Source organism: Diplotaxodon limnothrissa, linkage group LG6 (assembly GCF_057381915.1).
Source record: "Diplotaxodon limnothrissa isolate DT_005_m linkage group LG6, D_limnothrissa_male_GT1.1, whole genome shotgun sequence".
Lineage (NCBI taxonomy): Eukaryota > Metazoa > Chordata > Actinopteri > Cichliformes > Cichlidae > Diplotaxodon > Diplotaxodon limnothrissa.
Window position 1 is genome coordinate 6,675,098 of NC_140601.1, and position 143,160 is coordinate 6,818,257.

The window sequence follows — 143,160 nt, forward strand, 5'->3', positions numbered from 1 at the left end:
TGGTCTTAGTCCGGAGGCTCCTGTAGCGCCTCCCAGAGGGCATGAGGGTGAAGAGTCCATGTGATGGGTGACTGGGGTCTTTGATGATTTTCCCAGCCCTTTTCAGACACCGCTTCCTGTAGATGTCCTTTATGGCAGGAAGTGGTGCTCCGGCGATGCGCTGGGCAGTTTTCACAACCCTCTGCAACGCCTTCCGGTCCGAGGCAGAGCAGTTCCTGTACCAGACTGTTATACAGTTGGTCAGGATGCTCTCGATGGTGCAACAATAGAAGTTCACCAGGATGTCTGAGGACAGGTGGTTCTTCCTCAGAGTCCTCAAGAAGAAGAGGCGCTGGTGAGCCTTCTTGACCAGCTTGGAGCAGTTGGTTGTCCAGGTGAGATCCTCGGAGATGTGGACTCCCAGGAACTTGAAGCTGCTCACACGCTCCACAGCCGTCCCGTTAATGTAGATGGGTGGATGTGGGTCAGCATTTCTCCTGTAGTCCACGATGAGCTCCTTGGTCTTCTCGGTGTTAAGCAGCAGGTTGTTTGTGTCGCACCACTCAGCCAGACGATCCACCTACTCCCCGTAGGCGGCCTCATCGTTGTCACTGATGAGGCCAATCACCGTGGTGTCATCTGCAAACTTAATGATGGTGTTAGAACCACCGGCAGGTCTGCAGGCATGGGTGAAGAGGGAGTAGAGGAAAGGGCTCATCACACAGCCTTGTGGTACACCAGTGTTCATTGTGATTGTACATGAGCAGTGGTTATCCAGCCGGACATGTTGGGGGCGGTTGGTCAGGAAGTCCAATAACCATTTGCACATGAGGGAACTGATGCCCAGGTCTGTCAGTTTCCTGATGAGTTGTGAGGGGTGGATTGTATTGAATGCTGAACTGAAGTCTATAAACAGCATTCTGGCGTAGGTGTTGTTGTTGTCCAATTGTGAGAGGACAGAGTGCAGTGCGATGGAGACTGCATCCTCTGTGCTCCTGTTCTGGCGGTATGCGAATTGGTGGGGGTCCAGGGTGGGGGGGGGGGGGGGGGGGGGGAGACAGGATTTGAAGTGTCTAGTCAACTATCTAGTCAAGATAGTTGATAATTACCAAGCTATGGCACAGGCACAGCCCTTCCTTTGTATCAGATGAATGGTGAACTTAATGCACTTTTTATGTGTCAGCTTGTTACCAACTTCACCATCTGCATTTCCAGTTCTGCCCCGCTTGACAGCTAAAGAATGAGACACAGGTTTTACTCCACAACAAAATATAATTTAATGAATTAGCTTTTTACTGTGTCGATCACAAATCTATAATGATGTTAAAAAAAAATAGAGCAAAAGAAAGAAAATGATCCGGTAACCTCCTTTGTGTTGATGTAAGGCATGCAGTCTCCATAGAGCTTTGGACATTGAAGCTACAGGTCATACAGTAAGACACACTGACACTCAGCTACAAATACACACAAAAGCGCTCATTATGTCCACTCTTCTTGGGGCCCAATAAACATTTATTGTTTGCACATACAATGAGTAGAAGTGGTATAAATCACAACACCAAAAGTTTAATAGTTTACGAATAGCAATAGGATGGGCTAACACTTCTCTGGGGATTTTTCTACCTTGTCCACTCTTGAGGAATAATGGTATGGTGATGCAGGAATATTTGAATATGTGAATTACACTGACAGTTACACAGAAAGGGGTTAGTAGACAAACACGTTGTGTGAGCATGTAGCACACAAAATGAGGGAGATTTTAACAGCCGTGACTCTTGCATTCAAACCTTTGCAACGAGCCCTTTTGGAACTGGTTTTTCTCAACCAAAGGAGCCTGTAAAAACAATCGGCTTCATTCAGCTTCAAGAAGGTCCTTCATATGGGAAGTTACATTGACGTGTTGCTGCTGTAACTTTCATATAAAAAGTGCAGACATTTACTTGTGTCTATGGTGCAAAAATCTTGATGACCTCTGGGATTCAAATTGGCCCGAGCTATATAAATACAATTATATATCTGGCTTCATATAAAAATAAAACTAGTAGTACACAAATATTGCACACCTAAGGGAGTTTAGATTTGTCAGGTTATTGACAAGCTATTGAGGAAAATGTACAAACACGGAAATAATAAACCATCTGGTGCAGTATAAATAAATATTTAGATACTGAGTTTTAATTCTCTGCATGCAGTATATCTCTCTGGCTGTAGGTGGACCAAGTTGGGCACAGGTGGAGTCACGGCTGCCAAGGGGAAATGGATGTAGGCTGTGCGGTGCGTGAAGGTCATGGTGGAGCAGCAGGTAGTTCTTGTGGACAATTGGGACAGAGCTGCTCAGTGTTGCTGGGCGTCCAGCTCCCTCTGGCGGCAGCCCACAGCAGTGATGAGGGCAGCTCCCTTACCGCTGCCGTCCTCAGACAGCAGGAAGTTGACATCACATTTGGGGGCGAGTTCCTTCACAGTTTGTTGGAAGATCCGAGAAAAACTGAAGAAAAGAGAGCAAGAGGAAACTGTGGTTATGAGGCAGCTTGCTACTGAACTTGAAATGACAGTTGCTTTCCAGCATAGGTGACAGACATACATATTATTCAAACTTTACAACTAGAAGCAGCACAGAGTTGTGTGAGGAGGTTCATTCGGGCCTATCGAGAGGGTGTGGACTTGGAGGTAAAAGAGGTCCTCTGGATTTTTATTGGTGCAGTTATCTCCTAATTTGTAACCCCAGTTACAAGAGTCCATCAGTAGTCCCCTCGACAAACAACCAAATGAAGATGTTAGCCTTGAGGTACTTTTTCAGAAAATTATCTTTTATATAAAAAACTGGTATAGTTGTAATTTGTCCTCACAAAGAATCACAAGTGGTAGCAGATCAAAGTGTTTTAAGGCTAAGAGATGTAGACAGATTGTACATTTAGTTGATTTATAACATACTAATACTTGGCTATTTATGGGTTGTAATATGTTTATTACAGTTTCTGCTGTTTTTATTCTGGACATCTGCAAACGTACAATTTGCTTTATCTTTTCAATGTCTAACATGCATTATTTAATGTCAAAAAAGACCCGTATATTTGTTGACTATAGGTCCTTCAGCACTTTTTGAATGTTTTTCCATCCTAGTGACTGAATAAATAATTCAGTGCTACTGTAAGGCCAGTGAGTTTGGTAATCTTGGGTAATTCTTTGCAGACTGATGAAATACAGTAACATTTTAAAATGAACGGGTCTCCTTTCACACAAACATGCCCTCTATTGTGTTCCTATCCCAGCTCTTACTGTGGGTGCAGCTTGTAGAGTGTGCCATCCACACCCACTGTAACATCCAGGTGGTCCAGTCTTCTGTTCTCACGGATCTTGTCCACCACTGCAGCCATTCCAGCTCCGCACAGTTGAGCTGCTCGGCGGGACACTGTGCCGCACACCTCCTTGACGATAATACTGTCATCACAGGTGCTGTCGAGCCCCAGCTGCTGCAGGATCGCTCTGACCTGCAGCAAGGCCAGACGATCGCTGTGGAGAGAGGTGGGAGGGGGGAGAGTCAGAGGTCAGCCAACAGCAGGAGAGTCATTGGATACCTCACAGCTGTTCCCAGAGACTAAGGTAGGCTTAAACAGCACATAAGCTCAAGTGCTCACATCCCCCTTCCTTCATCATTCCTAGGTGTGGTGACTCATTAAAAACTGCTTTTTGCTGAATACTTCAGCTTAATCCCATGTTTTCATGATGGTATACTATTAATTTCCCAGCATTTTGCATGTTTAAGCCGCAGGCTTTATATAAACACAGATACTTTACAGTACTACTAACTCTTTCTAGCTTTCTGGTATTCACCATTTTCTTCTTAACTTCCGTTTTCATTTATTTCGCTACAGTATGAAAATTAGTCTGCATCAGACAAATTACTTTTTTAACCTCTGTATGGTTATGCAGGTATTCTGTAGGGGCAGAACATTAAAAACTGTCCCACACAATAATATTGTAGCTAAAAAACTAAGTACAAACTAAGTGCATTTTTTGTCTGAGGTGTATTATAGACTACTTCTTATGTGCTATTAGCTTTATCTGATATTCTGATCTTCTAAATTCACAAGATAGATAATATATAATATTCTGTAAAAGTCAGTGGAGCCTATGCCTGCTAGGAGGTGTATAAAGCAAACAGTGTTCTGTGTAAAGTTATATAAGTTATATAATTAAATTTTATACTTTTGTAGTTATTAAATGCAAAATACTTCTGGTGCTAAACTTTTATTTGAATTAACTTGTGATGTTTGATAAGAGTGGTAAATGTAAATGTACCGAACTCACTTTTCTGTCTCCTGGCTTGACATCTGTGCGCAACTTTGTAAACTTTACACATTTGTCAGAATATCCATGTCATAGCATAGATCACCTAGAGCATAACAGGTGGCTGCATTCAGTAACAGTTCTATGAGAGAAGAAACTGATCTTTTTTTATTTAAGCAACTGATCCCTCTAATGTTGAAAATCAGTCCAAACCGGCAGTGGTTGAAGACTGTAACCACAACTTATGTGCTCTTTATCTTCTAATTGAAGAAATTGAATGTTGTGTTTGAATTGAATGCTCAAAAACATAGTTGGGGTGAATTTTACCTTTAAATAGGACAGACTATTTTTTAGACGCCACAATTCTGTAATGTCTGCTCCTGGATAAACAGTTTGTATATAATGATTGTTTGATAGCATTAAAACAGCCCTAACCAATAATTGCAAAAAAAAATAATGTTAGTGTGAAATGATTCACCCACCTTTCTATCTGTGACAGAAACTTTGTCTCAAAGATGCCCCTGGTCTTAAGTGTCTCTGAGATTTGTCCCCGGAACAGGAAGCCACGCTTGGTCAGATCAATCAAAATCTGCCGTACAATCTCACCAAGATACATTCCACTGCACATCTTCTCATATCTGTGATGCAAAAGAATTAACACAGCTGTGTCAGTAAGCTGTAAAGATGCTCTCTTAACTAGAGATACCATTTGTTTTCTTTTTTTCCCTTTAAATATATTTTTCTGTTTGCTCTTTGATCCAGTATTACTGAACAGGCCAAGATGTTGAGGGGAGAGTATAGCACTGTGGCAGGTGTTGCTATTTTGTTATTTGTGAAATAGTTGGGTACTAGCTGCATCCTAACCTTTGTTTGCCTTCGTTGAGTGAGTTCTCATCCACTGCCTGGTCGTATGTTGTCCTGATGTCATCCAGACAGCCATTGTCTCCAAATGCCCCCCACTCCATATTGACACACATCCGACCCTCGGTACCCGGCACTATCTCAATGTTCTTCATTTCTTCCATATAACAAGCATTGCTGCCCGTTCCTGAGTGTATACACAGCCAGGGCTGTTACATCTAAAAAGAACTACCAAATTTCTTTTCTAACTGTAGATTAGTATTGGGCTAAGGTGCAAAATAACACAAAAGTAGTTTTGCTTAATAAAATAAATACATAAACATATCATTTTGTTGTATGAATATTTACTTACATCTTTCATACCTTGCAAGATAATTGTAGAAAAAATATTTTTGTTATAGGTTGTGTGTCACTCACCTGCGATCAGTCCCACCTCACATGTGGGCTCCTCATATGCACAGGTCATCATCGTCCCCACTGTGTCATTCACTATGGCTACCACATCCAGCTCAAACTCCTACAAACATCACAAGAATTATTGTTTACACATCAAAGTACAACAATATTACATGCACGTATAATGCAGTAAGAACTTGTGTATGCTTTCCATGTTATAGACAAATTTCAATTAAAAAAATCTGTCGTGCAAAAAATCAGTTGTGTCCAGAATGCCCAGAATATATTCATTACATTTTTAATTCACATACTCATGATACTGAAGTGTTTACATCCGGTTACTTATATTAATAGCCATATAGATTTTTTTCCCTGCAGTCTAAAGAAAAGCAGGTAGCTGCTGTTGCTTAAGACTTTTCCAAGATGATGTTAAAGCAGCGTTAAGTCCATGTTTTACACTAAACATTGCTGGATGGTTGTTTTGACAGATGAATCAATATCACACCTGGCAACATCTTAAATGCCACACTGAGCACAATGCGGTTAACCCACACTCCTAGACAGGCGAAACAACAAACTACACAAGCAGTTTCAAAGAGCTGTAAGGTTCAGGAGCTCTGCCAGACCTCTGCTCTTAGCTGCATGTCTTCTGGGTGTTATTGCATGCTATAAGGACAGTAAACAGGTCCAGGCTCGTACCGCTTTACCTGTTAGTTAATGATTTACCTTTGGTTAATACTTACTGGATTCTCCATCTAAAAAAATAAAATTAATATGTGAAACCGAAAAGTGGCAACATGTGGATATTAGGAATTTTCTAGATATAACAGTGACACTCAACTGTATTCATAAAAATGTAATTTATTAGAGAGAGTAATTAGTCATATTTGTTGTTCTGTTGTAGGTTTATACAGTACGAGGTGGGGTTAAGTGCGTTTATGCTGAAACTGCAAAATTGCAGTTCACAGCAAAGATGCCTGTATGCTGGGATTAGCAGCTATGTGGTCATGTGACGTGGATGGTGAGTGAATATATGATGTGCAATCTTCTTTACTACTAAGGATTTACTATAAGGTTTTTAATGAGGTGGTCTGTTAGGTTACATATCCAGATTCTTTCCCTTCCTTATTCTGTAATGTTTTTATGAAACAAAGTTTAAATTATGAGATTTTAAACGACCAAAATAACAAAAGTTCTCTAAATAGTGGGTAGATAAGTGAATATAAAAAAAAAACAGTTAAGCTCTAAAATAGCTGAATTTCATTATTTAAAAGACACTGCTTTGAGGGGCTCATTGAAGGCAAGCATTTATTTGCTCAGAGTGCTGTCAGTCAGAACCTGGACAGCACTTTTAACCCTCGGATGGTCATAGTCAAAAAAGGGTCCCTTTTTTGACTATGACCATCCGAGGGTTAAAGAAGCAACAATATGAGGGACAAACTGTGCCTACATTATACAGGATGCAAAGGTGCAGCTTACACAAAGCCTTTTTTATCTCACCAAATATCCCATGCAAAGACTGCTGTGACAAAACAAATTTCCCACGTGTGGGACTAATAAAGGTTATCTTATCTTATCTTATCTTATTGTTTTGCTGTTCTTTGTAACAATAACCAAGCAGCAGTCAGAGGTATAAAATATACACTTATGTCTATTAAATTTGGGATCATTTTAACAATACTGAATGAAACCATTTTTCTGGTTTTAGGGTATTTTAGGTTTTATGTCTTTTAGGGTATATTTTGACTAAATGATGCATATTTTTTAGTAGCAAACTTTTCACAATAATGGCATCTTTGGGCTTTCTGTCAAATCCAGTGGATTAACTAGTGTTCGTGTTGTTGTGACCAAACTGGTCTGTGATTACCTCTTTCCTTTTGATTGCTTCCCGAAGAAGCTCCACTACATCTTCACCCTCACAGTCTGTGGCCTTGAAGCCTTTGGTCCATGTTACAAGGATGCCCTGAAGATAACAAAACAATAAGTAATGATTTAAATTATAATAATGTTTAATTTGACTGAATAACATTTCACAATTCTCTAAACATGACAGAAAAACGACTTATTAACCAAGTATGTGTCCATTACATGTGTACGTTACATTGTACATTATGCTTTGCCTTCTTGGTAATTTGGTTGTAGCTGGATTGAAAGCAACGTAAAGTTTTTGCTTTGAGGAAAAAGGGAACATACTGCATCCAGGCTGGTCTGATGGCAGGGGAACGAAAAAGTGAAACCCAGTGGGAGTCGAGCACTTTTCATTCCCATGTAGTCCAGGAAATCAGAGATGCAGTGCACAATGTGATCAAAAAGCTGGAAAGAGACATCATATAGAAAGAAAAGGTCAGGACTGCTAATGGCTTTTGGTGTTTTTTTTTTCATGTGAGTTACAAAGATTCTTTATGGCACCAATGCAGGTTTGGATTTGGATAGTTGCATGTTTCAAATGGATTTTGTTGTAGCTAGAAATTAAGATGGAAAAGAGAAGAAATTGCTATAAATGTCTATAAATGTTTAATCTGTTTTCATGGAATAAGCAGTTTTTAAAGACTGAGAATTATTTAAACATGATTATTGTTCCTGTTTCCTGCAACAAATACGCAAAACTGATCGGTACCTCTTCCCCTGTGCCCTGCATGACTTCTATGGGAATGGCATAGATTTTGTTATGCATCTCCACTGATCGTCTTTTCCCACTGCGAATCTTGACCAGAAGCACGCGGAAGTTCGTTCCGCCAAGGTCCAGAGCAAGGAAATCACCATTTTCTGTTAAAAAAAGCCAAAGAAATGAGCATGAGAAGGCACAAAACATATTTCTACAACCACTGAATAAGTTTTATCTGTTGTACTGGTTATAATTTAGAATAAATATTGTTCTCTCTATGGTTAAAAAACTTGAAAATAGCAATTATATTTGACTGCCAGGTACAGAGAATTAGGGACAAAATATAAGGCACAGAATTATTGGCTTTTAAATCTTAAAGTATTTGTCTAAATGTTAACCTTCATGTATTAATTGCCATTAGGCATCACAGATAAGTAGTGCTAGTTTATCAAGGTGAGGCCAACGTTTACTCGTGTGTGCTTCTGTGTCTGGTAATTCACCTATTTTCAGAAAACCTTTTGAAAGAAACACATAGATCTAGGAAACGTCAGCTGTGTCTTCAGTCAGCATAAACTGACCATTTGTACTGTTACTGGTTATTGGATTGTGAAAATCCTTTCATGCAGATCCATAAAGTCCACCTCATACACTAAAAGCAGTGCTTGTGCTGGGTAAACATGTCCAGCTGTTGGGTTTTTAAATATCTGAAGCCTGTTGTTTGACTCCTTGTGCCATGAACTTTACTCAAGCTTTTTGTGTTAGCACAAGCGCTGCTTTCATTATTACCAAAAACCAAACATATAGTGACTGATTGTTTCATGATACATTATGTAGTTTAGTAGTTACTTTGAGATGACATATAGACTCGCTTTAATTATTGATAATGCTGTTTTTATTGTGGTAAATAATGCAACTGTTTGTTTCACCAAACACTGATATTGTATTTTATAAGCACGTAATAATTTTACCTGATGCAATGGCGGCCTTATTACAGGTAATACACTCCTGAGTATAACACATGGTTTCACTATAGACCACACGAAACACTTTAGTATCAAAGGATATTGATATTTCCATCTGCATTACTTTCCTTTGGCCTTCATATATGACATAGACAGGCGTGAATGATTGACTTGGACCTGAGCTAACAAAAAAACGAATCTATGTATGTCTCATTTTAATTACCTGTTCCGTCCGGTGTGCTTCGAACAAAGGTGGGCAACATTTTGACTGTAGCGTCCTTGTGGCTGTCCTTCTTCAGGCCTCTTTCAATCTCCACCTTCATCCTTTTCTTTACCTCTAACAACTGATTTTTGCTCAACCGGAATTCTGCCAAAGTCTGCTGAATGTGGCGCGCCTGCTCAGTTAAACGGTATGCCACTGCTGTCACCATGGCCGCTCCTTTCCCACTCCCGCTTTCGGACAGCAGGAAACGGACATCTGAGTCTGGGACTAAGCGACGCACAGTTTTGTGCAGACGACGGGCATATCTGTTCAGAGAGCAAAAGAATTCCTCGTGAGTCTTCAAGTGAGTATTAGAATGTGTCAAAATCTATTTTTCATCAGAATTATGTATTCAGGCTGCAGAAATATATAAAACACTACACAATTACAGGATAACTGTGACTTAGGATTTTAGGAATTCACAATGCAGCAGATCTGAACTTCCACACAGACCAAAACCTGGAGTTTTTCATTTAGGACTGAATCTGAAGCCACTCAAAGAATTATCTGGCGTACATCCTTTCTATGCTGCATAGGTCTTTTTGGAGTGCATAATATCCAAACTAAATGTGCGTCTCTGGAAAGCGCCCTTTAGTCCCCATTTTATGGCCTACTCACTGAGGGTGCATCTTGTACAGGGATCCATCAATGCCGACAGTGGTACGAAGCCGCACAACTCCTTTATTCTCTTTTAGGCGACAAAGAATGGCTCCCAGAGTTGCAGATATTAGATTAGCTGAGCGGAAGGATACGATGGTGCACACGTGCTGCACAGCCAGACAGTCTTCATCTGAGGGCTCCACTCCAAGCCTTGTCAGGATTTCCATGCACTTCTTCAGTCCTTCCTTAGTCCTAAAATTACAAGTATTGTACATTAAAAAGGTCTTAACTCTTCTGTTGAAAAATGGAAGTGGAAAAACTATTTTATTCCTTCATGTCTCACTTTTCAATTGCAGATACATGTTTCGTCTCAATCTTTCCTCTCGTCAGGAGCTCGGGGGTTATTCGTCCCTCAAACAGCAGCCCCTCTTTGGCCATCTTGACCAGGATGAGACGTACCAGTTCTCCCATGTACATGCCACTGGCCATCTTTTCAAACCTAATCAGAAAGAAACACAACAGTGTTTTCATATAAGGTATCACAGCTACAATTTCTATTCATCTAAATTACAGTCCACTGCAGACTAGAATGCTTTTTTTCAACTGTAATCTTAAGGGACAAAGCTATATTTTATCTATAGTGGTGTGTGTACAGTAACTTCACAATGTGTAACAACAAAGAGAACTAGTCCCAAAGAAGTTAAGCATACTGGTATACTTTTGTGTATTATATGCAGTTCGTTTACTGTTTGGCTGCACAACTTAAAAAACTAACTTGCATTGTACTTATCGTAGTCTACAGTAAGTAAACTTACTGAAAGATATTTAAACTTTCAAAACCTTCTTTAGTTTAAAAAAAAAAAAGAAAGGAATCTTACAATTGTTTTCCTGGGTTGATCGATCCTCTGTCAATCTCACGGTCAAACTCTGTGCGGATGTCCTCTAGGGACCCATTATCCCCAAAAGCACCCCATTCAGTGTTGATGCACATCCGGCCTTCATCTCCTTCCACCAGGTCAATGTGACGCAGTTCCTCCATGTAGCAGGCATTTGTTCCCGTTCCTGAAAGGATGCACAACTGACATAACTCTTATTTCACTTCAAAGCAGAATGCAGTGTGCTATTTAGCTTATTTGGCGCCCCCACATGTAGAACTGTGTACACGCTTCTGTACAGTGCTCAGGACCTCGTGTGATTTTTGCCCAAGCTTGGACGAGAGACATTATTTTTGCTTGATTTTTGCCCTTCTGGGTTAGAACTTTAATATAAAAATGTATTCTCAACATCCTGGGATGGTTTGAAGTACTGATAAAGTACACTTGGTTACTAAAACCTGTTGGCTTTAAGGTGCTAAATACCTTTTCCAAAGCCTGGGGAAAGGATCTATTTGTTTAAAAGGGGCATATCAAATCATGTGAAATGCAAGATATTTTTCCCCCTACTTTAAAAGTGTCATTGGCTCAGGCATTTGTATTTGCCTAATGCAGTGGTAAAAATCCGTTTTTACCTATAATGATTCCCACTTCACAGCGCTGATCGTCAAATCCACAAGTCATCATAGTGCCAGTGGTGTCATTCACCACTGCCATGATGTCTGCTTGGTAGTCCTGGGAAAACAAGGTTATGTTTAACTCAAAACAAAATGGAAAAAAAGAGCCACCTGGCAGATGTCTTATCCATGTTTGCAAATGAAATCCACAGACAAAAACCTACCCCTCGTTTCTTGATAGCTTTGTTTAGAAGCTTCACAACGTCCATGCCTTCTACACCACTGGCTTTAAACTTCTTTGTCCATGTTAGTAAGACAGCCTGAAAAACAAGACTAACTTTAATTTACTATAAGACGGGCAAAGACAATCTCAAATATATGTCCATCGCTATTTCAGTCACGGCATCGCCAAACACATTATCTATAATATATTAACACAATAATATGATACTTTAATATAAATACAATACATACAATAAAATATAATGCATTGATGAATTTACACTGTTACATTCTATGGGCTTTATTGAGCTATTGATCTAAAACTATTAACAAAAGAAACAAGCCACACATGTTGAGATTGTAGTGATGACGTGTTTAATGAGCACAGTGAGTGGTACAGTTATCCTTTAAACTGGAAGTGTTTACCTCATCTAGTTTGGTTTGGGCACATGGGAAAGAGAACGTGAATCCCACAGGAAGTTTTTTATCCTTGATTTTTTGTTTCTCCATGAAGTCACCGAGGCAATCTGCAACATGGTCAAAGAGCTGCAGACACACAAAAAAGACATTTTTAAGAATTTCAAGGTGATGTAACTACATTTTGGCGCAAATGTAACATTTTCTTTATCATTTTAAGTTAATGCATCCTTAAAGTACAATTTCCAGTTTACATAAATATCCCTGAAACTTTACTTAGAAAATGCTTCAACAAATATGTAAAGAACATAAAAGATTCTGCAGACAGTTAAAAGCCTTTCTGTAAACCATGCATATTTTAGAAATCATCATGAGATCCTGGAAAGATAGCTGATATCTACCCATATTGACATGACTTGTGACTTAGCATGTTTTTAAACTATTTTTTTTTCTTTTTTCTTTTTAGTCATTGGATTAATTGTATACTTGCATGAAATTGTTTTTAAAAAAAATCACACCAATGAAGACTGTTTACAGAGTTGTATATTATACAATAAGTCACAATCTAAATGTACGTCTTTGTTAACAAACCTGTGATATATCACATTACATTTCTTCTGACCAGCTGTCCGTTCAGCATTTCACTAAACAGCATCTGTCTTGTTCTGTCTGTGTAAGTCATGGCCTAAACCAATCACACCGCCGCAGACAGTCATTCATGTTTTGGTTATCATGTTACAACACGGCCGCCAGCTGTCTGTCCTGTGTAGGCCAGTGTAGGTTCTGACGTTGCTCTTATTATTCCCAAGTGTCACAAAGATCATTTTACACAAACTGAATGTTGAGTCGGCCTTCCTATAACTGCTTTGTGTGGTGTGTAGACAGTAATGTTGAATATTCTTAATTAAGTGTGATTACGATACATCGGTGTGACAAGGATTACAGCATGAGAACAACATGTCTGATTGCTTCTTAGCTATGTTTTCACAGAGGAATGGCTCAATAAGAAGAATACAACAAGAATGTTTAGTACATTTAAAAATGGTAGAAATATATTTTTGGTTACCTGTGCCCCACTCCCATGGGTAATGTCATCAGGGGTCTCATAGATCTGGCTCTCCATCTGAACTGGTTGCTTCTTGTCTTGTGTCACTTTGACACGCAGGATCCGAAAGTTCGACCCTCCAAGGTCCAGAGCTATGAAGTCCCCCTTTTCTGTCAGGTTGAGAGTGTGGTCACACATTAGTCTTTTTGAGTTTTGTGATTTTTTTTCAATTGCAATTCATGACAGACAGTTGCAACTAGTCCTCCCCCTGGTGTATTCCAACCACACACACACACACACACACACACACACACACACACACACACACACACAACAAAAAACAGAAGATTTTCCCCATATTATGTATATTTTGGATCATACCTGAATACCAGAAGTCAACTCATAGGTGGCCCAAAGACTGCACTTAGGGCTACCAGGGTCAAATGTGAGTTTTGGGTAGATTTATGTTTTGCATTTTGTTTTTTGACAGTTTTTACAAGCAAAGGGAGTGAAAATGTGTTTCTTTTTTAAGAAATGTAATATAATATCCTAATTTTAATTTAGGGCAGATTAGAAATTAATGAATGTTTGATACTTTATTAAAGCTGTCACTGCTAATTCTCTCTAAGGCCATCAGTATTCCCAAGCTTGGCATGTCACTAAAAGAGAAAAGGAGCTTTACAGGCATCCACCACAAAGCACATGCTGTTAGTAGTAGCATCAACAAAAGACAATGTTTGGAATAATACTCCCCTCTTGGCCAAAAGTACAAAGATCTATATCAACATTTCTCAACAAAGACACGAGGAACATATCCTCAGGTTTATTTTCCTTACTCCCTACTTATGGTTGGAATGCTGCCTGTCCTTAGAATCAAATATATAAAGAAACCCACCGAATAAAATAAAAAAAAGAAAGGAAAGAAAAGAAAAGAAAAGCATAATGTCAACAAATAGCCCCTCTGATTAAAAATTGTGAAGTTTGTTCTGAAATGAATACACAGACCTATATGTGCAATATTACAGGTAATTACATAAATTTATTCTTCTTGAAATCTGACACTGGATAAGAACAGAACATGTGGATGTAAATTTACTATTGCTGGAATCAGAGTTGTAACCTTTAAGTAAAGAAGTTCAGCTGCCCTCCAACAAAACACTGTTCAGTCGTGCCATGACTGTAATGTTTGCTGCCTTGAGCTATTAATCCTCTTGACCTGACTGGAATGAGATGTGTGTCTGGGCTGGACATACAAGTGTTAGTGATTTGCCGCAGAGCATTTGCTGTTTTATAACCCATGTCGTTGTATATTCTCAGTGCTAGCATGCAAATGTCCTGATGCTGTTTCGTTTAATTAATGCAAAAATTCTTAACTAAGCTCGTCAAAACTAGTGTTGTAATCTAATCACTGATAAAAGAAGGCTTTATCTGTGGCATGGCTGGTGTCTGTAGTACTGGCAAAAAAAAAGAAACATAATATGGTTTACAGTTTTTAAATTATTATTATTTTCGAGAGATTTGATTCTATTTGATTCTATCTGCCATTTGATTCTAAAATACCTTTTAATTATTCCATTTCCATAAATGTGTTTTAGTAATAAAAGATAGTGAAAACAGAATCCGTGAGATTTAGGATGAAGACCCTAAGCTGGTCTGTCTACATTTGTATCTCTCATTAGCTTTTACACCAAGTATAATCTTATTACACAGTAAAACTTACAGTCTGAGCTGTTCATTTGTGAATTTTCTTTCCAGAGAAAAAAGTCAAGACAGAGGAATGGGATTAATTTTCACTTATCCCTCTTATCATGACAACCAACCTTGCCAACATGTTTGTCACTACTGTCATTATATGGATTTAAAATGTTTATTTATTTATTTTTTTTGCCATCACCATAGCTTCAACTTCGCACTTTGCTTCATCCCTGTCACCTCATGTTGAAACCCTAGGCTATATATAGTGCGAGAAGGCAGGAATGTCCGGCTGCCTTGTTCGGACATCAGTCTGCAGGAAAACTAAGATATACCTGAAGTATATTTCTGCATTTTTGTTTCTCATTTTTCGACTTGAATACAAGAATAAAACCAAAAACAGCAGAAAGACATTCAAATATTTAGTCATCAATTCTACTTTTTGAGGTTTGTTTCCCAGTAAATGATCTTTTATCATCTGTAATAATCTGACTGTCAAAGTATCCTGAATATACATTCTGTTCCTCTATTATTTTATCAGTATAGCCCCAAAATATAAGAAAAGTAACATCTTAAACTAGTTGCATGGTCTTACTAAAGGCCTTTTGCTGGTTACAGGCCAGTCCTCAGACTAGTAAAGAAAAATATTTGACACAAAGATATGATTGGATTAGACGAGCCTATGAGGATTCTGTTTCAGGTAAGTTAAATGTAACATTATGAGGTTTTCTTCTGCTTGTACGTTACACTGAGTGATGAGGCTGTGTGGACTGTTTGGCCTCAGGCCTAAAACAATAGTAATCTATTTAGCTTGAACCCAGAGCACAAACACAAAGAGGCTTATGTGACAATTTTAACATCAGCACATTCTTTACAGTCAGACAGAAACAAATACATCCTTCAACGAGTATGGATGAAATTTTGTCATCAGTGTGTGAATAGGAGGTATTAATGATGCTGCTTCTTCTGCATAATAGTGGAAATGCTCCTTTATTTTTGAACCATTTTGACTTCTAAAATGCAGAATTATTTTTGAGCTTTGTGATATTTTTTATATTGTTAAAATATTTTTACAAATTTTTAAGCATTTTTAAGTTTTAAAGGCTTAAACCCATGTGTTTGACCTCATTAAGTGAACTGCCAATGACTTTGGGCATTTGGGGGCACTGTTGGGCACTTACACAATTAAGGAGAATATTTTTGAGCTGATCAGAGCACTTTTCTCAATAATCTGTGATTTCTGTGAGACTCTTAATACACACTCTACCTGATCCATCAGGAATGGACCTGACGAACGTGGGCAGCATCTTCACGGTGGCAGTGGGGTTGGTGTCACGTTCAAGCCCATTCTCCATTTCCCTGCGGAACCTGTTCATGATGTCCTTAAGCGTCTCATCGGAGAACCGCATGGAGTACAGGTACTTATCAATCTGAAGAATAGGTGCACAGAGAAGTTGTTAGGGACGTTTTATGCTTGCTAAACATCTGTGAGACACTAATATTTTGCAACCTGAGCACATATCAATTAACATGAATTAAACACATGTAAACACTGCCTACTAGTATTGTCGTGGTTTAAACACAACAATGGGGGTTTCCTGGGATGGATTTTATAATGGGTTTGTGTCATTTGAATTAGTTAACGGCATGGCAGGAGTTCTAGGACATGGGCAAAAATCAATAAACAGGGAGTACCTCTAATTGTGGCAAAGAGCCTGAAGTTGGACACTTGAATCCATGTACTAGTCAGCATAACATTTTGATACAATTAAATTATCAACAAAACATTTTTTAATAATAGCTACATTATATGGTTACATCACAGTTAACACATCTAATGAATGAAATGTTTGTTGGGAGGATTTACAGAGGACAGTTTTTGTTATTGTTATATAATCACAGTGCATGCCATGGGGCACCCCACACGCCTGAAACCTGCTCTGTGCCACGAGACAGTCCACACATTTGTTACCCATCAAGCTACTCTGTCACATTATTAATATTAGCCTCTCCAAAATGTCACCTGATTTGTAGAGTTTGTCTACAAGAGTAATGAAACATGTCTGTAACTTTTTTTAAAATACAGTAACTTTGATGTTTGTCTATATATACTTTATAAAGTAACATATTGATTTTTTTCATGGCCAATCTTCTTAATGTTGTATGTAAATGCAGTTAATTCGTATAGTTATTCACTCTTAGTTTTCCTGACACTTATAATATGGCATCTATTATCAGTCTCTTTCTTATGTTATTTAACTGCATCTGTGTGATGCCTTCTTTTGTCATGTTTTTGTATCAAACTTTTTCAGAATTCTTACGGATTTAAATTAAATTTTGTTTGTTTGCCTGATCCTTTGATGCTTAATCAAAGAATACTAGTAAGACCAAAGGTCTACACACTAAGGCTACCCCGCTACTACAACACTTGGATAACAGATAGTAAATCTAGCTGCCACTAAATTTGACTCCTTATCTTGATATGGTTACAGTGTCGGTGTCCCCTGCAGGATGTGCATGGTTTAAGAGCTTTCATCCTTTCAAGGATTGTTTTTACCCCAGTAGTTCCAGTAACCTACTTCAGCAGTGGCACGTGTTGCTACTGCACTGTGATATCACACATGACGTCATGAGTATTTGACCCCACCCCCACTTACACTGACTGCCCTCACCCGTATCCCCTATTCCCTGGGGATATCTTACCAGTTTGTTCAGTCACGAATTCGCTGTGAACACAGAGTCCGTTTATATGGGCAGCTAGAAGCTGTAATCAGGCTCAGATTTCACTGATGGCAACGTCTATGAGCTGCTAAAAAATTGAAATGTGTTTTCACGATGGACTAAAAGAGGAATGAAATTAAGAAGGCAACAGTGCAATGGGATAGAACATCTATGAAACAGTAAAAATGAATGACTGGGAAAAGAAAGACACTGACAGTCGGGGACAAAATCGTGGATCTTGGAGATCTTGACTTTTGCCAACAACCCCTCATAGACACCTGTCTGCTTCAGATGCCATAGCAACCAGTGCTCCGTAAAAGCTCAGTGATGGAGCTTTCACCACGATCAATGACCACAGCCCTGCTCAAGGACATCTGTGTCAAATACTGCTAACAAACTGAAAATGCACCATATCAATATTAAACACCATGCTGGCTTTCTCCTCCCGTAACTCCCAAATGGTGCATCCTCTTCTCCCAACACGATAAACCCCAAAGATTCGATCCCAGCATGCAGCCACTGTTCGCCGGTGTCTGTGGGTACACGCTAGGCTGCTGTGATATAACAAAGCTCTGAAGTCTAATATAAAAGGACCACCATAACAGTTTAAAGCTGCTGTCGCTCACCTTTTTGAGTTGATCATCCTTCAACTCGGTGAAGTAGTAGGCCAGAAGCTGAGCCGCTATCATCCTGTCTGCGTGTCCTTCGGGAGCTGTCACTTACTACGAGGTGGTTTGACAGTGAAGAAGAAGGGAAAAGAAGATTGTTCAGTTTCCCCTCACGCTGATCCCGCTTTATCCTGAAGTAGAAGCAAAAGCAGGCCTTGCCTGAGCACTGTGTCAAGGCAAGGTTAAAAGGAAAAAGTCTGGTGAAACAAATGTGCAGCAGCGGCCCTGCCTGCTAGTCTGCGACAGGCACACACACATACACACACAAACACACACACAGGCTGGGTTTGGCCGTGCCTCCTCCCTCTGAGCTGCTAGCTCCCTGTTAGCTCTGAGGAGATGTAACAGCTCGGCACAGGAATGGTGGTTCTGTTTTGCCCTGCCCCCACTGAGCACTCCCATTGGCTGAACCCAGGACATGGAAGCAAAGGAAAGAGTGGGGAGCAAATTGGAGGAGGGGGCAACAGGGGAGTGCAAATGGGAGTGGGGGCACGGGAGTTGTGAGCTGAATGAGGAAGCGGCTTACGCACGATAACTGGCCACTCTCCTCCATAGACTTCCCCGAGTTTGCACGTCTCCATGTTTCCACGGCTACAGGAGGTGGACGTGCAGAGAGGCAGGGCAGCCACATGATGATGTCACTACTGCAATACACTGAGCACCAACTGCAGCCTGAAGCACATCACATTCATGCTGCAACATCCAAGCATCTTCTCATAGCTCCACACATGCAGCAGCACCGTTGGAGAGTCAGACTTGTGACTGATGGCTTCTTATCTCTGCAGCACACACCCCACCCACTGCAACACAGAAGCTAGAGATATAGCTTTAAAGCTAAGTGTCATTCCTGACCTTGAGAGGACATTTCTTAATGGAAGGCAACCTGCACACATTATGTACCTATAAATCCACGAATCAGCGTTTTTAATTAAAAAACAACAACTAAAAACAAAAAGTAACAAAGAATATAAAAAGTCAGGACGACTCATCCAAAGACAAGAAGTAAAAACATTTGTTTGCAGGTTGCAGTCACATTAATTGATATTTTGAAAATGTGTTTTATATATTTTTTTAAATCTATTCTTACATGGGCTTAAAATGTGTCTTTAGCTATAGCCAGCACATGTTTCGAGCCCCCACCCCTCTTTGACTGCTGATGAGGCTTCAGCATTGCTATACATAGTCAGGGACAGCTCCTCTGCCCCCTGTGGCTCTATTACGTCACCACGCTCTGCGTAAAATGAACCATGTCTCCTGACTCAGTGACGCCTAAAGCTTGTGACGTCTTTATTATATCCCCCCCCCCTTAACCATTGTGATTTAGGACTTCCCTCTTTGATTTTCCTCTAGTCTATACACAGTCCCCCTCCTCTTGTGTTCCATCTTTAGCAGCCTGCAACCTAAAGAATGGTTTCCCGGTGCCGCCTTTCCCCACTGTGAAACAGAAGCTCAGAAAGGAGAGAGGAAAAAGGGGGAGGGCTTAATATTCATTCACTCCCCTCTGAGGAAGACTATCCGGCTGGTGTCATGGCTGCTTCAGGGTGACCTTTCCTGGTGACCTAAATGTTGTGCTCTTTATAATGAAGTAACGCATGCTTAAGCAGGACTTCTTTTTTTTAAATTGTTTACAGTTTCTTTATGTAACCACATGTTTATTTGAATATTAAGGACTCATTTTTTCTCATTTAAGTATTTTCCTCAACACGCGACCCTTTTAATATGTTATGCTTGATATGTTTATCGGTATACTTAAACTTTGCTGTTACTGAAGTTGAGAGTTCATCATTCATCCACGAATCCATTTTCAATCTGCTGCAGTATATATGTGCTTGTTGTTTGTAAAGGCACACAAGATTCCTGTCTGTCAGAGGAATATCCTTTGGGAAGCTTAAATGTCCTCAGTAAATCTGTTATAGAAATAGATTTGACTATTCCCTGCATATCAAGGAGCAAACTGGCCAGATTGTGGTGTTACAGTGAAGGTTAGCATGTTTTTCACGTTGGCATGTTTAAAAAGAGATATAAATAGAAGAGACTTGATATAATCCAAGGTATTTGCAATTGTCCTCTTTTTTTCTTGGTAAGATGTCCTGCTTGGAACCAAGTTCGAACATCTACTGGGACCAAGACCACATATACTGAAATTTCTAGAGGTGTTTAGTTTATTATAAATTCTCATCAAATAAAAGCAAAATAAATAAATAAAATCTCTGCAGCCTTCATGCATCATAAAGTCATTGAATCTATTGGCACTTATGTAGTCTAAATATTCTGCAGACATGAGGCATCTCAAATGTCTGAACTTCATGCTTGTCACATTATCATGCTCCAATAATCTCTTTTACTCCCAGTACAAACATGCTATGTAGTGGGGCCAGAGAGGGGAACGAGACTGGAATCCAACAGGAGACCTAAAGTCAAAGACATTGAAACAGATAAAGAGAACTGTTACTGCAATTGTGCAAAAGAAAACAAACACACAAAAATGTCTCTCACATTTAGTGCATATAGTCAGTGTTAGTTAGGTTTTACTTGATGATGATGATCTTTGTAGCCTTAATCTTTATTACAAAAGGTTAAACTTGAACTAAACTACACTTTGGTTGAAAGCACACTATCATTCTGCATGTAACTTTCACTAGTTCAGATGGAGATCCATCCATCTATCCATTTTCTTCTGCTTCTCCTTCCAGGTCACAGGGATAATAAGTTAGGGCATTACTTATACTAAGTCATACTGTACAGGCTGACGGTTATACTGGGCAGGAGGGTAAGTGGCCTCTGAAAATGAGTTTTGCTCTGGTGAGACATGAAGTACTTTCAATCTCATCCAGAGAGGGTAAAGAACATCCTGTGGTCTTTTCAGCTGACCTTATCACCCTCTGCAGTCTTTCTTTGTCAGCCACTGTAAAGCCGGCGGGCCACACACTATCACACACTAATGGTGCATGACAGTCCAGACTCGAGTGTAGAGCAGTAGAAGGTCACCAGCAGCTTGTCCTCCAGTTTATTCATCTTTAAAACCCTCCAAAAGTGGAGGCACTGCCGAGCCTTTTTCACCACAGATGTTGTTAACTGACCACTAAAGATCTTCAGAGATGTGTTCCTAGGAATTTAAAGGTGGCAAAAAAGAGCTGAGGAGAAGTACCTGCAAAAAATATATAATATATAAAAATATAGTCTATATACATTACAGTATATAGTAAAGAAAACCCTGAAAACTGTAATTCCTGAACTCATCATATTTTCATCAGCTTTATCTTTAGTCTTTTGCACTTTATTCAGTTCTTAAGGCTGAAAGTTTTGGTGTGCTGCCTCAAATCACATTGTAATACTGTTTTGAAGGCTGAAAGTATGAGTGTGAAAAGATATTGTTGCAGATGGACATCAGGTGGCAGCATTGAACAGAGAGTCACACCAAACTGAGCCCATGCCTTCACCGTTGTGGATTTCTGGCTCCATCTCACTAGATCCCAGCATCCTCCTTGGTCACATCAACAAAGTAGGACAAGCATGCCCTCCTTCACTAAATCCATGAACTTCCCCTGTGCTCTATGTTCAACATCCTTTGTCCAGTAATTTTACTGTCCTTCTTCTGCACAATTCAATTCAGTTTTATTTATACAGCGCCAAAACACAACAACAGTTGCCTCAAGGTGCTTTATATTGTAAAGGTGGACCCTACAATAATACATACAAGGAAAAACCCAACAATGACCCCCTATGAGCAAGGTCTTTGGTGACAGTGGGAAGGAAAAACTCCCTTTTAACAGGAAGAAACCTCAGGCAGAACCAGGCTCAGGGAGGGGCGGGGCCATCTGCCATGACCGGTTTGGGAAAGATGTACTCTATCTAATTCTGTCCCTCCTGGTCACACCCAATGAAAATCATAGCATCTGAAAGCCAATTTAGATGTATGGATTGTTTTGTAAATTATGGATCACTCACCTCTCTTAACATGACTGGTACTTGTTAAGAGAGGTACAGTCTAATGATTTGATCGCACTCTGTTCTGTGGAGGGTCTCAGTCATCCAGATAATGGTAGTCTTAAGAAAAAGAAAGGCAACGGGACTTGTGGAGAGACGCAGGCATAGGAGGTGGTCCTGAGAGTCACTGACCTACTATTGATCATATGAGTCATTGCATGAGCTAAAGTGTGGACATGATTATTGAGGTCTTTATTGTCACCGGGGGGTTAAGGGTGAAACCTCTGTGAAACCTTTTCCCAACCCATCATGTGACCTATTGAGGTACTGGGAAGGGATCTCAAGACTACATTGTAGGCAGTTGATAGCTGGTGTTGTAAGCCATCACCTCTGTCCAAAGATGGTTGTTCACAGCGGACAGAGATGGTCTCCTTTACTTTTCTTTCAAACCATCCGTCTTCTCAGTCCAAAATGTGAACATCCTCAAAAGAGTGTCCTTTAGGAGCAGTTGTACAGCATCTGTATGAGCCGTTTTTTGTCTAAGGGTGTAGTGCGCTCAGATGTCATGCTTGGAGAAAGTTCTGAATGAGTTTCTCTGAGGAACCTTATGCAAACCTTCTCCTTTGTTGGTGTTTGACCTTTTTTCCCGTGTAACATCAAGAATGATCAATCACACAGCCTTTGTTTCGGTTTGCATGTATGAATTGATCGTAGCATAACTGTTGTCTTTGAGTAAAGGTGGGAGATGGGTGACTTTTTTGAGTCAGTTCTTCAGGACAATTGCTAAGCTCAGTATTTCCTATATAGTCATTGTTTCTAGAAGTTACATCTTTTTTCTCTGCATTGTTCTGATTTCTTATCTGCGGGTTTTAATTAAATGAGATGATGTCTGTTACAATGTCTTTTTTTTAAGAATATACTGCTATATACTGTATTGTAAAAGTGAGCAAAGATGTCAGTGAAAATATTTTAAACATAAAATCAGTAACATTTTAACAACTACAGGTCAAAGGGGAAAAATTAAAGACTTTATATCTCTTTTTAGTTCACTGTGATCTCGACTGCCATTAAGTCTGTTTTATAAGATATTTCCATGTATATTCTGTTATTTATAATAGACTTGTTTGAATAAAAATAGCTGCAGTGGCTCGTGTACAGTAAGAAGTAGAGGTATCACTGTAACCGAGGACTTGCTGTTAAAAATAGCTTGACTGTTGCCTGCAAGTGTTGAGCCAAGGAGGACAAGCTGTCTCGAGAAACCTAAAAAGGTCTCATAATGCTTTGAGTGTCAGGATCTGCCAGAAATGACTGAAAACTTCTTCCTGACTCTTGCACAGATCAATATTTTTGATGGTTAAAGGGGAGATCCTTCATACCTCATACTTTTAGAAAAAATGTTAGACTTACCGACAATAATAAGAAGAGAGGCACTCTGGTATTTCAGATTTATTTTTCTGATTTTCAAAAATGAAACTTTGTGTGGAACAATTTCTAAACTCTGTCACCATTTACTGTTTCACTGTTCCAACTCTTTCTCATCTTTAATATTCCATTAAAAAAAAAAAAATATATATATATATATATATAAATATAAAAAACGTTTCCCATATTATAAAGAAAGGGGATAAAACTTGCCTCCAGAATAATTCATTAAACCTTGTGGTACAGGTGCACACTCTTCATCTACAAAGTGCAGAATGAGAAGGAAATTTGGGGGTAAATGCTATATATAGTTTTAAGTGCATCCATACATGGGGTGGAAGGGGAACAGCATTCCTCCAGTGAGAGGGTAATATTTTTGTTGCCATCAGCGAGTGCTTCCCAAGCGGCATCAGGCTGGTCTGCCACCTCTTTGCGCTGTTTAAATTTCTTGGGGTAAGTCTCTTTTGTTAATATTCGCTAGCTGGTGTGCTAATTTTATTTTAGAAATAACTTTTTTCAAAATGAGCTTCACATTAGGAAGAGGACTTATCTGCTGCCAATCCTGGGGCAGGTGAAATGTGTTGCATAAATAAATGGCAGCAGATAATCTGTCTCCTGTGTGGGGGAAAATGAAGCAGCAGTCTGTAATCTCCCTGAGCTGTACTTCCTTTCATATCAGGGTATTAAGAGGTTGCTGACCCTCTTTTCTTAATTTGCGTCAGCCAAAAAAGGACGATATTGTGCTGAAATAATTATTTATACAGAACGGAAGCACAATTAGCCTGCAGCAGAGTGTGGATATGACAGCTGGCTTAGATCTAAGTCTTGTTCCTGTACAGTCTGATCACTCTGATTTCCTGCGCAATCGTTTTAATTAAATAGTGTGAGGACTGTGCTCTTCTGGTAATGACACTGTTTCCTTCATTTCTCCGTTAATGGAATAGGCAGACTGGTGAAAGCTATTCATAGCTGAGCTGTGTGAGGCTGTTAGAGGAAGCAGTTGAAGTGCTGAGCTCGAGTAAAAAGTTGGAACTGCCATGCTGTCTCATAAATGTTTGCCTTTAAACATTGTTTAGGTCTATTAGAGATTCGGGTGTGGGTATTTTTCTCATGTGTTGTATAAATTCTACAACAGAACAGCAGAAACTGCACCTGTTAACCTTTGCACACGGTTGATTTCAGAGATGACAGCGCATCTAATACTTTAAACTTACATCACAGAATGATTGCAGTAACAGTGGTGGTAAAGTAAATACTTGTATTGACATTTCTAACATGGCTAACACATGTTTGGTCTCCCCCTCCCACTGGTACTCTTGGCCAGGACTCCTTGAAGTGTTCCAGTCATGGCTTCCAAAGTCATACCTTGGTATAAGAAGAAGCATGTGAGCCAAGTCAAAACTGATTATGCTTATCATCACACTAAACACGTTTCCAAGCAGCACACAGAAAGGTATGACAGTGACATTTACCTGCTGCTTTGAGTAGCACAGCTCTTGCTGCTTTGCGACGTAGAACAAAAAACACACACAGGGGTGTTGCTGAGGAGCAGCTGTGGTAGTGGGTGTGTCTGCTTCCTAGCTGGCAGTTTAATTGTCAATTCAAATTCAAAGTTCTGCAAATTCTGATTTTCATGAACAAATCAGTCAGTCACAGAGTGGTACATGCTAACTGACTGAATACCCAGATGTTAGTTCTGTTTATCGTTTTCCACAGGAATATATTTTCATGCCTCTTTATTATAGCTTCAGTTCGTTTCTTTGTAAAACCTCAATGTATCACCAGTGATTCTAAAGCTCTTTGTCTATGTGAGCTCCAGAATCTCTGAGAGCAGAACCCAAGTCGGTATTTCAGGAAGTGCTATTGCTTCTGTTGCTCTGCAGCTTCTGCCAACAGATCTTATAGTTCAGGCCAATGAAAGACATGTATGCATTTGTCTTTGTTGCTATAGCATGCTTTTTAAAAAGGTTTTCTGGCCCTTACAGCTGTGCTGTGCAGTATAGTCATACTTAACATGATATTATACATGCTGAAGATTGGCTTTTTCGTCACTAGTGGTGAGGTAATAAACTGAGCCCCTACGAGCCAAGTTCTGATCTCCCAGGGATCTGGAAACTGCAGCTGTCTAATGGCAGATGACTAATGTCACCACTTGAACCTGACCTACATCTGAGGCTACTAACTATACACAGTTGTGTTAGTACTGAAGAAGTTTCTCTCAAAGTGGTGGTTAGTCTTTATACACAGAATGTCAATTTTCTGGTTATTTTGTAAAAATAATTTTCTGGATAAAATCATAGTTTGTTGTGCAAATGACACTAGCCACTGTCAGATTTTTCACAATAGTGGTTGTGGTATGCATGTAGAGAATAATATCCATCAATCAATTTTCTTAACCCCAGCTAATTTTGAGAAAAAGACAAAGTACATAAACAGATTTAATCCCTCTGTGGCGTATACAATACATCAGGCAGATATGCTGGGAAATCTTGTAACCGCATGTTTGTAACTGTTAGTTATTTTTTACTGCGAGTGTTTGTGTTTTTATGTATGTATATGTTCAGAAGACAAACTCAGCTTAGCTGCTAAATTAAAACCTGAGAATTTTTTTTATGCAGAGAACTTGCTTTCTGATTTTTAATGATGTGTTTTCCTCAACAGCAAATCAAGCTCTAAATCGGTGAGCCAGGCACAGGCCCAGGCCACGGAGGCTATGGCAGAACAAGCCTATACCGTGCCGGTGTTCCGGCAGAGGTGAGTCTGCTCTGGCTCACAGCTATTTCAGTCGCAAGGTAACATGCAACTACATTTTCTACTGGCTGACCCCTGTAACCACAGCACATTTCTTTAGTATAACTTGTTAATTATTCAATGATTACCGTTTAAATTATGAAACAATTGCACAGTCTTACTGCTACAATCCTATAGACTCATAACACTGACTCCCTGCCCTCAAGGTTAGTTTTATCCTGTGTTATGCTTGATATGCTCAATGCAACGGTTTCAGGTTGTATCATACAATTATTTTAGGGTAACAGTTCAGCTTGTAGGTAAATATGTAACAAGCGTATAGCTAACAATGATGCTAAAGTCAATCTTAGTCAAAGATTAATCTGATGTATGCATTGTTAGGACTGCTGAGGAGACTGAGGAGTACCAGAGAGTAAGCAAAAATGTTGGGAAAGGACTGGCTGTTATTCAGGAGGAGCTTCATAGGATGAGGATCGCTACTAAGGCCCAAGTGGAAAGTCTTGAAATTCAGAAAGAGGTTAGTAACCATCTGCTAAACAAATCAAGGTGACACTATAGTTCCTTTGTTGGTTTGTTTTTCTGGTGTTTTATCGCATATATGTGGAACAAGTTTAAAAGTCTGTGGAAATGTTGTGTGTACGCTTTAATGTATCTGTCTCTGTTACAATCACTATTAAAATTATATCAATTTGTAATCATGAGTACAGCAAAACAGCAGATCTAGAGTCTCTAAATGTAATCTAAATCATTCACTGTAGATACTCAGCTGTACATTTCTATGAAATCTGAGCCCAATGGTCTTATTGACATTGCATCAGTGAACTGTTGGTCAAATCAGTCTCAGGAATAAACCAACTTTTTAGGAGTTTTAACAATATGATCACTAACATCTGCTGGCCTCATGTTCCTTCATTGGTTTTGTCAGGTTTCAGATTTGCTGTTAGCTAAGAATTGTTGACAAAGATAACATGTTGCACTAAAGTGCTTATGTAATCTCTGCCCTATAGAGATAATGCATAAAAATGTCATTTTCATAAATAGATTAACTTGATGCAGTTGACTCTCTCCAGGTTAAGGGGATGATGAGAAAGAGAGTGGATCTGTTGGAGGAAATCCCCAAATTGCCAGACTTCTTGGTGGCCTTACGGCCGCATACTGTGTGGGAGAAGACTCCTGTCAAGCTGTTCTGCACCGTCGAAGGAAATCCGAGGCCCATCGTCAAATGGTCAGTATACTGCCATCACACACAAGCGGGTTTTTAAATTTGACTCAAGCTTTATGGTAATACCATTATAAGCTTTTCTGATTTATTACACTATTGAAATATTTTAGGACTGTAGAATATCACTGTAGTGTGAAACTGATTCAGATTCATTGGCAGGTATAAAGATGGAGTGCCAGTAGATCCACTGAGTACCCCAGGAAAGTACAAGATTGAGAATAAATATGGAGTCCATAGTTTGATTGTTAGCAGGTATGTATTATCTACAACTCTCAACAGTTAGACATAAATGATTTCATTAAACTGAGTTTTATAACATGGATGCTGCAGCCTTTGATTTTCTTTTTACCTGAAATGAGGTAAAAAGAAAAAAGTCATGTTGTTCAGTAAATTAGAGAAGTAAAATGTTTTAGTAAAATTAAGTTATGAATTAAAATGAAGTTATTAATTACTGATATGTGTTGGTAATGCATTAGCATCTCTGAAATATTCATACAAATTTAGTAAAGACTTCCAGTATCAGTGAGCTAACTTTTTCCAGGTGGAGGTCGATTGTCCGTTTTATATCTCAGAATCCTCCAACACTGTTTTGAGCCACAGTGTGGTAGTAACCAAGCGTGCTAGTTACTAGTTACTGTCGTCATTGTCATCTTTTTGTGCATGTGGCGGTCAGCATTAAACTGTAACAGTGAAGTGTATCATCAATAACATATAAAAATGATTTAAATAAAAAATGTAAAATTGTTAAAATGTAGTTATTCTGTAGACTATAGAATAAGACTGTAAATGTACAGTAATAAGGTAAAAGCCAATATATTGTTTCCTCAGACTAAGATGCCTAAACTAATGTTAGGGCAACAGGAAGTGATATAATACAGTCTTGAATATATTATACAGTACTGTGCAAATGTCTTCAGCCACTTTATATTCTTTATAGTTTACAGAGTCAGACTTTCTTTCTTCTCCAAGCTCTCACTCATTTTCAGTCATACGTGACTTTAAGCTCACAATTTTTTGTTTGTTTGTTGTTCTGCTTAACACTGACTGAATCATTCAAGCACAAAAAAGCATCACCTAACACCTAACACTATGTGTCTACACATAACAGATAAATTGCACCAACAAGATGCCCAAAGAGCTATTAACTGTTGTCATATTGCTGCATGGTTGGCAATATGTCCTTAAAAAATCTGGGAAAAGTAGACAAGTGGAGGACAAAAGAAATGGCTGACATTACAAAACATCTACAGCAGTTGAAGATTATCTGAAAGTGACGCTCAGTAAAAATCAATTAAAAATGTGACACAGGACCTGAGAGATCTGGCTCTACTATTCAACAAAGCCTCAGCCTAAATGGTCTAAGATGAATGGTGGCTGCCAAGAAGCCATTCGAAAGGAAGTGAAATAGGGAGAAAAGGCTGAGGTGGTGTACTAAACTGCACAAGAACTGGAACGAAAATCAGTATAACCTGCTCTGATTGGCCAATGAATCCGAATAGGACATTTTTGGTTCAAATGATCATCAGTGAGAGTCTATAGCTGTCTATAAAGCATGATGGAGGCTCTGTTATCGTTTGAGGCTGCAGTTCAACCATTTTGCCTCGTGTGCGGTATTTCCCTGTATGTTTACACGTTTCTATAAATCTCTGCATCTGCTTCCGATTCTCCCACCAAAATATAAAGAAGTGAGGGTTGTTTAAGACTTTAATGAATTTATCAGCTGAGTGAAAATTTCTAGCATTTAAGCAACAAAAAGGCTTCCAGCTCCAGCTTTCAGGATTTCTTCTGGATTGTGTATTAGTTTTTCTTCCAACAGCGCAAACTGAAATTGCTCCCTGCATGGACTATATATGTTTTGGGGGTTTTGTAAACTTTTTTTCATTTTAAATTAAAAAAATGTCCCATTAAAGGTTTAGTGTAAATATGTTTTATGAGGTTTGTTGAAAAGACAATATTTTTATATAGTCAAGCAATTTTTCTAGTTGTTGTATTATAACCAGCCTTCAAACTGAAAGGAAAGCAGCATAGAAACAAACTTGGAAAGACTGAACGTCTGTCACTCATGCTCAGCGTAGATGTTTACACTTACAGGACTTTTATTTTGTTAGCACATTATATCGATATCTTGACATTATCTGACAGTCAGCTGGAGAGTTAGAGGGGAGATTGCTAAATTGAGGGTGAGGCTGCAGCCTGCTTCTTTTCGTCATCTTCAAGACCCCTCAGCTGTTCATGTTGGAGTGCTGACCTTTGCGTCATTCGAGCCATAAATTCCTCTGACTGCGCTCCGCTTCTCTCTGTCCCTCCCTCTCTCTGAGAATTGGAATATCTCTGGACCGTCGTAGCATTGAAGGTCACTGAGAACATCGTAGTTTATTTGCCAAACTTCTTCAGAATCAGTCATTTTCACATTCTTTATGCAAAAAGCACCAAGTGACAAGAAGGATGCATCTATGTCCAACACAGCTGGGAAAATGGATCTTTTAAAATAGTTCAGCTCAGGCTGAAGGTCAAATTTCTTCCTTCTATTCTAAACCTCAGACTCTTCTTGAGTCTCAACACAATTGCTTGCATTTTACCTTCTATTAACCTAAATAATACATGTTCTTCAAACCAAATGGCATCAAATCAAATATAAATGTTGATATACTGCAATCAGTGACTTCTTCCTACTCTGGCTGACCTTGTAGGTGTGTTGTGAGTGATACTGCTGAGTACAGTGCTGTGGCAACCAACCAGCATGGCACAGCTACCAGCAAAGCTAAAATTATTGTGAAGAGTAAGTCTCCCTCTTTCTTAAAGACATTGCTCACCTCCCATGTCTTTCTCTGTAAACATAAACGTCTTTTCTTCACAGGACCAGCTGGAGCCGGAGAGTCCTGCCATCTTGGTTTAGGTGAGAGCATAAAGGGAGTTAGTAAGACTGGGGAGTGTGGGGATTGAGGTGTCACGCCCAGACACAAGCTCATGGAATCATGACACTTCAAATAGCAGCAAGCAATGAGAGGCCTGATAAGAAGTGGAAACTGATAGCAAGCTGTTCCTGTCCCGTGACTCCCTCTGAAGAAAAACAAAACACAGATCTGTCTTTAGATGAGCAGCAAGCGATCGAAACATTTATGTACATGTTGGGATTTAAATAATGAGCAGTCCAGAAAATACTAACCTCCACAAGATTTCATTTAGACTAAAAACACCAGACATCTCCTTTGTCAAAACTAATTAAGCTGGATTACCTTATTTAAGATTTATTGTATACATTGTTGAAATGAAAAAACTCATGCTGTTCACTCCTTATGGACACATTTTTTAAAAGTTCCAGAGAAATAACTGTGACTACAAATTGTTTCTACTTTCTTAATGTTACTGGATGTGCTGATTGTACTTGAAAGCTCTTAAACCAAGTCCACGTTTAAAGTGAAACACTCATCACACATCACTTTGTGGAAATCACAGCCTGTGGTTGCCAAAGCAAGGGACAGTGTCACAAAATTTCCTTAAAATCATTGACGTCTAAGATAGCAAATCTCAGACCTCATTTTGGCTCCTGGACACGTATACTGAATTTTGATGCTTTTGAATGACAAGACCATATAGTTATATTGAAAAAATGTCAGATTTATGTTCATAAATCCATTGTGGTTCTACATTATCATTCTGATATTGCAAACATGTTCTCTCCACATATCCACAAAATACGATTATTATCTGATTGCTAATGATGTTGCAAATCTTGTCCTCCAGTGCCTCATCTGACTGAGATCCATGCCAGTAAGCTGGATGTCAGCCTGCTTGACCGGTTCCCAGTGTCTTTTGGTGTGGAGGGCAACTCCATCAGACTGGTGTGTACAATGGTGGTGGTCCCCGATCTCCCCAACATACCACCCATTGCCCAGTGGTACAGAGATGGTCAGACCTTCTTTCATTCTTTCATTATGTTTGTGTGTGGCACTGTCGGTTGACTGTGGAGTTTGGTCACTTCTCATTATGTCCTCTATCTTGTATTCTAAAAGATAAACTGCTGAAACCAAGTAAACTGGTGGAGATGTCAGTGGGTGGAGGTGCTGCCTCTCTCACGCTGCCTCACCTGGCCAAGGATGATGAGGGCCTCTACACGCTTCGGATCTTCACAAAGGACGGCACTGCTGAGCATAGCGCCTACCTGTTTGTCTCAGGTAGGACACAGTCCTAACACCACGTGATCGACTTTGAAAGAACAAATCAGAAATCGCTGTTTAGAATAAATAGAGCAATGGAAAAAATTTTTAAAAAGCCATGAATGAGCAAAAGAGATAGAATAGCACAAACCTTAGAAACTTTAAACTTACCACTTATAACTTACCTTACTTAAAATACCCAACTATAATCTGGTTAATATATATGATAGTCTGATTATGTGTAGTGTAATAATAGATAAAAGAAAAAAATGAAGATAAGTTGGTTAAAAATGAAAATACGTAACACTGTTGAACCTTCCTCTGAGGTGAGAATTTCTTTGTGGAACAGGTGAATAATGCCAGGGCTCAGATATCACCACGTCTGCTCTTGACACCTCAGTCACTGTTCCTTGCTCTGCTGCTTTTGGCCAGTTTGAGCCTGTAACTTTCTTTTTATTGTATGAGGTTGTTGGTCATCTGAAGCCCACAGGTTTCCCTGCTGATGTTGTTCCACCTTGATTATTTAAAGAGGTCATTTCTACTCTTCCATCTCTCCATCTGTCCTCGATAGCAGTTTCTCATCTGGTATTTTTCCCAAACCTTTTAAGCATGCTACAGTATTTTATCAAATTTTAGGGCTATTTACAAGCTTTTCTTTTTCTCTGAAGTTCTGGAGAAAATTGCTTATAGTCAGCTAAAAAACCTTTTTAGATGAAAATAGTGACCTTGAGACTTTTCAGTCTGGTTTTAAATCTCTGCTTGGCACAGAATCTGTTTTGCCTAGGGTTGTTAATGCCATCCTCCTGGCTAAAGATTTTTAGGGGAATGCTCTGCATGGTTTAGGTCTTACCTGGCTGAGAGAACATTTTGTGTAAGTCCTCAGCTCTGGTCTCATGTGGGGTACCACAGAGATCAATACTTGGACCTCTGCTTTTATCTTCTGCCCCTTGGCTGTACTTTTAGAAGCCTCTCCGTTGCTATGCAGATGAGACGCAGGTTTATATGCCCCTAACAAAGAAAAATAACTACACTATGCAAATGGTGGTAAATGTGGTAAATGATGTGTCTTGTATCTTGAGCAAGTGAAAGCTTGGTTGGCAAAATGAAATGTTTTATTAGTTAGCAATTAAATTAAGAGTTCCTAATCTTTTCTATACTCACAGCAGTACATAGATTTAAAACAGGTGTTATTGACTCCTTATTTCCTGTTACCACACATTAGGCATAGTATGCAAATAAGCGGTGGAGCCATAATAGTTGTGTCTATCACCATTCGTCTTCCATTCTTCCTCCCCAACATACCCGTGTTTCTTTATTCCCTAGATGCTGCTCCCTCTGCACCCGGAGCCCCCGGCGCACCAATGAGCGTAAAGGCCTATGACATCAATTCGGACTATGTCCTAGTTGCCTGGAAACCCCCAAACACTGTCAACGAGGCACCCATCACTGGATACTTTGTGGATCGGTCAGTTTTAATCTTGAGAAGGCTTCCAGCTCTCTTTAAATAGACCACAGTTGGCACACTGACATGAATACAGTGGAATTATACTGCACTTAATGCCAAGGAAGTGAGTCATAGTTATTAGAGCTGCACTCCTTAGAAGATTTTCTAAATTAAATGTATCTTTTCACACCAAATGCCAGATATGATTTGCTTATTTTCATGGTTACATAAAGTGCATATAAGACTTGTGGGATTTGCAAATCTCATGAACGCGTATTTTATTAACAGTGGAACATTGAAAATGTATTTAATAACATATGTTTATATTTTAAACAGATGTTTAAAGTGGGAAAATGAACCATTTTAAGAAAAACAATATACCTTATTTTCGATTTGATGGCAGCAACACATCTTTGAAAAAAACGTTGGTGCAGAGCCATGTTTACAGCTGACTACATCCCCTCTTCTTTTAACAACCAGATGGTTACAGCGGAGGGTTGGGAGATCAGTTTTGCCCTATTTTTGCCTGCTGTATGATCTTCTATGTCATCTTTTTCATTTCATGATGCACCAAATGTTTTCAACTGGTGAAAGGTCTGGACTGCAGTTTTCTTTAAACAAAAATACTTGCAAGTGCAGCCCTTCTCACCAGTTTATTAGGATACTTTAACTTCTCAGCTTGTCAAAATTGCCTCATAACAAATATAAAATGTCATGTGAAGTACTTTCTTATAAAAAGATATTAATTTCATGATAATGGAGAGTTTATTTGCTGTAAAGGTGTGAAGCTGGCACTGACACTTGGGTGCAGTGCAACGACGCCCCAGTGAAGATCTGCAAATACCCAGTACATGGCTTAAGGGTTGGCCACTCCTACTACTTCCGGGTCAGAGCCGTGAACAGCAGTGGCATCAGCAGGCCCTCACGCAAGTCAGACAAAGTGACGGCCCTGGACGCTGCAGAGAGTGAGAGACTGCAAGGTACAGATGAAGGTAAATACAAAATACAGGACAGCAGGATGCCAGCGTTTTCTGACCGATCTGTTGTCATTTCCTGCAACAGTGATTAAAATTGAAGGAAAATACGACATAGTGATAAAGGATGATGACCTGGAAGGTATAGTGGTTACACACTCGTCTGGTTTCACAGTTTTTGTTTCCCCTATCTTTAAGCCACCACCTCACAATCTCACTAAATACTAACATCTGTCACTCAACCCCAGCAGCACCATCATGAGAACATTTTACATTTTATGGGGATGTTTGCTTAAAAAGGCATCTTCCCTGATCAAACTCTCACTGATGTTTGTTTGCTGTTCTGTTCTGTTTTCTGTTCCACTATCAGTGAATTTTCTTTCCATTTATACCTGTTTATTGGACATGATCATTATTCCAGTAACAAATGAGTGCTGCATGATTAAATTAGTCACTATTACAGGAATATGTTTTCATCTTAAGGTGTGGCGTTTGAATTCTGACCTTTACATTCGTATCTTTTTCAACGAAGGAAACATGAGAAGGAAAAACATTTTAATGCGGATCTTAGAACTAATCTGTCATTTTCTCATAAGGTTTTTTTTAAACAACACAGGGAAAACTGTTTTCCAGAGCCTTCCCAGCTTAACTTTTGTGGTGCTGTCTTTGATCTAATCGAACTTTTTCCATTCACACTTTAACTGAAACAGTTTTCTCTTTAAATTGTGTCCACTTAATATAATATACTACTTTAACAAAAACTTATAACAGATGAAAACTAATTTTAGAAACTAATAGAAAATATCAAAAATATTACATATTTGTATAATATCACAATCAAGGCTATTGTAGAAGTCCCACATTTCACTGTTAACTTTAACTTTGATACGTCCTTTTAGTTCATATTTCTATTTTTTTTAAATCTGAAATATGATATCAGGGGTTTTTATCCATGTTCTGGTTTATCTAATGGCTAACTGCTGTATATGAAACTTGTAGTTAAACAAAACTAAAATATTGTGTGTTTTGTGAGCATTGAGCCACCAAACCACATACGAGGCTGTGGCAGCTCTAGTGTAGCATTTGGATATGTAATTATTGTTGAATGCTACCAAAAATAATTATTTAATCTTTAATAAAATTCCACCAATGTTATTGTCCTGCTGATCAGCACTTTTAGAATTTAACAAGCGAGAAAAAGGCAGGACTTAGTTGTGTTTGTTTTCATCACTTATAAGTACAATTCTATGAAAATGCGTTATTGAAGTCCATATAGTGGTGAATATTTAATCTCCTCTCTGCCTTTGAAAGCAAGCTCAACAGTAACATTAGAAGCATTGTAAAAGTCACTTTAAATGGTAAATGGCCTGTATTTATATAGCGCTTTACTAGTCCCTAAGGACCCCAAAGCACTTTACACATCCAGTCATCCACACACACTGGTGATTTCAAGCTACATTATAGCCACAACCACCCTGTAGCGCACTGACAGAGGCGAGGCTGCCAGACACTGGCGCCACCACCTCTGACCACCACCAGTAGGCAACGGGTGAAGTGTCTTGCCCAAGGACACAACGACCAAGACTGTCCAAGCCGGGGCTCGAACTAGCAACCTTCCGATTACAAGGCGAACTCCCAACTCTTGAGCCACGATCGCCCAGCTTTACACTACATTCAGTCATCCACCCATGTGTGTACATTCACACACATGGCAAGCTACATTGTAGCCACAGATAAAAACCTGAGTACAAAAAGTGAATAATGTGGGACTTCTGCAGTGGCTGCTGTTCTGTGTACGTTATGCCTCAACACTGTTCACTCCCAATCTAGGCTACGTAACTATTCCAGGTGAACCCACAGATGTGCATGCATCCGAAATTTTCAAATCATATGTCGTGCTGAGCTGGAAGCCTCCTAGCCCCCGTGGACGAGCTCCACTGTGGTACGTCATCGAGAAGGTGTGTGCTGCTTCACTTTTGCCCATCAGTTGCTCTCAGTTTAGCCGATTTAACCTTGGTACTGTAGCTGAGGGATAAACAAGACAGTCACATTTAAATGTCCTCTCAAGTTTTACTTAAATGGCAGCACTACACACAAACGAAGCTGTATTACGTTTGGGTTGCGTGAAACTTCAATACCCCAAACTACATGTTTTTTTTCTTTTCTTTGTTTTTTTTTTAATTTCACACAGAGAACTCTACACTAGCATATCTCCAGATTTCAGTTTGATACATTTTTGAACTTTTGATCTCATCTTTAGAGAAGCTTCCGTGGGTTTAAACAGGGTTTTGCTACCCAGTGTAAATATGGAACAATGGATTTACTGCAACCAGTGTAGAGTCACATGACATGTTTTAATGCATATAATCGCAAGGATGTAAACATAGCTGTGAGCTTATAATATATTGCAAACAAATTCATATAGTAGCCATAGTGAATGCTTATACAAGAAGTTCAAATGTAATATAAATTTGTGTGATAGTAGCTATATATTGAGATGCTAGATTTCAAGTTGATGATAGTCTGAAATCTTGTTTATTACATATTGTATCTGATGTATTGTGCTTTTTATAGTATTTTTAATGCCACACATTAAGCAAGCCAGTCAAGTTGTAAACAGTCTTGCTAAAAATGTTGACATTTACACAATATGTTTATTATATTTCCCGAAAAAGTGAGAGAATGTTTTCATCAGGTTTAGCTTGAATAACAGTGTTAGCATTGCCCCCGGTTCAGTTACATGTCAATAGCAGAATTCACACAAAGATTGATTTTATTTTTAACCCTTTTGGCACACACAAACATACACTTTGTTATTTATGATTCTTATATCTTAAATTATTTAATTAATTTAACAAAAGTGAGATTTAACTTTGTAAAACACAGTATAAAAGCTGCTCTTTTTGTCTGTGCCACAACACATATGGCTATACCTTCTCATTTGCCCCCCTCCCTGACTTTCCCACACAGTGCTTAGCAGGCACTGGAGACTGGCAGCGGATCAACACAACAGTCAAACTGCACTCCCCTCGTTACCCAGTTTTTGATTTGCAAGACGGGCAAAAGTACCAGTTCCGAGTGTATTCGGTCAACATGTATGGCTCCAGCGAGGCCTCTGCGCCCTCTGAGCCCATCCAAAAGGTTGATGAAGATGGTAAGAGCCAGGATCAGTGCAGACTTAAAGACACATGATTATATATCCAGCAAAGCACAATGCACACAAAAACCTGTGAAGAAATGCTGAATCGTCAAATTTTGTAATTTATTAGAATTATAGATATTAAAGGTCCAGATGGGAAGGTCACTAAAACAACTTTTTTTGTGTTTGTCTACCTTAAGCAAAGTGTTTTAGTGCATACATGTAAATGTGTCCACAAAAACAAATGCATGAAAAGCCCAAATACAGTTTATTTCAAAAGTGATTGACTGTGTTTTGCAGGTACTGAACTTCCAATTGGTATGTACAGAAAAATATCAAACACACTTTAAAAGCACTTTTTTCACACTGCTGTAAGTTCACTCTTTCACTCTCTGCTCTGTGTGTGTTTGTTCTCACTATAAGTGATGAACTGGAGCACTTGGGGATGGCTTAGTAAGCTGTTATATTACAGGGTAACGAGAAGTTGATAAAGCAAAATGGGATTATTCTGGGCTCTCGTGCCTAAATTCAAATTAAATCCCAGAAACGCTCCTCTGTCACAGTGTTCTGCTTAAACATCCTGTTCTGCAAAAAGGCATGGCAAAGCCATTCCATGGGAACTGAAAAACAAGTCCTCTGTGCTGTGTTTAATCACTGTGTTTGTGCACACAATATACAGGAACACAGAACACAGCACAAATATCGAATGCATGCATGTTTTTTGAGTAGCAGTAACGTGCTGTAGCTGTAACCTGCAGACAAGTAGGTGGAAGTCAAAGCTTCAGTGAGTATTATTTACAGCTAATTGGCATGATTTCTGTTCTGTAAGAAAGTAAATTGTTAGTAACTGATACATTAATTAGTCATTTGAATAAAATGTTCTTTAATACAGAAAAAAATATTTACAACTGGTTTGATGTCTGAGGTCATCAGTTGTGGAATCATTCTGTCCTTGTCCTTTTTTCCACTTTAACACTTTCAGCTTTGTATACTTTTGGTAATTAATTAATATTACATGTATATAGCCTGGAATCCAGAGCCACACCACTGTGCCAGCCTCTCTCTTCACATGGCGCTGTTGCCTCCTGTGAGATTCCTGACACCCCTCCCCCACCCATCACCTTCACTCAATACCAGGTTGAGATGCAAATGAGGAGACTTCACTCAGGCAAGTCTGCTGGACCAGACGGAGTGAGTCCCCTCGTCCTCAAGACCTGTGCCCCCCAGCTGTGTGGAGTCTTTCATAAACTGTTTATGCTGAGTCTGAGTCTGCAGAGGGTCCCAGTGATGTGGAAGACATCATGCCTCGTCCCTGTACCAAAGACGCCACGTCCCAGTGGCCCCCAGGATTATAGGCCCGTGGCATTGACCTCCCACATCATGAAGACCCTGGAAAGGCTCATCCTGGACCAGCTGCGACCCATAGTAAGACCACATCTGGATCCCCTTCAGTTCGCTTATCAGCCTCGTCTCGGAACTGAGGACGCCATCATCTACCTGCTCAATCGTGTCTACACCCATCTGGACCAGCCGGCGAGCACTGTGAGGGTCATGTTTTTTGACTTTTCCAGTGCTTTCAACACCATCAGGCCGACCCTCCTGGGTGATAAGTTAGCAGCGATGCAGGTGGATGCTTCTCTGGTGTCCTGGATTGTTGATTACCTGACAGGAAGACCACAATATGTACGTCTCCCACAGTGTGTGTCTGACAAGGTGATCAGCAACACAGGGGCACCACAGGGGACTGTCCTCTCCCCCTTCCTCTTCACCCTCTACACCACAGACTTCAGCCACTGCACAGAGACCTGCCATCTTCAGAAGTTTTCTGATGACTCTGCGGTGGTTGGATGCATCAGCAGGGATGATGAGACAGAGTACCGGGCTGTGGTCGACTCCTTTGTCACATGGTGTGAGCAGAATCATCTGCAGCTCAATGTGGCAAAGACCAAGGAACTGATCGTGGACTTCAGGAAGACCAGGAAACACTTGACCCCTGTTTCAATCCAGGGGGTCAGTGTTGACATTGTGGAGGACTATAAATACCTTGGAGTACACATTGACAATAAACTGGACTGGGCTAAAAACACCACAGCACTTTACAGGAAGGGCCAGAGTCGTCTCTATTTTTTGAGGCGACTGAGGTCCTTCAACATCTGCCAGAAAATGCTGAGGATTTTCTACGAGTCTGTTGTGGCCAGTGCGATCCTCTATGCTGTTGCATGCTGGGGGAGCAGGCTGAGGGTCGCAGATGCCAACAGACTCTATAAACTAATCCGTAAGGCCAGCAATCTTGTGGGGATGGAGCTGGACTCCCTCAAGGTGGTGTCGGAGAGGCGAATGCTGTCCAAGATAAAGACAATGTTGGATAACACCTCCCACCCACTCCATGACATGCTGGTCAGTCACAGGAGCACGTTCAGTGAGAGACTGAGATTACCGAAAAGCACCACTGAACGACACAGGAAATCTTTCCTGCCTGTGGCCATCTCCCTGTACAACGCATCCACTTAACACAGTTTGCTGCTACAACTACACATGTTTCTTTTCCAGCTATTTATTTATGAGTGACTTATGTATGTATGTATATATATGTATATATTGTACTATTCTTAGTTAGCGTATTGTCTGTCTTGTCTTAATGTTGGTTTATAATGGAGCACTGTAACAAAAAATAATTTCCCCCAGGGATCAATAAAGTATTCTGATTCTGATTCTGATATATGTTTTTTCTTTGCCGCACAGGCGTCCCCTCTGCTCCTGGCCATGTTGTTGCTACTAGGAACACCAAGTCATCTGTGTTTGTGCAGTGGGAGGCCCCCAAACACCTGAAACACCTCATGGGATATTACATCGACGGCCGTGTCGTTGGAGCCAAGGAGTGGTTTGCATGCAACCATAAACCCTTCAAACATACCAGGTAAGAGGGACAAAAATGTTACACGATGGTCTTACTGTGATTCAGATGTTTCAAATGACACCAGTTTGGCAAAACACGAGTTTTTGCTTCTCAGCCTTTTGAACAAGAAGGAAAAAAAGAATTTAATGAATATAAATAAAGTGTCTCCTCTAGAGGAGTGTTACACAGGAGTGCAGTAACTCCACAGCACACAGAGAGCTCAGTCTGAGAGTCCCTGAGCAATGTGTCAGGTTTAATATAAGGCAAAGGCAGGTTGTGGAGTCATGGATAAATGATGATGATTTCAACAATTTTCTAGCTTGTTTTATACTTTATTCTGCAGTATTCCCAATATCAGCTGACTTTCTCAAATCTGAAGATAAACTCACGATGGCTTTTGTGAGTGGAGCTCACAAAAAATAGTTTAGCCAGAATAACAATATGTACATAGAAATATCCGATGTGGGCACTGGTTTAGCTCAATAGGTGAGCAGGTGACCACACGCCCTGTGACCAGAAGAAGCGAGCGAGCTTTGAGTCCGAGCTGTGGCCCTTTGCCGTGTGTCTTCCCCTCTCTCACTCTCTCCCCACTTTCCTGTCCATCTTTCACTGTCACTGTTCAATAAAGACAAATGGCCCCCCCCCCCCCCCCCCCCCAAAATAATATTTAAAAAAAGAAATATATAGAAACAAGAGGAAAGACTTCAAGAGGTTTTATATGTATTTGATTTAAAAAATGAGTGTGTGCGTGCCTCAGGTTTGTGGTGCACGGCCTGATCCCAGGGGAGACCTATGTGTTCCGTGTCCAAGCCGTCAACCTCTTTGGCCTCAGTGAGGAGTCACAGGAGTCCTCTCCCATTGCTGTGGAGCCTGCACTCGGTAAGAGTATTATCAAGTTCATGATTGCGATTTATATGCTGCCTCTGAAAAGTTAAAACGCTCTTTGAAACTGTCATTTTTTTCAAAGAAATGTACATTTCTTTGAAAAAATAGAGGAATACATTGGAGAATGTATAATTTAAGAGAAATGGTGTTTCTTAAGATTACCAGAGTCCTTGAACCAACGTGATGCTCAGTGTGATTCATTTCATTATTCTGTGCAGGCAAGGGGGCTGAGTATGGTATGTATTCAATAGCTGTGTTTACTTTTGTCCCCCCCTTACTTACCCACAGCTTTCTCTTTATCCACCTTTCACTTTACATTATTGTGTTTTGATCACACAGAGACGTATTTTTAACAGGACTCTACAAAACACTTCACACTTCAAAGTCTGACAGTTACTCAGCACAAGAGTTGAAAACTTTACGATAAAACTTTGCAGGCTGCTCAGTGAAGTGTGAGAAAGTGCATGACAGGCTCACATGCAGCCGATCACAGTCATCGTTTCCTAGATTGATTAAAAAATGTTGAACTTTGAAAGACGTTATGTAAGATGATGTCATACAAAGTTTAAATATGAAGCTTCATTAAATGTGAAACTTTGTAATTCAGCAACTCCCAGCTCTCCCTTTGGGATCACCATGCTGAGTTCTGATGGTTCCTCCATAACTGTGGCCTGGAAGAGTCCCAAACACTGTGGTGGCTCCAAGGTTAACGCTTACTACATTGATAAGCGGGACGCTGACACTTTAGTCTGGAAGGAGGTCAACCTAAACGCTGTCACAGAAAGAATGTGCACTGTGAGTAATCAGACACAAGATTAAGATTTTCTTTCTTAAAGTTTTCTTTTCTTGTACTTGATAAAGCTAAATTTGATTAATTTACATTTACTCACTTTATTATTACTACTTTATTCATTCATTTGATGATTGTGCCACACGTTATTTTAGGTGGAAAATCTGAAGGAGGGAACTTTTTACGAGTTCAGGGTCACTGCTGGTAACATGGCTGGTGTTGGTCTACCATCTGCTGCCAGCGTTCCAATGAAATGTGAAGCTTGGACCATGGAAGAGCCAGGTACAGGATTGTCCATGTGACTTTATTCTGTAGAGTTATCTCTGCATCTCACAGTGAGTATGGCAGCTGTTGTTTTGACAGAGGCAAATTCACCAAAATGCCTGTTGAACTCCTGCAAATGTATCAATAAAATGAGCATCCAAGGCTTTTAAAATGTATTAAAGGTTAAAAAAAAACATTTGAATTCCAGCCCAAAAAATAAAAATAAAAAACTTAACTGATAAAAATGTCAGTTAAGTTGCGTTGACTCCAGTTCAACTACAGCTCGTGCGTCGTGTGTTCTTTCTGGAACTGATGATGTTTCTGTAAATTCAAGGCCCAGCCTATGACTCGAGCTTCAGTGAGGTCAGAAGCCACTCTCTGGTCATCCTGTGGAGGGCTCCCATTTATACTGGAGCAAGTGCTGTCACTGGATACTTTGTGGACATGGCTAAGAAGGGCTCATCAGAGTTCGTCACTGTGAATCAGGAAGCTGTGAGCCACCGTTACCTGCAGGTAGCAAATCTGGTGCATCATGCATATTCCAACAAATGGCCAACCCTCTTTCCACACCCAAGTCACACTCTCCATGTGATGATATTTCCCTGGTTTTCGTAGGTGACTGGACTGGAGGAAGGTGAAAGCTATGTGTTCAGAGTCCGTGCTGTCAATGCACACGGTGTTGGAAAACCTTCCCAGTTGTCAGAGCCGGTCTGTGCTAAAGCTATTCCAGGTGATGAAAACAAACTGAACGTGTGCAGCCAGCTCTGCACTTTATCCTTTATATTGGCAAAACATTCAGAGACATGTGAGACGACAGCATGATAATTGTCTTTTATTAAAATACTTAGACATCGTATGAGCAGACATAAAACACAAAATCACTGATAATTACAGTTAAGCATTTTTAAGTAGAGAACTTTAGCATTCACTAGAGATATCAAATTTCATATACAAATGAAAACTTATGTGTGGTATCACAGTATTTTGGGAATTTCTCTCACACAGTCTAAACATAGAGGCTGTAGTGCTTTCATGTAGTTTACTTTTTTCATTTCTACAGACACATAGTAATGCTTTCTTCCTTACTTTGTAATATTTGACATATCATTGAAAAGATGTGTACACACTTTGGAAGGTGAATATCTTTGATCACTTCTCCCTGCAAACACATGCAAATTACTGCAATGCAAATTGAATTTGTTCATATCATGATTATCAGTTTAATTTATGACACTAAGTTTAGAATTAAAACCACACAGATTATCTGACTATTATCTGATTATTTATGACAGCGAGTATTTTATTTTTGTTATTACTCACTGGAGGGTTTCACGTGTAATTTGCAGGCACAAAGGAGATTGTGGCTGGTGTGGATGAGGAGACTGGAGATGTCTTCCTGTCTCTTGAGGCCTGTGAAATCTGCGAGACGTCCAAGTTTGTGTGGTCGAAGAACTACAAACTCATCAGTGACTGTCCCAGAGTGGCTGTCACAACTAAAGGCAGAACGTAAGCTTGATCTTTGAGCTTTGACTTTGTTCTGTGTCCTTCGTTTGTGACAGCGGGACGAATCTAATGAATCATTCAGTAAATACACCAGCGCAAACAATGAGCTTCTCCCTCGGGGCCTGAACTAGTTTGCTTTGTCATCTTGCTTCGGTGAACTCAAAATGAAAACATGAAACACAGCCGGATCAAGTTTTTATGTTTCCATTCAAAAAGCTAATAGTTCATTCAAGTGTTTTCTAAAAAAGCTCATTATTGGCCACTTTTTTGCATTTTTTTCTGGCCAAAAAGTCACAGGTGATTGTATTGCCTTAGCATTTAATAGGAATTTACTGATTTAAGTTTAAAGTAACAAAAAATTTGACTGACCAAAATGTACCAGAATATTTTTAATAAGAGTATGAGGAAATAGTGAGGACTATACCATTAGGATATGTAACATGACACTGTAACAAACCCACTGTTTTAAATAACAGCAAATTTGAATGGAAATTAAATTTATAGTAAGAATTAAGTGACTTGTGAAAGAATTTTTGTTTGACACCCTGTTGAATCCCAGTTGAAAACTGCTTTAAATGTCCTGACTGTAATGGATCTTACCTTTATTTCACAGGTCCAGACTTACTTTCACTAACCCTGATAAAGATGATTTGGGCAAATACTCTGTCATCGTCACTGACACAGATGGAGTCTCTGCCAGCCATACTCTCACTGAGGATGGTCAGTCATGTCTACAAGTTGCTCTATATGTCAAAAGCAGTCATAAAAACATCAGATTTCATAATTCAGAGCCCCTTAGTTCTTCTCGCTCCGAATTGTTTCTTTATGAGTATATTTGTTTTCTTGAATCTTTCCCGCAGCCCTGAACACTATGTTGGAGCTCAGCTATGCCATCAGACATCCGAGTGAGTGTTGTGCCTCCCCATCAAACCCATTTACATCCAGTTTGTTTCTTACTAATTTAATTTTTAAATGTCTTTTTCTTTTTCAGTTGTTCCTCTGAAACATGGTCTGAACTATGAGGTTCTGGAGAAAGGACACGTGCGATTCTGGTTGCAGGCAGTCAAACTTTCACCATCTGTGTCCTATAGATTCATTGTCAACGACAAAGAAGTCACGAGTGGGGAGGTAAGGTGTCGACCTTTCAGAAATGAGTGAGTGTGAAATCTAATTATGAGTGAGTTGTATGTCTTCTCTTCTGTGTCTCTTCAGTCCTAATAGAAAAATACAATCACACATTTTGAATTCTTGATTCTGTTCATCTGGACGTAGCGTTCTCAGTGGGAGAAGCGTTTCGTCAGTCATCCCACTGTCCTTTCTCCCATCAAAAATGCTACATGCAGATGAACAGAATCAACTTTTGGGGATTTTCTTACCTGAATGATTGAACATTCCCACGCATCGAGATATTTTGAACTCTTGCTTTTAGGACATTGAATTCTTATTAGTCATTAAGCATCCTCTATTTTGATTTTAGTTGTTTGAGTTTGATTATTTAGAGTTTAGTTTATCACTTTCATGATTTTATTCTTTTAGTAATGTCTCCATGTTTAGTCTTAAGTTCTTACTATCTTTGTAATATGGTTTCTGTTAATCTTTAATATTTTTTATGTTTCTGACACTTTGTGTAGCCTTTAGCCTTCCCAGTGTCTGTGTGTATCTGGTCAAGTTGTCTCCTCTGTTAGGTGTTCTCTGTTTGGGTGTTTTATTTTGTTTTATTTTGATAGTCATTTATGTCTCGTGTTGTATTTTGTTTCACTTCCCCTGTATTATTGTCTTTGATTGGTTTCAGCTGTTTTCTGTTACCCAGGTGTTTTCACTCATCCCTGATTGCCCTCTGTGTCTGCATGTAACTGGTAAATGGTTCTTATATAGTGCACTTCTATTGTACCCGAGGACTCGAAACGCTTTCTACAGCATGTCTAATTCACCTATTCACACACACATTTAAACACGCACTACATCTAAGTGCTTTTTCTCTGACATTCACAATTCACGCATCGAGAGCAGCTCAAGGTTCCACATCTTTGGCATGAAGACTAGAACGGCCACGGATCGATTAGTGGATGACCTGTTCATGAGCTACAGCCGCCCTGTGTGTATTTAAAGCCTTAGTTTGGGTGTGTTTACTTGTCATGTCATATTTCCCTTTCTGTTTCCTGGAATGTTTCTTCTGGTTTCCTGGATTTAGTTACTTTGCATCTTGTATTATTTAACTTCAGTTTGCATCTAAGTTGGATTTCATCAGCTAAATCAGCAGCTGGCCTTTTGTTTCATCGAGTCTACATCTGAAGTTTGCGTTTTGGACTTTCATTCTACACATTCCATTACATGACATAAATATGAAGTTGAGGACTTAAGAGTAAAACTTCCTGCATTTCTTGTTCTCCTTTTTCCCAGCTTTGGTTCACATCATTCTTGAACTGATATGATCTCAAACAGCATTCAGTCAGAAAAACCCAACCAGACAAACACACAAACATCATTCTTGCCAAGCAGTCAGCTCAGGCTCACTTCATTTTTATTCTTTAGTTTCATTCAAAATAAAATGTTTCCACATGATAATATGACTACTAAGAAAAGTAAAGTTTAGCTAAATATGTAAAGGAACCCATATGTAACTTGAACAAAGACAAGGAAACTTTACAAATCTTTTATTATATTATTCTAGTTTCTTAAAAGCAGAACAGATACTGTAAAGTAGTCTTTTCTTTTTTACAAATGAGTGGCAAAAGTATTTAAACACATTGAAATTCTCATAGTTTAATATTTTCATCATTTTATTCCTCTTAGGGACAGAAGATCAGTCACGATGTGGCCACTGGAATCATCCAGATGACAGTGGATCATTTCACCAGAGCCAATGAGGGCACATATACTGTTCAGATCCATGATGGCAAGGCCAAAACCCAGAGCTCCCTGGTCCTGGTCGGAGATGGTGAGAGTTTTCCATCTCTCACATAGAAGTCCATATAACTCGTGTTGGAATACTACTTTGGAAACTTATAAAAACCTCTGTTTCTCTGATTGCACCAACCAAAAGGGCAGCACAGCGAGCATTTCATCTGTGTCTGTTTTTTACTCATTCAGTGTTCAAGGCTGCTCTGAAGGAGGCTGAGTTTCAGAGGAAAGAGCACATTAGGAAGCAAGGTATGAATATTTTTGATGACTTTGGCACAAGTAGTAAGCAAGTTTGAGTAAAATAATGGATTTAGAGATGTGTGCGGCCTTAATTTATGTCATTCATGTGGTTCTTTGTTCTTGTCCTTGTAGGCCCACATTTCTCTGAGTATCTATATTTTACTGTCACCGAGGATTGTACTGTTATGCTCGTCTGCAAGGTAACAAAACCACGTAATTATGTAGGATTTCCTGTAACTCTGAACCACATGTCAGATGTGCTTTCCACATGTTCATTGATTCTGTTTCACTTCTTATTGCTTTGCTTTCTTGTAAAAACAAAATCCTTTAATCTTTGTACTTGTCAGGTGGCTAATGTGAAGAAGGAGTCAACTTTACACTGGTACAAAGACGATGAGGAGATTGTTCCAGATACTCCCCCCAATGTCATGTCTGGATCCTGTGCTCTTCCCCTCCCACTGGTAACATCTGCACAATCCACACTGAAAAATATAATGTAATATAAAATAACCTTGTTTTTATTCAGTTCTCCAGAAAAGATCATGGTGTTTACAAGGCAGTACTCAGTGACGACAGAGGAAAGGACACATCTGTGTTTGACATTTCAGGCAAAGGTAAATTTTTAGTGTTGTGATGGGTCAGCTATTAGCTCTTGGTATTGTCATATTAGGTTTCTGTACCGTATTCATTGTGTCGTTTTTCCCACTTTGATTTCCAGTGTTTGATGACATCATCAATGCCATCGCCCAGATCGCTGGTAGGTTGGATCAGCTAACTTACACAGCATCTCAAACTGTTAAAATATCTTTGCTGCATAGGCCAGTGTATGTATGTATATGTGTGTATATATATATCTATATCTATATATATATATATATATATATATATACACATATATACTAGGGGTGCAACGATATTCGTATCGATATTGAACCATTCGATACAGTGCTTTCGGTTCGGTACGCATATGTATCGAACAATACAACATTTGTAATTTATTTTATCAACTTTCCTTCTGACGATGCTGTCTGTGTGGAGCGCTCAGTGAATCTGCGTTCGACTACTCCGCCTAGGCTGCACTGTCGAGCGCAGATCCACTGAGCGCTCAACACAGACAGCATAGTCCGAAGGAAGAGCGCAGGGCACCTCCCCCACCCTCATTCAGATCTGGCGTTTGGAATTATTTTGGTTTTCATGTGACGTATGACCCTGAAGGTAAGCGAGTCATGGACTAAAGTAAAACAGTATGTTGGATGTGCCATGCAATGCTCAATTACATGGGTGGGAACTAGTGTGTTAGCGCAGTTAGCTCGTTAACGTGTTGGCCGTCTAGCCCCATGCACGGGGCGATCGGCGGTAGCTCGTTAACGGAGATTTGCCATGTTGTGGTGTTAAGGTCATTTCAACGAGATTAACCTGAAAGCACTAGTGGGAACACAACGAATATGACTGCACATTTACGCCGACATCATCCTAGTGCAAAGACAAAAACAACAAGCATGCTACTAACTTTAGCCGAGTCATTTAGACAGCTGTTAGCACATGATTCTCCTTATGCTGCTGAGAATATAACCCAGAAGAAGCGGATAGTATAGCTTTTATTTTGGAAAGAGCCATTTCTCTGTAATAAACTCTCTTTTCCAAAGATGCATGATTCCTCAATCAGATACAGGGCTTGCAATATCGCTAGCCTGACGTCCTGGGGCTAGCGATTTTTTCAGTCGGGCTACCAAAATCTATCTCTTCCCTGCCCGTCGGGCTATTGTAAGAAGGAAAAATATATGTCAATGCTTTTGCATTCTTTCAGAAATGTAGCTGGGTAATTATGTCATTGGCATCGGTGAGCCACTGTCAATATGTGACATATTGAATTTGCGCTTGTTTTTTTGCTTTCACTTTGCAATCGTGCGAACTGTGTATAGAGAGCGACAGCACTGATCTGTGAGTGATGATAATTTGTGCACCAATTCCTCTGACATCGTCTTATTAATCGTTAGCTTACTATGCAAACATGACAAGTGAAATCTCCCGCAGCTTAAACATGTGAGAGGTTGATCGTGCAGAGAATCGCTGAGCTTATGTGAGTGCGTGTGTAAAAGCAGCAGGATTTATATTTGACTAGTTCTGCTGAGCCAAATAAGACAGGTCAGGGTGAAGAAGTGACAGCCAAAGAAAAGCTTACCACAAAACGGAGAAGTTATGACAAATCAGACTATAAGGCAAAAAGAAAGTGCAGCTTTATGGTTTCATGGACAAAAGAATTTCTGTGGCTGCAATATGACAAGCTAAATAACCAGGGCTGCACATAAGTGGTCCGCAGGTGCGCATTCGCTGTCAAAATAAAAAACACGCACAAGGGTTAGGGTTAAATTTAAAAACTGTACTTTTGAGTTAAAATATATATTTATAATTTTAATAAATGACAAATTAAAAAGGCATGAACATTTTTTTTGTATCGAAAAAATATCGAACCGTGACACCAAAGTATCGAACCGAACCGTGAATTTTGTGTATCGTTGCACCCCTAATATATACATATACTAGAAGTGCCTTTCTTAAGAAAAGTCCAGTGGAAAAGCTGCACCAAAGTCAGCTGCAACAGTACTGCTGCAGTTTGATGCTGACAGAGCTGGAAACTGGTTCAGAAGGATAAAGTACGTGTACATGTTAACCTGGAAACAATTCTGAGAACCCCAGCTTTTCTCTAAATACACAAATTTACATTAAGTCTGCTTTGGCTAAGAGACGAGGCTGTGATGACATTCTGAAGTCATTTCCCTATTGTTGGTGCCTGTGCGTTTCATGGTGGTTGTCTTTAGGTGCATCTGCTTCTGAGCTGGTGTTGCAGTGTACTCCAGAGGGCATCAGACTGCAGTGCTACATGAACTACTATACAGAGGAGATGAAAACCATCTGGAAGCACAAGTACAGTCGTGAATTTAAATATTTTAGATTATTCAAATATCTCTTTTTAGTTTATCATTTTAAGGTTTAGCTATTTTACTTTTTGAGATATTTTGTTTTACTGTTTATATGGAACAAAAGTTCATTATTCACAGACACTTATAGGCAGTCTGTGAGCTTACCCAGGCTGCTGCATGTGAGACAGCATTGAATCATAACATCTTTTGAAACAAATTTTCTATGAAACACTTCAAACACAGATGTTTTGAGTAGTTCTGTGGGTGGCTCAGTTAGCAAAAGGAGATGTCATGCAAATGTGTCACTTGTGGGGTTTGTTTGTGTCCAACTTTGATCAGGAGTGTTTAATATTGTAGAGAAGCACTGCTAGTTTTTAAAGGGGTGTAAAAGCACACAGACATTATGCCTTAGAGTCACTATATCTCACATTTGAAAGCAGCCTACGAAATGTCTGTGTTTGTTTTTTCACTCTGTATGAATTAATAACGAAGTTTTGAGATCCATGATGTAAACCCGCAGGGAGAGTAAGATTGCCTCCTCTGAGAAGATGAGGATTGGCGGTACAGCTGAGATGGCCTGGATGCAGATCTGCGATCCGTCCGATAAGGAGAAGGGTCATTACTCCATGGAGATCTCAGATGGCGTCAAGACCCACACCCGGACTTTTGACCTCTCTGGACAAGGTAAAAACCTCCATCTGTGCCACCATTTGTTTTCATTACAGTTTTTCTCTTTTGCTGTGATTGTCTTATTTATTTGTCTATTTATTTTGGAGTTTCTAAGATGTGAAACCTTTTGTCTTTGAAAAATTGACTCCATTGTAATCATTTGTTTTGTAGCATATACAGATGCCTATGAGGAGTACCTAAGACTTAAGTAAGTGTTTTGATGTTACAAGTTTGTAGACATGCGGTTTTAATCATGTCAAATTTTAATCAAATCGAATTTCCTCTTCGTCTTTTAGGGCGGCTGCATTCGCTGAGAAGAGTGAGTATTTCACAACTTGTATTGAGACAGTTTGAGAGAGATTCCTCATGTATCTTTCAATAAAGGTACATTGGTTAATTATTTTTTAAGCTGTTTATACTATGCGCACATCTTACAAGGACAAAAAATTGATAATCACAAGTGCCCTCGACAGCTCTTTTTAAGCATTCTGAAAATTTTCACAGGAATTTGTGGGCAAGGTATTTTATTTTAAAGGCAAAGTAGAAATGAATGTCTTACTCATTCTTCCTCTTCCTCCCCCTGAACATCTCAGACTTGATCTACTAGTGCACAATAACAACACTACACAATAAATGTAAAAAGACAGATTGCTGTAGTTTTAAGATCTTTGATTTCTAAGTCTGGGAGTGAAAAGTGACTTTTTCTTTTTCTGTTCAGACCGTGGTAGAGTGGTTGGTGGTCTACCTGATGTGGTCACCATTATGGAGGAGAAGGTAAACATTTTCCAAACTCGGCAATCAACGTCTCTTTTCACAGAGGGAGAAAAGACACGTTGTGGAAGATGATGCTTGAGTAATGATTAAATGCAGAGTGGTGGATAAACACAGAGAGTGAAAAGAGGGGTGGGCAAGTTCAGGCCTCGAGGGCCGGTGTCCTGCAGGTTTTAGATCTCACACCTGAATCACATGATTAGTTCTTTACCTGGAGAACTTCAGGACATGTTGAGGAGCTAATTTAGCCATTTGAATCAGCTGTGTTGGTTCAAGGACACATCTAAAACCTGCAGGGACACCAGCCCTGGAAGCCTGGAGTTGCCCACCCCTGTGTTACACCATAGTCTGAGATGTACTGCTGCGTACAGTATTGATAACAGTATTGACAAAACACTTCTTTGGATGGCTTTTGTTCAGATGTCATGCCTCAATTCATATTTAGTCTGCAGTTTAAGGTTCATTCTAAAAATGTTTAAAAAGAAATGCCAACTTCAACTTCAAATTGTGGGTCAGAGTTAATAATAAATAAATACTATAATGTCTGACCTCATTATGTCAAGTGATTACAACAATTTTCATTAGTTTAATAAACACATGAATAAATAAATCTTTGTGTAAGAATGTAACAAACCTAAAATATGAATCGTATTCTGTGAATATATTTTGATTTGAGTTGACTGTTGGTCCTTTCTAGTCCCTGAGCCTCACCTGCACCGTGTGGGGCGAGCCTACTCCTGAGGTCACCTGGTTCAAGAACGAGCAGGAAGTCGCTTCCACTGAGCACACCAGGGTCATGTTTGACGGTGGCAAGTTTGCCAGCCTCGTCATTAACAAAGTCACCCCCGAAGACTCCGGAAAGTACAGCATCAATGTACGGAACAAGTATGGTGGTGAGTTTGTGGAAATCACTGTCAGCGTCTACAGGCACGGAGAGAAGATCCCTGAGCCCAAACTGGGGCAGGCCAAAGCAGCCGCCACCACGCCTGTGCTGCCAAAGTCCCCAGCTCCCCCTTCCAAGACCCCAACCCCCACCCCTTCTAAAACCCAGACCCCAGCGCCATCCATGAAGAGCCCAACTCCAGCCTCCACCCCAATCTCCAAGTCTCCAACCCCTACCCCGAAGTCTCCTACTCCACCACGCAGTGTTAAGTCTCCAACCCCACCCAGATTCATGAAGTCTCCAACTCCACCCAGGAAGTAGAATGTGGGGGTTAATGTTCGCTGTTAGCAACACTGATTTATAAGCATTAGTGTGAAACAATGAGCTCTTACTTTAAAGTTTATTTAGATTTAGATAACGTCAAAGTCCCACTTCAAAAACTGCTGCTTACTCTGGACTACACCTCACAGTCATGTATGGGCCATCATATGTCTTTAAAGTGGTTCCTTTTAACACAAGAAAAACACTGAGAAACATAAAATGTCCGTGTATATTCATTACAAAGTTTTAAAGGCTGCACCTTCCACTATGCAATGTCAGTGAAATGCCTGCAACAAATTGTGGATGTCAAAGGATATTTATGCTCTATTACAACTTGGGTATTAGTGACACAAAAAAGTAAGTCAGTGAACTGTCTTACAAAGAGATAAGCAGAGTTTTAGAGGACAAAATTAAAGAAATTAGTAAATATTTTAGGTTTAAGCTCCAGTTTCAGTGCTTTAATCTTAATCTTCTCTGTTACTGTGTTTCCCTACATTTAGCACTTATGTCAAAGAGTGTGATATTATACAAAACAAAGCAAATAATATCAAAACCTACAAAAATAAGATCCAAGTTGTAATACACCAGTATCAAAGTGGATGAGCTGGGAGTCAGCAGGTACAGATGTGGGGTAATGTTAGTACCTGGGTGAAAATGTGCAAATACCAGGTTACTGTGTTTGTGCTCCAGCCATTCTTCTCCCAGGGTTAGTTTGTCTGTGAACAAAAACATTCACAGCCCTTGTCTCTGTACCTGAGAGGCTCTTCTGTCTGTGACACATTATGTCTTCCTCCCCAGTGCTTTGTGATGGCAATAAACTTTACTTCTCAACCTACTTTTGTTGTCTTTGTCAGTAGTCACTGCTACACCTCACCCTAGAAGAGGTAACTCAAATCCTTCGGCTACAGTTAATGAAGCCAAAAGTAAAAATGTGCACTTGTAGCCAGACTCCAAGGGACTGCATGACAACTTGCGAGACAAGCCAACCTGCCTCTGAAAGCCAGGTGAGCTGAGGTGGGTGGGGTTTGTTACTGTAGCTGTCAGCCGAGCAAACAGAGCAGGTACAACAGGCTATTCGTTTGTACAGAGTTCGCGAATCCACACCTTTAGCACTTACCAGCTTATGCTGGAGAGAGTACCGACACCAGGACCGACAGAAGGTTTTAACTTTTTAAGCTGGTTTAAAGTTTCTCGCCTCTGATTAATCAGGAAGACCAGGATTCTTTTTGGCCAGTTATGAAGTAAGTCTCTTTGTATATGTTGCTGAAAGTGTGTTGAATTCCTGACAATTTACAGTAGTTACTGAAGAAGTAAGCACATGCCTCATATTGTTTATGTGTTTGTGCTGAACCACATGTACCTTTTTGGTTTCCTAAGAGCTTAGAGGAGAAACATTTCTCATATGACACCATGGTAATAAAATTATCTGCATGTCTAAGTTTCTTTAAGACAACAACTAAATGCACTGAAAATAAAATGGTCTTACATTTTTCTGTGATTGGCTGGAAAAGTTTGTTCCAAAGCTCTGTAGTGTTATGTAAAAATTGTATGTTGACAGTTGTCTCATGTTTGTCCTGTTCATGTTTAATGATTAGTTAAAGATTACATATTACAACTCAGCAATGCAGATAAAAATGTTAAAGTCATACACATAATATTTTTTTTCCTAATTATCTCTTTTTTGACATTCAGCTCTAAAATGCAAGTTTAACTCAGTGAACCCTGTAACAGCATAGTGTGTGTCACATTTAAGGTAAAGAAGAAGTCTGCTGCACACAGAGACTCAGAGGGGTTCTCGCATCCATGGAGTCCAATCTGTCATGCCTGTCTTCACTTGAAGAGGACTGTTCAGATTACATTCAGCCGCACTATAAAGAATCCTATCGTCTAGCCATTTATGCCCTACTATGTGGCGGCAAAGAAGCCTATGAAGAGTTCCTTCGAGCTGAGCAGATCAACCACTTCCTTTCAGAGGAAGAGACTGTGTTCATTTTGGAAAATGCAGAGTTACCGGTTGTGGAAGATGATTCAGAGGGAAGACGCAGCACAGACGAGGTCAAACCCTCCACCTATTTCCCAATTGAGTCGGAAGAGGAGGTGCCAGACTTGGATTTGGGCTGGCCAGGGGTTGCGCTGGAGGGTGTAGAGACCAGCATTAGCCTGCTGTTTCACCCACCCAGACAGAACACACCAACAATTAAAGAGGTGGTTCGGAAGCAGATTCAGGCTGCGCAGAAGGTGAGGCCTCAGCACTGCGATATAAACAAAAGAAATGCTCCTGGGCCAGTGCCAGAAAATAACGCCTCATCTATCAGGTGGAGGAATCAACAAGGACAATAGTTTATCAATAGTACAAATTCCTAGTGAAAGGTGTAGTTTTGCGTAGGCATATAAACACCTCTGCATAGTTCTCTGCATACACAGGAGACTGCAGGGAAGGGCTAAACATACATTAACCCACACAATCAGCTGACTACACCAGTTCAAATGTTTGAAGCAGTTAACTACTATGGCAACTGAACTTTTGTTATCATGAAAATGTACACGATGGAAGTCACTCATTACTGTGCAGCTTTTTGCTTTGTGACGTGTGAGGCAGGCGAGTGGCCAGTCTGAATTCATGTAGGCTGCACTAACTTTGGCAGGTTTCAGAGAAAAAGTATTTAGCAATTCAACATTCACAGAAACATTGTTGCAGCAATGTTCTTTAAAGCTGTAGCTATCATGAAGCGGTAACAGTGATGTCAACCTGGTAGAAATTTGTATTTATGCTTAAAATGCATTTCATGACTAGAAATATTAGTAATATTATATTAGAGCAGCAAGTCACTGCAGTTTTCCATTTCCTATTTTTTCCCCAGGAACCTGCTTCATGAAGCAAATTCATCTTGTACTTCCTGTGCAGTTATCTCCTGTAGAAAGAGTAGAAAATGAGTGCTGTTGCACTGCTTTCGCAATTTGTTGCTGTATGTTTAATCTAGTCTTCACATCGCTGTCTTTTAATGAGATGATCTTGTAGGATCCCGTGGAGGTCACAAACAGACACGCTGTTTTTTGCTTTTTTACCTCACACTTCCTGGAATTTTCCTTTTTATTTAAACCTATAATATTAAACTTAAGGATTACCTTTAAGTCATTTAAAAAGTGCTTATTATAATTTAGAAATAAGTAAATATAGTAATGAGTAAAGAGAAGAGCTTTTTTCTGTGCACATGTATGCAGTGTAGGAAAAACTGCTCCAATAAAGACTGCAAACATCTGAAGATTTTACTGAATCACAGGATCTACAAAAAAAAAATGATGAGATACAACAGTAAGGATACTGTTGCTTTCAAATTAGTTAAAAGATCAGTCAAATGAGATGGAAAAAGTATCACTGTGAAACATTAACATTAATTCTTGTAGTCAACATTGTAGCAAAATACCACAGTAGGATCAGATAGCTATGGCTGGATTGGTTGGCCTTAAACTGATTACAGAAAAACTAATTAAACCAACTGCAAACCAACAATTGAACAGACCACTCTTTAAAAAATAGTTTTCCTGTGATCAAGTACATGTTTAAATACTTGTTTAAATTCATATGAAAGCACTGATATATAAAATGCTGACACAAAAAATAAATCATTCTACTTGCCGTAACTGTGAAAGTGACCTTTTTTGTTCTACCACATAATAACTGGCAGAACAAATTTAGATGCTACACATTAAAGGTGAAATCTAACTAATTTCAAAATAAAAGTACCTATACATAAATATATATCATGAAATGACGTAGGCAACAGTTATGTTGAAACAGGTAAAACTTTGTCTGATATTTGATTTAAAAAAAATCTGTCTTTCCTCTTTAGCAAACCACTTGTCTAATTTACAGAATTCATAACAACAAAAAATATCACAAGCAAAGGTGCTCAGTAAATCACAATCTAAAAAGTGAGTCTGCTCACGAAGCTTTACTCATTCACGGTCACCTGACAAAGAAAGTACACTTGCTTTTAATTCTAATTCTTTGGGCTTGTTGTCTTCTTACTGTTAAACATTTGGTCATGTCAGTGAGATACAAACTATGTAGTTTCCCCTTTTGCCACAAAATCATCACCTTTCCTGCTTGACAGCTGGTATGAGGTGTCTGGTTTTCACCAAATGTGTGGTCCTGTGTATTATGTCCAAACATCTTCACTTTGGTCTTGTCTGTCCAGCGGACATTGTTCCCGAAGTCTTTTGGTTTGTTCAGATGCAACCTTGCAAACTTAAACTATGCTGCCATGTGCTTATTGGAGAGAAGAGGTTTCCTCCTGGATCCTCTCAAACATTTTGTGTTTATTTAGTCTTTTTCTAACTGTACTATTATGAAGTTTGAAGTTTCTCTGAGCATTAAACAGTCTTACTTAAATTAAATTTGCTAGGATGTGCACTACAACACTGGCGACTTTTTTCCACTTGAATACTGTTTCTGACTGTATAGTGATGAAATTCCAGTTGTTTAGAAATGCTTCATAACCCACCCAGATTGATGGGGAGCAACAGTTGTTTTTGTAAGATCATTGCTGATGTCTTTCCTCCCCGGGATTGTGTTCTCACCCCCTCAATGCGCCAAAACAGCAAACTGTTAAAACATCTGCTGTTATAGAGGTACTCACATTTGCTGATGACCTTATAGTAACAGAACCTGTTAATTATCCTCCACATTTCTATGGAAGCAAAAAGGATGTAAAACAAATTAGTCCGCATTCTTATACTTTAGATACTGCTTCTGCATTGTAGCTTAATTTTTGTTAAATAAATAATGAAACTGTGCAAAATGTCACAGATTAACCAACACGAGGTTGCATTTGCCTAATTCTAAGACCTGCTAAGGACCAGATGATTTTTTTTTATTATGGCCCAGTACATAAACTCTAAAAATAAAAGATTTTTTTTTTCACATAACTGCATATATACAGTTGGCAGTTACTTCTCTTTGCATGCATCAGAAGTAATGACATTATTTGTGTTGCATAAAAGATTATTTCAAGTTAAGAAGGTGTTTTGCACAATGATACAGTTAATTTTGTGTGGAAAGTCATCTCTACTATACAAGTCCTGATGTTGACTACTCATACATTTTTTGACTTAATTTGTATTTTCTCAAAATTGAAAACATTTCCACGTCTAATGTGCTTCCAGCTTATTGCCATTGTAATGGATGTCTTCACTGATGGCGACATTTTCAAAGAACTCATCAATGCGACACAGAGGGGAGTGGTGGTCTACATCCTTCTGGATGATTCCCATGTCAAGAGCTTCCTCAAAATGGCACACGACATGGAGATTAATATTCAAGAGCTCAAGGTGAGAAACACGGCACCTTGAAATACAAGGTTTAAAGGGCGACAGTATCAGATGAGTATGTTTTATCACCATGCTGAGATATTATTGTACTTGTTGAGGCCATGAACTGCAAAAAATAAAAATCATCAGGAAAAAAAAATGTATTATCTTCCACTAGACCTATGTGATTATCTGGATTTCACAGTGGAGACACAACAGGCCTATTCTTATGTTTTCCACTTTTCCTGATATAAAAAGGGGCTTCTGGTAAACATGCTCTTCTGCACTTCTTGCCAAGTGTAATTTTCCTGTTCCCGTGCATAGTATACACGTTAGCATTTTAAACAATGTTTATCTTGCAAAATATTTGAAAACTGTCAACTCCATTGTGTGGTGGCTTTAGTAGCACAGTGGCTGATAGTGAACAACAGCCACATACCAAACTAAGACAGGTAGAGTCATCTTAGAGCTGGGCATTTATTTAACCCTTGGCGCTCTAAGTCATAGTCACTTCGGCAGTGAGTGTGTGTATGTGTGTGTGGGGGGATGGGTGTGTGTGTGTGTGTGAGGGGTGGTGGGTACACAGATATGTAGACATGTATGGAGACATTTGCTACTCAAAGCCATAATTGGGCCCACACATGCCTGTTGACCTGTTAAACATCATCTGACATAGTCTAACATTTGCATTCCCCCAGAGCTTCCCATGAGGCTTCACAACCTTTCTTCTGTTGGCAAAAGAGCATTTAAAATATTACGTTTGACATTTTCTCCGCACCCTGATGGAAATACAGTCATTTACCAACATTTCCCTGCTGTGTCTCTACCTGCCATTTTCACACAACTGCAGCAACCGCAGGACAGATCTGTCAGTGTGGCTGGATTTTCCTGTTAAACAGCATTAGATGATGTTTCCACAGTCTAAACAAAGAGTCATCAGCTCTGAACGCAGTGACGGCTTCACGACCTCTTTGCAGCGTGCCTAGCCATTAGCAACATCAAAAAAACAGCCTGAGGAAAACTCACACAGGTTTGATCATGTAGAGTTTGACAAAGGGTGTGCGTGCTTTCATGTGTTTGTGTAAAGGTAGTAGTAATGGAAACTGGGGGGGGGGGGGGGAGTGTTTCAATTAAGTTAAGATTTAGGCTGTTTGCACCTGATGACTGAAACAACCCTGAACTCATGTTTCATGCTCTCGGTTTGAGTTTTTGAGTTTCATTTTTGAGTGTTGAAGGCCCTGATGTGTTGAGCAGTGAGACGTGGGAATCATTTAGTTTTTAAAAGATGTGGCACATAGTTCTTTCACACGGTAAAGAAGTTACATTCAGATAAATCAAAATGAACGAATATTAGATTTACTTGCAACATTTAATGTGGTGCCTTTGTGCACTTTTCATTTAAGTAAAGAGTTCAAATTATGTACTTCTTACTGAAATGATAATCAAAGCACTCCTTTTTTGGAAACAGGCTTGCATCATATTCCTGTTAACAAACTAGCTAATGTAAGTTGCCAAACTTGTTAGCCCAAAACAAAACTAACACAATCAATAACACAAAAGCTGAATTACTTCTATGTAATTCTTTTAGAAGGAAGTATGTCCAGCACATGCATGAATTATTTTTAAACTGGCAAAATCACATTCCTGTTTCTTGTGTAATGTCTTTGAAAAACAATGCATGTTCAAAGATTGTACTATCAACTATAAAACAGTGTTAACCTGAAAATCTCCTTGCAGTTAAGCTCGTAAGACTTGATGTTAGAATCCCTGATAATCAGCACTGGTGTCCTGTGGTCAGGAGGGAGGGGTACAACCTTTATCTGCTTTGAATGCACAGATTTGAATGTTCTGCTGGAAACAGATGAGAACAGTTGAAGAAATATTGACAGACATCAGTCATGACTTACAGAGACTGTGCCCCGTTAACAAACCCTGGATTACAAATGACATAAAAGCAATCATCAACCAGAAAAAGGTAGCTTTTAGAGGTGGTGACAAAGAATGGCTCAAACAGATGCAACATGAGCTGAAGAAGTGACTGAACACAGCAGAAATGTAGTAGATAAAGAAGATAGAAAGGAAGCTAGAATACAGCAACATCTGTGAGGTGTGAAAAGGAATGAATACTAAAAAGAAACAAAAAGAAAAAGAAAAGACAGCCACTTATGGGTGATGTGGAAAGAGCTGATGCACTCAAGCAGTTCTTTAGTCCTTCAACTTTATGGTCACACTCACTCCCACTGCTTCTCCTTCACTGTAACTCCGTCTGCTCCTGCACAAGCTCCCCCTTCTCCTTTCATTTCTAATACAGCAGCTACTTCCCCTCTCACACCTGTGCCTTCATGCTCGTCTGTCACAGACAGGGGTGAGATTGGAGTTAGGAAGACTATGATAGCCCAGATGGTGTGTGTCCAAGGCTGCTCAAGAATTGTGTTGCCCAACTGTGTCAACCTCTCCACAGGATTTTTAATCTGAGTCTACTGCCAGGACTGTGGAAAACATCCTTTATTTTTCCGGTACCAAAAATAAAACGTCTTGCTGAACTAAATGACTTTAGACCAGTGGCCCTTATAATGCACATCATGAAAACCTTGGAACAGCTGATTCTACACCAAGACAAACTTGCTTAAAACTGCAGACAGGAATCCGAACACAGGGATCTCGTAAAAACCTTCAGCCACTGGTGTCACAAAACCTACCTCATGCTGAACATCTCTGAACACTGGGGAGGCAGCAACAGAAGGATCAGTAAATTTATTCTTATTCTTATTGTTGTCAGGGTCATCAGGTAGCCACCCTTGTTCACTGGTCACTGATAGACCCACGCATGTACTTGGATGCTCATGCTTTTGAGAAACCTGGTTGCACCAGCTACATCATTTTGTTTTGGCAACTATGTCTGCATAATTGAGCCTTTTGAATTGTATATGCTGCCTCCCATAGTACCATTATCTCCACAGTGTACAGGCACTTCTGCACGGTGGACCACCAGATGATGTCTGGCCTGAGAATACTTGGAGTAATCTTTGGTGGGAAAGTGACTTTCTGCAACTTGTAGCCACAGGCAGTATCCACAGTAGCTTTCATTCTTGCAGATAAGATTTAGGGGGGAATTACTTTTCCAGATTTGGGTAGCCTTTTGTGCACTAATAAGTGAAATCATGATTTAAAAGCTGTGTTTTGTATTTCCTTTTGTCTTTGCAAAACTAAATAAATAAATAAGAAATCAGGAACAAGGAAATGTTTTGTCACTGTATCGTTTGACCTGATTAAGCCTCCTTGGCTAGTTTTGCAGCCAGTGAGGATGTCACTGGAGGTCAGCAGAGTTCCATTTGTTCTTCTTTTTACTGTATCATGATGTTTACACATTCACCAAAAAAGGAAAAGATCACTGGTTTTATCAAAGATGAAGACATAAATCCCTTTGGTATTGCATTACGATGAGCATCTGGTATAAAAACTCTGAAATTAAACACATGGAGCTTCCCACTGTTTTGATCTGTTGTGAATAAGCCAGAAGTAGGTTCTTCTATCATTGCATGATAATGCATTTTACAAATAGAGATTGCTTAATGCATTCTCAAATAAGCATTACATATATTACTTGTAGGTGAAATGAAATTGATTTATTTTTGGCCTTAATTCTCATTTTTATTTTTCCATCAGAATCTTTGTGTTCGGACGGTTCAGGGGCCAGAGTATCAGTGTCGCTCGGGGTTTAAGTTTCATGGAGGTTTGGAACAGAAGTTTATACTTGTGGACTGCAGGACAGTTATGTATGGAACATACAGGTGAGTCAGTGCTGTTCAAAAGTATTCTGTGATTAAATTGAAATAGAGGCCTGGCCTAGCTCTACTTGGCAGCTTTGCTAACTTTAAGTAAACCTTAAAGCAATTTCATGTAAACTCACTGTGCTACTCTGGTATTTTTAAAAATAAAAATTGGTGAATTAGGAAGAAAAAAATATGATTAGCTGCCTTCCTTCACCACTTAGACTGGCTTTCTTCTGGCGGGTCAAATAGCCATATTAGGAAGATTCTGTCTCACTTTTATCATATCGAGCAAGTATGTGTTTAGAGCAGTCTGCAGCCTGAGCTCGTGGCTCACGGAGATTAGTTACATTATTTGAAACTTTCACTACTGAAACAATAAAAATAAGAGAGAAAAAAAAGTTTTAAAAAAAGACAAACCCCAGAGCAAGTTCTAAGACAAACTTAACAAATCTTCCAAGTCAGCAAAACTAGTTTATCTGTTTGAGAACACACAGAGCTGAGGTAAGAAGAACACTTAATAAATGCAGTGGCCTGTGGGCAGTTGCAGGCACCAGAAACACATAAACTTTCTGCTGAATTTGCCAAGTTCAAACATCATATGATTTAAACTTTAGTCCTATGCTCTGCTACTATAGCTTTTGTTGTGTTGGATGTGTTTCCTGGTTGGCCCTTATTTCCACTGTTATGTTTCAGTTGTGGATTAAGCACATTAAAATTTAGATAATGAAGATATGCATGACTTTATTATTAATACTGTTTAAAAATTTGTGCATCATTATGATTTGTACTGGTTCTTCAATTTCTTTTTCAGCTACACATGGACTTTTGAGAAAATCAACCTCAGTATGGTCCTGGTTGTCACAGGCCAACTGGTTTCCACTTATGATGAAGAGTTCAGAAGACTCTATGCTTGCTCCACAACTTCTTCAGTCTTGCTTAACGGGAGGCCACCTGTTCTGTACCTTAAAGATACTTTGGCTCTGGAGAGCCCAAACTCCAGCCAGCTTTCTCTTAATATGATTCACAGGAGATCCAGGGTGATGCACGTGGTGAGAAGTGTTCAGGACAACAGGTTCAACAATTCTGGCACAATGACCAGAGGCTTGAGTGTCCAGGATAGGCTCCATCAGTATGACTATACTAAAATGGGGAACCTAGTGAAAGGACACAGTTATGGAGGCGAGCTGCAAAAGGTAAACTCCATGACTCGGCTAAGGATGGGAACTAAAGACATTGGAGTCCCTGGGAGAAGTGGATCTAAACCGAGGGGAGGTGGGGAGGTGCTTCTACCAAACCGGATGTCGCACCATCACCTCCGGCACCAGACACGTTACGGTGCGGACCAGAACCTAATACCATTCAACTCAGAAACATCACTCCACCGCTGGAAGATTGATTCTTATCTTAATGAGAATGAGATGCATCCAGGTGCGTCATGTGATGCGATCTCACCTGTGACATCTCCATATAGCAGTCACACAGGCTTAAATGATTATCAGTCACAGCTCATTCACAGCAGGTCGAGAGATATTAAGTCCAGAATGGAAGAAACACGGCAAAAAAGGTTCAGTTTGCAGGACTATAACAATTTCAGGCAAAGCCACGAGTCTTTGAGGTCCATGTATCTGAATGCAGAAACATCCAAACTGATGTCTTCATTAAGAGGCCTGGATGTAAGGCAGAGTATCACAGAATCGGAGCTAGCGGCACAAGAAAGCTGCAGCCAGGAAAACAGGGAGCTCAAGAAGCGAGGTAACAAAAGAGAGCCAGTGCTCACTGATGGACATCGTTCTGCCTCTCACCATGATGTGGTTTCAGATGGAAAAACAATGCAGACATATGATTGGCGTGAGCCTCTATCCAAGACAAGATCAGCTGCTGATTTAGACCAGAAAATGAGTGATGCACCACTCAAGCCTTCTCATTTACAGTCCAGCAGTGTTAGCATTCAGCATCCGAGAGCAATGGAATCTTTGACCGAGGTCCCTGAAGAAAAAGACAGTTCCCACACTCACTTAGACCCAGCACTTAAAGTCAGACGTGAGATTTGCAAAGATGAGGAGGTTGTTCCTAAGAACTCTGTAAAATCTCCAGAAAAAGAAATTCAGGATCAAGCCACAGGAAAGCATTATAGGGTGGCCAAAAGCACAGGCTCAGGTGATTCAAGGCAAGGAAAGAAATCCATTTCTAATGAAGTTGAAACTTCTCTGGAAGTCTTCAATCCATCTACAGGACCTCAGCGGGGAGTGGAAGATAAGGGCAGTCACACAGAAAAAGGGGAAGCACAGCCAGAAGATGCAGCGCTACAGAGAAAACATTCTATGAAAATGAAAGTGCCTACATCAGATGAAAAGAAAACTTCCAAAAATGAAAATAAGTCTCTCCAAAGAAGGACCTCAGGAGTAAGCCAGCCACTGAAGGCTGCCCATTCCCTGGCACCTGATGCAGTGCACACAACAAAAAGCCAGTCACTGAGCATGCCCAGTTTGCAGAGCTCCCTTACTAGTCCATCAGAGACAGAAAAGACTAAATCTCCACTGTCAAGATTTTCTCCTCAGCGTTTGAGCAAAAAGAAGATGGCCCTTGCAGCAGAGCAAGACTCAAAGGGCACTGTGGGTGACGAAAGAGAGACTTTATATCAGAGACCAAAAGACAAAGCCTACAGTCGGTATGAGTTTTTGCTTAGCAATGAAAATCTACGTCTGGATAAGTCAAAGAAGAAGGCAAATTCATATTCGTCAGACAAAGAGAGAATCTCTTCTTTGCAAAGGCGCGAGTCTGCCCGTTCAGTGAATCAGACACAGAGCAGCACTGATAACAAACTGGAGCGATTCATGCAGCGAGTTGGAAATCTAATAAACAAGAACAAGTAGCGAAGGCACAGAAGAAGGCCAACATGGTCAGAAATGAAGGCAAAGTTTAAGCATATTACATGTTTTGTTTATGCAGCTGTTTTCCATGCCTAGACAAACGGTTTCTTTACACCGCAGCAGTATGCTCCACATTTTTTTTTAAATCGCCACTGATGCCAGTAACAAGGCTTGATAAATCGGTATTTGCAGTTAAAGTCTGAGATGGATCTTACTGGGGAGGAGGAGTTAAGGCAACCAGGGAGAATCTGACAGTAGCACTTCAGGACATTCAGCAATGTTTGATTCAGTAAGCTAAATTATAATGATACGGTATGTCTTATGCAAAATATGTTTATTCTTTTAGTTTACCTAAAGGATCAGACTGATGAGAGCATCTTTTATGCTATGACAACACCAACACCTCTGTTGTTGTTCAGTATTGTTGTGAAATATCTACGTTTAAAAAAACCCACACCAGTAAGGCCCACTGTTATAACCTGTACCTGAGGTTTTCTAAACAAACATACACTGGTTTACTCTAATACAGTAATGCATACATTCATCTGCCACTGAATATATTTCTTCTTGTTTCAGAAACAGTACTGAAACAAAGGGTGGATGTAGCTCAGGAGGCAGAGCAGGTCATCCACTAGCTGAAAGGGTGGTGGTTTGATCCGTGTGTCAAAGTATCCTTAGGCAAAATACTCACCCCTAAGTTGCTCTACGATGGATTCACGGGAGGATGAATGTGTGTGAATTACAGTAGAAAAAAGTGCTTGTGTGAATGAGACGTGTTGTATAAAAGCACTTTGAGATCTTCAGTAGTGTAAAAAAGTGCTATATAAGAACCAGTTCATTCTCTGAAAATGTTCAGAGCTGCTGGAAATTACTGAAAAGTGTTCAATTAATAAACATATTTGGTTTTTTTGCTTCTTATATAGGCAGCACGGTGGTTAGCACTGTTGCAGCACAGCAAGAAGGTCCTGAGTTCAATTCCAACATCAGACCGGGGTCTTTCCGTGTGGAGTTTGCATGTTCTCCCCGTGTTTGCGTGGGTTCCCTCCGGGTACTCTAGTTTCCTCCCACCGTCTAAAGACATGCAACTTGTGGGGATAGGTTAACTGGATAATCCAAATTGCCACTAGGTGTGACTGTGAGTGCGAATGGTTGTCTGTCTCTGTGTGTTGGCCCTGCGACAGACTGGCGACCTGTCCAGGATGTACCCCGCCTCTCGCCCTATGACAGCTGGGATAGGCTCCAGCGCCCCCCGCGACCCTGAAAAAGGATAAGCGGAAGTGAATGGATGGATACTTCTTATATAGACAAAAGTCTTGAATCTATGTGTTTTCAGTCCCATTGTTACAGGTGTATAAAATCAAACACACTGTCATACAGTCTGCCTTCACAAACAACATGTCTGTGAACTGTATCCCCTCCTAGATATTCTGCGATGAACTGTAAGTGTTATTATGGCAAAGTGGAAGTCATTGTCAGCCATACCCACAGCGCTAATGTTCTGCTGACTCTCTACTCTACAGTTGATTAACATCAGTACTAAAACTGCATGCCAGGAGCTCTATGGTGTGGGTTTCTATTGATAACCAGCTCCTGTAGGTGTAATGTGTAGATAGCTCACTAGCTACTTTTGTCCATATGGTGTATGAAGACTGAAATTGTGGAGCAAAGCGTTGGTGGATTTGGTGGTTTTTTTGTGCAATGTGTCACAAAAAAACACCAAAAATATGTCATATGCCTTATCATTTAATGTATCATATAATGTATCATTCATGAAGCATATTGATATATAATTTTTTTTTAAATATGGACGATGCTGTACATTTTCTCAGTGTATTTTGATGAATTTAGCAACTATGTTCCAAATATGAAAGCATTCACACTGGACTTCTATCAGATATTTTATCATAAAGTGTCTGTGAACACTAAACTGCTTTCTAAGTCTCTGTGGAAGATATCTGCTGCATAGTCATCAGTGTTACTCTTCTTCACATCAGTTCTACAAAGCTTTTTAGGTTAAGCAGAGACACAGTTACATGCCTACTTTATAAGCTCCCTCTACAGATCACCATCTTGGTGTTGTTCTTTATAACGTGTTAGGTTTTTGCTTCCTGCTTTATTTTGTGAGCTGCTTGTTCCTTATGCTTTGCTTTTACTTTTGCTTCCTTGCCTCATCTTCTGCTGTCTCTGTGCGTCCTTTGTCAGTGTGCCTATTCGCTTCAACCCCAGTGATAGTAGCTCTAGTGTATTTGTTTAGGTTTCAGCAGTTTATAGTTTTCAGTGTTTCCCTTCTGGATTTATGATTTACCTTTTGTATTATTGCAAAAAACAATAAACAGTTCACTTCAAATTCACCGCTGTCTACCTGAGAGTCTACATTTTGGTCCTGTGCACAACATTCAGCCTGCATATCTTACATGCCATGAAATAAGACCATAACTGTAGCTATGGGTAGCTATGTTTGATGATAATGATGATGTCATAACTTTGCAAGACAATGATGAGTGGTGGCTTTTATTAAGTCAAAGATTTAGCTGAGCAGCTGATTCACACTGAGGCCACAGAAAAAATAAGAATATCAAATTGCAGCCAAGCTAGGGACCCCAAGACGGTAACATGCTTATTACACACCAGAAAACTAAATTGTTGCAATTTTCTCAACTGCTTGGGCTGCACTCCTAAATAATAGCTGAATTTGTCAAAATAATCTGAAATTCTTCATTACTTTTTGGTTCTTCTGCACAAAATAAAGCATTTCTAATTCTTGTTTTGCAAATGTTTTAGCACAGATGGGCAAAGGACTCTGCTTGCTGCACATGTCTTTGTCATTAAAACACATTATCAGTTAAATAGTTTAATTCTCTAAAATATACTTTAATTTCATGTGTAATATTTGTCACATGTCAAAGAAAATCTTTAGAAATTCAAAATCTCTCTAATCTTTCTATGCACAATAAACTTTGAATATGTATGTTGTAAAGCATATTTTTAAAGCCTGAGCACTGGTGGATCAAAAATAAATCTATAACACAACATTAACACGGAGGAACTGCTCATACAAACATTTTGTAGCCTGTGAAATATGCAGGGCAGAGAGGATGTGTGGCAGTAAATAAAGGGAAGACAACAGAATGCATGAAGGTGCATAAAAGTGCAAAGGATGGATGTAGCATGCACGGTAGCTTTTCTTATGTTACCTTGTAAGAGGACATCAGGTGGGAGGTCAGAGAAAATCTGTGACCAAATAGACAATGACTCAGCCCTTCTGTGCTATTGCTAGCACTGTAGCATTATATTGCAGATAATAGGACTGTTTTGGTTTGATACTTCGGGTATGGATAATGTGCATGCACATTGAAGTAATTTGTTAGTTTTCTGGTTACTGTGCTTGACTGTGTGACCACTGAAGGAAACGTGCATTTTTCCTTTCAATTCATGCAAATTAAATCCCACTTTTGCTTTACAGATTAGAATGTAAAACTTTCTGCCCTTGAAATCAGCATTTGATAATTAGTTACTTTCAGCAAAAATGTCTGACACAACTTCACCTACTTCCAAGGTGCATGGAGAGGATGATAGAATTCACAATGCAGGAACTCCAGCAACACTTAAGGGAAGATGAACAACTTTAATAATTGACCAACGCGCTTCGGCTTGTGGCCTTCATCAGGGTCATAGTAAAACATTGTAGAAAATTGCATAAATACAAGACAGGAAACAGAAAAAAAATTCAAATTAACCAATCACGCATGTGTTATTTTGAGACAGGTGGGGATTATGTCTCCTCCCCCCCATCCTCATCATTAATGATCTAGTCCAGTATTTACTTGGGCGTGACTTAACCAATTAACCAATACCTACCTGTTATATGTCAGATGATCTATAATTAGTTACTTTGACAGACAGTAGTAGTCAGTTGTCTTCACCACCACTTCGCTGTCATTAAAGCATTTCTACACCTACTGTCAGCCAGACAAAATAGTTTGGTTTTACACAATGTTAAGACAACTTTTGACTTTGTTGACTTTCATTTACACAATGTTTCTGATACACACACTGGGGTGAGCAACCTTTGCATTTAACCGATGGTCTACTGCTACATGTATGAGCAGTTTAAAGAACTGCAACTTCAGTGCTAAGAGCTTCAAAAATAATGTGCCAAAGTAAGTGAGGCATAAATATAAATGGATGCACAATGGAGAGAACTTTAGCTTTCTACAGTGAACATGGCAATGTTTTGGCAATGACCCTATACTTGACCCTGTGTTCAAGATCAAATCCTTCTAACTAATATGCACTAAAAACAATTGACATTATTACTAAACCCTAAACCTATCCCTAGGTCTGGAGTTTAGGTTTGGAATGATCACCAAGGTTTAGTGCTACTATGCCATTATATTCACACCATTCAGAGTAAGAGCAGACTGCATTGTTCTTGGCATTAACAACCAGAACAGTGTTTTGCTGTGTGCATACAACAACAAAATAACTCAACAAAAAAATAGCACAATACTGCTGTTTATTTGGGGGGTTTAATGCCTTTATTTTGAAGTAATATCTTCTAAAATATCTAGAGTGTGTCTAATAATAATGTATAACATTGTATAAAATAAAATCGTGTATATTCAAGCAGCTGATTCACATGCTTTTAGTTGTTTGGCAGGAGGAGGTGTGTTTTGTATAAAGTAAATTCAGGGTTTCTATATGAAATACTCAAAGCACTTGTTCCTCTCATCATCCATTTCCTGGGTCTCAATCTCAAACTTCTTCATGGCAATGAAATACTGAATAAACGGCTCCCCAAGGGCACTGCGGATGACATGATCCTCCCCCAGCGCCTCCAGAGCTTCGTCAAGCTTTACTGGAATGGTGAACTCTTTCTGTTGGATAGGGGCTTTGTTAAGACTGCTTTCAACATTCAGGTTTCTTCTGATACCATCCAGTCCTGCAGCCACTGTAGCTGCAAGAACAATGTAAGGGTTGGCCATGGCTGAGCCCAGCTTGTTGTCAATGTGCGTCTCCCTCCCGCCGTGACACTTGATGTTGAAGGAGCTGCTGTTATCATTGCTGCCACAAGTGGCATACAGCAACCGCTTGGGGTCTTTGATGGTTTTGGCAATGTGACTTCTGCAACCCAGGCCAGGTGACATCAAACAGCTCAGGGCAGCAGAGTGGGTCAGGAGGCCTGCCAACCATTTTCTACCAATCTCAGACATCTCGCCTGCTTTCTCTCCACTGTGGAAAAGACTCCGTCGCCCATTAGCATCCCACAGGCTATGAGAGAGCACCCCAGCATTGTATAGACCATCGTCAGTAAAAAAGCTGGCAATGTAGCTGTGTTTGCGAGCCATTTCTTTGATGCCGGTGCGGAAGGTGAAGGCGCTATCAGCGGCAGCAATACCAAACTCTGGCCTCAGGTTGATCTCCATCTGCCCAGGGCCACTTGCAGAAGCAATGCTGTCTATGTCAGCCCCCATGCAGTACATGCTGTCCACTAGCTGCTGGAAGAAAGGCAGGTCATGGTTGCTGAGCAGGGTTGTGGCAGGAAACAGGAGTGTCTTTGGTCCAATCCGGTCCGGCGCTCCTAGTACACAACATTCATAGGTGAAGGATGAGTGCAGGGAGAAACCCAGGCTTTGGAGCTGACCGAGAAGCTGCTTGGCAATGAGGCGAGGCGAAGTGCGAAGGGGGCTTCCGGTCACGGTGCATGGGTCGCATATGACCCGTGCTGTTTGTTCAGCCCAGGGTAGGACCCTAAAAGTCGAAAGGTCAGGGATCAGAAGGACATCACTACTGAAATTGGCAGTGTTTGCATGGTCCACTTCATTGCTTTGTGGGCTCAGGGTTAGCTCCAAATAGCTTCTTGGCATTGGTACCCCATATACTGCTTTCTCCTGTGAGTGAAACATATGCATTAAAGCACTTCTCACCTTTCGTTAGAAGGGATAGATAGATAGATAGATAGATAGATAGATAGATAGATAGATAGATAGATAGATAGATAGATAGATAGTAGGGGTGCAACGATATTCGTATCGATATTGAACCTTTCGATACAGTGCTTTCGGTTCGGTACGCATATGTATCGAACAATACAACATTTGTAATTTATTTTATCAACTTTCCTTCTGACGATGCTGTCTGTGTTGAGCGCTCAGTGAATCTGCGTTCGACTACTCCGCCTAGGCTGCACTGTCCAGCGCAGATCCACTGAGCGCTCAACACAGACAGCATAGTCAGGAGGAAGAGCGCAGGGCAAGCTAGCAGACAGAAGTTAAGCTCTCCTTGCAAGATGGACCTCCCCCACCCTCATTCAGATCTGGCGTTTGGAATTATTTTGGTTTTCATGTGACGTATGACCCTGAAGGTAAGCGAGTCATGGACTAAAGTAAAACAGTATGTTGGATGTGCCATGCAATGCTTAATTACATTGGTGTGAACTAGTGTGTTAGCGCAGTTAGCTCGTTAACGTGTTGGCCGTCTAGCCCCATGCACGGGGCGATCGGTGGTAGCTCGTTAACGGAGGTTTGCCTGTTGTGGCGTTAAGGTCATTTCAACGAGATTAACCTGAAAGCACTAGTGGGAACACAACGAATATGACTGCACATTTACGCCGACATCATCCTAGTGCAAAGACAAAAACAACAAGCATGCTACTAACTTTAGCCGAGTCATTTAGACAGCTGTTAGCACGTGATTCTCCTTATGCTGCTGAGAATATAGCCCAGAAGAAGCGGATAGTATAGCTTTTATTTTGGAAAGAGACATTTCTCTGTAATAAACTCTCTTTTCCAAAGATGAGTGATTCCTCAATCAGATACAGGGCTTGCAAAATCGCTAGCCCGACGTCCCGGAGCTAGCGATCTTTCCAGTCGGGCTACAAAAATCTCTCTGCCCTGCCCGTCGGGCTATTGTAGGAAAAATATATGTCAATGCTTTTGCATTCTTTCAGAAATGTAGCTGGGTAATTATGTCATTGGCATCGGTGAGCCACTGTCAATATGTGACATATTGAAATCGCGTTTGAATTTGCGCTTGTTTTTTTGCTTTCACTTTGCAATGACAGCACTGATCTGTGAGTGATGATAATTTGTGCACCAATTCCTCTGACATCGTCTTATTAATCGTTAGCTTACTATGCAAACATGACAAGTGAAATCTCCTGCAGCAAGCTTAAACATGTGAGAGGTTGATCGCACAGAGAATCGCTGAGCTTATGTGAGTCCGTGTGTAAAAGTAGCAGTATATATATTTTAGTTCTGCTGAGCCAAATAAGACAGGTCGGGGTGAAGAAGTGACAGCCAAAGAAAAGCTTACCACAAAACGGAGAAGTTATGACAAATCAGACTATAAGGCAAAAAGAAAGTGCAGCTTTATGGTTTCATGGACAAAAGAATTTCTGTGGCTGCAATATGACAAGCTAAATAACCAGGGCTGCACATAAGTGGTCCGCAGGTGCGCATTCGCTGTCAAAATAAAAAACGCGCACAAGGGTTAGGGTTAAATTTAAAAACTGTAATTTTGAGTTAAAATATATATTTATAATTTTAATAAATGACAAATTAAAAAGGCATGAACATTTTTTTGTATCGAAAAAATATCAAACCGTGACACCAAAGTATCGAACCGAACCGAACCGTGAATTTTGTGTATCGTTGCACCCCTAATAGATAGATAGATAGATAGATAGATAGATAGATAGATGTGCATTACATGGAAGAAGCGGACAGGTACTGTCTTGGACCTTGACACCCCATGGAGGTCAGTGGCTTCAAAGCGGACGAAGTTGATATTGTCACGTGCTATTTGTTGTTTAATTTGCTCCATGGCTGCAATGAACCTCTGGTTCCCAGAGATCTCAATAGTGTCTTTTCCGTTATCTGTGGGAAACAGTTTGAAATATTTGCAAAAACATTTGAGAATCTTTCATTTTAAATATAAAGTGTCACACTTTTGAAAGAAAAAAAACATGTTGTTTTTTAAGTCAGAGATTTCATAATCAAGTTCAAGTAGCATCATCAGGACCACCCTAGACAAGAAACAATTATCTGGTTTAAGATAAGTTTCAAACAGTTTGTCCACAGGCAGCACAGTCAAGTGGATATTACAGCTTAAAACACCTCACTGTTAGTCACTGAATGTAATACTATGAGCAGAGAAAGCCAAATCCCACCAAAAAAATCCTTAAGCTAGACCTCATATATTGTTGTCCCAGATTCTTTTAAATGTAGAATAATGAGAGTTTATTACAACACTAATTTGTTTATTTTGATTAAATTACCTTTAAGAAGGTTTTAAATCATATGAATTTTCCAAAAACAAAAATGTGTCCATTTTTTATATTCAAGACAATGAGAAATATTCAGTATTCAGCTTTTATGAGCCAGTAATTTCTAATCGTTTTCCGTGAGCAGAAAGGTATCATTCCAAGTCTAATTATTTGCCAAATATATACTTTTTCAACATAAAATATTTCTTCCTTTCTATCAAGAACAGTGTAACTAAATCTAATCAAACTTCACCAACCTGTATGAGAACCGCCAGTCTCTCCCCAGGAGCCACCACTCACATATGTGTGGGTCCTGACTTCAGGCTGCCTATTTGTGTTGGCACTGAACCTGAACGAGCTGGATGAATCCATGGTGGAAGGCAGCTGAATAGATGTGCTATCTCTGGATCTGGGCCCCCTTCTGGAAGCATCAGAGTGTGGTTTGAAGGTGCTGAACACCCTGTGAGAGTTTCCATCATCCTGCCGTCCATCCGTCCCTCCACCACTAGTGCTGCTTCCGTGGAGATACGTGTAGGGACTCCCTGGTTTCCCCTCATGTCTTTCCCGGATACTGAGCAGGGGACTGACCCTCAGGATGGTCTTCAGCTCTTCCATGGTCTGCCTTGGAACACCCATTTTATCATAGGACAACCTGGTTTGACATGATGCCTCTGTGGTCCAGTCGTCCCCAGCATCAGCTTCATCCACAGAGGGATCATTAACTTGCTCTGGGGGCTGGTGAGGCAGAGGGCCAATGGAGATAACTGTGGGAGTGTTGGGAGTTACTGGTGTACCGACGGGACCATGGATGATGGATGGGCCACCTCCTCTGCTATTCCAATCCATCGGAGGCACATACTTCCCAGTCACCCTGACTCCTTTCTTGCTGCCTAGACTCATCCCGGTGCCATCTATTTGGTCGTTGCTTCTATTTTGGCCTTCCTGGAAAACAAACAATGGCTCTGTCAGAATAATGGTAAGAGAAGGTCAAGTTATGCATGAAAATGATTACCAAGAAGTGTAAGCAATCAAATCTGAAATCATATTGAATGAAAAAAGACTTCTAAATTAAAAATACAATCCTCCAGGTATTTTTAAAAAAAGTGAAGTAATATATATGAAAACCCTACCAATGGACATTGCTCAATTAAATTCAAATCCAAAATGTAAATGTCAAGTTGTTACCTTGAAATCTTCAGAGTCATTCATTTCGTTTTTTGTACTCATGTACTGGGATTTGGATATTGATAGCCCCCCCTGTGAAAGAGCTTCACTCGCACATTAATTTTTATAGACAATTGGTACAATGATGACGGATTAGAAAATTCTTTCTGCCCCACAAAACAGCCACGAGAATCCAGCTGGAAACTGACATCAGCCGGCCACTGGTGGACACTGAAGCACTGCTGCTTTGAGCTCATTGGTTGTTTCCGAGACCAATTCAGTGGCGCTTTTGTGTCACCGCACAGTAAAACTGCAGAGCTCAGCAGTTCTGTGTGTGTTTCCAGAAAGATATGGGAGCAAAAGTATTTATTCCACACAATTATAAAGAGCAGACAATAGCAGCTGATACTGACAGTCTAAGCATTTAAGAACTGCTACAGGGCAGCGTGACACCAGCAACATAATTTTCTTAATTACTCAATAATAAATGGTGCCACTTTCTAATGTGTTTTATATTTAAATGCGGTGCCACAATATCTAAGTGTACTATTAAAACAATTGTAAAAGTGGTACTAAATTATAATTTAAAAATAAACCATAAGCCTAAATCATTACAGCCATTAATTTCAGCTTACTAAAGCAGATAAAAACATGTGAATCAGTTGGCTACTACGCATTCTGGGGGTTTTCAGTGAATCACAAAACAATCCTTCTTATTTTCCATTCCACCTTTTATGACAAAAATCTTGTCTTTAAACTGCTCAAAAATGTTAAACTTTGTACCACTTTATGTCTAGATCAAGTACCACCTACTGCATGTGATACACGTGTTACTGCTGATACAGCCAAGTCAAGGGATGTGTTACATTTATTTAATTCATAACTTTATTGAAATATGACCAAAAAAATCATGATGAGTATGTTAAGCTTTTTTATGCAGCTGTTTTTTATCCTTTCAATATAAGTTAACCTATCATTCCAAACAGCGGGTAGTCAAAACTGCGCCTATATTAAGTATTTTTATTTTTTGTCATTTACATTTACATTATTATTATTTTTATAACAGTAAAAAGTTCATGTGGAGTCTGAAACAAAAAAATAGCAACATATTTTTTAGCTCTTTGGCAACAGCAGGAAGGAAAAACTCCCTTTTAACAGGAAGAAACCAGGCTCAGGAAGGGGCGGGGCCATCTGCTGTGACCGGTTGGGAGAGAGAAGGAAGACAGGACAAAAGACAGGCTGTGGAAGAGAGACAGAGATTAATAACAAGTATGATTCAATGTAGAGAGATCTATTAACACACAGTGAGTGAGAAAGGTGACTGGAAAGGAAAAACTCAATGCATCATGGGAATCCCCGGCAGCCTACGTCTATTGCAGCATAACTAAGGGAGGATTCAGGGTCACCTGGTCCTGCCCTAACTATATGCTTTAGCAAAAAGGAAAGTTTTAAGCCTAATCTTGAAAGTAGAGATAGTGTCTGTCTCCTGAATCCAAACTGGAAGCTGGTTCCACAGAAGAGGGGCCTGAAAACTGAAGGCTCTGCCTCCCATTCTACTTTTAAATACTCTAGCAACAACAAGTAGGCCCGCAGAGCGAGAGCGAAGTGCTCTAATAGGGTGATACGGTACTACAAGGACATTAAGATAAGATGGGATATAATTATTTAAGACCTTGTATGTGAGGAGCAGGATTTTGAATTCAATTCTGGATTTAACAGGAAGCCAATGAAGGGAAGCCAAAACAGGAGAAATCTGCTCTCTCTTTCTAGTCCCTGTCTTTTCAGTGAGTTTTTTGGACATCCTGATAATAATGAATTACAGTAGTCCAGCCTGGAAGTAATAAATGCATGAACTAGTTTTTCAGCGTCACTAAGAGACAGGATATTTCTAACTTTAGAGATGTTGCGAAAATGGAAGAACGCAGTCTTACATATTTGTTTAATATGTGCATTGAAGGACATATCCTGGTCAAACATGACTCCAAGGTTCCTCACAGCATTACTGGAGGCCAAGGTAATGCCATCCAGAGTAAGAATCTGCTTAGATACGATATTTCTAAGATTTTCAGGGCCGAGTACAATAACCTCAGTTTTATCTGAATTAAGGAGCAGAAAGTTAGCGGTCATCCAGGTCTTTATGTCTTTAAGACATTCCTGCAGTTTAAGTAATTGGTGTGTGTTGTCTAGCTTCATTGATAAATAAAGTTGGGTGTTATTTACATAGCAGTGAAAATGTATGCTATGTCTTCTGATGATACTGCCTAAGCTCAGAGTCGGGCAGCTCAGCGTTGCTGAAAAACTGTACTTCAGTGCGGTTATCTAAAAATGGGGTACATCCCAGATCCGGTCCTGTCTAGACCCATGACATATTCATATATGTCATATATACCCTATTCTTTGTTTCTTCCTTTCTGGAACTCTTCCCACATATGTGGCTTTTTTTTGGGGGGTGGGGGGGGGGGGGGGGGGGGGTGTTTTTTTGTTTTTGTTTTTTTTCTGTCTGTTTGTTTGTTTCTTTATGCTGCACAGAACCCTGTGGAACCCCATAATTAATCTTCTGTGTGAAGAGGACTCTCCATTTACATCAACAACTTAGATAGATATGATACAAACCACTGTAGAGCAGTACTTGTAATACCTACAGCATGCTCTGATCGCTGTAATAGGTTATTGTGCTCAACAGTATCGAACGCTGCACTGAGGTCTAGTGGTAGTACAAGCATAGACATGTGTTTACTGTCAGAGGCTATTGTTATCATTAATTATGCTAAAATTTGTTAATTGAAAATCACAAATTTGATTTAAAAAATCTACATTAATTTTGATAATTCATGTATGTTACTTTTTTCAATAATCTTTATAAGAATTCATTTTAAAACTTAAGGTATGTTTGAGTGCAGTATGTATTTTACCACAAAATATTGATGAACGAGTGACTCGATGATACCTTAATCAATGCTGGGCTACGATGAAGTCATCATGATCAGGATTTTTTCAACTGTTTTTCTATTTTTTGTTACCTGCACACTTCTGTTTAAAACAATGTTAGCCATGGTTCACTGTGACACATCACAATGTAGTATAATGATTAGAAGTGGAAATTTGCAATCAAAGCAAAGCTTATAATATTAAACACAAACAGATACACATATTTCCAGGGGTAGAACCTTCTATTATTCTTACTATACTAATAAGCCAATTTCTTTTTAAAGTCTGAAAGGTTGTATAAGTGGATTGAAAAATGTATGATGGAAAATATTTTTACAATTAAAATGACACAGCAGCACGTATACTGCTGGAGTCATGAATGACCCTATTCAATGGCTTAAAGGCTAGAAAGGTTCCATTTTTTACAAGGAACTTCTCGACAATTTCAAAGGACAAAAATATGTAATTTGGTACTAACTAAAGAGAAAATATGCATTTTCTTTCCCATTTAAATATTATTATTTGCTTATTACTAACAGTTTGATCCTTCATGTACATTATGTGTTTTGTTTTCAGAACATGCTAAATACTGACATATTGCTGGCAGCTTCCAGTTTATTCAAGTAATTAACGGGAATCCATATCATGTATAGTTAATCAGTCTTTTAATTTACTTGCTGAAAAATAAGTCAAAACTAAAGTTACCTAAAATAAGATATATACTATAACGGTAAATCAATAATAAATTACTTTTTAACCAATTTCATAAACCATCTTAAAAGAAGGTTTGTTCAGTATATGTTTAGTCGGGATTATTGTACCTGTTGTAGTTATTCAGTCATTCTGGTGCTCCTCTTACTCGATTCTGATGACTCAGAATTAGATCCTGATGACTTAAGAATTACTCATCAAATAGTATGACTCAGTGGCTCTAGAGATCAGCTTCACATCCTCTCAGCATTAAGTTTAATGCACATGTTAATGATCTGGCTTTTGTTCTTAAACAGGGAATTTATAAAAGATTAAGAAATAACTACTTTGATCAAAGCTTTTGTACAGATGCATGCAAATCAAGAGTAAAGAAAAAAGAGAAGAAAATCATGTGGTTTACATCTATGTAGACAGATCAAACTTTGCATGTGAATACAGGCATTTGAATTTTAATAGGCATGTGAAGACATGTGAATACAAAGCAGATTTGATCAATATGACAAGGTTGGACGGTGGTGAATCTACAATACATTTAATTCTCAATTTATTTTTCCTTGATCATTTTATTAAAAAAATTAAAAAAAAGTCCTTCATATTTTTAAACCGTTTTCAAATTTTTAAAGCAATAATATAATTATATTGAATAAGTAGTATCCCATGCTCCAGAAGGACTTCCCACCAGGGCACTTTGAGGGATGTAGTCAAATACCTTCTCCGTGTAGGCCATTATAACGTATTGGTTATGTTGTTGTCAGCAGTGGCTGTTTCTTTGCACGTTGAACTCCCACAGGATCTGAGCTATTGTGTTTTGGGGTTTTTTTTGTGCATCCTTGCTGAGTGTTCCATTTGATTTTGGAACTTTTAACCCATGCTTGTAATAGATGTTCCTGTAGACTATCACATAGATTTAACTTAACAGAACATTTAATACAGCTGCCATAAGGCAAGAGGCAGGGTGCACCGATGCAGGGATAACACAGAGAGACAGACATCCATCAGCACTCATATTAATTTTTACGGACAATTTAGAATCCACAGTTAACCTAACCCCTCTGACTGCATGTCTCGAGATTGTGGGAGGAAGGCAGAGTACCCAATGAGAACCTACACGGACACGGGGAGAACATGCAAACTCCACAGAAAAAGGCCCTGGCCAGATGTTGGATTGAAAACCAAGAATTTCTTTGCTGTGAAGAAACAGTGCTATCCACGGTCCCACCTTGCTGCCCCTTTTCTATCTAAGATTTATACACAGTCACACATAGTGAGCTACTCAGGGTTCGATATCTTGCCTAGTATCTGGAATAGTAGCAGACTGGAGCAGCCAGAGATCAAACCAACAACCTTCCAATTAGTAGATGACCTGTTCTACCACCCTGTAAATATGATGGTTGATTTGAACCCAGGACCTTCTTATTGTGAGCCAGAAGAGCTAACCACTGCACCATGGTGTTATCCCATTTGTGATTCAAAGCACAGTAAAAAAGCTTTAAAACTCAGAAATTATTTGGGAATTTTCCTTTCCATTTCAAGTTATGAAATGTATCTACACAAAGGTCTGTTCACATGAAGTCAAAAGAACCACACATGTATAATTCTATGGTGTCGTGATTTCTGGCCTCCTCTGTCCTTGTGTATTTTCTGGAAGTGAAGGACGAATTAGGCCACAGTCACCAACTGACCTTTGCAGCCTGAAGACAGAGAGATGTCTGGACATAACACTACACATTTTCAGGGTGGGGTTTCACGAGACCAGTCAAGCTAAAGGCAAAAGGAAAGAAAGACAAAGGGTTAAGGAAGTTCGGTTTAGCTTCGAAATAAAGCTCTGTAAACAAGCGAATGGGACATGATGCGTGAGCATTCATCAAGACATTTACACATTGGGACGTTTTAAACATTTCATTATTTAAGATTTTGAATATTTTTGTTGTATGCTCACATAGTGTATAGTTCTACAAAATTATACATTTAATTCAGCTACCAGAAACCTTTAGTAAAAACTAAAGGTACATAACTTACAACTAAAGGTGTATATTTAATACTGAACAGTGTTTTATAGTGAAAGTCCTGACAGGAAATGACGTTAGTATCTCGGGCTCTCGCGCGCTCTCTCTCTCTAACTCTTTCCCGGCAGATCAGGAGACTTCGGCTCCGCTCGGAGAAACAGCACAGGACTTTATGGTGGAAAACCGTTTCATAGTTTTACCTTTTTCTAGGGACCGGCTGTATGATTAAGCTACAATCTTCAATGAGTAAGCATATCCCAGTAAGTAACCTGTTTTTCGTGGCTGCCATTTTGTTTCTCGGTTTCGTCTCCTAGGCTCCTCTGGTAAATCAGTACGTTACGGTGAACTGTTACCAGCTGGCCTTCACGTTGCTTCGATGAAATCACGGCCTGCTCGATAAAAACCCAGTTCAATATTTCCACAGTGCTATTGCCTAACGTTGCCTTTCTCATTTAACTGTAACGAAAATTCACAGAACATGGATTTGGCCATGTTATTTGAGTGCAATCTTAGAGCTGCATGATGATCGTCACGATTAGGAAGCGGCTGACGGATGCGCAGCTCGGGCTGGTCCCGGCTCTTCACTCGGAGTTTTTGCCGTCTAAAATCGACGCATATTTATTTGAAATAAACGAAACACGTAAATGACGTGTTGTTAGTGGTTTGCGAGACTGGCTACGTGCACGGTGTCTGGGTCGGGCGTCTTTTTGTCACCTCAGAGCACTGTGCAGTCTGTCACAGCTCCCGACGGCGCCTATAGGCCTCTAATGTTATATGATGGCGCCCGGTCTATCCTCACACAAAGGACACTTTACAGCCTTGTAATGCAATGCAGAGACATGTCTGCTATTTAAGCCACTTCTGCTTTGCTTCACGTCTCTCTTATATTTACAAATCACTGTCCTTTCAGTCAGGCAGTGGCTTTTAAGTGCTTGGTAATATTTCTAAGTAAATGCTGCTTTTCGGCCGGAAAATAGCAGATTAACAAAGCATGCTTGACCGGCTTAGATTTTACTATTTCGACAATAAGATGAAGAAAACCTTTCCAGTAAGCCAGCGCTCGGGTATCGAGCTTCTGTGAGGAGTAAAGGGCAGAAGCATTAGGGAGGAAATGGCAGAGAAAGCATTTGTGAGTCACATTTCTGACGATCATAACAGCGTGTATGTTAAAGCCCCGCTGAAGGCCCCACGGTGAGCTCAGCCTGCGCACACAGATACGACCTGGATGTCAGAAATGACACGTTATATATTTATTTCTGCTGTACAGCGGCAGCACTGCGCTGTGATTTTATGTACTGGGAGGTACAGTCTGCTCTGCTGTGTTAATCATTGCGTTATCTGAAACACCACTTTCTCTGCATGGGAATCAAACCCCAGACACTCTAGTGTATTTAGTCTCCAAACAATGTTAATGTGGCTGTTGACATACTTGAGTGTGAAACTTGGCATAATTAAAAAAAAAAAAAAAAAAAAAAGAGTAGCTCAGAAAGGCTGCGGTTTAACTGCCTGTTTCAGGGTAGCTAATATAAAGAAAATTATACTGTGGGATTCGATTACTGTCATTACACCCTAAATCTGTGTTTCTAGCCAGACTCTGTGCTGTTGTCTGAAGGTAATTCTAAAATTCAAATGAGGAAATTTGTTTTATTCTTTTAAAAATGAATGGCTCATGACTTTACTGAAAATCCCTCACTTGTTTCACGGCTGCTTTGTCTATACTTTGGCCCTGTGCTTCCTCTATGATCTAATCCCTTTGTCTTTTACTCTGATGGAGTGGTATGTTTGACTAGGGGCTTATGGATATGTGTTTGGGATTAGAGTTGTCACAATATCAGATTTTCCATTTCATGATTATTGTGCTTAGGAAAAAAGAAAAGAGGCACAGTTTCCATATAGAATGTGAATAAAAACAGTTTCTCAGTAAAAGTTTGTCTTTTTGGCAAATGAATTGAACTACACTGAGAACAGTTGCCTGTGCTTTTTGTGTTCTTTAAAGGTGTTTAAAAAAATAAAAAATTAAGCTTTTCTTCCCTCCTGCCCCCTTCTGTGTCCTGCAGCAGTTCTGTGGTGTTCTGGGTCACACATTTATGGAGTTTCTGAAGGGCAGTGGGGACTACTGCCAGGCTCAGCACGCTGCCTATGCAGATGAGTGAACAGCCAAACTCGCCATCGATCCGACGCACTTGAGCCACAGGAGGGACCCCGGAAAGTTGGCAGGACCGGGACTCCTCCCAGAACCAGCGATAACTCGGCCTGGATGGGGTAACTCCACCTGCTGCACACTGCCCTCGTCGGCTTCCACCTGGCCAGAATCAAGGTGGAACCAACCTTGGTTTTTTTTTCCTTCCTTTTCTTTTGTTTTATTCCAAAGGAGAGGGTTTGAGTTACTTCTCCAATTGTCCGCCCTTCCCAGCTGCCAACTTCCCAAATTTGCCTGTTACTGTTCTTTTTGGCGGGATTATTTTTATTTTATTTTGACACTTAGCCTTGCCAACCTCGAAGAAGACTGGAGGATTTTTTTCTTTCGGAGTTCCTCAAAACTTGTTGGACATTTGTTTGACATTCCCTCCGAGTTTAACTGTTTACATTAGTGTTTACTCTGTGGAAGACATTTTAGTTTTGTTATACATTTTTTTCCCGCATTGTCACGATGGCTCGAATGAACAGACCAGCCCCTGTGGAGATTACCTACAAAAACATGCGGTTCCTCATTACCCACAATCCCACCAACGCCACCCTGAACAAGTTCATAGAGGTGAGCCAAATTGTGGTCAAGTGTTTACATATTACAGAGTGTATATTACTCTAAGCCCACATTGGAGAAGCATGTAACCGGTGATTACATGTTGAGAAATATTTTGGAAACGACCGCAGTTTAAAATCTTTCCTGGAAATGTTTCAGCCAATGAATGCAATGACTACAGAATCGTTTTAGATTACAGGAATTGACGTATGTAGGTGTATTACTGTCAGTGTGCTTTAGAGGGTTGGGCAATCGGACCAAATTGGTGACTAAAATCAATTGATTCCTTTAACAGTTGGCTTTTTTTCACAGACTTCAAGAAATTGCACATTACAAAAGAGCTACCAGACAGTACCTCTTTCCTTTAAAAGGGAAATACACACAAGAACAGATTAGCCGCTTATGTCAACCAAAGGCAGTGGGATGTCACTAAAATAGTCATGGGCGAAGCTATCTAGCTTAACTTATCAACTCTTTAGTCAAGCGAATGATCTAAAAACTGATGATATGAAGAATACCACTAACTGACATGAGCTAGTGTTTGCATACATCAGCAAATTCATTTTCACTTCTTTTTGTTGGAATTTTAACGTGTCGTCCAACCTTAGTATCCTGAGGTAGCTTTAACAGTCTTGTTTGCCTCTTTCGCTCATAAATCCTGTGACATGTGATTACAGGAGTTGAAAAAATATGGAGTCACCACGGTTGTGAGAGTTTGTGAGGCCACCTATGATGCCACCCTGGTGGTGAAAGAGGGAATCCAGGTTCTGGTGAGTTCACACTTCTGACTTCATCATGACTCCTAATGTTTCAAACCAAAACAAATGTAGTTTTTTCATTGCTCTGGGTTTTCCCCCCCAGTATACCAGGCTATTGTTTTTTTTTTTTTTTTATTCTGGTTTTTATTGTGTAACAGATTTAGGTTTGGGGGGGGGGTTCCCTCCAAGCGAAGGTTCAGATTGTGCAGGAAGACAAGCTCCACGGGTGTCCTTGCTGCTGCAACAACATTTTTCTTTCCCCGCAGCTCAGCCTTCTCACTTCTTTTGTTTTGGTTTCCAAGGAACGGAGGCCACTGACATCATTTCCTTTTTTCTTCTCTCTTCTTTCTGCAGGATTGGCCATTCGACGATGGAGCTCCTCCCTCCAATCAGATCGTGGATGATTGGCTGAACCTGCTGAAGCTGAAGTTCAGGGAGGAGCCCGGCTGCTGCATTGCTGTGCACTGTGTAGCAGGGCTGGGGAGGTAAGCAGTCACTGACACAAAGATTCAAGTTGTTATATTTTACGTATGATAGTGAAATGTGGCTCTTGCTTCTGTTTGTATTCTGATACAGAAGCAGTCGGTGCTAAAACAGTTATTTGATGATCCCTGTTTTCATATTGTTTTTATATTGTACATAAGCTTTTATTTTAGGGGATTTTCTCTAACAAAACTGTTTGAATCCATTAAATAACGTTTTCCCCCATGTTTGTTTGTTTTGTTTTTGTAATTGGAGCAAAACACTATTTTGCATGTTAGTTTTAACTAACATTCCTGGTACTGTCTGTTCCCTTTCTTTTTCACAGAGCTCCTGTTCTGGTGGCACTCGCTTTGATTGAATGTGGGATGAAGTATGAAGATGCTGTCCAGTTCATTCGACAGTAAGTAAAAATAATTTGGCAGGAAATGATTAAAGAAGCTACTTTTTTTCTTTTTTTCTTTTTTTTTTTTTTGGATGAGTTGAGGTTTTTTATTATAAAACCATTAAAATATCTGATAGTTAATTACATTTGTAAGGCTCTCTGGTGGACAGACTTTGGCATTAACTTTGAGAAAATCCTTGATTTTTGTCTTGCAGTAACCTGATACTTTGATACGTAAAGCAGGGAGGCCTGAGTCATATCTATAAATAGCAGAGATGTCAGAGAGTGAGATAAAGGATGATTCAGTAGGTGTGCTTTAAAGTATGTGTCATCCCTTGAAATATTTATAGAGCACTTGGCAGTCAGCTTTTTTTTCCAAAGACTAATCAATAAAATGAGGGAAAGCTCAGCAATTTGAGGCTGTCATAGAAAGTGGTGTTATATTATTGATTAAATATTATTAATACGGATAAAATCCATTTTTTTCTTTTTAAATTAACAGTTAATAATAGGACTTGAATTTTTTAAAGTTTCTTTTAAAATCCTCAACAAGCCAAAGAATCGTTATCATGCTGAATGTAAAAATCATACATATTGCCATGAATCTTCATATAGAACAGAGTTAGTTGACTATTTCTGTAAATGTAATAGTACAGGGCAACCACTTTGCTCTTTTCCAACCCAGCATTTATATTCTTGCACTCTATCACAGTACCTTGTTATTCAGAGTACTGGTCCTTAATACAGCATTTTAATTCCTTTCCGTTTCCCTTTAACCAATCATCTGATTGGTTGCCCCTCACACCCAGAAGGTTAGAACAGTTAGTGGGTGGAGCTTCTTTTCTTACAGTCACAGATCTGTGGCTGAGCTTTCCTCTCTAACATCAGACAAAGCCATCATAGAAAAGCCTGTAAGTAGGGTTCACAAAAGCTGAGCGTTTGACTCACAGGGGTTAGACTGCTTATATGCACACTGACATGAATTATTTAAACTTTGGGCATGTTTAATATATTACAATATCCATGGTAGCAATATATATTATGGATTTACAAAAAAATCGGCAGTCATGAGCTAATTAATTTCTACACTTGCTTTCAGGAAGCGCAGAGGAGCATTCAACAGCAAGCAGCTGATCTACCTGGAGAAATATCGTCCAAAGATGCGCCTGCGTTTCAAAGATTCTAACGGCCATCGCAATAACTGCTGCATCCAATAGAGCCAAACATTGAGCCACACCAACCCCTCCCCAACCTACCCTCCAACACAGAAGAGTTTCATTAAACCTTGCTAGCTTATAACCTGGCAGGCTTCCTTTTTTTTTTTTTTCTTCTTTTTTTTTTCTTTTTCTTCATTGTGTTGTATTTTAATTTGGAAAACCATGCTTGGTAAATGAAATTCCCCCTCCCTTTCTAGTTTCAAAATTAAATGTCAAAAAAAATGAAAAACAAGAGTTGTGTGAACAGAGTTTTTTCTTCATGTGCCCAGAAAAAAAAATAGGAAGAGTCGTGTATCATTGTAAGATGTTGGATTAACTGTTTTCTGAAAATGCATCCCAAAGATTTTGATTGGCCCGTGCATTCACATTGCCTGAAAATGTGTTAAAAAAAAAAAAAGAAAAGAAAATAGGTTAAAGAAATGTTTTCTTGATGTGAACAATTATGTGTACCCTGTTCAATTTTAGGATTCAGTTTCAAGACTGACTAGAAAGAGGTATGCCTTTCTTCAAATCAGATGGATCATCCATAAATGCCTTACAATCGGAAGTGGAACAAAGGCAATCGAGCAGGAGTCGGCTCCTGTTGGCATTTGGAAAAGGTGTTTCATTTTTCTACTTGGAACAAAAAAAAACCTAAACTGTTGCCTTTGTCTTGTGCAGGAAGTCTTACACACACTTATGCCCTTTCAGTAACTATTTTTTATTATAAATGCTTAACTGTTGCAATATTTGTCAATTGAAAGTCTAGGAACTTTTTAGTCTTTATCAGACCTTCTGTTTACTTATTAACTGCCATGTTAAAATAAAAATGTGATCTTTTTCATTTTTCCTTTTTTTTTTTTTGGTTTATTTTTGTTTAATTTTGTTTGTGTGTGTGTGTGCGCTTCAAACTGGACTTCCAACATCTGCAATATTTTGTATGCCTTTTTATTTGATGTCCATAACTTAAGACTTGGATACTTGATGATTTTATGTATTTGAAAATGTGTACTATTATTATTAGGTTGGCTATTTATACTATCAATGGATGTGTGATTTAGTACAGTGAGCAAAAAAGTTTTACCTGTTCACCAACTTGTGAGAGTACATTAAATGATACACTGAAAAAAGATGTTGGTCTTTTCTCCCCATTTTCTCAAGAGAAGAAAAATGCAGGAGGGGTTTGAGCAAAATAGGACTGATAAATACTTCTTAATAAAAAAAAAAATGTTGCAGATGTAGCGCTAAAAGACTTTCTTGAAAAATGATAATAATAATGGATTGGATTTATATAGCGCTTTTCAAGGCACCCAAAGCGCTTTACAATTCCACTATTCATTCACTCGCATTCACACACTGGTAGATTTAGCTGTTTGGTTGAATAGCGGCTTTTTCTCAAACCTTTCATCGTAAAATACCTGTATTTTTAGCATTTACATCACCAATAGTCCAGTAAACCAGTTTACATTTTAATCATTGCAAAGACTAAAATTTAGCTAATTTGTGGCCCAATATGAGTTGACAGTTACATTTGTTTCAGTTTCTATAGTCTTTGAAATAAAACATTCAGTCCCATGATTAATTCAACGCCCTGCTAGGGCCGTAACACTGGGTGACTGGCTCCAAGATGAGTCCTGTTGGTTCAAACTTCTTCCATTTACTGTCGATGGAGGCCATCGTGCTCATTTGGACCTTCAGTGCTTCAGGAATTTTTCGGTATCCTTCCCAATATCTGAACCACAATGCAATCCTGTCTCTCAGATTTACAGACAATGCTTTGGACTTTATGTCTTGGTTTAGGCTCTGACATGCACTGCCAACAATGGGACCGTATTTGTCAAATCAGACCTCATATCCAATCAACTGAATTTACCACAGGTGGATTCCAGTCAAGTTGTAGAAATATCTGCCAAAGATCCGTGGAAACTATTTACACTGGCCACTTTGTTAATTATACCTTACTATTACCAGGTTAGACCTTACCTGCCCTAATTCTGACACAGGTCAAACAAGATGCTGAAAACATTCAGTGGAAACTTTGATTCATATTGGTGTGATGAACATCTTTATATTATAGAGTCTTCAAAATAGCCACCTTTTGCTTTGATTACTGCTTTGCACACTCTTGGCATTCTCTTGATGAGCTTCATGAGGTCATCACCTGAAATGGTTTTCCAACAGTCTTGAAGGAGTTCCCAGAGATGCTGAGCATTTGTTGGCCCTTTTGCCTTCACTCTGCGTCCATTTCTTCCAAAATCATCTGGATTGGGTTTAGGTCAGGTGACTGTGGAGACCAGGCCATCTGACGCAGCACACCATCACTCTCCTTCTCCCTCCCTTACACAGCCTGGCGGTGTGTTTGGGGTCATTGTCCTGATGAAAAATAAATGATGGTCAAACTAAACACAAACAGGATTGGATGGGATGTCGCTGCAGGATGTTGTGGTAGCCATGCTGGGCCCTGTGCTTCGTACGTCGCTTACTACATCCAAGATCAAATGAAACATCCAAGACCAAACCATCGCGCTAACCGTGAGCGCGCTAATCCGGTTCCCCGAACACACCTGCTGTTGACGATTAGTACAGCTGGACGCAGTAATGTGACATCACTGGGTGTCGTAAAAGGGGCTACGCATCGATAGTAGAAACATTGATCGGCAACCCTCTGATTGGTCGGCGAAAATGTCGACGGAGCGCGCTCGGCTCGGTATCTTTCGGCAGCAGAGCAAGAACTCTTGAGTGAGGGATTTCAGGAGTTTCAGAGTTTAATCAGAACGCAAGGGAACACTGCAAAGGCTGCAAAAGCAAGGAGCGAGGGCTGGCAGGAAGTTGCTGACAAATTAAACTCGTAAGTAATTTAATAATAACAATAATAATGGAGTGGATTGATATAGCGCTTTTCAAGGCACCCAAAGCGCTGTACAATGCCACTATTCAGTCACTCTCACATTCACACACTGGTGGAGGCAGCTACAGTTGTAGCCACAGCTGCCCTGGGGCAGACTGACAGAAGCCAGGCTGCCATATCGCGCCATCGGCCCCTCTGGCCAACACCAGTAGGCGGTAGGGTAGATTTATTATATTACACTATATTATCCAATATTATATTACATTATATTATAATATGTTATATTTTATCCTCTGTCACATTAGAGCCACGACAGGACCCACTAGAACATGGGAACAGGTAAAAGTGAAATATAAGAATATCCTACAGAATGGTAATATTTATCACTTATATTGCTTTTAGTCTCTTGGAAAGAGACCCTGGAATAATCTGTTTGTTTATAACAGCAACCAAGAAAAGGGCAGAGCAACAAAAGACAGGTGGTGGTCCTGCACCCCCTCGTCAACAAGTTGGTTAAGTAAATAATACCCTCACGGGAAAATCGATATCTCTCTATGAGCACACTGTCGCGCTGAGCTAAAGGATCCTGTCTGTCCCGCAATATACGCTGAATTCTGAGGACTCTCCTTATCAATCTTGCACCTTCCGCAATGGGTGGCTCGCGTATACGGACAGGACATGGCTGCGACAGACTTCCCAAATCCACCTTCGCTTTTATAGCCGTGGTCTCTCATCTTGATTACACGAAGTAATCTGCAATTACTACTCTGAAATATGAATTAAATCTGTAATAATCACATACATGTAATAGAATGTTAATAGTACATTTCCCTTTTTTAGGAAATGACCTGTGTGAAATCAATAAATGGATCAGGTGCTGCATCGTCTTTAGTTACATTGATGTTATTTATTTATGGTGAAACAGTGGTGGAATATCGCTGTTGCTTTCGTATGAATGACGCGGGCATACCTGCGTGGCCGCGATCTAATCCTGTTTACATAAAGTAAACCTGCTCCCCAGCAGGTTTACGCTTACGGCTCTGTTGCTATGACAGCAAGTCCCGGATGGGCTTCGGGGAACCGAACGATCCAGGATCACGCGAAATCGTCAACAATCTAATCCAGCTAACTTACTTAGCGAGGTACGAAGAACAGGCCCCTGGTTCATTGTGCCTTCAGTTTGAATAAATCCCCAACAGTGTCACCATCACACCTCCTCAGCCATGCTTCACAGTGAGAACCATGCATGTAGAGACCATCCATTCACCTTTTCTGCATCGCACAAAGACATGGCAGGTCGACCAAAGATCTCAAATTGGACTCATCAGACCAAAGCACAAATTTCCACTGGTCTAATGTCCACTCCTTGTGTTTTTCGTCCCAAACAAATCTCTTCTGCTTGTTGTTTTTCCTCCGTGGTGGTTTCTTAGCAGCTGTTTGACCATAAAGGCCTAATTCACACAGTCTGCTCTGTACAGTTGATGTAGAGATGTGTCTGCTACTGGAACTCTGTGTGGCATTTATCTGGGCTCTGATCTGAGGGGATGTTAACTTGCAATTTCTGAGGCTGGTGACTTGGATGAATTTATCCTCAGTAGCTTGTGAGCCAGCTTTGACAGAGCGCTTGATGGTTTTTGCAACTGCACATTCAAAGTTTTAGCAGTTTTACCTACTGACTAACATTCAGTTCTTATAGTAATGATGGACTGTTGTTTCTCTTTAATTAGCTGATTTGTTCTTGCCATAATATGAATTTTAAGAGTGGGGTCCCAACCCCACTAAGAAGGCAAGAAACTCAACAAATGAACCCTGACAAGGGTTTGCAGCGCTATCAACAAAGCGAAGGGTGGCTACTTTCAGGAATCTAAAATATAGGACATATTTAGAGTTATTTATCATTTTGCCTTTGCTACATAAATCCAGATATATATTACATTTATATCTGGATTTATGCGCCATATATTCAATGTCTTCAGTTTGTATCTACAGTGTAGAAAGTAGTAAAAATAAAGAAAAAACACAAAATGAGAAGGTGTGTCCAAACTTTTGACTGATAGTATAGATCATTACAGCCTGAAATATTAATGCATGGTTGGATGAATCCATGTCTTCATATTGTATATGTTAAATTCTGTGACCCATCTGAATGTCACAGTAAAATTCAGCACTCATCAGACCAGGCAACATGATTCTGATCTTTTATTATTCAGTTTGGGGGAGTCTACATGAATTTAAGCCTCAGTTTCCTGTTCTTGGCTGACAAGTGTGGCACTCAACGTGATCTTCTGTTGCTGGAGCCCATCTGCTTCAATATTTACAAAAACTTAGCTGTAACATTCGAGTTAGTTTCTTACTATTAGTTCAATGCTATTGGGCCCAATCTCCCCTGACCTCTGACACCAACAAGGCATTTCTATTCATGGAACTGCTGATTACTGGATATTTTCCTTTTTAGACAATTGTCTGAATGCTTGTGTGGGAAAATCCCAGTAGATCAGCAGTTTCTGAATTAATTAGGCCAGCCTGTCTGGCACCAACAACCATTACACATGAAAGTCACTCGAATCACCCGTTTTCTTCATGCGTCATTTGAACGTCAGCAGGTTGTCTACATTCCTAAATGCAATGAGTTGCTGCCATTTAAGTGGCTGATTAGATATTTTTGTCAAAGATTTGAAAATGAGCCTGTAACGGTCCGCTACAACCTCTGGTGTACGTTTTGGAATAACTTTGAGAAAGAGTATTCAAAAAGGGGGAGGACACAGTGAATTTCAAGTATACAGAGATGGGCAGTAACGTGTAATCTGATTACTTTTTTCAAGTAACGAGTAAAGTAGGGGATTACTATTGCAAAACAGTAATTAGATTGCAGTTGCTTTCCCATAAGCATGTTACTAAACCGTGATTTTGTTTGTGAGAGTGTCTCATGACAGTGCCGTACGAGTGTGTGACATCCGTGGCAACAGACGTGTGTAGATCAATGGATAATATGGAGTGCGGGAGAGAGTCCATCCATGCTGCATTTAAAGTTTGGAAGTACTGACATTACTTTGAGTTTGATTCCGTAAAAAGTGACACAAACATTAGCGTCCGCTGTTCACTCAGTGTGGGAAGAAAACTTCTTTCTACAGCAAAAAAATTAAACTTCAAATCTGAGCAAGCACCGAGCAAGCTGCCATGAGAATGTAAAATTCTAAAAGAAACCCCCAAATCCTCTCACTGACATGACCTCTGCAGCACCGGGCAAACCTCCACCTCCTGCCCCACCCCTGCTAAACAGGTGACAATAGCTTTAAGAGCGACAGGACTTAGTGCCACTGAGTCTTTGATTTAATTTATTTATTTTGCTCCGTTTTACTTGCATCTATTTGAAAGAGTGTAAACACAGAACATTATTTTATTCTGTATGCTGGAATATGCAGAAAATAGGTTTAAATGCTAAACAAATGTCTTCAAGTCAGAGAATATTACATATAATTTATTTTTTGCTTGATGCATAAAGTTAAAAGATTAAAACTAATCAAACAAGTTTTAAAAAGAGACTTTTTGAATTTTATATGCAAAAAAACAGAATTGGGTCTATTGCTTGATTACATATTCAGGTTGTGTATCATCTTTTTAATAAATAACTAAGTAATAAAGTAACTAATGACTTTTGGAAATAAGTAATCAGCAAAGTAACAGGATTACTTTTTGGAGAAGTAATCAGTAATTAGTAACTAATTACTTTTTTCAAGTAACTTGACCAACACTGGCAGTGTACACAACTGTTTATATTCGGGTTAAGTCAAAGGATTAAAGAAAATTAAAACCTACCAAAATAGTTTGGTTTGCACTGGTTTCAGTAAATGAAGATAAAAGTAAAATAAAAAAATTAGGTGAAAGCTTGGCAGAGACCACCTAAAATTTTAATGAAATATTTGAAATATTTACAGTGAGGAAACAGGATGCAATATCAATGACAATTTTAATGACACTGTAAAAGCACTCATTTTAGTAAGCATGGTTAAGCACGTCTTCATGAGATCGGCTTTCTGATACTTTTTAATCCTTTTGTCTGAACTTGGTGTGTTTTAAAGTAACAAACAGCTTTGAGTTTTTCATCGTAGTGATTCAAGTTTACGTTTTGTTTTAAGTGCACTTCATTTTTATTTTCCTTGTTCATACAAAACATGCCAGGGGTTATCAAAATGTTTTTATTTCCCTCCTTTGTACAACTTGAAGATGTCACGTCAAACTTTGATATAATAAATAAGAAGTCATATAAAACTGCCAGAGAGGTTTTCAAACATGGCCAACCTCTAATCAAAACCACACAGAGACAGAAATTATCAAACATTCTCCTACATTAAGAGCAAAAAGCACAAGTGGGGATTTAAGTGGACAACCAACAAAGATACTCACAAACTAATGTATGTTTTTCATCAGTATAATTTGCATATTGACACATTTACATAAACACACAGAAAATATTGCCGTGTTGTTTGAATCGAGAAGGGGCTAGAAGGTTTGTAGAGGGAGCTTTTAATTTCTCAAAAATAAACCCTCCTTTTACTTTTACAGTACAGAGATGGCAAAGTTGAGGTAAAATTATTTTTTTTGTCATATAAAGGAGTTTCAAAAGCTGATGGGTGTTTTTCAGTGTCCACCATAATATGACTTTATAACCACAAAGATGGCTTAAAAATAAATCTAGTTCCAAATCAGCTGACTACATTTAAAAACACAACAACACACTCACACACACACACACACACCAAGCTTCAAAACTCAAATGGACACATTTTCTACAGAGTTCTAGTTTCTCCTCCACTCTGTCAGTTTTCCGCCTAATGCAGCTGTGGTCCCTCCTCACATCTCAGTGGGACCTTTCATGCTGGAGTCCTTTGCCGAAACCGGTGATGCCACCATGGGAAGGATGCACTGCGACGGCTCACAGTAACTGTTCAAACCAGGAGGACCAGGAGGTCCAGGAACACCAGCTGTACCAGCAACCCCACGAGGTCCCCTCTCTCCGTCACGACCGTCTCTGCCATAAGCTGGTCGACCAGGATTGCCTGCAAACAGAATGACAGAGGATCAGAAGTTAAACATCCACGTTTTTCTGTAATCATCCTATAGACTACATTGATGCAGCCCCTGGACCTGACTTTTTACACTGCACTGTGATATTGCTATGCCCACCTTCTTTCTATGACTGGTTGTCAATAAATTCACTCTATTTTACAAGATTGTGGGTGATACACTGATTTAGTTTAGTTGTGTTTACTAAGCACTAATTTACAAATTTTTGCAATACAGTCCAGGAAGATTATCCATAAACCTTCAGTTAGTATGTCAAATGTAATGATTGCACAAGAGCAGTGCAAAGAAAAACACAAAATATGAGGAAATATAAATATATTCAAAAGTTTCCCATGTTCAGTTTGCATAGAATATCTGCCTTTGTCAACTATGTGGAAAACCTTAGGCCAAGTATCTAACCCAGTAGTAGTCAAGTGCTGTGAATTTTTGCAGCTTCTCATTACACTTAAAATGTGTCATGTTTGGCACTGCTGGCATTAAAACTCATGTGTCAGATGAATATCAACAAGTTACTAGGCCCTGGGTATCTAGAAAGTTCTAAACATGATGTGTTAAAGCAGTTCTGTAATAATTAACATCATTATTTGCAGAGTAAAGTACACGACTACAAAAATGAAATGAACAATTTTTAATCACTATAGCAATCAAGTCAGTTAAACTTGTGGGATATTGATCTGGTCAGTTTAGCAGCAGAGGGGGTTGTCTGTCAATAAGCTTCAGCTGCTTTTGTGTTTGTGAAATTAACAACAGGGGAACTAGAGGGGCAACAATGAAACAACCACCAAAACAGGAATGGTTTTGAAGGTGCAGGACACTGGCATTTTTTTTCTTCACTTGTTTTGCATACAACTAGGGGCACTGTCACTACTGCTAATAGAGCCCAGTTGGCATTTGGCATACACTACCAGATTTGGCAGATCTGCTGATGTCCTGTGTTTTTCACAGATAAGAGTAGGTTCACGCTGAGCACACGTGAGAGAGAGGAAAGGATCTGGAGAAGGTGTGGAAAACATTATTCTCCCTGTAACATCATTCAGCATGGTTTGGTCTGAAAAGGCACACACACCCTATAGAGGCTAGGCAACAGCACCCTTGGACCAACTGTCGGACCCTATGCTGGTGCAGTGGGTCCTGAGTTCCTCCTGATGTATGACAATGCCCAACCTCATCTGACAAAACTCTGCAGGAAATTTCTGGAGAATGAACAAATTGATGCCATTGATTGACTACATGCTCACCTGACCTAAAGCCAATAGAACATCTTTGGGACGCCATGTTTCGATCCATCTGACACCACAATGTTATATATAGAATGTTGGACTCGTTCCCGGTGGGTGATGGGCTCCGCCAGGGCTGCCCTTTGTCACTGGTTCTGTTCATAATTTTTATGGACAGGATTTCTAGGCGCAGCCAAGTGGCAGAGGGCTTTCATTTTGGTGGCCTCAGAATCTCATCTCTGCTTTTTGCGGATGATGTGGTTCTGTTGGCTTCATCGGGTGGGGACCTCCAGCTTGGACTGGAACGGTTTGCAGCCGAGTGTGAAGCAGCGGGAATGAGGATCAGCACCTCCAAATCTGAGGCCATGGTTCTCAGCCGGAAAAGGGTGGCGTGCCCACTCTGGGTCGGGGATGAGTTCCTGCCCCAAGTGGAGGAGTTCAAGTATCTCAGGGTCTTGTTCGCGAGTGATGGGAGAAGGGAACCGGAGATCGAAAGACGGATTGGGGCTGCAGCTGCAGTAATGCGGACGCTGCACCGGTCCGTCGTGGTGAAGAGGGAGCTGAGTGTAAAAGCAAAGCTCTCAATTTACCGGTCGATCTACGTCCCTACCCTCACCTATGGCCACGAGCTGTGGGTAGTGACCGAAAGAACGAGATCGCGGATACAAGCGGCAGAAATGAGCTTCCTCCGAAGGGTGGCTGGCCTCTCCCTTAGAGATAGGGTGAGAAGTTCGGCCATCTGGGAGGGGCTCAGAGTAGAGCCGCTGCTGCTCCACATCGAAAGGAGCCAACTGAGGTGGTTCGGGCATCTGACAAGGATGCCTCCTGGGCGCCTCCTGGGTGAGGTGTTCCAGGAGGCCCCGGGGCAGACCCAGGACACGCTGGAGAAATTATATCTCTCGGCTGGCCTGGGATAGCTGGAGGAGGTGGCTGGGGAGAGGGAGGTCTGGGCCTCTCAGCTTAGGCTGCTGCCCCCGCGACCCGGCCTCGGATAAAGCGGATGAAGATGGATGGATGGATGGATTTTTTCCCCATTAAGATCTGATGTGTTTTCAAAGTCTTCCTTTGAACAGTTGTTTTGAGAAGTGTACTTATTCTCCTAAATATAAACTATTTAACTGTCAAAGTGATACTGTTTTTTATTTAATGTGCACCCTTTCTTTGAATTGCAGAGCTTTCCATGCCTCTAATTAAAAAACATTTTTTACAATGACTGAATGCAGCATTCACGGTGTTAAATGCAGCATTCACGGGACAGGGTGGAGCAACAGTTTGACAACCCTCGGAGTATGTGGCAGGGACTAAACACGATCACAGACTTTAGAGGGAAAACCAGCACACCGCAGACCACGGCCTCTCTGTGTGAGGATCTAAACGTATTCTACGCTAGATTCGACACAGCGAACACCATGAGACCGGACAGTGTGCGCACCGCGGATGACGTCAGTGCGCACACTGTGTCTGAGGAGGATGTGCGGAGGTGCTTCAGGAAGGTGAACGCACGCAAAGCTACTGGTCCGGACGGGATTCCCGGCCGCGTCCTCAAGTCATGCGCGGCTCAGCTGGCTGGAGTGTTCACGTACATCTTCAACCTTTCCCTTTCTCTGTCTGTAGTCCCAGCCTGCTTCAAAATGGCCACCATCGTCCCTGTACCCAAATCCTCCACCATCTCCTCACTGAACGACTGGCGACCTGTAGCCCTGACCCCCATCGTAAGCAAATGCTTCGAGAAGCTGGTCAGGGACTTCATCTGCTCTGCACTACCCGACTCACTGGACCCTCTACAGTTCGCATACCACCACAACAGGTCCACTGATGATGCCATAGCCCTGACACTACATACTGCCCTGTCACACCTGGAGAAGAGAGACACGTATGTGAGAATGCTGTTTGTAGATTACAGCTCAGCATTCAATACCATCGTTCCCTCGAAGCTGGACAGGAAACTGCAGGATCTAGGACTGAGCAGCTCCCTCTGCAGCTGGATCCTTAGCTTCCTGTCTGACAGACGCCAAGTGGTCAGACTGGGCAGCATCACCTCATCCCCCGTCACACTGAACACTGGTGCTCCACAGGGGTGTGTACTGAGCCCTCTCCTATACTCACTCTACACCTACGACTGCACAGCCACTAACAACTCCAACATCATTGTGAAGTTTGCGGACGACACTAAAGTGGTGGGTCTTATCACCAATGGTGATGAGACGGCTTACAGGGAGGAGGTCAGCGCCCTGACCCACTGGTGTCAAGACAACCATCTCACCCTCAACGTCGCAAAGACAAAGGAGTTGATAGTGGACTTCCGGAGGTGCAGAGAAGTACACACCCCCATCACCATCAACGGCGCTGCTGTGGAGAGAGTGAGCAGCTTCCGGTTCCTTGGCGTACACCTGGCTGAGGATCTTACGTGGTCAGTTTTGTGTGTTTTGTTTGTGGTCAGTACACACAAACAAAACAGTGAAGAAGGCGCAGCAGCGCCTCTTCTTTCTCAGGAGACTGAAAAGATTCGGCATGAGCCCCCGCATCCTCAGGACCTTCTATCACTGTGCCATTGAGAGCATCCTCACTGGATGCATCACCACCTGGTATGGCAACAGCACCGCCTACAACTGCAAAGCTCTCCAGCGAGTAGTGCGGTGCTCTGAACGGATAATTGGAAGTAAGCTTCCCTCCCTCCAAGACATCTACAGGAAGCGCTGCCTGAGGAAAGCGGGGAGGATCATCAAGGACTCCAGTCACCCCAGCCATAAACTGTTCAGACTACTTCCATCAGGAAGGAGGTTCTGCAGCATCCGGTCCTGTACCAGCAGACTGAGAGACAGCTTTTTCCATCAGGCCATCAGACTGCTGAACACTTCATAGACACCTCAGCTTCACTACTGGAACTTTAACATTATGCACTCCATACTGTACAGTAATGCCACTGTTTTGCACGTCTCACTCTGTATATTTTATTTTATTTATTTTATATATTTTATTTATTGTTTACTCTATTTAATTTGTAAAATATGTGTACACACACACACACACACACACACACACACACACACACGTAGAAAAATATTTAGTATACACATCCAGAAATGCATATACTATTATATATTGTACATATATTTATTAGTTTCAGATGTAGCCATTCTTGTATTTTGCTTGTTTACATTATTGTATTTTGCACAACTCTGTTGCTTGTGAAGCTCGCACACAAGAATTTCACTCACATGTGCTGTACCAATGTACCTGCACATGTGATGTGACAATAAAAGTGATTTGATTTGATTTGATTTGAAAATTATAATATTATTAACCTATAAGACTTTATGCACTCGGGAGGACAGAAAGGGATATTTTTGCTGTTAATTAATATAAAAGGCTTTGTGTAATTGAGCTCAGATCTGGGGTTTTTTTGTCCAGCATTATTGTTCATCCAAACGGCATTTTTCTTTTGGACAATATTACATAATCTTCACTACCTGATGCTTGACTGAGACATTTAGTTCATTTATTCTATGTACAGCTATCTTGTCAATTACCTGGTAAACCAGGTGCACCTGGTTCTCCTTTGGGTCCTCTCGTTATGGGTCCCCTGTCCCCTTTATCACCCTGGTCACCTGTGGGGAGGGAAAGTAATTATCACCAATGGGAAACACATAATTAAAGTTACTATATTTAGCTGTGTTTAGCATGAGGTTCAAACTCAGGCTTCACACCACATCTGGTCCCTCATTCAGATGATTTGTCCCTGAGGAGCTACGGGTCAAAACAACATGAATATAAATGACTGTCAGTTAATTTCGATAATCCCACAGGCTTGCAGTTTACACATGAGTCATTTGCTTTTATTTTTCTGATTCAGTAATAGTAATCCTCCTGATAAGCTCCAGATTTCCTCTGTCTAAATTACAAATACATCATAGCTGTGTATCTCAATACTAGAGTTAAGCATGAAAGATTTATTTTTAATTTTGAGTTTGCATGTGATTCCATGTTTGGTTTAACCTTGCCTGTTTTCATATATATGCACCTGAAATGCACACCTCTGCCAGTGGTTTCCCATTATTTTTGAACTGATCTACAGATAGCAGTAATGCACCAAGAAACTCAGTGATGCACCAAAAAAAGGCAGAGAATAAGAAATGTGCTATTATATGCTTGTTAGCAGTGACTTATCACCAACTTAAGTCAGACAGTTTTGCGGTCTTTGTGCTCACTGGACTTGCACATTAGGGGTTGCGCTACTCCAACAATCTTCAACTGCCAAGATAAAGCTCACCCTTAGGTCCTTTGATTCCCATCAGTCCAGGTGGCCCTTTCAGACCAGGCAGACCTCTTGATCCGGTGTGACCTGGGAAACCATTCTCTCCTGTGGGGCCTGGAGGTCCAGGTGGGCCTGGAGGACCGGGCATCCCACCAATACCTGACTCAGGCCTGGTCAAGCTAGCTGCTAGCTGGGCAAACTGATCTGTGGCACAGGAGAATTTTATTTTTTAATTTTCTGTGTTAATCGGTGGATATATAGATGTAAAATAACAAACATTTTGTGTTTGCCACAGATTGGTTTGAAAAGCTCTTTTATCCAAATGACTGTAAAGCACACTGTCTTCAGTAACTACACCTAGTGGTAACCAGCCGATAGAACGCTTACCTTGCATTACCCTCATGCAGACTTGTTTGATGTGTGTATCTGTTGGTGATTTTCCCTGAACAAACAGATCGTTGATAGTGATGAGTGATGGTTACTGAGGAAATTCTGGTGTTCTCAAGGTGTTTCTTGAGAAGATTGGATATTTATAGTCTCATTAAACATTCTGCAAAAATACTGAACAAGTATTTTTTAATTGAATACTAATAATAAACACTGGATGTATCATATTCCCTTTCTCCAACAATCCATTTATTGAAAATTCAAAATAACAAGCATTGTATTTCACTTGAGCGAACATGCTGTTCAATAATCGACCATGATTCAACAGAGAGTTGTAACAGAACAGTACAGAGATAAAAATTTCTCACCGCTGGTCCCTGTATTCCCGGCAGGCCAGGCACCCCCATGTCCCCCTGCATGCCACGGGGTCCTGGTTGGCCCAACTTGCCCTCTTTACCTGGCAGTCCTCGGCTGCCCTCGGGTCCTTTATTTCCCGTCTCTCCTGGTGGGCCTGACTACAAAAAATAGCACCAAACAGATGACTTCAACAGAAAAAAGGGAAGAGAAGTGGGAATCTGTGGAGTAAGATGGAAAACACTGGACAGAATAATACAATAATACATTTTGATCAATCTAAAAAATTAGGTGGGTTCTCATTTTTAAGAACATATAAACCATAATCGTCAGCGAATATTTCACTTTATGCGTAAGGAAGCTAGCATATATGAAAGTTTACCTTTTTGAACTAAGTTATGGGAAAAAAAAAATCTCCAATATTTAAGGATAGGATACACTTGGTTAGATGAACATACCGATCCTTTCTCTCCAGATTCTCCTGGTTCACCCTGAAAAAAAGAAAGCAGGCGTAAATAACTACATGCATGCAGAAACATCCGAAGATATTTCTACCAGATACGTATCATATTTTATTATTCTGCAAAGCTGTGTCACTTTGTCACAAAGGAGTATTTCCCACAACAGATTTTGCAAACTCAAGTGATTCTTGACACTGTTAACAACTACATCCTTCTTAATGGCATCACTGCGAGCATGTCTGTTTTCCCACTTCTTGGTACTTTCAGTAGTTGATAACTCACCACATCTCCTCTCTCTCCTGCTGTTCCCTCAGCTCCTGGAAGTCCCTAAAAATATTAAAATGTGCAGATTTTTAGCTCAAATCCCACTCTGTGATTTGTCTAATAATAATGATAATGATATTACAGTTTAATAAATAAATAAAAATACCTGGTCTCCCTTTGGACCATCAAGACCGACTGCACCCTGAGAAAAACAAAAAAGCAAGATAATTATTTTTGGGAGTTTGATAGTATTAACTGGAAATAAATAAATTTAGTGCACCAATACCCACAATAATCCAATTTGCTAATCTAGATCTGATCCAGACTTCATTTATCTGATTGAAGCTGCCTGAGTCAAAAAAAGATATGACTTTAAATGGACCTGCATTAGGACAGTGTGGGATATTGGATCAATTATTTATTAGTCTAAGGAGCTTGGAAAGAAAAGCGTCTGGACTTTTTGTCTGTATCAGTTATTTATTATTTTTACAATTTTCGATGAATTTTTAACTCATTCACTGCCAGCCATTGGCAGTGAATGAGTTAAACCCATTGACTCATTCACTGCAATTGACGGCTATAGACGTCAATGGCAGTGAATGAGTTAATAGAATTGTCATTTTAGTGTGGTGATCACACACAGCAGTAACCCATTCTGACAAATGTATTTGGAAAGCTAATCTGAAGCCATCTATCAGTTGTATGTGCAGTATTTCCTGACTGGGGCCTGATACTGGTCATCTGCAGAGTCACAACAACACTCCATCAGCCTTTTTTCAACTCAGGGGTAAAAACACACAATTGTTCCTGCTATAAAATTTTATACAAAACTTCATCCAATTCACCTACTTAGTTCCAGTTACACCAGAAAGCCTGCAAACAATAGAATTAAGGATTTGTCTGGGAAGGTTCTCAGTGATCCAGGTCATCATAGTCTAAGGAGCTTGGAAAGAAACGTGTCTGGACTTCTTTAGGTTTCTGTGGAGACGTTTCACCTCACATCGGAGAAGCTTCTTCAGTTCTAAGAGCAATTGGTGGAGAGTCCCAGATTTTAAGCCCTATGGGAGTGTCCCCCAAGAGGGTCATGGACCCCCTATTGATCCCCTACCTAATCACACGAGCCAAGGTGTGAAAATGGGTGTGGGTCACAATCAGCCAAGGTTTCGGGGGGTTAATACACACTGTAAACATTTGCTATGTTTTAACTTTGTATATTCTCCGCACACCCTCCACCCCACCCCCGCAAGTGATCAGCTGATCTGACTTTCTCTCTGCTCTGCAGGTCTGAACACGAACTGAGCAGAGTGAAAATGTCTTGTTGGGTTTGCACCCACCTTTAAAGAGGATCATTTATATCTGTTTGCTTCTTTTGATATCAGCAGATCTCAACCATATCCCCACACAAATTCAATTCCCATATTGTTCAACAAAAATAACATTAGTGTGCAACTTAATAAGTAGAGTGAGGTAGTGCTGTGAGCCACGGTACATGTGACTACTTATTTTGGACTGTTGCATTCACATGACTTCGGTTTAAATCAGATCTGTTTTTATCTTGTTTCATTTTGTGTCTCTTACCCTGTCTCCTTTCTGACCACGGAAACCAGCAGGGCCAGGGAGTCCGGGTAGGCCTGGATTTCCTTTGCTCCCCTATTTTTTTTTTTTTTAAAATAGCCACACACAGACATAACCTCCTCTTAACATATAATACACACATTCAAAATCACAACACAGAACACACTGTGTGAAGCCTAGAGCAGGTACCATACCACCCCCAACTTAATCTAACCATATCTACAAGGGAAAAAAACATTTCCAGCTTTACATCATTCTGAACCACAGGCTGGACCCACCAGCACCCCAAGCATCCACCCTCCCTTGGATGTGTTAGGGTTTCAAGGGATAACATGTGGGGATGTGGGCATTCCTGGGGAACAGAGATTTCTTTCAGGGTTTCTCGGGTTATTTTCCTGTCCTGAATCCCCCCTGAGCTGCAGAAAAAATAAAAGTCTGTAACACAAGAGACCATTCATGCCCACTCACCAGTGGATTAGAGACTTAACTGCAGGGACAGGCGTTCATAAAGACGTTCAGCTCTTTATTAAAAGCACAAAAACATGACTCTGCTTTCCTGCAATGAATATCTGAGCAGATACAAGGTTTTTCTTTACCGGATTATTCTCGTGTCGAATAATACTTTCAGGATGGATTGTATTTATGAACACTGTGTCTGCTTGGCTTTCAGTTTCGAGGCGCTCATTTCTTACTGATTTTTGCTCTCCCAGTGACAAGCAAAAAAGACCAGCGTGTACTTTTCTCAAGGCCCATCAGACCTTGGAAATTATTGCGTTCTACTTTTTAATTTTTTTTGCTTGTTTGAAGTTATCGTTATCTGAACATTTCCTCTCTGTACAGCGTCTCCTGTTTCTTTTCCCACAACAGCACTATCATAATCCTGTTGTTTTTCACTCAGGCGGACTCGGTTCTAACAAAAAGCATTGCTTTTAACCCAGATTTGTTGATCTGTCTGTCTGCCAGCAGGAGATCTCAGGAACTGTGCATTTATATGACTGTAAAAAGAAACAATTAAATACAACTTTTCTACCCTTTCATGATCTAAATCAGAGTTTTCTTTTGTTTTCCCACTAATTAATTAACATAAATAAATTATTCTGTAGACATTCTATGGAACACCAGGACTGCCATAATGAATTAATTAAATACACCATTAAATAATTAATTAAATGTGGCAATAATTAATTAAAATTGGAATTAATTAATTAAATAGTTATGACACATGTAATTAATTAATTATTGACACATTTAATTAATTATTTATGTATTTCACATTTTAATTAATTATTGACACATTTAATTAATTATTTAATGATATATTTATTTATTTCATTTTGGCAGTCCTGGCGCCTGGCTCTCATCATGAAATAATTTTATCTGTCAGCCTCACCCATCAAACTCAGGAGGCGGGGTTAACGCTGCCCATGCAGCTTCTCTAACATTTGATTGGTTGCCGTGCAAAGTAAGTCAAAACAGGTCGATCCTAGATAATCGATTGCTTGTGTAGACTTGGGGCAGCCAGGTATCCCAGAATGCAGATCAAATCACAGGCAGCAATGGTGGTGGTGTAGTTTTAAAATACCCCGTTTTTCTGTCACCAGCTACACTTTTAACAGTGTTTTAGCCGCGAATGTCGCGCCGTATGTCTGGTCAGGTTGTCAACATAGAATATGTTTGCAAAAGTGCTCAGATGTTTTCAGAGATTTCACTAGCTCTGCTAACAATTAGCATGCAGAGTGCACCGAGGGGGTTACGTTAACCAGTTTGTTTACATATTCCACTCTCCGTGTTCCACATGTTGCATTCGCAGATTCTCATTTTCACCGAACGATCGTCTCTTTCCGCCTGGTCTTGTGTCTCTGTGCTTCTGTAACATAAAGAACGAGCTGACATTTTTCTCACGAAACCAGCGATCAGCTCAACAGACCCTCAGTTTACCTGCATGCATCCTCCTCCTCATCTGTCAGCTGTTTAACACCTGCTGCTAATTCAAGAAACACGCCTACGTTACCTGGTGATAGTCACAGTTTAACTGGGCAGCCGGTGCTCGATATAAAGCAATGTCAGCGCATTTTTCTGCACAAGATAAGTAAATATAGTGTTTTCCCCGAGCGCAGAGCTGCTGGAGCTTGTTTCCTTACAGAGCACTTTATAGGTGAACAGCTTCATCAGCGGCTGATGTCCAATCACCGGCACACAGCTTTGAAACCTCAGCTGAGTTTTAGCTCTCAGTGGTTAAACGCTGGACTTCATTCACTCAGGTTCTGTCTGTCGGGTCACGTTTACTTCGCTGTTTTATTTACAACTGAGCAAATCGGTTTGGCTGAGGTTAAAGTTACGTTTCATAACTGCATAGTTTCACAGACGTTTAATGGTTCACTGGCACATGTGTTAGACTGAACTATCATCTAAATATCATCTGTTTTTTAATAGTTATTCAACTGTATTCTAAGCACCAGCTGTCTGTTAGAATGTGATTTTTTTTCTCTCTCTGTTGGCACACGTATAAAAATGCGCAGGAAAATCTGACGTGCATGGCAAACTTCACCGACGATATTTAGGGAGGAATAAACACACATCAAACATAAATGAACCATTTGCCTGTCTCCATAATTGAGAGCATTTTCTCTTCTTATCTCAACACTCTCTCTCTCTCTCTCTTTTTTTTTTTTTTTTTTTTTTTTTTTTTTGCTTTTTCGGTCATGTTATGTTTACCTGTCAAAGGCTTGTTACAAACTATGAAACACATCGTGCAGACTTCTGGATGTTAGAAGAAAACTAATACTGCTCATGAATGAGACTAAAGGCAGGAAGGTGTCCTTTAAAACTAAACATGTTAATAGGACCTCCCTATTTATATCATAGTTTATGATATAGCACGTGTATTTCAGTAATAGCTGAGGCCACTATACGTGCTGGCCTCATATCAAATGTGAAGGCAGACTGAGTCTATGTTTGACGTTTTTTATATCTAATCTTCCTTTTCAAACATTTAAACAGTCTGCAGCTGAGGGAATACAAACTCAAATTGTCGGAACAGGTTTGCTCGTTTCTTGGATTCATTTGGTGATTTATTAAATCTATAACTGTTATTCTAATCTGCTGCTGAGTCTCTTACACTTTTCTTTATGCTGTATATTTTCACGTCTCTGGAATAGTTGGAAGTTAGATAGTCAGGTGGGAAACTTTGTGTTAATTCATGGAGCTGAGGATATCGTGGATATCGTGGACATGCTGACCTCGCTGCGTGGTGTACAGAGCGAGGTCAGCATGATTAATATTCACAATAAAAATATTAGCCGAACATCATGAAGTCTGTATGTGTTTCATAGTGTCGAACAACCTTTGTACAGTTAAAGCCAGCAGTTACTACATGACAGAAACACCAACGTTATCTCTTTTATGTGTTTATACACAGGTCACGCTGATTACTGAACAAAAACCCAAAGATCAGATGTTAAACAGATTTATTTGCTCTCTCTCCTCCTTAAACATGTTTTTAATGTTAGTTATAATTCAGAATTGGCGACTGAAACACGTAGGACACATAAGAACATCAGGAAATAAAACACCGATAAATATAACCTCAGTAAAAGAAGTCAGCGGGGGTTACTACAGCTGTGTACTGGGGCCTGCGCTTTGTCGGTGGGATTGCTTGCGAGGCGAGCGGGTCTATCCCACGCTTTGCCGTGAGACTGGGCAGACATCTCCGAAATCATCGAAACACTTTTGCAAAGAGGCTGTATCTTGACAAACCGACCAGACACATGAAGATTAAACCACTACATTCTCGGCTAAAAAAAATATTAAAACGGTATTTGGTGACACACAAACAGGGTTTTTCAAAGCTCAGTTCTGTTAGCTTCCACATGCCGGTTGTTGTGTGCTAGAAACAATGGCCACCAGGCCAAAGCAATGGTTTTGACTCGATCAGCGTTAACCCCGCCCCCTGAGTTTGATGGGTGAGGCTGACAGATAAAATTATTTCATGATGAGAGCCAGGCGCCAGGACTGCCAAAATGAAATAAATAAATATATCATTAAATAATTAATTAAATGTGTCAATAATTAATTAAAATGTGAAATACATAAATAATTAATTAAATGTGTCAATAATTAATTAATTACATGTGTCATAACTATTTATTTAATTAATTAATTCCAATTTTAATTAATTATTGCCACATTTAATTAATTATTTAATGGTGTATTTAATTAATTCATTATGGCAGTCCTGGCGTTCCATAACATTCAGCTCAGATCCTTAAATCGTGTTGATGTGTCAGTATATTATGCAATACAGTTAAACTCCAGCATAATAAAAGCATGGATACCTGTTGATGTCCTTTTACCATGTATTATTAAAGCCTTTCCAGTCTATACAACCCTTATGTTTTCCATCAATATTAGAACCAAAACAATATGTCAGCATACATCTGAAAAAATCTACAGCAAAATGTCTTTATAGAAACCAAAATCTACAAATCTGTTGGAGCTCTTTGGACTGTTTTTTTTTTTCCTGTCTGAATTCACCAACCCAAAGGAGCACTAGCAGGAAGCTAATGTTACAGCTCAGTTTTCATGAAGTCAGACAGTTGCTTTCTTGTGTTCAGTGATGTTCACTAAGAGATAAAATAGTTTTCACTCCAAAAAATCTAGATGAATACCTAGCGCTACAGGCAAAAAAACTATATGTACCATCAAGATTTCTGATTATTTTCCGTTATTGTCACATATATCTCAGATTTCAGACTAAACTAAAAGCCTTTACTTAGAGTGTGACTGTTGCACTGGGAACTACTGTAAATGAATGCAACAAAGATCACGGAAGTTACAGTAAAACCAGGACCTCAGCAAGCAAGCAATATTGATTTTTAGCACATTTCCCAGACAGGACTCTTTGCAGAAAATAAGATCTCAAATAAAATTTTTAAATATCTTACATTTAAGAAGAATCTTACTTGTGTTACTGTGTTAAATTCTTTTTCTCCCATATTTTTTTTCAAAACATAATGTCCCCAAGAGAAAAGACGGCTTTCCCTCAGGTCTTACCCTGGCTCCTGATAATCCCGGGGGCCCATCGGGTCCTCTTTCTCCTTGTCCACCCTAAAACACAGAAGAGCTATGGTCACATCTGGAAATACAGACAGAAGTGAGTCAAAACGCAAGTGAAATAAACAAAAAGAAATGCAGTTTGGTAACTTGTCATGTTTGATATACTGTATGTGATGATATTTTTAGGTCAACTGTCCTGTAGCTATTACAGGGAATCTTTTATATCCTTATCGTTTACAGCTCATTATTTTTATAGTTGAACAAGTCACCGTATATTAACATCCTTATTTATCATATATCCCAGTCAATCCTCTGGGTTTGACTGGGATATTTGATTTTTTTCTAATTGGCTGGCGCTCCTAAAGGTTGTGTGTCTAAGAATATGCTGTCACTCAAATTTGAAGCCTGAGCTTTTGGCTAACAGATGTCCGGGTACACTCTCCTTCTGATTATAAATCTATAAATGCATTTCTTCTCTACATGACTGTTTGCTCTCAATTTCTCATTCAATAAATATCGTTTAATCAAATTTGAGGCAGCGGACTTTGCATCTGTTTGTGTATGTTCTGAATGGAGACCAGCATAGGTGCACTGTTTTCCCTCTCATCTCATTTCTCATCCTGCTGAAGTTACTGTTAAGATAAGATAAGATAACCTTTATTAGTCCCACATGTGGGAAATTAGTTTTGTCACAGCAGAAAGTGGACAGTGCAAAAGTTATATAGCAAAAATTAGAATACAATACAAATGATATACTGTGCACAACTGTACAGAATACAATAGAATGAAATAAAATACTATATAGAGTAGAATAAAATATACAATAGGATAAAAATAGAATACAAATTCTATATACAACTGAGTAAAAATACAACTTTGTCAGAAAAGAATATTGCACTTAGCCTTATTGCACATGTGTGGGTTTGTGTGTGTTTGATCAGCTGCCTTCTATCTCTTTAATCTTTAACCTCTATTAATCTATTAATCTTTATTAATCTATTAATCTTTAATCTTTAATCTCTTTTAATCTTTAACCCTACTGAGGAAGATGAACAGTTACTTACATCATGGAGTTTCCTTTACTCTGCAACAGTTTGCTTCCTCTGTTCATATTGATCAGATTTACAGAGGCTATAATACTAAAGCTTCTAGCATAAAATAACAAGGCTCAAACAATTTCTTTAGACGTGTTTGCACCATGCCCTGCAAGTAGGCCATGTAGGCAAAGCTAACAGGTGACTGCTTCTGGCTGTTGTGTTTTGCCCACAGGAAGGTGGAAGTCAGGACTTAGGTGAGATAAATAGTAGATATTGGGGCATCATGAAGGGCTGGAAGCAAACAGGAGGGGATCTTCTGGTTTACGAAGGGAAAACAACTATTTTGGAGGTTAAAGTGAAAAACCAAGTACATGAATTTCAGAGACTTACTGGTCCTCCTCTGAGCCCAATGGGTCCCACCTCTCCTTGATCACCACGTTCACCCTAGTGAACAAGATATCAGACAAGATAATCATCAGAGCTCCAAAAGGCAAGAATTTTTGTCATCTACTCATAGTAAAAGTTATCTGACTAATCCATTAGTTGGTACCTTTAACCCGGTAAGGTACAGTAGTTTAATGTGCTTTTACATGCGTCTATTGAGACTTTTGCGTAACAATTTAATGAACCTGATGCATCTCGCCTTGCTTCAAACTTACTTGTTTCCCTGGAGACCCCATCAAACCAACAACTCCTGGATCGCCTGCGTTACCCTGGTGACACAGAGAGACAAACAGAACATCATTGGCTCATCTTACTGTGGAACTCCTGTCTTTTTGCAAACATAGTTTTGTTTTTCACGAGGTGTTGGTACAGAAGCATTGATCATACCTTTGCACCTCCGTGTCCTTTTTGACCATAAGCTCCCGGCAAACCCTACATGAAGAAAATTGTAATAAGTGAAAATATCTGAGTCAAGAAAAGATGTTAATGAGGAATCAGGCTGTCAGACGTCACTTACAGGAAGTCCCTGTGGGCCAGCATCACCTGGAGCCCCATTTTTTCCTGGAAGACCCTAAAAATAAAAACAATTGAACTGCTAAAGGAGGAGGAACTGCTAAACACCTTTATTGTTATTGTATTATTGTTGCTAAAAGTAATTCCTAAGGAAATGTCTACAGACTTAGACTGAAGGCTAAACTAAAAGCAGTCTTTTGAGAATCTAGACTTCTGTTCATTATTAATTAGATATTAATTAAAACAGTTACCTTGGACCCTGGCAGTCCAGGAATTCCTTCACGACCATCTGGACCAGGAAGGCCCTGTTGGCAAGATAAGAGGGATCTCATTACAAAGCTTATTTCACACATTTAAATCAAAGTTCCACAGTAAGAAAAAGAGGAAGATGTTATATTTGGTAGAGAAGGAATATGTGTAGAGATAAAGCTATTTAAACCCAATACGGTCAGTCATGATAGCTAAACAGCACAATAAGAGCGTTATTGCAATTAAATTCTGAATTCTAGCAAGACAAAGACACAGGAAAACTCGTCCATAGAATACAGGTGGGAAAGGAGGATAACAATATGAATTCAACAGACAATGGTCGGATGGTTTTAGAAGTAGAAAACAACAGAAAAGCAGGTCAGCAAGAAGACATAGAAGAAAAGATTCATTGACTGATTGATTCTAGCATGTATAAGACATATCTGTGCTCACAGGGTCTCCTTTTGGCCCAGGAACTCCTCTGATTCCTGGTGGACCTCGGTCCCCCTATGAAATAACAAACTGCAATTAACTGCAAACAAATTCACATGATGACAGGCCTAAGTTCATTTCATGCTAAGTTCATACTGGGTGATGTATTTCAAGTGGAAACGGAGAGTTAAAAGAAAACTTTGGCTGATGCTAAATTTCTTTTCTTTTTTTTTATTTGTGATCTTACCAGCACTCCTTTTGGGCCGTTCTCACCAATGGGTCCTCTCTGGCCTGGATCCCCCTAAAAATGGTCAGTTTTCATCAGGATTTTATCCAAGTAACACAAAGGACTGTGCAGAGATAATAGTAAGCTTCCACTCACCGGAGCTCCCTGGATTCCACGAGGGCCTATGTCGCCCGGGTTTCCACGAGGTCCCTGTTTATAGTAACGGAAAAATGGACATAAGTCAAATTAAGTTAATACATTTTTTTTCTATTAAAAGTATACATGATTCACTTTCCAGTGCACGTCTTAGATCATGAAATTACTGCGTTTTGGGTCTTTTAGGCTGTATTGGATAGAGACCGTGTAGAAAGACAGGAAAGTGGGGAAAGACTGCAGCAAAGGGCCGGGGGTTGGACGTGAACCCAGGGCTACTGCTTTCCATCCATATGGCATATGAGTGCCTGTATATCCCACTGAGCTAAATCAACACCATTACTGAGCTTTATTAATAACGATTTTTTGGGGAGAACATGCACTCTCCTCACAGAAACTCAGGGCCTTTTCTCTTGAGGCAGCAGTGCTAACCACTGTGCTGCCCCTTTTCATATAATAGTTTGTAAATACGTCTGTAGCTATGGACTACAATAAGCAACTTGCACAAACTTCCTTAGAGGTATTTTTTTTTTACATTGGACTGTCCCTTAATATATGCCCTTTTGGCTCAAACTTTACTGTTTACGTTTACAAATACAATCCATGAAACTGTATGCAGTGTGCGTCCTCTCACCCTGTCACCTTTAGAGCCCATTATTCCTGGGAGGCCTCTTGATCCAGCTGGGCCCTAGAATTACTCAGCAGATAGAGGAGTGTTAATATGTTTGACTGCATGGAGCAATTTCTGTATGCATTCAGATTTTTAGGGTCACAAGAGAATGATGAATTAGTTTACTGGTAGTCCTTGAGATCCAACTTCACCAGCCAGTCCCTGTTCACCCTCATCTCCCTGAGAAATGAACGTCCCAGAAATGTCAGGATTTGATATCAATGCTTAATTTTTTCATGTAGTGAAAACTAAGATGTTAGCATAAGGTTACCTTGTGTCCTTGTCTTCCCGGCTCACCTGATTCACCTTTAACCCCTTTGTGACCCTATAAACAGAAACTAAATGTTAGAAGTTATCAACAAAAAGCTAATTAAATATGCTAATAATTGATCAACTTACTTTCATGCCTGGGAGGCCAGAATATCCAGTAATACCTAAGGGGCAGGCATTGGGACACTGGAAAATACAACAGCCTATTTGAGGTCATGGAAACGCCCTCCCACCAGGGGGCTCCACTGACAGCTAAAACAACGCTGTAATCTCACAGTCAAGATAATCAGCTTTTAAGATAAGATAATACTTTATTCTAGATTTGGGAAATTCTTTTATTACAAATGTTACGATAAGAACAATAATAATAATATTTTGAAATTAACAAAGGAATGATAATTTTGCTGCTAATCACATCATTAAGTCTATTCATGTTCTGTTCTTAGTATGTTTCCCTGGTATGTAAGCCAAATGTAAAATTGTGGTTTTACAAACAAATAGTTGCAGGTTTATCTACTTACCAGGTCTTTGCCTTCATAGACAGCCGGAGGCCCCTAGAAAAAAGTGTCTGAGCTTAAATCATCTTATTTTTATTTTCAATACAGACCTCATCTATTCATTAAAATAAATTACCAGATCATTAACCTTTATTATCTTTTTTTCCCTGATGATGTTCATTAGCAGTGTACACAGAAACTGGGATACTTACTCTTGGACCACGAGGACCAGGAAGACCAACTTGACCTCTTCTCCCTCTTGCTCCCTGCAGCAGATAGATGTGTTTTTATTAATCAGTTGTGTAGTCACCAGCAGGACATGTTTTGTGATGATTGTTGACTTTGTTTGTACTGAAGGTATTGGCTCTTTCAAAGATAAAAACTTTTTATTCTACAAAAGCTAAGAAATTGTATTTAGGCAATTTATGATTTATATACTCACTGGGGGTCCTACTTTTCCCAGTTCCCCTGGTAGCCCATCAGAACCAGGAATACCCTGTTAAAAAATACAGCAAAATAGCATAAATTGTTGTAAATGAGCTCTACTTCCACCTGTGCAACACTGAGCAGTTTTTAACAGAAGAACTGATAAATTCTAACAAAAACACACCAAAATATTAGCCACAATAATAATTTAAACGCTCCCATTTGTGGAAATGACATTAACAAGATGATCAGATATTTATCATTTATCAAATGAAGCCTTGCTTCAAAAAACATTGAACATTCAAATTTGTTTTTAGCAGAAGTTAGATCTTTTCACCATACTCTGCCCAAAGAATAATATCGTATAAGAGCCCTGGAACTACAGAACAGCCTGTAAATATGTTACAAAGTAACCAGTAACCACTCAGTTGCTGGTAAACACAAATCGGCAACCACTGATTTGTTTGTTCGTTTGTTTAATGTACATACTTATGCAAACCTGAAAAGGACTTAGAAATCAGCAGTGTACTCACATCAAGTCCATCAGGTCCTACGCCCTGTGGGAGAAAAGTCCTAAATTACAATGTGTCAAACTGAGAGTAAGAAATAATTACAAATTTGCAAAGCTTCTGGCTGGCTTTATTAGCTTTAGTCAAATTGTCTCAATGCACTTTTTAAAACTAGGTTGTACAAGATATAATAGGTAATAACTAAAATGAAGAAAGAGGTCAAATTTGCATTGAAAAGAAGGTAATATATATAAAGCAATACATATTTGAATATCTGTACTTACAGGCTCTCCAAGGGGCCCACGTGCTCCAGATTCCCCCTGAAAACCAGCAAGAACAGAAATGTTATTTCACATGAGGACAGAGTACAGTATACTTGCAGATATGTGGTGCTACTCTATACTGTAGTGTGAAAAAACTGATTTAGAGATCTGAGCAACATGACTAACTGAGAAATATGTTGAGACAATAAACTTACTTTTAAGCCTTTTGGGCCCACGAGGCCTGGATCCCCAGGAGGTCCCACAGGTCCCTGTGGACATGAAACAAAGTACATTCAAATCTTGGCATGCAATAATGATATTTTAAATATATATTGCACTCTAGCTGCCATACCATTTTTTTCTTTTCCTATTGTTGTTTGGTTTGATTTCTGTGTGTGTGTGTGTGTGTGTGTGTATGTGTGTGTCTCATAGTATAGGACTGAGGTTAGAGAATTTATAGGTGGACTTGGTGGACTTGTGTAAAGTGAAATTGTAACTTTCTGTATCCAATAATATACACTTTACTTTTTCTTATACACTTTACAAAAGCTCTGGAGGTCTCCTGTGATATCAGGCACCAAGACGTTAACAGCAGATCCCTTAAATGCTGGATGTTGGAAGTTGTAGCCTATGTGAATCACATTTGTTTTTCCAGTACATCCCATAGTTGCTCGCTCAGGCTAAAGTCCAGTCAACCCATTGAATTCCCTTATGTTCCTAAGACTATTCTTGGAGAATTGCTCCAATATGTCAGGATGCATTATTATCCTGAAATAGGCCAATGATGTGCTTTGAAGTGATGGGTTTAGATTGCAGTAATGATTAGCTTAGTATCAAAGTAACATTCACATGAAAGACAGGACCTAAGGTACAACTGCAAATTGAGCATTCTGACAGTTCAATGACCATACAACACAGCATGCTGTGATGCCCTTTGTGTCCTGGCAACTTGTCACTTTGCATGCAACAAAGGGTGCTCAAGTAGGGATTGGACAAGGGTTTGCATCACTTAGAAGCCCAGAATAAATAATGAGCTGGCCAAAGCAGGAGACAGATACCACTGATGTCAAAAACTCATCACACTTCATGAAGGCAGCAAAGAGAGGATTACCGGTAGTTAGAGCTATAATGAAAAGATCAGGGGGATGGCACCCTGAGATGAACTGCGAGAAGAGAGTCTGAGATAGCAGACGATAAATAACATTGACAAAAAGAGAAAAGAAATGTTAAATATATGTGTAAGCCATTCATGGGATATACAATCAAGATACAAGTTCCTTGGGGATAGCATAAGGGCTCTGATCATAGTGGCACAAGAACCACCAATAAGCACCAAGGCAGAAAGCTATCACAGCCATCAGAAGCCATGTTGCAGGTTGGTCAAAGATGGCACTGAGACAGTCCAGCTCAGAGTAGCAGGAGCCTGGAGACTGACAAGTACCATAGGCTGAAGGAACAGCTAGAAAACATGAGGGATGATTGCTCCAGATTATGACACATGAGACTGAAATAAGTCTGATATCGAGTTGAGGGTTTTTACATTCTTTAGCTTTTCCGCTGACTGCCTTCCTTATTAACAACATTCAAAACACTCCCCACTTGGTCAAAGGCATAGGTTAAGAAATAAAATGTGTCAACACATTCAGTCTGTGACAAAAGGTTCCTTCTGTCTCAAAGCTGAAGGTCAAAATCTCAGCAAATTTCCATTTAGTATTGTATTAAAGTCTATATTCTGCTTCTATAAGTAAAGGAAATTGGTGTAACTTTTGTTTTTAATTAATCACAGAGTGGTTGTGCAGGCTTGCTAAAAAAGAATTCAGTACATATAAAACTCTGAGTCTTTCAGTCTGTTCTCTGTACCACCACCACATAGAGGACAGCAAACACACTGTGACCATTCTGCACCATCTTTCCCAGCGTACAGCCTTCAGTCAGCCATCTCTGGGCAGCTGATTTCCCTGAACTCCTTGAGTAGTGCACAAAAAGACCCCTGTTTCTGTCAGTACGCTATTTGAGACTCAACCCTAAATAAACAGATTGATTTATTCAAGGGACCTTTCTTTTTCCTCTACACTTTTGCTCAGCTGGGGCCAATATAAACTGCTCCTACAGCAGCAGATCTGAATGTCTTAAGTCATGTGGCTCAGATCTTACGGACACTTAATACATTATCGCATTGGAGAATTTAAGACCTACTGGATCAGGTTAGCTGGTGAATTCAGAACTTAATAAAGTCTTTTATTTTGGTTTGGACTATAGAGACCACACGGCGAATGATTAAGCTATAAAACATGACTGCTGGACAAACACTTTACCAGTTTGTGCCTGTGTTGACATGTTGTCTTACTTACATCTGCCCCTGGGATGCCTGGAGCTCCAGGAGTCCCATCTTTGCCATTCTCTCCATCAGGTCCCTGGAAGCAGAAGATTCAGCATTACTGATTTTATTAATCTTAGACTTCTGCATGTGAGAAGAGAAACCAAAAACTGACTCACTGGTGCACCAGTCACTGTAGAGTCTTCTCCTCTGTCGCCCTGAAGACACATGAAGGAGATGATACAATGAAAACTAAATATTCATCATACATATAACTTTATGTTTCATTGTCATTTATAAGGTGATACATAAATGGCTCAATGCAATCATGATACCATCAAATGATTTCATTAAATGTGGATTTAAAAGACTGTCTTAAACTTTTTGAGCCCATAGCAGGCCAGCATCCAAATGAAAAGGCAGACTTTCAGTGCACAATGTATGGCACACTTTAGATTAAGATGATCAACTTTCTCTTTTTCTGTAGGGCAGTTCTTCTGAAAAAGGTCAACGAGCCCTGCATAGATACAACTATACCATGATTTAGACAGAGAGACAGACAGAGCTTTGTTATTGTCGGAGAACATCAGCTGCTGTTTGGTTTCACTGTTCACTGAGCTGATTAATCCTGGAATAAAATTCAGTACAAAAGAAGAACCAAAAAGCAGACTCACATCAATACCGTCCACTCCGGGCACTCCACCTATCCCGGGTGGCCCTGGAGGGCCTCTGGGACCGACTGGGCCTCTCTGTAAAACAAACACAGAAAACATTTTTTACTTTTTTTCCAACTGAAATCCATCTCCAAATACCAAGCAGTGCTGCTGCTGCTGCTAGTGTGAAGGTAAGCTCACACAGAGTCCCATTGTCTGCGTGATGTGAGTGGCTAGGTCACAGAACCAGGTTTCCTATTATTCCACCTAAGTAACCGCATGTGCTCAGATTACTGCTGCCCTCTGGACTTCACTGGTGCCAGTTGCGATCACTGGGATGAACTGACATTAGAAAAACCTAATAAAAAACACTGAAATCATTCATTTAATCATCAATACAGCATGTTAAAGTACAGTAGCCTTAAAGTACCGTGCATTTTGCAGTAACTGCTTTAGGGTAGTTACGTTTCCACCACAGAAAGCTTTTTACATGTCTAAAGTTAGAGCACAGAGTTAAAGAAGAATATTTAACTCATAATGAGATTACTTAAAGTGCTACACAAGTATATGAAATACAGCGGAGTAAAAACTACAGTTAGGAACCGTAAAGTGTGCTCCTTTCTGAGTCGTAAATACCTATCAAATATACCACATCGGCTCTGCCACATGAACGCATAGGACATTAGGACTTTAAAAACGTTTGCAGTTCAGAGAAGAGAAAAAAATCTACGCTTATCTCTCACCTGAGCGGAGCAAATAAACACAATTTGCAGTAAAAGCACCAAGAAGGATTCCCGACAGATTCGTGGTGGAGCCATGATCTTCCTACGGACCGAGGAAGACACTGAAAGTCCCTTTTTCCAGATCAGATGGGGCTCTCAGGCAGTCCACCTGTCAGCGTCCCCCCTGACTGAAACCCCACCGCCTGTTGGAAGGGGAGGATGTTAGAAAGTCCTGATTATTTCTGAGAGGCTGAGGCCGGCCGGAGGAGGAGGAGGGGTTCCCTGCACACACAGGGTGGGACGTACTTCCCTTTACTTGTAAAGGTTAAGCTGAATGTTTAATACACACACAACTGTTACATTACTGTGGTTCTTATCAGTAAATTGCTACATAAAACATAACAGCATTCTGTAAAGTAAGATGCTTTCATTCCACTTTTAATACCAAAGATTTCGAAACTCAAGGTTTACCTTTTAGTCTTCTGTGGGGCCTTCAACATCAACTTAAGGTCCAACTCTGCTAACAGAAGCCCTAAATGAACTATGGTGGTATAGCTTTAAATGATAGAGGTGGGGGCCTTTACATGTTTGTGCCCAACTACACCACTTATTTGTATTGTACTTCAATTTATTTTTCAATTCAATTTTATTCATACAGCGCCAACAACAGTCACGTCAAAGTACTTTATATTGTAAGGTAGACCCTACAATAATATATAAAGAGAAAAACTCAACAATCATATGACCCCCTTTGAGAAAGCACAACAGTGGGAAGGGAAAACTCCCTTTTAACAGGAAGAAACCTCTGGAAGAACCAGGCTCAGGGAGGGGCGGGACCATCTGCTGCAACTGGTTGGGGTGAGAGAAGGAAGACAGGATAAAGACATGCTGTGGAAGAGAGCCAGAGATTGATAACAAGTATGATTCAATGCTAAGAGGGTGTATTATGACATAGTGAGTGAGAAAGGTAACTGAAGAAGAAACACTCAATGCATTTACTTAATGTATGTAATTCACTCACTTACTGAATGTCATCCTTGTACATATTCACTTACTGTTTATTAAGTTCTCTTTTTGCACAGTCAAGGAGCTTTTCAGGACACATTTCACTACGTGTTGTTCTCGTATAACTATGCATGTGACAAATAAAGAATCTTCAATCTTGACTCTTGAAATGGAAGAAAGCAGCCCTACATATTTGTTTAATATGTGCATTTAAGATGGAAAGTCTCAGATTTCAATCCACTAACTAACCATTAATTAGTGGGGTTAGGTTAAGTGGCGATTCTAATTTCTCCATAGGTGTACATGTGAGTGCATATGGCTGTCTGTCTCTCTGTGTTTGCCCTGCGACAGACTGACATTCTGTACAGGAAGCAGGAAACTGCCTCTCACCCTATAGCACTTGGGATATGCTCCGGTAGCCCTGCAACCCTCATAAAGATAAGCATAAGAAAATGGCTCAATGGATGGACGGTAAATGTTCAGTTCTAATGTCAATCCATCATGTTTCTTTAATTACATCATCTAAAGAAATAATTTTCAATATATTACAATTATATTAGTATATTATATTACTGTTGTGCAAATGTCTTTGCTTAATATTTGATGAAAACATCAACATTGATAAATTAGATTGAATATCCAATTTTAACTAAAAACTACAGCAATATACTACCTCAAAATCAGTTCCTCATTTACTTTAAGATATTATTAAAGCAACTTTAACATTTTCCTCTCACACACCGTGCCCTGGCGTTCCTATCTGGGAGGATGATTAATGTGATTTGTGAGAACTATTTATTATCGTCGTTGTACTTTTCCAGTCCAGTTAGAGGTGGTAATGCGTCGACTCGTCAATCGCTAAATAGTACAACGAAGAAGAAAAAGACCGGATGTTTATGTCAATGACGTTAGCAGGCGTCATTTTCAAAGCTCTTTACGGCCGTTGTCTTGGTGCTGAGTGTTTAACTCTGTACAAACAATAAAGCGCAACTACTACTTCGATAAACTACACCGGTAACATTAGCAGGATGGGTTCACGCTAACACCTAACCGGCTTGTGTGAAGGTGAGAACGGACAAGTTAAAATTAGTTAACATCGTTTCTCTTTATGTCTGGTTGGGAACGGCTAGTCAAGCTAGCTAACAGCTGTTGTAAAATCAGTTTTGAATTGTTGTTAGGACAGTAGGAAATCAACGCAGATGTTAGACTTATTTATTTACTCTTGGTTTATTTGATATTTGTTATAGAGTATCTACAGACTGTTTGTTAAAATTGCAACTGCGCTAGTAATCATACCAAAAGTGTGTCTCATTGTCCAACACTGTGATAAAAGCCCATGCGTAAAACGTGTTTGAAAAGCTTTACATGTATCAAAAGAACATTTTGTTTATGACATAACATCTTGCATCCTGCATATCTGGTTTTGTCTTTGTGTTTGATTTAGATTTTTTTTTTCATGTAGGACTGTTTTCATATCAGTGACTGGAAGCTGGAAATATTATGGACAATCTGGATTTCTCAGAGGAGGAAATTCAAGAACAGTTAGCCCTCCTTGGCTACAAAAACATACCAAAGCACAGGCTGCGTGAATTTAAACAAGGTTAAACATATATCTACCAACCCTTCTTAAACCTCCCAACTCACATTGCCATATTGTTTTGCAGTTTAATATATTTATTGTGCACTGATTATTTACATTTTTAATTCTAAGAATTGATCTCTTGTTTTTCTTAATTTTCTGTCATATACTCACATTAAACATAAAAGTTTCAAATAATGAGCTCAGTAATTTTCTGTCATATATTAAACATAATCAAAGTTTCAAAAAATTAGCTCAGTAAGTAATCTCTGCGAGTAAAAAGCTCAGACTTTAGGAGTTTCAAAGAGTTGAGTAATTGTTTTTTGGGGGAGGGGGTGTAACTTGTCTTAGATAATGGATTTCCCTTATGTGGTTATGTCAGGAGCACAACTCTAGTATGGGCACACGTGTTGTTCAAACCATCAGTTTCTGAGGCGCAGTTAATCAGAGGAAAGTTAGCCTAAAGAGAGATGAAATTAAACAGTTGTTTCACACTATAGATGAACTGAGGGGCTGCACAGAAGTTAAGGATTATTTTGAACTGTGAATCATGCAGAGCTACTCTGGTAGAGTGTAATAATAGAAATAGATGTGGAAATGACAGGCATTACAGGAAATGATTGCAGACATGTTAATCAGTAAATATTGAGGGGAAACTGTCATTTCTGTGATTAGATCTGGATGAGCTGGTTCGACGAGGGGAGTGGAAAGGCCTTTCCTCATCAAATGAGATAAATGCCAAATCTCAGGCAACTACACCTCAGCCAAGTCCCCCTGCCTATACCAAAGAAAAGGGTCAGAGCACTCACTTTGTGATTTTGAGTATTTCACTTTTATAACACTTAATAACATCTAACTTGAGCTCTGTTTTTCTCCACAGTTAGTCCACACTGCTTTAAAGGCACTAGTGAATCATTCTTCCTACATGCAGGCAGTACAGACCATGCCAGAAAGGTAAGCATTAATGACTCATAACATACAAGATATGTTTTTATATTATATTCATTTATTCTTGCATTCATTGCTCTATTGAGCCAAATGCTGTTAATGTGTTGCCACATAAAATCATGTCATGAGTAGCACTACTTTGATTGGACAACAAACATAGTCTTATTTGTAATGGTGTCAGGCATGTGCAATAAATTAAAAGCATGTAATGTCACACCCAGACGCTCATCAACTGTTATAACGGAGACTATGACTCGTACGCTCAACACTCGGTGGCCCAGAAGCTCAAGCTCCCTCCAGGTGCTCCAAGCAGGCTTCAGGTGGAGCAGGATCTTGAGGATACCATTCACTCACCACTGACAGATAGCTACACATCTACCCCAGACACCCAGGGGAGACACTTCATCAAGAGAAAAGTTCTGAGGTAGTTTTACGAATCGTGTGCTAATTTTTTCATTTGTTTGTCCAGAGTTAATTTGGTAATGGTAAATGGCCTGTATTTATATAGCGCTTTACTAGTCCCTAAGGACCCCAAAGCGCTTTACATATCCAGTCATCCACCCATTCACACACATTAGTTAATTTTAGTTTTATTTGTCTTTCCAACTAGCAGCAGCTGGATTTTTCTTTGTATTAATAAAAAAAGCACGTAAAGAGTAGAATTTCATGCATTTCTAGGAAACAGCTTTCCGGATACAATTTTGTTCTGATTACCAAAGAACAAGTTTGTTTGTTTATTTTTGTTTGTTTTTTTCATGTTATTCTGCTCTGTAACCACTAATGGCTCACGAGTGAAAGAGTCTATGGGTTTATGGACCTATGTGCTTACTGTCTGGATTAGTCTGTTTTATTTTTTTACAGTTTATTTAAACTTTAAACTTTATTACAGTTTAGCCCAAGATTTTAAATAAATATGAAATAAAACCCGTGTTTTTCATCATCTCTGACACCGATCTCCAATTTATATCGCAGGTCGGTATTCAAATTTAAGTTGTTTTTTTAATCATTGACATATTCTTCTCTTTTTATATCATTTCTTCATTGGCTAACACTAACAGGGAATTTGTGGCACATCTGGAACAAGTCAACTTATTGTGGAGATATGACTTGTTCCAGATGTGCCAAATGGAGAAGGTCTTCAACTCTAATTATGCTTCCCGCCCCTCAGGAAACACAAAGGACAGTCACTTGTCTGTGATGAATCAGTCTACAGTGAAGACTCAGGTAACAAAAACTAATGGACAAAAATCTGTAATATCTTCTGATCATCTGCTTTAAGGTTTATTGTTCTAAAATAATAAGTAATAATGTTCGATTTTATGTTTTCACAAAGCTGTAATGTACAATTGTACTGTGTACTATTAATCAAATTGGGATTTTTTTTTTTAGGTAGCTTTACTATAACTAGATTAGAATAAAAAAAAATAGGTAAACTGAAGTGCAGAAATAATTTCAAGAAGAAAATGAAAGAATAAATTGACTGAGTACTGCTGTAGACATCCAGTTTGTATTTATGGATCACAACAAGTTTTATCCGAAGTTTCATGTTTATAGTTGAACCCTGGCCTTCATTGTCTCACAATAAGAAACAACTATTGAAACAAGCAGCATTAAAGAGTAAATGCAGCAGTGTAATTCCTTTTGGTCAGCAGCAGTGGGCGCTGTTCCGGTGAGAAGAAGCTTTTGAGGCTTCAGCTAATCCTCTTAGCTACTTCCTTAAGTCCTGTGCCTTCTCAGATCACACACTCCATACACCTGAGTTGTAGTGCAAACTCAACATGTACAAAATGTGCAGCACTCAGTCAGACGAAGAGAGTGAAGATGACAAGAATTCCCTTTCCTCCTCATTTTGGTCTGATGGAGATGAGGAGAAAGAAGAAGAAGAGGATGAGATTGAGCGAATGATTGACTCTAAACCAGCCACCGATGCAGAAGATTTACTTCAGGGGGCTTCAGAGGAGGTAAAGAGTGGGTTGAACAACCAGAGCAACTTCAGCAAGGAAAGTTTGGATAAGACAAATAACGATGAGGAGGAGGAAGAAGAAAGGTGTAGTAGCAGTCCAGATAGTCTCGCACCAAGTCTGATGACCTCTGGCTATGGGACCTACAAACCAGAGGGGCAGGAGGGAGCAGAGTACAGAGATGACCACACCATAACAGAGTTTGATCAGGATAGTCTGTCTGAGATGAGAGAGGACGAAGAGGACAGTCGGTCACTCAGCAGCTTTGGCGACTTTATTGAACCTACACATAAGCCAGACTTCAATGAACTGTCTGTGTTAGAGGTCAGCAAGATTTTTGATAATGTGGCGTGCTGTAGAGAAATCATCCACATCACAGAAGTGCATTCGGAACAGAAGAAAAAGCAGGCAGGTGAGGAGGAGTGCGATCTACATGCGGCATCTGAAAAGAAAGCACCAAAAGAACAGCATCGCACTGTTCAGGCTGAAGACATGTTCCGGCTGAACGAGAAGCAAAAACAAGAAATAGAGGTGCACGACCTTCATGGGTTCAATAATGTCAAGAAAGACGTCGGAGGAAAAGCGGAGTGTGAAGATCCAGACGAGTCTTCGAGCAACAAAGACATCAAGTTTATTGACTCCAGAGTGAACATTAGGTCGACCATGATGTATGGCAACATGTGTGCAGAGTGGGAAGGAAACCTCAGACAGGACAGGGGTAAATGTTTTCCAGCTTCTAAATCAGCACGTCATGATACTTGTTACTGTAAGGAGGTTGTTTTTTTTTGCTGTTTGGTCAGAGGCTCAGAAATGGGCTACATGTTTTTGGGCATTTAGCCATAAAAAGGTCAGCTTTGAATAATAAATTACATCCCAGTTTGGACATTTAAAAAAAGGTTATTGAATTTATATTCAGAAAAATAAATACATGTTGTATGAAAACAATTTTTCAAAGAGTTAAATTTCTTGATATAAGATGTACATTTTTAATGCAGGTATTAAATTTCAACATCACATTAATTGTAAATTGACTTCTCAATTAGTGTTGATATGAAAAGTTTAAAAGGTGGGCTGATTATGCTTTCCCTTATTTTCTAACATACATATGTACTATTACAAAATAAATACTTCTGTTAAACAGGTCGAGTGTTTTAAATAATGAGGTGTTCATGTGTGTTAGTAATCGATGTGAGACTTAAGCTTCTCACTGATCTAAATGCTCATTTTAAGGCCGTTTTTTCAACCCTTTGAGGGCAGCCAATCAGGAGAATGTTGTCTTGGAGCCACTTATAGGAAGAGGAACTAAAATGTAATTCTGTCAGAGAGTAGATGAACCTTGAAGCAGAACCAAGGCTCACTATCAAATTAAAAATAATTATTTTGAATTGTGGCAAAAATATGGAAATTTGCTAATTTTAGCAGGGAAAGTTTAATATTTATACATGTATTAACACAGACTTTGCTACTCTCTTCAAAGTTGCTAAGAATCCAAATATGGAGTTGGAGATAAGCAAACTATGTCTCTTTTAAAGTAGCTGAGAGTGAAGTGTTGGGTTTGCTGATGGTTAGTAATTTGTGTTTGCAGGTACAGCGAGCTGTCTGGAAGAAAGACTGGCTCAACTGCATTTAGCCACATCACCTGAGCAGGAGTCACCTGAGTCAGACAATGAAGACCTGGACGATCAGAGCGACACTCAGACCTCTGAGAGTGAAAGAGTGTCTTTAAGCGCTTTTGAATTGTACATGAAAGGCATGGTGGGTAATATGTCTGTGAAGGTTCTCAGTCATCCAGGTCATCGTAGTCAAAGGAGCTTGCAAAGAAACGCGTCTGGACTTCTTTAAGTTGCTTGAAGACGTTTCACCTCTCATCCGAGAAGCTTCTTCAGTTCTAATGTCAAATGGTGGAGAGTCCCAGATATAAACCTAGTGGGAGTGACCCCCCACAGAGGGACAAAAGGACCCCCTGATGATCCTCTAATCGCCTGAGCCAAGGTGGGAAACTGGGCGTGGGTCCCAATCCGCCAGAGTTTCGGGTGTGTTCATTGTGAAACCTGGCCCCACTTTATCATGCGAATTCCTGAGGTCAGATGGCCCAGGATGTGAGTGGGCGTTAAGGCAACTTAAAGAAGTCCAGACGCTTTTCTTTGCAAGCTCCTTTGACCATGGTGGGTAATGTAGTCTCTTAAGATTTAAGAAATTTAATAGAGTTCAAAGTGTGTCTTCTGTCCTATCTTGCTCCTCCTGCCAACGGGTGAGGGGGGATAGCTGCCCTTCCCTTAGCCTGGTTCTGCCAGATATTTCATCCTGTTAAAAGGAATTTTTTTTCCTTCCCACTGTCACCAAGTGCTTGCTCATAAAGGGGTCATTTGATTGTTGCTGTTCTCTCTCTATGGGTTTACCCTGTTGTAGGGTCTTAGTTTACAATACAAAGTGCCTTGAGGAGACTGTTGTTGAGATTTTATGCGATATTATATCTATAGCTATATTATATTAATAAAACTAACACATTTTCTTCTGTTAATAACAGTTGAAGATGTAATATCTTGTTTTTTTCTTCTGTTTGTCTTTCTTTATGGTGGAAGCAGACTCGAACTAAGAGTGATGGTGATATAAGGCCCAAACCAAAGTCCTGTAAGCTGGCAATAAAGCACAATATAAAGATTTTGCTTTCTCTGAACTTTCGATAATTTCTCACATAGATTTTCATTTCAGTCATCCGGCCAGTGATGAGTCAACAGACCATAAAGAAGACTGACCCAGTAGCCAAGTAAGTTACAAAATGCAGTGGTTAAAAAATGAAAAGGATTGCCACTTCTGTTTGAGACTCACACCTGAAATAATGTGGAATTATGATTCTAGAGGCTCCTGATAGGTTTCTTAATGATTTCTTTTCCATTAGAAGACTCATGTGCAGCACCTTAATGCTTCCAAATTCAAAATTCAAATTTTTATTTGTCACGTACACAGTCATACACAGTACGATATGTAGTGAAATGCTTGGACAACTGCTCGTGACCTAAAGAAAACAAAAAAGGAAAAGGCTATGAATAAGATAGGAAATAAATATGAAAAATTAAAAAGGGTAAATTTAACTAGGAAGGAATAAAATATAAATTAAGGTTAAAAATGAAATAACTGTACAACACAAATTAGAATGAAGGGTAAATTTAACTGGGAAGAATAAGATAAAGATAAATATATAAATTAAAGTTGAAAATAAAATAACTGTACAACAAAATACACAATACACAATATAGAACTATATAAGAATGTATGAAGAAATCTAAATATAAATAAATATATACACAATAACAGCAGCTGTACAAGTATTAACCGGAAATGAAGAATATAGTGACCAGTGTTGTGCAAAACCAAAGTCCAGAAAGTCCAGTGTGTGTGTAAGAACCATATGTGTGGGTCAGTACTGTGTGGTGGTGTGATTGAGAGACCGTATCGCCTGCGGGAAGAAGCTCCTCCTCAGTCTCTCTGTGTTGGTCTTCAGGGAGCGGAATCGCTTTCCATACAGCACTTCAGTACTTCCTATAACTTGTGTTAGTGTAAGTTAGACAGTAATTATGCCAAATAAAGGACAGTAATTTTAATTGATTATCCTCATGTTGTATAACAGTTCTGTAACATTCTGTTTGTACTTCCTTAATACAGCAGCAGTCTGGAAGAATCACACCCATCAGGTTCACATTGATGTGATGGTTACATGTTTGCTCACTGGGTTTTCTTATATCTGCAGGTATTTCCAGTACAAGCAGCTCTGGGAGATGTTCAAACTTTCAGGAGAGAAGGACAGGAGGGCACTGCGCTCAGAGATTAAGGTAGAAAATATAACTTCAATAGGCAAGTGTTAGCACTCCTCACATAGATGTTCAATCATCTTTGTTTTCATACTTGTGGGATGAGACATAAAGTTATTACACCGTCGCTTTTCTCAGTAATAGAATGATCTAACTTATAAATTCCTGTTTTGTTTCATTGTCCTGGGCAGCAATGTTTATTGGAAGTACTTATGAGTGTATGTTTTTCTTTTCAGCAACGGCTCACATATCAGCCTCCACCAGTAAGTATTTCTCCAGATTTTTTTTTCTATTTCTCATTTGTCCTTTTGTACACAAGTTGTGTGAATACAAACTTTGGATAATCTCTCTCAAAACATAAAATATATGGTATACCATACCATAAAATAAATTATGGTAAAAATAATAATAATAATAATAATACATTTTATTTAAAAATAGCGCCTTTCAAAGCACCCAAGGATACTGTACAACAAATAAAAACACAAAAACTGGAAATATACACAATAATAAGAATAACAGATAAAAGTTAAGAGCATACAGAGGTTTAAACATAAGCAATTTTAAACAGATGAGTTTTGAGGGTGGACTTAAAAAGAGGGAATGAACTACTATTACTGAGGTCAGGGGGTAAGAAATTCCAAAGTCGAGGGGCAGAACAACTAAAAGCCCCGCCCCCATTGTAATCAGATGAGCGGAAGGAACAGAGAGAGAAAGAGAAGATGAAGATCTGAGGCACCGGGATGGGAAGTTCATCTGTACTAAATCGGAGAGAGAGAATGAATAGCCTTAAATGTATAAAGGATTATTTTAAAATGGATGCGAAATTTAACCGGAGCCAGTGTAGCTACTTCAGGAGTGGGGAGATGTGGTGGGTAGAGAAAGTCCTAGTAATAATATGGGAGTTCTGGACACGTTGGAGCTTGTTAATGGATTTTTGTGTAAGGCCAAATAATAGTGAGTTACAGTAATCAATTCGCGAGATAACAAGATTATGGACGAGAATGGCAGTGGCATGAGGAGTGAGGAAAGGGCGGAGGCGATTGATGTTACGGAGTTGAAAATATGTTGCACGTTATTGATATGTGAATTAAAGGACAATGTGCTATCAAGAATGACACCCAAGCTTTTCACAGAGGGAGAGATAGGGACCAGCGAATTATTGATAGTGAGAGAGAAATCGTTAATTCTGGATAGCAATCGTTTAGTGCCGACCATGAGAAGTTCTGATTTATTGCTGTTGAGTTTAAGGAAGTTGGAGGAGAACCAGGAATTGAGTTCAGCTAAGCAGAGGGTGAGGGAGGGTGGAGGAAGAGTAGAATCGGGTTTGGTAGAGAGGTAAAGCTGGGTGTCATCAGCATAGCAGTGGAACCGAATGTTATATTTACGAAAAATGTGTCCGAGTGGAAGAAGCTAAATGATGAAAAGGAGGGGCCTGAGGACAGATCCCTGGGGCACCCCAGTAGATAGAGAAGGCTGAGAAGTGAAGGATTTTCATTGAATGAACTGAGTGCGGTCAGACAGGTATGATTTAAACCAGGCTAATGGAGTATGAGAGAGACCAATAGAAGCTAATCTGCTAAGAAGAATGGGATGAGAGATGGTGTCAAAGGCTGCACTCAGATCAAGGAGAATAAGGATGGAGAGGAGACCAGAATCAGCTTGCCATAAGAAGATTGTTTGTTATTTTTATAAGAGCAGTTTCGGTGCTATGCAGAGGACGGAAACCAGACTGGAACTGTTCGTAAAGGTTATTATCAGTTAGGTGTAGATGGACTTGTGAAGCAACTATTTTTTCAAGAATTTTTGAGAGGAATGAGTCCTATCTCCAATCTAGGAGATAGGACGAAAATTGTTAAAGTTGTTGGGATCTAGACCTGTTTTTTTCAGGATTGGGGTAATGGCGGCAACTTCGAAAGAAGCAGGAACAGTTCCAGTGGTGAGTGAAGAGTGAATAATAGCAGATATGAGGGGAAGGAGAGGGGGTAAACAGGCTTTGACAAGGACAGTGGGGATAGGATCAAGCTGGCAGGTAGAAGGCTTTGATTTGTGGATGAGCTCAGCAATATTAATTAAAGACGGAAGTTGAAAAACAGAGAGGAAGTGAGAAGGGGGTGGAATTAAGACAGAAGAGCTACATTGAGCATTAGGGACCAAGTCTAGGTGTATTTTTGGAATTTGGACGAGCTCATCAGCTGTATACTGATGGATCCCAGTGCAAAGTCGGAAGATCGATGACATAAAGATCCAGACCCACACAGACAGTGCATAGATCCTGAGAGGCCACATCACGGACAGGAAGAACCGGACAGAGACACCGGTGGGCCGTAGAGACAGGAACAGGACAGGAATCCGGTAGCGATGAGTAGCGGCAGCAAGTCGCGCCAGCGTTCACTCAACCGGAAGGTTAAAATGTATCAGAGGAAAAATAAAAATAAATGAAAAACATGAAATGAGAAGGTGTGTTCAACCTTTTGACTGGTAGTGTACATCTATTTCATGGACGAATTTGTAAGAAATGCAAATATGTCCCAAGTGCAATGACCTGCAGCTCTTTATTTCAGATTTTGTCTGAAACAAGAGTTTATTGTTTTATCTCCGTCCTTTAAAGTCTTAACCCTCTGTGGTTGGATCTTATCTTTGGATCTTTACACATTCTGCAAATATTTTCCAAGAACACAATGGGCAGCTGTTTATAGGAGAGTGTGGATGTTCTGAGAAGTGTTAAAGGGTAAATAAAGGTAGCACTGTGTTCAGAGTAAGATTTCTATTTGAATCTCTTTGACCACGTGTAACAAACACAACGGTCACTTGCCAAACAGAGCTAAATTTTCCTTTAACTTGATGTGTAAAGAACTGAGATCAAAAATCTACACAAAACGTCTCTCAACTGTTTAAGTGGCTTACATATCTGAGCCTGCTGTTGCATAGATCACAGTTGGAGACTCAGAACATCCGAAAGTGATCAGCTTTAGTGGTTAAACAGTTTATCCCTCGTCTTTGCAGCCTAAACCTCGGAGAGTTTACGTACCCAACACCTACATCGTGCCAACAGAGAAGAAACGGTCAGCACTTCGCTGGAAGATCAGGAATGATTTGGCCAGTGGTCTCCTTCCATACAAATGATTACACTCTGCATGTTGTTTTTACATATTTTTATTAAACTTTTGCTCTTTTTTTTTTATCATTGGAGTTATTTATTATTGACTTTCTTGTTACAAAAAATAAAAACAAAGAAAATGTGACTCACTTAACTCAGTTAATATGTTACAGGTCACTCTTTAAGGAAAGTCAGAGTAGGTTAGTTTAAACGGGTAGAGAGGCGTGTAACGTTCATCGTGCCAGAAACTTAACCTTTTCCAAAGTGAGGACGATGGCTTCATGTTTCAGCATGCTGTGGACATTCAGACCTGAGAGAGAAAATATGACAAACTGTGTGAGTTTTAAAGAAGAGATTTGTTACATATAACACTTAAAACCCTGAGCTTTTTAACAACTGTTTAATTAAACTGGCATGTTAGGGGTCCATAGACACAGTGCTGCAAAGACTTCAATGCATGAAATATTTTGCACAGAGAGGCATTTTTTGAAAAATGTATTGATAGCAATGTTGAATATTATTACAGGGTGGCTGGCCTCTCCCTTAGAGATAGGGTGAGAAGTTCGGCCATCCGGGAGGGGCTCAGAGTAGAGCAGCTGCTGCTCCACATCAAAAGGAGCCAGCTGAGGTGGTTCGGGCATCTGACAAGGATGCCCCCTGGGCGCCTCCTGGGTGAGGTGTTCCAGGCATGTCCCACCGGGAGGAGGCCCCGGGGCAGACCCAGGACACGCTGGAGAGATTATATCTCTCGGCTGGCCTGGGAACGCCTTGGTATTCCCCCGGATAAGCTGGAGGAGGTGGCTGGGGAGAGGGAGGTCTGGGCCTCTTTGCTTAGGCTGCTGCCCCTGCGACCCGGCCTCGGATAAAGCGGATGAAGATGGATGGATGGATGGATGGAGGAAAAAAAACTACATGTAAAATAATCCAAAGACATGCAGCTTGTGGGGATAGGTTAATTGGATAATCCAAATTGCCATTAGGTGTAAAATGGTAAATGGCCTGCATTTGTATAGCGCTTTTCTAGTCCCTAAGGACCCCAAAGCGCTTCACAGAGAAGCGGGGTACACCCTGGACAGGTCGCCATTCTGTCGCAGGGCTAACACAGAGAGACAGACAACCATTCACACTCACATTCACACACTGGTGATGGCAAGCTACATTGTAGCCACAGCTGCCCTGGGGCGCACTGACAGAAGCGAGGCTGCCGGACACTGGCGCCACCGGGCCCTCTGACCACCACCAGTAGGCAAACATGGGGTTAGTATCTTGCCCAAGGATATTTGGCATGCAGCCAGGAGGCAGCCTGGGATCGAACCACCAACCTTCTGATTAGTGGCTGACCTGCTCTGCCACCTGAGCTACAGCCACAGGTGTGAATGTGCGAGTGAATGTGAGTGCGAATGGTTGTCTGTCTCTCTGTGTTAGCCCTGCGACAGAATGGCGACCTGTCCAGGGTGTACCCCGCCTCTCGCCCTATGACAGCTGGGATAGGCTCCAGCGCCCCCCGCGACCCTGAAAAGGATAAGCAGAAGCGAATGGATGGATGTAAAATAATTACACCGTGATGCCTCTGCCTTTGTAAATAGAGGGACAGTAACTGCGTGTTTATATGTAAGCGTGTAAAACCTGAAGATATACAAAATACTGTTAATCTGACTATCTGCCATTCTGCAATTCCCCTCATGTAAGCAATAACGTGGCGCACAGCTGATGTGAAAAAAGGCACATACCATAAACGTTGCGTGAAGAACTCTGTATTCCTCGTCCACACGTAAACGCAAAAAATTCGTTTTAAAAAATCTCAGTTTTCGGTGATTCGAAACGCCGTTTACGTGTGGAAGAAACAGCTGCGTTTTCAAAAATACCCGTGTAGGTGCGTTAGTAGTTTATTTTCTTACTACCTGCAGATTACTTGTATTTGCTTAATTGTTTACTAAATGTTTGAGGTGTGAAATAAACCGCAATTGAGCAAATATGGGTGTGTGTGGTTGGAGGATGTGTTAGTGCGCGCGTGAGGGGGGCGCGAACATTTTTCTGTAAAACAAAGGGGGGCCCTTCGAAAAAAGTTTGGGAACCACTGAATTAATCTGCTAAAACTGAGTTAAGAGAGACAAAAATCACTCAGTGTGAACTTACCGATTGCTGGAATGATGTTCACTGTCTTCAAGTTTGCCGTGGCCTGAAGGATGTTTTCAGAAAAGTCTTCACCTCTGAAAGCAACAACAACAACGTGAGCACTGAGCAACAGTGGGCGTCCAGTGGTGGAGATTCAAACAGATTTTAAAGTTGATCATTTCGAGTTCGAGTTCAAAGTTTATTCGCCACATGCAGTGGCAGGTTGCCCTGCAGTGGAATGAACCCGCCCCCTGACCTTACACATACAACACAGACATCACATGGGGATACAAGTCAGAGAACGGTTGCATTACAGAAAAAAAACACTGAAATGTACACTACAGTGGGAAAGGTACAAGAGGAAAAAAAGAGACCTCTACTCATGCTGGGCTACAGGAGGACAGCATGAGAACAGGAAACAAAAAAACTCCTCTGCACAGAAAAGCACATAAATGTCCACAGTACAACATTATAGAGCACGTGACCAGTAACAGGGTTGGGTAGGGGATAAGGAGTTCTCCCAGGCAACACAGCAGCCATCCTGCCACTGCGCCGACTCTCCAGTGCGGGCCCAGACCCGCCTCGTGTTCCCAGGAGGCAACAAGCATCGAAGGCGTTGGAAGGGGACAGGGGATGTGTGAGTGCTTATCAGTGTAAGTGTATGTGTGTGCGTGTCCATAGTTCAGCTGAGACAGTGTCCTTCGCCCTATCAGGCTAAATAAACAGTCTGCTAGCCAATCCAGGTGGCCTTGCATGGGATGGGAAGGATAGTCATCACACAGTCGTTATCAGGAAGTTGTTGATTGGCTCCAGCCTTGGGCCTGAGCAGCTGGCGCCGTGGTGTCCATATGTTGAATATTGTTGATTTCTCCTTTATGCGAGCAGCTCCGAATTTCAAGCTATTCTTTAACACTCTGACACTGGTCTCTCGATCTCCCGTTGGAGAGCCGCGAGCCTCCCCATGATGGTATCAAACTTCTGTTCCGTGGTGTTGTCATTCTTTTGATTCTGAGACCCCACAACCCCACAACTTTCGCTCAAGGGTGTCATTTTGAGCAGGCCTCTCTCTGATGTATCCCATCATACGCTCAATGTTGTTATTTTGAGTCTTCACGGCAGCCGTAAGTGTCTCCAAGGTGTTAACCATGCTGCGTTCGTTGTGAGAGGTCGCGCCTCGTCCCATCGCTTCAATTCCAGCAGTCAGCCTTGGGGGGGTTTGAACAGCTGGTTCCGCTCTCTTATTTCTCTGATAAGTCAGGGCCAAGCCAGCTCCGATCAGCAAGAACCCTGTTATCATGGTTCCGAATAGGTAGGTATCTTCAGCGTCCTCGATCGACAGTCCCGCCAGGACTGTCAGGACATCGTGTATCTGGCAGGGAAAGTCCCTCCAGGGCACTCGGGCTCTCCCGAGCCCAGACTTCTCGTTGAGAAAAGGGTGTCAATAGCATTCAGAGACCAGTTGATCAAATCCATAATTCTCTTTTAGGTTTTAGAGAACGACAGTGAGAGATTGTTCGAGGGAAAGTAATACACACGAGACAAGACAAGGATACAAGAGGCTAAGCAAGGAAGATAAGGGTAAGGAGGAGAGGAGAAAAAGTGTGACCGCCTTCGCATTTGTACAGAAGTGCTGCTAAAGATACTCACACATCCACTATTAACACAGACTCTCCCCTGTGTCTGATGAGGTCAAGCAGGTACTGAGAGTCTGGTGTGGGGATGTTCAGGGAGTTCACAATGTGAAGATCATCCTTTGTCAGCTAGCAGTTCAAAAGGGGGGAAAGTATTCAGCTGTCAAGAAATATTACGGATACGTAATAATGTAGTTAAAGTCATCGTGTATCCTATTCTCACATTTGTTATGTGCTCTAATTATAGTGTCACAGATAAAGAAAGGATTTTCTTTCTTTCTTACAAGTTCGTCACTGTCACCAATCTGCTACAAACCAAATACTCTCAAGAAATGATATGAGAACATAAAGGGTGAAGAAATTCTCCATTTAAAACAAGTGGATTTATCTCCTCCCCTCTTTAAGCAAACTTTCTTCTAAGTGGCTAACCACTGCAAACAAAGGGTCTGAACAATAGGTGGGTGCGGCTTCTGTATTCACACGTGTGAGATATCTGTACGGGTTATCGTCTCTGTGACATCATAACAACAGCAATAAGCGCTTGAGATAAGTGGGTGACAAAAACAGCTGCTTGTGGACACCGTCATATGTTACTGCATGTTTTACAACTCTTATTACAGATGTTATGAGCCTCTAACATCACTAGCAGCTGTATTTGCTCTTCACATGAAACAAAGGGGTTTCTCTTACCTGAGCCATCTTGGAGCTCAGCGCCACTTTGAGTCCTTGCACTCGAACTTTCATGGGTAACATGTAGTAGTAACTGGTGGGTCCTCTGGGTCCATGAGACACTCCACCTGAATGAAACACAGAACCAGTCAGACCATACTGGCCTCCAGCATGGGAATCCTTCCAGATCAACTCCACTGAAGGGTGATCATGTTTCTGGGAGTCATGACACAGAGACGAGCATACGCTGGACTATAAAACAGATGTTCATTCAACAGCAGACAGGGAAAAAATGAAAACAGAAGTTTTACAATAAGATCAAAAAGAGGCACCTCCTCTCCAAATGGGTGATCGGATGCTTCCATGCCGAGCTCGTCCACTTCCTTTCTGTTTCCAGGGATTCCAGCTGTACGGGTACAGGGATTTATTGTAGGGGCGGATCTAGAAGGGCGGCATGGGGTGGCCACCCTAAAATGATCTCTTGCCACCTATAGTACCACCCTAGTTTTGCATATGACATTGTTGTTTATTAAAATAAGAGCATTGACACTTTGAGCCATCTATATGGCTAACACTAAATATAAATTCTAAAACTGAATGTATTCCATTGTGTTACACCCCCCCTTCCACCATTAAGAAATGGTTTAGCCCATAGCGCAGACCGGCTTTATTTCTTGCTTTCAGTAGCAACCAATGCCTATGATTGTGCCAGAGCACATTTTGAATCAACATCATGGGTATTTCAGACTTCACACAGGTGGTTGGTTGCTACACTCTGGAAATGGAAAGAAGGTGAGTCTCCTTAACCCTCTGTGGTCAAGGGACACATACATATATGTGTGTATATATATATATATATATATATATATATATGTATATATATATATATATATATATATGTATATGTATATGTATATATATATGTGTATATATATGTATATGTATGTATGTATATATATACATATATATGTATGTATGTATATATATACATATATATGTATGTATGTATATATATACATATATATGTATGTATGTATATATATACATATATATATATTAGGGGTGCAACGATATTCGTATCGATATTGAACCGTTCGATACAGTGCTTTCGGTTCGGTACGCATATGTATCGAACAATACAACATTTGTAATTTATTTTATCAACTTTCCTTCTGACGATGCTGTCTGTGTGGAGCGCTCAGTGAATCTGCGTTCGACTACTCCGCCTAGGCTGCACTGTCGAGCGCAGATCCACTGAGTGCTCCACACAGACAGCATAGTCAGAAGGAAGAGCGCAGGGCACCTCCCCCACCCTCATTCAGATCTGGCGTTTGGAATTATTTTGGTTTTCATGTGACGTATGACCCTGAAGGTAAGCGAGTCATGGACTAAAGTAAAACAGTATGTTGGATGTGCCATGCAATGCTCAATTACATGGGTGGGAACTAGTGTGTTAGCGCAGTTAGCTCGTTAACGTGTTAGCCGTCTAGCCCCATGCACGGGCGATCGGCGGTAGCTCGTTAACGGAGATTTGCCGTGTTGTGGCGTTAAGGTCATTTCAACGAGATTAACCTGAAAGCACTAGTGGGAACACAACGAATATGACTGCACATTTACGCCGACATCATCCTAGTGCAAAGACAAAAACAACAAGCATGCTACTAACTTTAGCCGAGTCATTTAGACAGCTGTTAGCACATGATTCTCCTTATGCTGCTGAGAATATAGCCCAGAAGAAGCGGATAGTATAGCTTTTATTTTGGAAAGAGACATTTCTCTGTAATAAACTCTCTTTTCCAAAGATGAGTGATTCCTCAATCAGATACAGGGCTTGCAATATCGCTAGCCTGACGTCCTGGGGCTAGCGATTTTTTCAGTCGGGCTACCCTGCCCGTCGGGCTATTGTAGGAAGGAAAAATATATGTCAATGCTTTTGCATTCTTTCAGAAATGTAGCTGGGTAATTATGTTATTGGCATCGGTGAGCCACTGTCAATATGTGACATATTGAAATCGCGTTTGAATTTGCGCTTGTTTTTTTGCTTTCACTTTGCAATCGTGCGAACTGTGTATAGAGAGCGACAGCACTGATCTGTGAGTGATGATAATTTGCGCACCAACTCCTCTGACATCGTCTTATTAATCGTTAGCTTACTATGCAAACATGACAAGTGAAATCTCCCGCAGCAAGCTTAAACATGTGAGAGGTTGATCGCTGAGCTTATGTGAGTGAGTGTGTAAAAGCATTTCAGTTCTGCTGAGCCAAACAAGACAGGTCAGGGTGAAGAAGTGACAGCCAAAGAAAAGCTTACCACAAAACGGAGAAGTTATGACAAATCAGACTATAAGGCAAAAAGAAAGTGCAGCTTTATGGTTTCATGGACAAAATAATTTCTGTGGCTGCAATATGACGAGCTAAATAACCAGGGCTGCACATAAGTGGTCCGCAGGTGCGCATTCGCTGTCAAAATAAAAAACACGCACAAGGGTTAGGGTTAAATTTAAAAACTGTACTTTTGAGTTAAAATATATATTTATAATTTTAATAAATGACAAATTAAAAAGGCATGAACATTTTTTTTGTATCGAAAAAATATCGAACCGTGACACCAAAGTATCGAACCGAACCGTGAATTTTGTGTATCGTTGCACCCCTAATGTATATATATATATATATATATATATATATATATATATATATATATATATATATATATATGTGTGTGTGTGTGTGTATGTCAGGGTCCCTGTGCCTACCCGGTCGGCTCAGTATGGCTACATATGTTTTTGTATTCTTTTTTTTGTTCCTGCTCTCTCCCTTCCCCCCTTTCCCTCCTCCCTCTGCCTGGGCGGAGCTCACCTGTGGGCTCCTGCCCTTGGCCCACGCACCTATGGCTCATCACGAGTGATCCAGCTCCTTTATAAGATGGCAGCTCTGTGTTTCTCGTCGCTGGACCGTTGCCGACCCTCGTCAGTGTAACCCCAGCTCAATTACTTCTAGAGTGCTTTCACAGCGATTTGCCTTACTATCCCTTCGTGTCTCTGTGTACAGATTCCCTGGACCAACCCCTGTGTTACCCGAGCAAGTGGAGTGTGAAGAGGAGTGGACGGAGTGTGTGTGTGTGACTATCGGCAAGACCTAGAGCCTGCGTGTGAGTCCGTTCAGTCGCAGTGTGACAGTGTATACGTATATATATATATATATACATATACGTATACACGTGTGTGTGTTTGTGTGTGTACCAACAATCCTCCTGGCGGTCTTAACAATCCTATTGATTTGTCGCTTCTCATAGGACAGCTGCAGCTGCCAAACCAAGATGTAAAACTTTGTGTCAGGCTGTTTTCAATGGTGCCACAGTAAAAAATTGTGAGGTGAAGTGTGGAGAGTCCTCCTTTTCAGTGTTTCCTCAGGGAGTGGAGACACTTTTGTGCTCTTTTGATAACTGCTGTTGTGTTAATGGAGAAGGACAGGTCATCAGAAAGGTGTACACCCAGGAACTTAGCACTGCTGACCCTTGTCGCGTGTTCAGAATATTGAGGATGAGAACAAAACAATGATGGTCCAGAAGAGTTTGGGTCAAACAATGATTTTAATGAACACACGCGTGGGGAGATGAACACTACACACAATCAGCATCGATCTCCACCTAACAATACACAAGCAGTTTTTATAACATCAGGGTATTCTTACGCCCCCTCATGCGTCAAAGCAGATACATCACATGCATAAGTTTCAAAACCACAAATGTTCTGTTGACAACTTTTGACACATTTGAAAAGAACATTCTCTCCGTCTCCACGCCAGGTGCTTCCTGTAGATGCTTCTTGCTCTCGCTTATCTCTGGAACATCAGACGCACGTCCTACAACAAACTGTCACTTATGCAGGCACAAAATGCAGCTACAAGCAAAATATGTCTGAACTCTTACCTAGAATATGAGTCTACCTCCTGTGTGTGTGTGTGTCTTGACCTCAAATGCACTCTGTCTCACCTCGCCAACTAAACTCATGACCTCTTACCAGACGGCAGTCACTCTCATATGTGTAATAATCTAACTGAAACTATATATACGGAATATATTGAATAAATGCTTTAATCAAATGCCACTACTCAAAGCTTAATAAAAAGGATATAAACAACTAAAAGATAATAATGAGTAACATGGCATATGTGTCTTGTAAGCGTGTAGGCAATCCTTCCATAACTCTAAGTCACTTTGCACAATAGATCGTCTGGACCTAGCGCCGGACGAAGCTTCTGACCTTCAATTAACTGACTGAGCTTCAACTCTTTAAAAAGCACAAACTGCAAGGTGTGTATAAAATGGTTATAACTGCACCTGGAATAAAGGTTAATATGGTGCCTGTATGTTTAAACATCTTAGTGCCGTCTTAAAGCTATCTGTTATATTGTTAATGCAATGTTAATGCTGTAGATTATACTGTAGCAGTAAAATAACTTGTTCAATTCCACAATTCCCTCTCTTGACCTCTTGACCACAAGAGGTCACCATACGTTGTGTTGTGTCACTCCTCGGCCCACTCAGCTGCTTCCATGTCCATCAATGGCATCATGGACATCGGGGTCACCGCCGAGGGGTCCACTGCCCTCGCTCTGACCCTCTCTAGCCGTCCTCTGGCTCAGGGAATGAGACAACAACCTCAGGTGTTGTCTCATTCCCTGAGGTGGTCAACCAGAACACACTTCTTAATAAGCACTCTGTGTATACAATGATTATAGTTCAGTGCTTTCATCAGTATGCAGAATGCTTCGTAACTTTTTTTCCATATATGGTTAGATGTACTGATGTGCTTGTGTCATGTGCGTTAGATGTGAGTTGTCATGTGTCCATCTCCTTTCTCGGCTCGTGTATTGTTTTCTGCCATCTTCCAGTGCGGATAGCGTGATGAGCAGAGCCGTTGCCAGTAGTAAGACGCCAGTTTCCACCTGAGAACACTTCATGCTTGAGGTTGGTCACACCCAAATGCATCAGTGAGCCTAAAGTTGGTCAGTGGCTGGAGAGAATGAGAGTGCTAGCTGAGCTCAATCAGCACTCCTCCCTCACCACTGAACCCACTGACACTGGTGAGATACTCCTTACACTTGTGAATCTCTAGTGGTCTGTGTCATGGTCCTGGGTCGTGCGACCCAGTGTTTTGTGTTTAGTCTATTTTGATGTTTATTGTTTGTTAGGTTCATTAAGTTATTCCAGCTCATTTGTAATTATATTACCCTTGTATTAAGCCTCCCTTGCCCTTCATGTGTTTATGTCTGTGTATCTTGTGTTGTCAAGTTCATGCTGTCACTTCTGTCATCTTCCCCTGTACTCCGTATCCCTGGTTCGTGCGTCTACCTGTCATGAGTCATGTGTGCGTGGTTATGTTTAGTTCATGTCATGTCTAATCTCCATGTTTCCTGTTTTACTTTGAAAGTCTGTATTCAATGTCAGTGTATTTAGTTTCACCTCTCCTGTCCTGTTGTTAGGTTCATGTGTGTCAGCTGTGCTCCCATGTGTGGCCACTTCCCCTGATCATCCCTCATGTGTATTTAGTCTCGGTGTTTCATGCAGTCTGTGTCGCGTCGTCTGTGTTCCCACCCTCCATGTTGTCACAGCCAGTCTTTTGTATTCATAGTTATGATTTCCTGTGTCTTCATAGTTTATCCTGGTATCACTTTCCCAGTTTAGTTATAGTTTAGTTTTGTCACTGCGCTTCTGCCTTGTTTGCACTCCTTGTCTTCAGCCACAATAAAGGCTCGCTTTTCGTTCAACTCAGTTTTGTGTCCACGCCTGTGTCTGCACCTGAGTCCTCCACACACTCTCCACACGGTCTGCCACTGCGACCGTGACAGTCTGGGCTTCAAGCTCCACTTTCTTGCAGTGACTCTGATGAATCCAAAATGGTCTCTCTGCAATTCTACAGGCTTGAGCAACCTTAAGCTTAACCTCACATCATAACTGACTAAGGTGCCTCTTCGTATTAATATTATGTCATTATTAATGTTATTATCTTTTTATATAACAGCAATGGGACATTACAATATTTTATTAGTATATTACAATATACTACTATACTACTAATATACAATAGTCTATTATAATATTTTATTTATATTTCATTTTGTATCCAGCAAGGGCTTCGGGTGATCTGCAATTTCACCCTTTCCCAAGCTGGAGACATTTTCCTTTTCACATAAATCACTTCATTGTCATGGAACTCCCTGAGTTATTCCTCAACTTCAAGCTTTAAGTGTGTTAACTTCACACTATTCTAATACTTATGAAAGTAGCAAGCTGATTTTCATTGCATATGTTTGTGTTCTTAGCCAGGTTTAATCAATGTCTGTGCATTAATCTTCATGAGCTCTCTTAAGGTTAATGCATTTTCTGTTTGTGTGTGTGATTTTGTATATGTTGCTTTTGCAGTGTTTCAGACTCCTTCACAATTTTCCCACTTAATCAGACAGTTTTCTCTTCCCCAAGGTTGCTAACCTAAATTTTGATTTCCCACCTTAAATAACAGCATTCCTTGTCTTCAGCCAGGAGTGAGAGCTCTCATGTCAGAATTAGTGACACCAGTGATGTTCACCTATAAATTTCTTCCGACCGCTGCATGTGGAAAATTGGTCCAGGTCTGCTTTGCGCCTGAAAATAACAAAACTGAGACATTTTCATTATTATCATCAGTGCTTAACCGACCCACTTCTCTCCCACCCGCCAGAAATAACAATTCATGTCATGTATATAAGTGTAAGCGTGTCTTCATTGCATTTATGTTATGTGTTCATATTAATGTTGAGTGTAAGCTGTTTCTTCATTGCATATGTATTTTATAATAAGGTTTAATTCATGCATCTTTACACTGAGCTGTGGATTCAAACTGTCTCACTTCTGATTCTTTCCAAAAAATAATTTCACATGTAACAATTTGTGTATGTGTGTTTTCTATTCATTAATGTAATTGTTAGTTAGTTCCTCTCATTATTTTTACCTTCTTCTTTTTTTTTTTTTTACCTCTTTGTTGTGATGTGGTGGACAATTCTAAACCTCCACGAATTCAGTCACCATTGTCAATCCAGTCATATCCTGTACTCTCTCACTCGAACTCGTCCGGGCTTGACCTCTCACTCACATGGCAAATCTGAAAATCAGTGTCCAGTGCTTTCCAACAGTTATTTATCCCACTGTTCTTACCAACCTGTAATTCACAGTGCATGTTGCATCACGTGCTTCCTTACATGCTGCTGCTGGAGTCGTCAGTGTAATAGTTCAGTTGCACTGTCTTTTTGCCTGCTGTTAATTATTCAAGTACACGGTGTTCTGTCTGTCTTCATCGGGAGATTGTCTGTCCTTTAAGCTTCTTCTCAGGATTGGGACAGAATGAGAGGTCAAGCTGTAAAAAATTTTAAGCCAAAGACTGGCCTGTTTTCATCGCAATTCTGTTAATCTATCCTTTTGCGCTGTACTCATGTTTTCAGGTTGAGAAGAGTCCACCTGTACTGACACACTAAAACATGTGATTAATATCCTTTTTTATTACTTTTTCTTAAGACAATCCTTCTAAGTCTTTCTCCCTGGTCTCACACTACACACATCAGCCAGTTTCCTTTTATGGGCATGCAAAGTTCCTGTCACACACACTACTTCCTGTCACACACACAGCCACACAGACTCATATTTTCTGTTTCTCTCCTTCCTGTTTCTTCAGGATAATCAAACTCTTATTTTTTGTATTTACAGTCTATAAACCCTCTGTAATTCTGCTAAGTCTTGATCTAAAAACAATGCACCCTTATTTCACACACACACACACACTTTTAAATATACTAAGTTCTTTGTTGAATGTTGCCATTGTGTTTCTTAAATTTGTACAGTCTTAGTTCAAGCAGTAGGCTCAAAGCCATTCCTTTGATCCTGACCACCTCTCCAACCACTCTGTGCTGGGGGAGGTTTTATTGTAGATACATCCTATCTGAAAGATCTGTTTCTTTTGATGTAAGCTTCCTGGGTTTACGACCCTTTGGTCAGCAGGAGGTCTGACACACACACACACACACACACACACACACACACACACACACGCACACACGCACACACATTCTTACAGAAGTTCACACATATACATAAAATACTTTGTCTTAGAACCAAGGGGGCGTGGCTTTGTTCTGACGTGTTTTGTGTGAACTGTCTCTCAATAAAAGGTAGCAGGAGGAGGTCAGATCTGGGGGTCATTTTCGTGGTGGACACAGACGAGGCCTCCCTTGCGCAAATAATCGATCGATCGACTGTCTTGTTTTCTTCATGATGAATAAGTCTCTAGAATTAGCGGGGCTTGTGGAAACACAGACCCAACATTCATCACAGTCTTCAGCGTACTTAGCAGATCTCTTTCAGACCTCAGGACAATTAACAGTTTTTGTTGTTTGTTTTTCCACACATATCACCATTCTTTAGGTCAGTTTTGTAGCATCATCCACACAATAGTTTCCTCAGCATTTTGCATCCTTCCCTAAACTTCGCCGTCCCACACACACTTTTCTCTCAGACTTCCTCTGTTCACACACTCTGCTATGAACCCGTGTAGTGTGATTATTATTTATTTATTATTTAGTATGACTCGCACAGAATCATTCAAACCCAGTACTCACAACATTCACACACTTAGAATCCCTCAAAATATACTTTCCTTCAGAATCAGAAAGAGCAAGTGAAAGAAAAACAATTGAAACCTCTAATAATTCTCACATCACACACAAAAATGGAAAAAATAAAACACACCAGCATTTATTGCTGAAGAGAGGTTACTATTGAAAGGAATATATTGATCTTAGGTATGTACATTGCACTCAGTATACAGGATGGGCCATTTATATGGATACACCATAATAAAATGGGAATGGTTGGTGATATTAAAGTCCTGTTTATGGCACATTAGTATATGTGAGGGGGCAAACTCCTCAAGATGGGTGGTGACCATGGTGGCCATTTAGAAGTCGGCCATCTTGGATACAACTTTTGTTTCTTCAATAGGAAGAGGGCCATGTGACACATCACACTTATTGGTAATGTCACAAGAAAAACAATGGTGTGCTTGGATTCAACGTAACTTTATTCTTGATGTAGATAGCATCAGCCAGCAGCACAGGCCCTACTGTGCTGTAGATGGCCTCTAGCAACAGAAGCACAGGCCCTGGTGTAATGTAGTTTTTTTTTTTAATTAATCCTTTATTTATCCAGGTAAAAAATCTCATTGAGATTAAAAATCTCATTTCCCAGAGAGACCTGGCATCATGGCAACAAAAGTCACATACCACATTGGTATAACATTTAAAACGAATACAATATCCCATACAAACATGTGTAAAATATACAATAACAATAATAGCCTCTACCAACAGCAGCTCAGTCCCTTGTGTACTGTAGATGGATTCAGCCTGCAGCACAGGCCATGGTTTACTGCAGATGGCATCAGCTAACAGATCAGGCCCTGGTGTGCTTTGGACGTCATCTGCCTGCAGCACAGGCCCTGGTTTGCTTTTGATGTCATCAACCAGCAGCACAGGCCCTGGTGTAATGTAGCTTTCCTCAGCCATCAACACAGTCCCTGATGTAATGAAGATGGCCTAAGTAAGCAGCACAGGCCTTGATGTTGTGTAGATGAACTCAGCTTGCAGGACAGGCCCTGGTGTACTGTAGATGGCCTCAGCCAGCACCACAGACCCTGGTGTAATGTAGATGGCCTCAGCCAGCAGCACAGGCCCTGGTGTACTGTAGATGGCCTTAGCTAGCAGCACAGGCACTGCTGTGATGTTGATTGCCTAAGACAGCAGAACAAGCCCTGTTGCAATGTTGAACACCTTAGCTAGTAGCACAGGCCCTGATGTGCCGTTAATGGTATCAGTCATCAACACAGGCCCTGGTACAATTAAGATGGCGTCAACCAGCAGCACAGGCCCTAGTGTGATGTAGATGGCATCAGCAAGCAGGACAGGCCATGGTGTAATGTAGATGGCGTCTACCAACAGAAGCTCAGGCCCTGGTGTGATGTAAATGGCCTTAGCTAGCAGCACAGGCCCTGCTGTGATGTTTATGGCCTAAGACGGCAGCACATGCCCTGGTGTGCTGTAGACGGCCTCTACCAACAGAAGCTCAGGCGATGGTGTACTGTAAATGGCCTAAGAAAGCAGCACAGTCCCTGTTGCAATGTTGATGGCCTTAGCTAGCAGCACCGGCCTTGCTGTAATGTAGCTAGCCTCAGCCATCAGCACAGGCCCTGCTGTAATGTAGATGGCCTCAGCCAGCAGCACAGGCCCTGGTATGCGGTAGATTGCCTCTACCAAAAGCAGCACAGGCCCTGGTGCACTGTAGATGTCCTCTACCAACAGCAGCTCAGTGCCTTGTGTACTGTAGATGGCCTCAGCCAGCAGCACATGTGCTGGTGTCCTGTAAATGGCCTCTACCAACAGAAGCTTAGGGCCTGCTGTGATGTTGAATGCCTAAGACAGCAGCACAAGCCCTGTTGCAATGTTGAACACCTTAGCTAGTAGCACAGGCCCTGTTGTGCTGTTGATGGTATCAGTCATC

General features: G+C 40.1%; 7 protein-coding genes, 1 long non-coding RNA gene and 1 pseudogene across 10 annotated transcripts; 5 read left to right on the forward strand and 4 right to left on the reverse strand.

Moving 5' to 3' along the window:
- Positions 1-1,342: 1,342 nt before the first annotated feature.
- On the reverse strand, positions 1,343-18,524 carry LOC146630029 (hexokinase-1-like). Its single transcript, XM_085356754.1, has 18 exons — positions 18,165-18,524; positions 16,085-16,247; positions 13,147-13,295; positions 12,090-12,209; positions 11,666-11,761; positions 11,460-11,559; positions 10,831-11,014; positions 10,296-10,451; positions 9,971-10,204; positions 9,314-9,618; positions 8,141-8,289; positions 7,717-7,836; positions 7,391-7,486; positions 5,545-5,644; positions 5,131-5,314; positions 4,749-4,904; positions 3,256-3,489; positions 1,343-2,464 (listed from the first exon to the last, which is right to left on the reverse strand). Exons 1-18 carry the CDS (start codon positions 18,225-18,227, stop codon positions 2,314-2,316), a joined length of 2,760 nt encoding a protein of 919 aa, XP_085212880.1. The 5' UTR covers positions 18,228-18,524; the 3' UTR covers positions 1,343-2,313.
- Positions 18,525-23,853: 5,329 nt separating this feature from the next.
- Positions 23,854-53,141, forward strand: myom2a (myomesin 2a). 3 transcript variants are annotated; one of them, XM_085356752.1, is made up of 37 exons: positions 23,944-24,008; positions 24,880-25,008; positions 26,217-26,309; positions 26,688-26,823; positions 27,377-27,531; positions 27,688-27,780; positions 30,219-30,307; positions 30,386-30,424; positions 31,273-31,437; positions 31,542-31,703; positions 33,009-33,150; positions 33,910-34,109; positions 34,192-34,245; positions 35,934-36,061; positions 37,074-37,257; positions 39,985-40,159; positions 40,896-41,017; positions 41,631-41,818; positions 41,969-42,095; positions 42,412-42,590; positions 42,693-42,807; positions 43,424-43,583; positions 44,194-44,300; positions 44,441-44,485; positions 44,572-44,708; positions 46,374-46,518; positions 46,671-46,730; positions 46,854-46,921; positions 47,069-47,182; positions 47,248-47,335; positions 47,440-47,478; positions 49,541-49,646; positions 50,163-50,326; positions 50,483-50,519; positions 50,608-50,630; positions 51,030-51,085; positions 51,780-53,141. In XM_085356752.1, exons 2-37 carry the CDS (start codon positions 24,902-24,904, stop codon positions 52,284-52,286), a joined length of 4,509 nt encoding a protein of 1,502 aa, XP_085212878.1. In that variant the 5' UTR covers positions 23,944-24,008; positions 24,880-24,901; the 3' UTR covers positions 52,287-53,141. The 3 variants fall into 3 exon arrangements, with proteins under 3 accessions (XP_085212879.1, XP_085212878.1, XP_085212877.1); XM_085356751.1 differs by lacking the exons at positions 34,192-34,245; positions 35,934-36,061; positions 37,074-37,257 and having other exon boundaries at positions 33,910-34,121; XM_085356753.1 differs by lacking the exons at positions 24,880-25,008; positions 34,192-34,245; positions 35,934-36,061; positions 37,074-37,257 and having other exon boundaries at positions 23,854-24,008; positions 33,910-34,121.
- A 948-nt stretch (positions 53,142-54,089) lies between these two features.
- On the forward strand, positions 54,090-64,242 carry LOC146630031 (uncharacterized). The gene is made up of 4 exons (XM_085355549.1): positions 54,090-54,524; positions 57,453-57,617; positions 61,263-61,387; positions 62,181-64,242. Exons 1-4 carry the CDS (start codon positions 54,090-54,092, stop codon positions 64,240-64,242), a joined length of 2,787 nt encoding a protein of 928 aa, XP_085211675.1.
- A 4,694-nt stretch (positions 64,243-68,936) lies between these two features.
- On the reverse strand, positions 68,937-73,732 carry lgsn (lengsin, lens protein with glutamine synthetase domain). The gene is made up of 4 exons (XM_085355550.1): positions 73,691-73,732; positions 72,763-73,447; positions 71,950-72,116; positions 68,937-70,130 (listed from the first exon to the last, which is right to left on the reverse strand). The coding sequence occupies exons 1-4, from the start codon at positions 73,730-73,732 to the stop codon at positions 68,937-68,939; spliced, it is 2,088 nt and encodes a 695-aa protein (XP_085211676.1).
- A 5,702-nt stretch (positions 73,733-79,434) lies between these two features.
- LOC146630033 (uncharacterized) lies at positions 79,435-81,956 on the forward strand. The gene is made up of 2 exons (XR_014906251.1): positions 79,435-79,574; positions 81,372-81,956. It is a non-coding gene; the product is annotated as an uncharacterized LOC146630033 (long non-coding RNA).
- ptp4a1 (protein tyrosine phosphatase 4A1) lies at positions 81,948-85,834 on the forward strand. The gene is made up of 5 exons (XM_085355551.1): positions 81,948-82,069; positions 82,735-82,827; positions 83,170-83,300; positions 83,624-83,698; positions 84,780-85,834. The coding sequence occupies exons 1-5, from the start codon at positions 81,965-81,967 to the stop codon at positions 84,895-84,897; spliced, it is 522 nt and encodes a 173-aa protein (XP_085211677.1). The 5' UTR covers positions 81,948-81,964; the 3' UTR covers positions 84,898-85,834.
- A 6,741-nt stretch (positions 85,835-92,575) lies between these two features.
- Positions 92,576-115,854, reverse strand: col9a1a (collagen, type IX, alpha 1a). Its single transcript, XM_085355552.1, has 32 exons — positions 115,780-115,854; positions 115,058-115,132; positions 114,563-114,601; positions 114,418-114,480; positions 112,282-112,335; positions 112,088-112,123; positions 111,828-111,851; positions 111,311-111,364; positions 111,081-111,134; positions 110,893-110,925; positions 110,501-110,557; positions 110,373-110,426; positions 110,228-110,281; positions 110,066-110,119; positions 109,435-109,488; positions 109,300-109,353; positions 109,074-109,127; positions 108,623-108,676; positions 108,376-108,429; positions 108,246-108,290; positions 108,074-108,127; positions 107,805-107,858; positions 106,375-106,428; positions 101,326-101,397; positions 99,914-99,949; positions 99,766-99,810; positions 99,481-99,513; positions 99,037-99,183; positions 98,669-98,723; positions 98,297-98,485; positions 97,557-97,634; positions 92,576-92,781 (listed from the first exon to the last, which is right to left on the reverse strand). Exons 1-32 carry the CDS (start codon positions 115,852-115,854, stop codon positions 92,576-92,578), a joined length of 2,064 nt encoding a protein of 687 aa, XP_085211678.1.
- Positions 115,855-121,068: 5,214 nt separating this feature from the next.
- On the forward strand, positions 121,069-128,186 carry hyls1 (HYLS1 centriolar and ciliogenesis associated). The gene is made up of 7 exons (XM_085355554.1): positions 121,069-121,969; positions 122,837-123,006; positions 123,837-123,882; positions 123,964-124,018; positions 125,000-125,081; positions 125,297-125,323; positions 128,067-128,186. The coding sequence occupies exons 1-7, from the start codon at positions 121,069-121,071 to the stop codon at positions 128,184-128,186; spliced, it is 1,401 nt and encodes a 466-aa protein (XP_085211680.1).
- Positions 128,187-128,341: 155 nt separating this feature from the next.
- Positions 128,342-143,160, reverse strand: part of LOC146630037 (large ribosomal subunit protein uL4m-like) — a 19,428-nt pseudogene continuing 4,609 nt past the window's right edge.

What these genes read in the sequence shown, in the direction of transcription:
- col9a1a (XM_085355552.1), bottom strand. Translation starts at nt 115,854, where the DNA reads ATGGCTCCACCACGAATCTGTCGGGAATCCTTCTTGGTGCTTTTACTG. An exon ending in CTGGCCCACAGGGACTTCCT is followed by an intron (nt 108,291 to 108,375) that starts GTAAGTGACGTC and finishes TTCTTCATGTAG; the next exon opens with GGTTTGCCGGGAGCTTATGG. An exon ending in GGGAATCAAAGGACCTAAGG is followed by an intron (nt 97,635 to 98,296) that starts GTGAGCTTTATC and finishes CCCTCCCCACAG; the next exon opens with GTGACCAGGGTGATAAAGGG.
- ptp4a1 (XM_085355551.1), top strand. Translation starts at nt 81,965, where the DNA reads ATGGCTCGAATGAACAGACCAGCCCCTGTGGAGATTACCTACAAAAAC. An exon ending in AAGAGGGAATCCAGGTTCTG is followed by an intron (nt 82,828 to 83,169) that starts GTGAGTTCACAC and finishes TTCTTTCTGCAG; the next exon opens with GATTGGCCATTCGACGATGG. An exon ending in GCTGTCCAGTTCATTCGACA is followed by an intron (nt 83,699 to 84,779) that starts GTAAGTAAAAAT and finishes ACTTGCTTTCAG; the next exon opens with GAAGCGCAGAGGAGCATTCA.
- lgsn (XM_085355550.1), bottom strand. Translation starts at nt 73,732, where the DNA reads ATGAGTACAAAAAACGAAATGAATGACTCTGAAGATTTCAAG. An exon ending in ATGACTCTGAAGATTTCAAG is followed by an intron (nt 73,448 to 73,690) that starts GTAACAACTTGA and finishes TTTGTTTTCCAG; the next exon opens with GAAGGCCAAAATAGAAGCAA. An exon ending in TACCTGTCCGCTTCTTCCAT is followed by an intron (nt 70,131 to 71,949) that starts GTAATGCACATC and finishes TTTCACTCACAG; the next exon opens with GAGAAAGCAGTATATGGGGT.
- LOC146630031 (XM_085355549.1), top strand. Translation starts at nt 54,090, where the DNA reads ATGGAGTCCAATCTGTCATGCCTGTCTTCACTTGAAGAGGACTGTTCA. An exon ending in TTAATATTCAAGAGCTCAAG is followed by an intron (nt 57,618 to 61,262) that starts GTGAGAAACACG and finishes TTTTTCCATCAG; the next exon opens with AATCTTTGTGTTCGGACGGT. An exon ending in GTTATGTATGGAACATACAG is followed by an intron (nt 61,388 to 62,180) that starts GTGAGTCAGTGC and finishes TTTCTTTTTCAG; the next exon opens with CTACACATGGACTTTTGAGA.
- LOC146630029 (XM_085356754.1), bottom strand. Translation starts at nt 18,227, where the DNA reads ATGATAGCGGCTCAGCTTCTGGCCTACTACTTCACCGAGTTGAAGGAT. An exon ending in CTGTACAAGATGCACCCTCA is followed by an intron (nt 9,619 to 9,970) that starts GTGAGTAGGCCA and finishes CTCTCTGAACAG; the next exon opens with ATATGCCCGTCGTCTGCACA. An exon ending in CTCAACGAAGGCAAACAAAG is followed by an intron (nt 4,905 to 5,130) that starts GTTAGGATGCAG and finishes TTTGCATCACAG; the next exon opens with ATATGAGAAGATGTGCAGTG.
- myom2a (XM_085356752.1), top strand. Translation starts at nt 24,902, where the DNA reads ATGGCTTCCAAAGTCATACCTTGGTATAAGAAGAAGCATGTGAGCCAA. An exon ending in GTCACAACTAAAGGCAGAAC is followed by an intron (nt 43,584 to 44,193) that starts GTAAGCTTGATC and finishes TTTATTTCACAG; the next exon opens with GTCCAGACTTACTTTCACTA. An exon ending in CCATACTCTCACTGAGGATG is followed by an intron (nt 44,301 to 44,440) that starts GTCAGTCATGTC and finishes TCTTTCCCGCAG; the next exon opens with CCCTGAACACTATGTTGGAG.
- hyls1 (XM_085355554.1), top strand. Translation starts at nt 121,069, where the DNA reads ATGTACAAAATGTGCAGCACTCAGTCAGACGAAGAGAGTGAAGATGAC. An exon ending in AAACCTCAGACAGGACAGGG is followed by an intron (nt 121,970 to 122,836) that starts GTAAATGTTTTC and finishes TTGTGTTTGCAG; the next exon opens with GTACAGCGAGCTGTCTGGAA. An exon ending in TCACATATCAGCCTCCACCA is followed by an intron (nt 125,324 to 128,066) that starts GTAAGTATTTCT and finishes TCGTCTTTGCAG; the next exon opens with CCTAAACCTCGGAGAGTTTA.